Raw genomic sequence first — 144,179 nt, 5'->3', positions numbered from 1 at the left:
TGCTCATTGTTACCAAGGGAGTGGTCCCTGCGAGTGAAATGTTTTCTAGTTCAAACTTATAATGTACACCTGGTAGTTAAGTCGAGGTTAGATCACGCTTAGCTCATAAACAAAGCACTCTGGAGTTTTATGGAACTGTACAGTGTCTACACCATAGTGCAATTATTATGTTCACACTTGCACAATTGCTCTGTGCAAAGGGGGGAAACAAACCAGTTTGACTTAAACAGACTAAACACTGCAGATGTGATAACATCTTTAGTTAAACTGCAGGTATGTCTTAAAGACATAAAGACCTGCATGACCTCTAATTTTCTGCTTTTAAATTCAGATAAAACTGAGGTTATTGTATTCGGCCCTGGTATCCAACGAGATTCTTACTCTGCATGGCATTACCTTGGCCTCCAGTAACACTGAGGTATGTTGGAGTCCTTTTTGACCAGGATATCTCCTTCAATGTGCACATGAAACAAATATGGAGGACTGCTTTCTTTCATTTGCACAATATCTGTAAAATTACAAACATCCTGACTCAGAGTGATGCTAAATAATTAGTTTGTGCATTTCTTACTGGACTACTATAGTTCATTATTATCAGGCTGTCCTAAAAACTCCTTGAAAAGCCTTCCGTAGATCCAAAATACTGCAGCAGTTTTACTAACAGAAACCAGAAAGTGAATGCATATTTCTCCCATACTGGCTTCTCTTCACTGGTTCCCACCAGTCTATATTTAATCATTAATCATCATTATTCTCTGTATGTCTTCCACAGTCTGTTTTTCTCCCATCACCTCCAACCATTTGCAGCAGATGGCCCCTCCCTGAGCCTGGTTCGTCAGAGGTTTCTTTCCACTAAAAGAGAGTTTTTCCTTCCCACTGTTGCCAAATCCTTGCTTAGATGGGGTCATTTGATTGTTGTGGTTTCTCTCAAATATTGAAGGGTCTTTACCTTAAAATATAAAGGGCTTTGAGGGACTTGTTGTATTTTGGTGCCTTGTATGAATAACATTGAATGGAATTGAAAATGAACATAGATGCACAAAACATTTCTCATTTTTATTGTAAATGTCATAATGAATTCTGTTTAATGCTTTAAAATGGTACGTTTTCCTGTTTCTAACAGCATATTCTTTTTTCTTTATTTAGTAAGAATACAGGCAATGTACAGTTTTCAAGAAACTATATGAACAGTGATGCTGGCTTCAGAGCCGATGGTAGTGTGTATATTGTTTATAAACCAGAAAAAAAGAAGCACATCAGCAACAAATAACAAGTGGAAAGCATCTGTGTTAAAAAATATCCGGGACATGAAATGGAGAAAGTTACAGCCTTTTGATTTAAAAGTGTTGATTTCATCAAGTAATCAAGAAGAGTGCATTTACTCAAGACTGATAGACATGAAACAACCGTTAAGTTAAAAAAAAACAACAATTTTTCTGATATTTTACATTATCATTAAAAAAACTGCATCTCTATTTACTCTGATTATCTTTGTGTATTACTAAAATTAGTTTGACTACCATGAACTAGTGTGTCAAATTTCAAGAACTTCTGCTGTTAGGCCTGAACACTGGTCAAATATGACTTATTTGGCAGATTGTGACTGAAGTAATAGAATGTAGAGTTTTATCTCATCAATATGAATCTGACAACAGCTTTGACCTGAACCACAGGAACATTTTGGTGACACTAGTTCTTTGAAATCTCGAGATTGATTTAATTCTTATACATCACATCCATTTTTCTATTCCAATCATAGTATGAATTTACCCGTATATGTAATCAAACTTTACTAATCTCCAACTTGAATCGTGAAACATTTGCAAACACTGATATATAACATTTCTAAAACTCGTTTCTTGTACTTTTTGTGGACATGTTGCTTCTGCTGTTTTGACTAACAGAAATGTGTCTCTTTAACTTTGGGAAGTGTTTCACCAGGAGCTGCCTGAAATAGTTCTGGAATTTCTTCCCAACAAACGTGTAGAAGACGGGACTGATGCAAAAGTAAATGTTGGCAATGTAACGAGTGATTTGAAGCGCATAGGCCTGTTTCTGTTCTTCCTCGCAGCTTGTTGGTTCATCATACATCAGTACAATATTATAAGGGGTCCAACACATGAAAAACAACAGCACAATGATGAATATCAGCCGGACTGTCTTGAACCTTGTTACAATCTTGGACGACACAACCGTGATTGTGATTCTTGCATAGCAATAGACAATTACAACCAATGGGAAGATAAAGAAAAGGAAAAGCTGAATGTAAAACCCAGATAATCTCAAGGCATCCACATCAATATTTGGAATGTAACCAGGATATTCTTGACACAGAGTTTTGTTATCAATATTAGACGTAAAAATTTTATGGAGAATCATTGGTCTGACACATGCCAAACCACTGACCGCCCACACCACAGCGCAGGAGAATACTGCATAACTTCGATTCCTCACTTGTAACAGACCCACCGAGTACACAACTGCAAGGTGTCGGTCAAAGGTAAGAAGAGCTAGGAAGAGGACAGAGCTATATAACCCTAGATAGTAGACACTGCCAACAATCTTGCACATAGCGGTGCCAAAGATCCAGTTGGAGAGTTGCATGTAGACTGCCATGAATGGAAGACTACTCGCAAAGATCAGGGAGGACACCACCAGGTTCAACAGGAAGATGTTGGTCACAGTGGTCAGCTGTTCAAACCTAAAAGGGAGTCAACATGAAAAGTTATTATATGTGTAAAATGACTCATAAGTAAAGCATTATAAAACAGCTGTAATTCTCTCTGAGCTCAGGCAGTTTACAGGCAACTGGGATCTGTGGATTGTTTGGTGATACGTCTTTAGAATCAACCTTTTTCTGGAGGTGATCATACCCGTAGAATCTGAGTAAAGGTGTATTTTTGGAGGCCGCAAAGAAATTCAGTAGGAACTTCATGAGGGGAGCATAGAATTAGAGCAGAAAAAGACGATATTTCTAGATTCTCGACTTGATGGAAAATAAGCACGGTCGACTTCCACAAAGTTGTAGTTCAGAGTTCACAGCATTATTACATTATTATACACACATCATTATGTACTATTCAACCATAAGAGCAAAGGCTCAAACTCAGAAACCTTTTGGTGTAGGTGTGGTCTCTCTCTCTCTCTCTCTCTCTCTCTCTCCCTCTCTCTCTCTCTCTCTCTACATATATGTCTGTGTGTGTGTGTGTGTGTGTGTGTGTGTGTGTGTGTTGGGGGGGGGGTCATTTTTTGAAAAAGCTCTGTGGAGCAGACCGACATTCGAGGGTTTCTTTGGCATGAGAACATTGTCATTCTTTTAAAAAGCACGTTATTCGTATTTGTAGTCCACAGGAACACATGAATCTATGTTTTTCCACTTTTTCCAATAAGTTTCGAAAATGTTGGAGCTTGGTGTCCTGTAGTGCTGACCAATGTGTGTAATGTTAGTTTAACACAAAGAAAATTCAGGGGTGAAAATAACATTTCTAGCTTTTGAAAATGTTTGATAATAAGAGAGAGTACCGCACCAGCAGCTTTTTGTGGTGAAAAGCAGTTTTGCATCCTGTGCAGAATGTCTAGACAGCCAGTGTTATTTGTTAGTTGAAGGAAAGTCTAAGAGTAAAATATTACTTTTCCTAATTTTTCTTTGCATTTGTCCAGATCCAGGCTGTAATCAAAACTAAGAGAATTGGTGTTAATATGAACCCTACTGCCCTAGAAACGGGAAATATATTTATCTTGAGGTCCAATAGTTAACAGGACGGTAGATTGAGTAGATTGTACCTCAAGGACAGAAATGGATATTTACTCCACCATGCATACCAGCCCTTCTTTGTGATTTTATGGAGATTACCACTTCGTGGCTAAGTTGCTGTCAATTCGAATTGCTTCTGCTTTGTTACAACACCACTAACAACTGACAGTGGCATCATTACTAGCAAGCAAATGTCATTACTTGGACCTTGTTGAACAGCTGGCATCTTATCATTGTACCATGTCTATCCCAGCTACCATAGGGTAGCATGTCTTTAGACCATGGCAGGAATCTGGAGCTGGAGTGAGCTGGAGTGCACACACATGCAGAACATGCATGTTCTGTTGCTCTTGCTTTGATCCAGAGGCAACACTGTTCCGCACAGACCCTCTGGGTGTGAGGCAGTTGTTTTAACCACTGACTCCTGCTGCCCCAGGAGTCTATTGTACCTTGACCATTAACCCTTTTATGTAAACTTTCTATCAAAGGAACCTCATTGTCTCAGTCTTTGAATATAGCAGATGGCGGGAATTATGCCACTGCAACATATTTTAGGGACTGCCTGACAGTAAATATATGGGAAAAGAGATTAAATTATAGCTAACCATTGGAAACAACCCACCGTTAATAGATAAAGAAAAAATTGTCAACTCAACAGTGTGCTGAAGAAGCAGTTAGAAACCAAAGAAGCCTGAGAGAAACGCAACATGGGTCTGGGGCTCTTGCTCTTGCTCTTTTCGATCCAGCGCTCAAGCAGATTTTGTTGAATTTCTCCCTGACATTGCTTATTGTGTTTTCTGTGAACACCAAAAACATCTTTAGATTGCCTGCTCACAAAGGTAGAACTGGAAAAAAGACGTCTGGTAGACAGTGGCTTTTCAGAGCATCTTCTTTCCAGCCCCTGAGGTATTCTGTCACTGTCTTCCACTGTCTGTGGAAGTAGTATGGCTTCATCATGTTACCCTGGTCGTTGTATTTCTGACAACCGCATGACATTTTGTGTCAAATCCACCTCTGCTCCAAAGGGTCTAAAAGCCTGTCATGCTCCTCGCTTTTGTTGCATACTTCGTCCATTTTTCAGGGAAAAATGTCCGAGTGGAATTCTTTTGGAGTATATAAAGATTAATATAAATTGCTACCATATTTTTATTTATATTTTTGTCTGTTTTATGTCCTTTCACCTTTTATTATGCACTTATGACCTTTTACAGTCTAGTATAACATTATATTGGTGCTTCATAAAAAATTTAAATTAATTATCAAGAATCATGACGGCTGAAAAAGTTATCATGCAGTTCACTGTGTAGTTGTTTATAGTGAAAGAAACTGAAATGCAATGTTTAAACTCTTTGGGTTTTTTTATATTATAGTTTTATCTTTCATTTAAAGTTCCCATTGTAAGCTAAACAAAAGTGAAATCCCTTTGTTTCAGAAGTCTGAAAAGTAGTTTTTCGTTTGTTTGTTTTTTAAATGTCCTGTTTTCCAAAGCACCTCAGTCAGGCAAAGTCTCCTTTCCAGTACCCTGGTTTAAACCTACCCATGGAGACTGAGAAATGGTATCCCCCCTATTAGATCACACTCTTCAATTACCAATTATCAAGATGATCACCCATTGTATGTATAAAAATATCAAATTATATCCAAATTATATCAATCCCGGTAGCCAAGTTTATATAGGTTCTCCTCGTGTATCGTGTGGAGTATGTGATGATGGGAATTAGGTGAATTATGTGGGATCAATAAGATGTTGAGCAGGGGTAGGAATTAATAAGTATGTTCATACTTCTTCCTACTCCTTTTCAGACCAAACATTGTTACATTATGTCAGACGATTTTGTTTTATTTCATTATATATTTTTTGTTTATCTGAACACATACGTGTGTGTGTGTATATCTACATATATATTCGTATCTGTAAATGAAAATATATGTAGTGTGTATATATTGTTTTTTGTTTTATATGTCTGAAACAAATAAAGATACAATACAATACAATACAAATACCCCTTCTTAAAAAAGGACATAATCCCAACTTCCATGCAACATTACAGAGGGATCTCAGCCAAAAAAGTCAGACAACATCCAGAACCGCGAGAAACTCAGCATGGCTTTCATTCACCCCATTGGTCCTGCCACCAAGGAGCTGTTTAACCGCTTCAGTGACCTCACTCCCAGTCTAGCCAGTTTGTCTCAATCACACTAGCTCGGATTCCTTTCCCATGAGAGGTGTGATGCTCTGGGTCCCAAAAGTTAGTTTCAAACCTTATGCACACAACTGCAGCTCAACTCTCATAGTACCACACCCCTAAAACACCTCCTGGGAGTGATGGGCCGGCACGAGGGGAAAAATGTAGGTCATATGGCTCAGTACTGCAATATCAATTCCTCCGATATTGGATATTTATATTCTAGAGTTGATTATCATATTAAAATATTTATATTTTCATAATTTGGGGTAAATTTGTAGTTGATCATAAAAAAGAACACAGTGGAAAATAACTATATTATTGGGATTGTCTAAATGATTAATAGGTACCATTTCTTCTTCCTCCTGTCATAGCAATACACGAAACATGCGAAACACGGCTGTATAAATGCCTCAGGCTCACGTGTGCTCACTCATTCAGTGGACGATGGACGATCATCGTCCACTGAATAAAGAGGACGAGAGGGACACGTGCTGCTAAAGAGAGATAGCCAGCGCTCATGGAGTCCTTTGGTGCTGCAGGCAGGCTCTATCCAGGTACAGAGGGAGAAAATGTTGAACTCTTGGCGACATGTAGCACTACTGCTGAATTTCGGAAATTGGAATTACATCTAGGCTTAGGCTTTTTGTTTAAACTTCCCTTCATCCTTAAAACCCATTTGTTCAAATTAGTAAATATGTTATTAAAATAAATGCTACAATAAATAGCTGTATGAGTTTAGCTTGAAGTAATATGTATGACCCTGAGATCACCTCGCATCAACTCAGTTGGCCTAGATTTAGCCAGGTAAGATTGTGGAGTAGAACATTTAATAAATGCTAGGTATCATTACAAAGTACAGAGCAGTTGCAGTAAAACAGCCAATGTAGGCTTTAAAAAAATAAAACTTCAACTCAGAAATATGTCATACATAGATAAAAACACATATCTTTAAATTTATTCTAAATTGTATTAATATTTTCAATCAGTCACATTTTTTGAGTGATTCTAAATTCAGTGTTTTTTAAACCTGTATGATAATTCTTCATAATTAATCATTATGAAAGGTATGATTTTTAATACAGTACTTTTTACTTAGTCAAGTCAGATGGCTTTATTGTCATTATAACTATGTGCAGTGGTTCAGTACACAGTGAAGCAAGACAGCGTTCCTCCAAGACCATGGTGCTGCAAGCTACAAGTTTTTCACAAAAAAAATGCACAAAAAAAACAGTGCAATGCCAGAGGTACAGAACGATACAGACACAAGACAGTGCAACAGAAATGTGCAAAAGACTGAGCAGTGTGCAAAGAGTAACTTGATGTGCGTGGTTGTGCGCGTGTGTATGACATTGTGCAAATAAGTGCTTGGTAGTGACGTATATAATATCCCGAATAGCAAAATTAGTATGGCCCAGATCTGGCCCACACAATGTGCTTGAAGATGGCCCACAAACCACAAAAAATGATGGCCCTTTGGTGGCCCAGATCTGCCAGAGGTGGCCCACACATGGGCCAGCACAAGGCCAGTTGCAGACACACTGGTGGTCCTGTGCTGGCCCACGTGTGGATTACCTCTGTGTAGACTGACTGGTGCCATGACACCAGTCAGTCCGAAGTGCCAGCTTGATGCCAGATCCGGGCCAGAACTGTTTTCTATGAGCCTGGGCCACATAAACCAAACCACAATCAGGTCAGATGTGGCATGGCATCACATAAACAGTGCCATCTACGCCAGGCCTGGGATGTGTGTGATGTGTGTGTGTGTCAGTCCAGTCACTGAATGTTCAGGAGTCTGATGGTTTGGGGGGAGAAACTGTGTCTCAGTCTTGCAGTGAGGGCCCAAACGCTCTGGTACCTCTTGCCAGAAGGCAGCAGGGTGAAGAGTGTGTGTGAGGGGTGTGTGATGTCCTCCACAACGCTGGTGGCTTTGTGGATGCAGCGGGTGCAATAAGTGTCTGATTTTCCAAACGTGGTATAGCCAAAACAAATATAGATCATAGTCATCTGCTCTTGTAGTATGAGGAAGTTGTGTATAAGAATAGTTCACCCTTATTTGTATTTATTTATTGGATTAGATAATAATTTTGGTGAGATGCAGTGTAAAATGTCTGGAGGGTCAAACAGTAAAGTTTGACTGTCCAGTTTGACAGACTTTGAGAGACTTGTTATGTTTTTTTAAGCAGTGATGTACATAAATCCACCCACAAGGTGGATTATGCAGTGATAAAAAAGAGTTGGATGACGTTTGTCTGGACTGTGAGACACGTAAGCTGCTTTTCTCTTGTATCTCTTACAAAATAGCTGCTTGAAGTTTTTTACCAGAAGTGACAGATATTGCCAAATCAGTGAACACTAACAGGTTAGTCATGTTAGCTATGCACTCCTCTTTAATTGCCAGTTAAAGTTTGTGAAACTTAGGATTGTTGTATATCATAGAAACATGTAGAAAAGAAGAAGAAGAAGTGAGTGAAAACTTTTGACCACAACTGTAGGAATTTGAGCCTAAACTAATATTGAAAGTTAGTGTAAATAACAGCTTATCTGAATACATATAATCAAGCAAGTTAAATCAGTACGAAGTTTTGTTGGACAACTCACCGGTAGATGATGATGAGGACTATGCCATTGACAGTGAGATTGAAGACAAACATGAAGTAGGACAGGATGGACAGTTGAGCTCCCAAAATATTGTCACTGACCCTCATGCATGGTTCAGCTAAAAGCCCAGTGCTGTCATAATATTCATATGTTGGAGTTTCCATCTTCTTCTCAAATGTTAACAGAGAAATCTCTCTGTCAAATGCTTGAAGAAAAGTCTGTCACAAATAGAAACCCAACTATGGTGCAGTGTGCTTTGTGGCTCAGCTGCAGAAGTAGGGGTGGAGCAGTTGGTTTGGGGTGTGGTATCAGGGGAGGCTGATTCACACAGCTGACTTCCATCATCTGACCATGTCTCCCCATTTGAGTATGTTACAACTGTTCATGGCATGAAGCAGGGGGAGGGCAGCTGCTGCAAAGACAGTTTGAAAATAAAAACAGTCAACCTACAACGCTGTGCGCGTGGGTCCTTTATTTTGTCGCAGTGGTGCCGAAACCCAAGCTGCAGGCCGGGTACAGCACAGTAGAGAAAGAGTGCCTGGCCATCCCCCTGGTTAGGGTTAACTCAACCTACAACACTGTGTGTGTGGGTTCTGTATCATGTCAGAGCAACTATTAACAAATCATTAGAAGGACAAACATTTTTTTATTACTTGTGTATGACAGGAGGAAGACTTACAAGAAGAATACAACAAGAAGCCTGAGGAATCTAAACAGATGTGAGAATCATACTACTGATCTTAATGATCTTATCTGTCTTTGCCCTCTGCTCGTCTGACAGAGGAGAGGACTTGCTTGACTCAGTGTGTTCAAGTCACTCTATCATAAATCCTCAAAGATAGAGGAAGTATCACAAGTGTGTGTGTGTGTGTGTGTGTGTGTGTGTGTGTGTGTGTGTGTGTGTGTGTGTGTGTGGTCAGCACATTCTCGGACCAGGGCTCCTCCCTGAACAGAGGCAACTTCTGTGTGCATGATATTATAACCGCTTATCTTAGTAAGAGAAATCAAACATTTGCAATCCAAAAGACAAAATGATCAAGCAACCGGAAGTTGCCTGGAGGAGGTTGTCAAGTTGAGTACAGAACACACCCCATGAGTAAATAGACATTCATTGACACTTGGCCAGTTGATTTTTTATATGTAAATCCAATAACCTACACGTGCAGGTATGAGCCAAGTGCACAAAGCATCATAAAGACAAAAGTAAATCTGCTTTTGAGCACTGTAGGAGATTCATTCTCCTGCACACAGCTCTGCTTTTGAAACAAAATTCTGCTTAAATCAATCAGACTTTTGACAGTGCGAAGCCAAAAGGGAGAAGGTCGCATTGAACACACTACAGCATGACACCACCTCACTGATTGGCAGGTTCAGTTTACTGTGTTACTCTAAGATGCATCAGGGCAGCACCATATTTGTTTACACTTTGTTAAAGACTAGTAGTTAAACATATGTCATTTTATGACCAGTAGTCAATGTAGTAAATTAGCTTAACAGCTGTAGGCCATATAGTATCCTTTAGTTCTAATGGTGTGCTATGTATGTAGTTTAGTCTCTATTATACTCTTGAATAAAAGAAACATAATCATTTGTAGTTCATTAGACAAAGTGTGCATTACTCTGTATCCTTGATCAGCTGTGAATGTCTGACACTGTTTTCTTGAGATGTTTTATTGCTGAATCATGTGAAGAAGGCTGTAAGAGGGAGACTAGGTGTCTGGGCAGAAGAGATAAAACCACATTCTTTACCCCCCTTCCAAGTTTCACACAGAAAGACAGGGAGGCAAGGTCAGGAGCCAGGCTCGCTAACAATTAGAAAATCATGTGAAGATGCAGCTTTTATGACAAAGAGGGGGGCTGTGACTAGCTATAAAAGTCTGTGAAAGTTGCCACCATTTTGAGACATGTGCCTGACCCTCTGGTAGCATCTCTCCCGTCCGGACGTTGTAATGCTCTTATTGTTGAATTGTATGGAAATAAATGATTGTTGATTGAGCATATATACACCGAGTATTGTCCCTCCTTCAGCCCAAAGATTCAAAGAATTGGGAGATTTCAACAACTTATTTAAACTTTCCTAAATAATTTGATTTTTGATGTGTAGCAGTGGAATTACTGACAATTTAGTTCTTATATGGATTTTCCATAAAAAATTTTTTAACATGATTTTGTAAAATATGAACAAATAGACATAAAACATGTTTCTGTCAGATGTCACTCAGTAGATGGCTGCAGAGCACCTCACTGTGGGTTCATGTCTAGTATAAGTTACTGTTAGGTTTGTGCAGCTAACCAGTTGATTAACTTTATTTAGATGTGTGACACCTAAACACGAGACTGCGTTTAGCATTTGCATCTCACTGTGGAGCCTGAATCTTAGCATGTGTTCAGGGTGTGTACAGAAGAGTATGTACACATGTGTTAAACTGTAAGAAGTTGACAGGAATGATTAATGCGGAGGAAAGTGTAGTGTAGTGTCCTTATTTATGCTAATTTCAAACCACCTTTGTTCAAATTCAAATTCAAATTTTATTTGTCACGTACACAGTCATACACAGTACGATATGTAGTGAAATGCTTGGACAACTGCTCGTGACCACAAGGTGAATTATGCAGTGATAAAAAAGAGTTGGATGACGTTTGTCTGGACTGTGAGACACGTAAGCTGCTTTTCTCTTGTATCTCTTACAAAATAGCTGCTTGAAGTTTTTTACCAGAAGTGACAGATATTGCCAAATCAGTGAACACTAACAGGTTAGTCATGTTAGCTATGCACTCCTCTTTAATTGCCAGTTAAAGTTTGTGAAACTTAGGATTGTTGTATATCATAGAAACATGTAGAAAAGAAGAAGAAGAAGAAGTGAGTGAAAACTTTTGACCACAACTGTAGGAATTTGAGCCTAAACTAATATTGAAAGTTAGTGTAAATAACAGCTTATCTGAATACATATAATCAAGCAAGTTAAATCAGTACGAAGTTTTGTTGGACAACTCACCGGTAGATGATGATGAGGACTATGCCATTGACAGTGAGATTGAAGACAAACATGAAGTAGGACAGGATGGACAGTTGAGCTCCCAAAATATTGTCACTGACCCTCATGCATGGTTCAGCTAAAAGCCCAGTGCTGTCATAATATTCATATGTTGGAGTTTCCATCTTCTTCTCAAATGTTAACAGAGAAATCTCTCTGTCAAATGCTTGAAGAAAAGTCTGTCACAAATAGAAACCCAACTATGGTGCAGTGTGCTTTGTGGCTCAGCTGCAAAGCACACTACTCAGCTGATACCACACCCCAGTTGGTTTGGGGTGTGGTATCAGGGGAGGCTGATTCACACAGCTGACTTCCATCATCTGACCATGTCTCCCCATTTGAGTATGTTACAACTGTTCATGGCATGAAGCAGGGGGAGGGCAGCTGCTGCAAAGACAGTTTGAAAATAAAAACAGTCAACCTACAACGCTGTGCGCGTGGGTCCTTTATTTTGTCGCAGTGGTGCCGAAACCCAAGCTGCAGGCCGGGTACAGCACAGTAGAGAAAGAGTGCCTGGCCATCCCCCTGGTTAGGGTTAACTCAACCTACAACACTGTGTGTGTGGGTTCTGTATCATGTCAGAGCAACTATTAACAAATCATTAGAAGGACAAACATTTTTTTATTACTTGTGTATGACAGGAGGAAGACTTACAAGAAGAATACAACAAGAAGCCTGAGGAATCTAAACAGATGTGAGAATCATACTACTGATCTTAATGATCTTATCTGTCTTTGCCCTCTGCTCGTCTGACAGAGGAGAGGACTTGCTTGACTCAGTGTGTTCAAGTCACTCTATCATAAATCCTCAAAGATAGAGGAAGTATCACAAGTGTGTGTGTGTGTGTGTGTGTGTGTGTGTGTGTGTGTGTGTGTGTGTGTGTGTGTGGTCAGCACATTCTCGGACCAGGGCTCCTCCCTGAACAGAGGCAACTTCTGTGTGCATGATATTATAACCGCTTATCTTAGTAAGAGAAATCAAACATTTGCAATCCAAAAGACAAAATGATCAAGCAACCGGAAGTTGCCTGGAGGAGGTTGTCAAGTTGAGTACAGAACACACCCCATGAGTAAATAGACATTCATTGACACTTGGCCAGTTGATTTTTTATATGTAAATCCAATAACCTACACGTGCAGGTATGAGCCAAGTGCACAAAGCATCATAAAGACAAAAGTAAATCTGCTTTTGAGCACTGTAGGAGATTCATTCTCCTGCACACAGCTCTGCTTTTGAAACAAAATTCTGCTTAAATCAATCAGACTTTTGACAGTGCGAAGCCAAAAGGGAGAAGGTCACATTGAACACACTACAGCATGACACCACCTCACTGATTGGCAGGTTCAGTTTACTGTGTTACTCTAAGATGCATCAGGGCAGCACCATATTTGTTTACACTTATTTAAACTTTCCTAAATAATTTGATTTTTGATGTGTAGCAGTGGAATTACTGACAATTTAGTTCTTATATGGATTTTCCATAAAAAAATTTTTAACATGATTTTGTAAAATATGAACAAATAGACATAAAACATGTTTCTGTCAGATGTCACTCAGTAGATGGCTGCAGAGCACCTCACTGTGGGTTCATGTCTAGTATAAGTTACTGTTAGGTTTGTGCAGCTAACCAGTTGATTAACTTTATTTAGATGTGTGACACCTAAACACGAGACTGCGTTTAGCATTTGCATCTCACTGTGGAGCCTGAATCTTAGCATGTGTTCAGGGTGTGTACAGAAGAGTATGTACACATGTGTTAAACTGTAAGAAGTTGACAGGAATGATTAATGCGGAGGAAAGTGTAGTGTAGTGTCCTTATTTATGCTAATTTCAAACCACCTTTGTTTGTAACAACTTCTACAAAAATATTAAATCTTTTCCAGTGACATTTGCCCTATTGGTAGTTTTTTCAGCAGACCAAAGCAGCGGATAAGAAAAGCATGACCACTATGAGGAAAAATAAAGAAAATTGCACCATTGTTCCTTTAGCCTAGTGTGTATTTTCTGTGTGATGCAAAATACAGAGGTGAGTGCTTTCTGACTCACCGTAAGTCCAGGAACTCCTTGAACTACTGATTAGTGTACAACGATTTAAGATGTTTGTTTTTTCATATATTCTCCATTTGTATTTCTTCACTCTATGTTTTTCTACAACTCACCCAGGTACTGGGTTAGACTGGAACTCATTATTGTTAACATCAGTTAATTAATTCTGTGATGCAGTTAAACAGGTCATAAACAATAATAAATGCAGCTGAAATACAGGCATTTTTTGTCCTTTGTCAAATGTAGGAAACTTGTACTAATATGCTGTGAAGTCCACATAAATACCATTAATAGAGTTATCAGAATCTGAATACGTTATTAATCCCTGAGGAAATTATGTGGTCACAGTTTGCTCCAAGGACATAAGAACAGTGACTGATGGGAGTGCAGAATCGAATGGCCCTTGACATGTTGTTGGCGGAGAAAAGGGGGCGTCTGTGCTATGTTCGGAGACATGTGCTGCACCTTTATCCCCAAAGATAATTCTGCCCCAGATGGCTCAGTAACCCGAGCTCTGGAGGGCCTGGAAATTTGTCTAAAACGATGCATGAGCACTCAGGTATCGGAAACCCAGTGGAGTCCTGGGTGGCATCCGTGTTTGGACGGTAGAAAGGTTTGGCTATGTCAGCAATGGTTTCATTCGCTACACTTTTAGGGATACTGGTCACCTGTGGTTGTTGTGTCATTCCCTGTGTCAACGGATTGTTGGTAAAAATGATGGCTAGGGTTGCGGACCCTGGACGGGTGGATTCAATCTACCTGAGGAACTTAGATGCCATAGAATGGGCCGAGGAGTGATACAACACGAGGTGTGGTGACATTCCTTTTGGAATGTCAAAGGAGGGAATGTGGAGATCCAGAAATTCTTTTATTGCTGCCATATAATCTGCATCATTATAATTGCATTAATAACATTCTTTACAGCATTATTCCAACCATCCATCCTCATTATTTCATCTAATAATATTTCTCACAGTATTGATATTGGATTAAAGTTGTTGATTGAAGATGTCCATTTGAGGATCCTTCCATTATGTTAACTTTTATTACAAGTACGGTTGGAAGTATTTTATACACATTGCATATCTGTGCTTATTTTGAGTTGATGTTCGGTTCATTAAGGGTCTTAGGCTTCACTGGCATGACTGTCCAGGTGATACATGCTGAGGGAAACTAGAACATAGAAGGATAACTGCAATGCATGCTTACAGTACATATAATACATATAATCTAGGAATAGGCCTGAGCAGAGGCCCAAATGTTTCCAGCTTCTTGTTGCAAACCTGTTGCATTTTATTCTACTTGGTAACAGATGAGCAGAGTCAAGAATTAGCCTCAGAGACCCTGAGGGCTTAAGATTATTACCTTGTATGTCTGTTTATAGCTATTAAAGATGTACAAGATGTACGATTAACTGTGACTAATGTCTGGAACCTATTTTAATCTGTCATTGACGCCATGGGGGGGGGGGGCGTGTACCCCACTGCTTTATAAGTGTCCACAACATGTATTTTGGTCAGAAGACATATGTTGATGTTTTCTCTGGGCTGTTAATAAACTCATCGTTTGATTGCACTTTTCTGGGGCAGTGCATTTGTTGCAGCATATAATGTGTTTTTCTGGATACACTGTGCTTTTTCAGCATTCAAAGATTGATGACACCGTGTCAGAGCTGGCTATGAATTTCAGAAGGATCAGGCCTTAACTTAACAGAAAAGTTATCAATAGTTCTTTTCTTATTACAGCTACATCCACTTCTCTCAGGCCTAGGCTGCTCACTAGGGCTGGGCATCATCACTAATTTCTATAATCCATTCGATTCCGGTTCTCAAAGTCCTGATTTGATTCAATTTAGCCTCAGACAGTCAGAAATATTATAATTCTGATCATTTATCAGTACTGATACACATGAGACTTCTTCAGAATTGTGAACATCGCAGCAGATGCCTTCGTGTGAAAGTAACTGAGAATAAAACACAGAAAAACATGAAGGAGACTTTCCTGGTCTGGCTTTTTATAGCAGATAACCTTAAAAATATTCTGCAATTTTGCATAATTTTAAGAAGTTTAAATTTCTTCAGTATTGAACAGCAGAAATTAGGCTTTCTTGTCCGAGGTCATTTAAGTGAAAAAAGAAAAAGACAGCGCTGTAAACAATGGTAGACTGGTGGGTAATAAACGAATGAATAATGCAGAAAACAGATTTGAGACGGGAAACTGTTCTTGAAGTACAGAGAGAGAGCTGTGCAGGAACGGTGATTTTTATCGTGGTGGAAGCAAAACAGCAAAACTCATGACAACATTGATCAAATGTGAAGTGCAGTTTGCTGCTTCTTTTGCTGCTTCTTTTGCTGCTTCTTTTGCCGCTTCTTTTGCTGTTGGCTCTGTGAATTTTGGTTGGAGAGAGACAAAACCTGCAGCTCAGAATCAGCGCAAAAAGACGTAAACACAGAGCGGACCGGACGCATCAGAATCGCTGAGCTCCGACCGTGTATGGGCCGTCGGGTGAGAAAGCCGAGAAAGACAAAGCTGATTCTGATGCGTCGGGTCGCTCTGTGTTTACGTCTTTGTGTGGAATCCGTTAATGAATTGATATCACTTTATTCAAGCTACTCACCTCTTTCTTCCACCTGCACTTTCAACTGGACCACGGCCAATCAGAGAGGTCCCACCCCTGACTATCTCTGATTGGTTTAGTCCACGATAGGGGCAAAATGTGTGTCTGTTGTTGACCACACGGAGAGTTGCAGAGATTTTTTTTTTTGTTACCCGAACAGTTGGTCGCACAGGTGCGACCAAATATGTCCAAAAACCTCTCATGTTCAGCTGGGTTTTTTTTGTAAAAAGATAACAATGTTAGCCTTTTCCGCAGCTATGGGGCATATATGGTATCACTCTAGGCTGGAAGCAGTGCTTAAACAATGGAAAAAACACAAACTTTGTCCAAAAACCTCTCATGTTTAACTGTTTCCCTCTTTTTCTTTGGTCATTTTAGCCTTTTTGGCCAGGGTGAAGGGAGTATCTGCCATCAAACAAGAAGACAGCCGCATGTAGCTATGATGATGTTTGCTAGTTCACCTTACCTGCATTAATGTAATAACGTGGTTAGCCTATTCAACGTAAATTACACACGAACAACATTAAGCTACTCACGCAGAGAAGAACGGCTGCTGCTGCATCATCATCCTCATCATTTCTGCTACACTGGCAGGGCTAGGGGCCAGGACTCTCCTCTTCGGGTTTTTGGGGGATGTTGCTAACTCCGGGTCCGATAACAGGCACCACACCCGCAGTAGATGTGCTCGATGTGAGTTCTCGCAGCAAGCTATCAAATATGGTGCATTTATCGGCTGTTAAAAAAATGCTACACGTCGCCAGGTGTTTCATCAGATTCGAGGTGCTACCTCCTTTGCACAGTATCAGCTTAAAGCACTTGTTGCAGGCTGCTGAGTTTGCATCTTTTGCTGTGAAGTACAGCCAGACTATTGACTGCTTCGCCTTGGGCATTTTTAATCTGTAGCTCTGCTCTAAAGGAACATACGTACCTGGGTCCGCCTACTACACTTGCAAAGGTAAAATGATTGGCTAGAATTCAAAGTGTGTGACATCTCAGGGGGAAAAAAGCACCGAAATATGCGCTGCTTTTCGGTCTGGTTACTACCGTTTATGTCAGAACTGGTGCCATAATGGCACCAGATACCGGTACTCAGGAGAAGTGGTTCTTCCAGAGGTTTGTTCCTGTTAAAAGGGAGCCTTTGGCAGTCCAACAGTCTTGAAGGAGTTCCCTGAGATGCTGAGAAGTTGTTGGCCCTTTTGCCTTCACAATGCTGTCCATCACATCCCAAACCATCTCAATTTAGGTCAGGTGACAGTGGAGGTCAGGCCCTCTGGCACTCCATCACTCTCCATCTTGGTCAAATAGCCCTTACTAAATGCAACTAAATGCAAGCTGGATGGGATGGCATGTTACTGCAGGATGCTGTGGTAGCCATGCTGGTTCAGTGTGCCTTCAATTTGGAATAAATCCCCAACAGCACCAGCAAAGCCTGACTGCCTGACAACAAAACTGATGATGCCAACCTCATTAAGAAGGCAAGAATTCCACAAATGAACCCTGACATGCTCACCTGTGAGGTGAAAACCATTTCAGGTGACTACATCATGAAACTCTTTAAGAAAATGCCAAGGTTTTGCAGCGCTGTCAACAAAACAATTATCTTTGCTACATAATTCCATATATTTTGCTTCATATATTTGAAGTAGTCAGTATGTATCTATAATGTAGAACGTGGTAAAAATAAAGAAAAACCATTAAATGAGAAGGTGTGTCCAAACTTTTGAATTGTGATATAAACATAAAAGTATGTAGTAACCATGGTTAACCCAGGCCTTTTCAATGAAAAAAATATTTAAATAGGCAAGCAATACATCATGTTATAATCTAATGCAGGGGTGTCAAACTCAATTGCACACTTTAGGTTGCAGGCCAAATAAGATAAACATTTATTGAAAACCCCAAAATTATTTTTTTAACTAGAAATATGAATAAAAACAGACATTTTTATTATTCCAGAAAAGGTTTAGAAAAAATAAACTTCAACTTTAAATATTTTGCTCTCCATAAAAATATATCCTGTCAAAATTATGCAAGTTAGAAATATGAACATGCTGCCAAAACCCCAGAAGAAATAAATGAAAATTGTGCTTTAAAGTAAATGCTAAAATAACTTCAAGATTTTGTTGCTATTATGCCATTTTATAAAAAATTAAATAAACTTAAAATATTTTGGTCTTCATAAAATATCTCCTGTCAAAATGATACAAATTCAAAATATGAACATGATGCAAAAAAAAAATCCCAAAAATATAAATAAAATTTCTGCTTTCTGCAAAAGTTAAAGTAACAACAAATCAAAATGTTCAGTTTTCTTTGCTTTTTGCCATTTTGTCAGACCTGGATGCTTGCCATCTTCTTATGGCAACAAGTTCATTTAATTCAATTCAATTTTATTTATATAGCGCCAAATCACAACATAAGTCGCCTCAAGGCGCTTCATAGATACAGAGAAAAACCCAACAATCATATGACCCCCTATGAGCAAGCACTTTGGCAACAGTGGGAAGGAAAAACTCCCTTTTAACAGGAAGAAACCTCCGGCAGAACCAGGCTCAGGGAGGGGCGGGGCCATCTGCTGCGACCGGTTGGGGTGAGAGAAGGAAGACAGGATAAAAGACATGCTGTGGAAGAGAGACAGAGGTTAATAACAGATATGATTCAATGCAGAGAGGTCTGTTAACACATAGTGAGTGAGAAAGGTGACTGGAAAGGAAAAACTCAATGCATCATGGGAATCCCCCGGCAGCCTGCGTCTATTGCAGCATAACTAAGGGAGGATTCAGGGTCACCTGGTCCAGCCCTAACTATATGCTTTAGCAAAAAGGAAAGTTTGAAGCCTAATCTTGAAAGTAGAGATAGTGTCTGTCTCCTGAATCCAAACTGGAAGCTGGTTCCACAGAAGAGGGGCCTGAAAACTGGAGGCTCTGCCTCCCATTCTACTTTTAAATATTCTAGGAACAACAAGTAGGCCTGCAGAACGAGAGCGAAGTGCTCTAATAGGGTGATATGGTACTACAAGGTCATTAAGATAAGATGGGGCCTGATTATTTAAGACCTTGTATGTGAGGAGTAGGATTTTGAATTCAATTCTGGATTTAACAGGAAGCCAATGAAGGGAAGCCAAAACAGGAGAAACCTGCTCTCTCTTTCTAGTCCCTGTCAGGACTCTTGCTGCAGCATTTTGGATTAGCTGAAGGCTTTTCAGCGATTTTTTTGGACATCCTGATAATAATGAATTACAGTCGTCCAGCCTGGAAGTAATAAATGCATGAACTAGTTTTTCAGCGTCACTCTGAGACAGGATATTTCTAATTTTAGAGATGTTGCGCAAATGGAAGAAAGCAGTCTTACATATTTGTTTAATATGTGCATTTAAGTTTGGTGTGCAGTGCGCTCAGTTTATCAGCAAAGCGCGCATTTGGGAACACTGTTGTGCCGACTTGGTTCAACATTACTTGGCAACAGGGACAGTGAGGCAAGTTGCACTGGTGCATTTGTGACTCCTATAAGAGCAGCCAACGAACCTCTGTATGATAAGGAATGTTGGCCAACTCTGAATCTATTTCCTGCATAAAAGACTGAAATTGACGTTGATTTAAACATTTAGCTCGGCTCAAATTTACGGTTTGCGTTACGGTGCTCATTACATGCTCTATTTTTAGGACTTTACCACACAGTGTTTTCTGGTGTATGATACAGTGATACTGTTTACTCAGCGGTACAGTTCTCCCCATGCATCACCCAATCAGCAATCGTATTTCTGCTCAGGCTCACATTTATGGGCACAAATTGTGGTCATAAATATTTTGAACTTGTAAATCAGGATTTGTATGTGTAAAAAGAATTTGTGTGTGTGTAAAAAAGACTTGTGTGTGGACTTAGCCAAAAAATACGTGTGAAACTCTGCACTCAAGTGGCCAATGTCATGTCAATCACAATTTAACTATCCAATCAGAGAACAGGAGGGCTTGGCTATTGGAGGGGTGCGAGAGAGAGAGAGAGAAACCAAAAAAACCACGGCTCCCAATAAAGATCCAGCTCGCATCGTTCACTTTAAAGAGTTGGCTCTAAGAGCTATTTCGTTCGCGACCGACACATCACTACTGCCCAGCAACAACACAAAGTAAGCCATTCCTTTTGTGTTCAGCCCCCAGACCCACTTTTCCAGGTCCTGATCATGAAGCAGTAAGAACAGTACCTGTACTAGTGCTTAGATACAGGGAACTTTTCAGTCAGTGGTTCTAGCTAGTCTAGTACCAAGAGGAGTGGCACAGGACTAAAATAAGCTGCGCACATGGTGAGGAGAAGGATTATCCCATGGCTGAGGTGGCCCAAAACGTTGATTCTGTTCATCTGGATGTAGTGTTTTCAGTGGGAGACACGTTTCGTCACTCATCCAAGTGACTTCTTCAGTCTCAGCTGACTGCAGGTTTCCTCAATCTTATAAAGAGTACATTTGCATAATGACTGAAGTTAGCAAGGAACTGACCTCGCAGCCCATTGTTCATTCAGTGCTGCTGGTTTCAGTCATTATTCAGCTGGGACTGAAGAAGTCGCTTGGATGAGTGACGAAATGTTTCTCCCACTGAAAACACTGCATCCAGATAAAGAGAATCAACTTTTTGGAATTTACTTACCTGGATGATCGAGCATGCATCAAGATGGCTGAGGTGTATTTGACTGTAGACAGACATTTCTTTTGCCGGTGGCGTTAGCACCCAGGCTACCACATGCTGTCATGTTGGGCTTAGATATACCTACACTGCTAGATTTGGTTTCTACTGAAGTTCCTGGACATGAAGCAAAACTTACAGAATCAAGAAATTATTCTGTAGGCACAGCCAGAAAGTGCAATCCCTAGTTTGATTACCACAAGAGCTCAATTGAGTGCAATTGACCCACTGAAAAACTTTGGCTGGGCACAAAGACGAAGGGATACATTTATGGTTAGACGTTGTAGACCAGAGTCCCAAACACCGTCTGGAACTTGATATACCACCAGATATCTCTTCACTTCAGAGGGCATGACACAAAGTCATGGAACTTGGTCATTCTGCACCTTGGGCAGGTCATCTTGGTTTTCAGAAATCTCTACTTAGACTGGCTTGTTGCTTTGTGTGGCCTGGCATGTATACTGAGGTACAGCAGTTTTGTAAGTCTTGTCAGATATGTCAACTCACCCTAAGTGAAGGAGTGGCCCACGTCCATCTTCAGCCATTGCCTGTCATAGATGCACATTTCGAAAGAATAGGAATGAATGTAGGTGGGGCCCCTTGAAGTTTGTCAGGTAATTGTTACATCTTGGTCATTTGTGATTATGCTACTCGTTATCCTGATGTTTTCCCCAAAGATCAGTGAAAACTAGACATGTTGCTAATTGTCTGCTGCAGTTGTTTTCTAGGGTAGGTATAGCTAAAGAGGTCCTCACAGACTGTGGCACAAATTTCCAGTCTAAACTTCTACAGCAGGTATATAAACTACTTGGCATAAAGGGTATTAAAACCACCCTTTACCACCCCCAGTCAGAAGGACTGGTGGAGTGTTTTAACCAGTCACTAAAAAACATGCTGCGCAAATTTGTAACAGAAACTGGCTTAGACTGGGACCAGTGGCTGCCTTACTTGTTGTTTGACTATTGTGAAGTGCCACAAGCCTCGACAGGATTTTCACCATTTGAACTGTTTTATGGCCGCCAGGTGAGAGGTCCACTTGACCTGCTAAAAGAACAATGAGAGAATCCAAAGCCTGATGGAGAGAATGTGGTGGCTTATGTGCTGAAAGTGATAGAGAGACAAAAACATGAAAATACTGGCACAGCAAAACATGAAAGTGGCTCAAAACAAACAGAAAACCTGGTATGAAAAGAAGGCCAGGGAAAGGACTTTCCAACCAGGACAGCAGGTGTCACTGTTGCTTCCTACAACGGACAGCAAACTACTAGCAGGGGTGGCAAGGACCATACAAATTTAAAAAATGCCTCAGCAATGTCAACTATAGGCTGTACATGCCTTACAGGAGGAAGAAGCATCAGGTCTTCCATATTAACCTGTTAAAAGAATTCCAGCAGCAGCAGCTGCTCACCATACAGAAGAAGCACCAGCAGCAACTGTCAATGCAGCCTACGCAGCAGGTAAAACAACATCTTGTTCAGGTGGTTAAGGAAGAAGATTAAGAGGGAAAACTATTTTTTCCCACAAGAAAATCGGTGCAGCGTTTAGTGTCACTGACCCATCTCAAGCCTTCCCAACAGGATGATCTAAGGGGTCTTCTGGATCCAAATTTGTTCCAGAAAAACTTGGTTTTACAAAACTGGTACAACACAAATCCAGTTGAGGGACAATGCTCCGCCCTGCAGGAAATTCTACAGAATTCCTGAACGCCTGGTGCCACAGCTGAATAAGGAAATTGACGAGTGAATGGTGTAGCCCAGTTGTTCTGGTCCCTATCCCTAAAAAGGATGGAACACTGAGGTTCTGCATTGACTTGAGATATCTCAACTCTGTCTCAAAGTTTGATCCCTATCTGATGCCTCGTATTGATGAACTTTTGGAAAGGCTGGGGAGAAGTAAGTACATACACCACTCTTGACCTAAGCAAGGGTTACTGGCAGGTGGCCCTAGCTCCAGAGGCAAAGGAACTAACAGCCTTCAAAACCCTGTTTGGGCTGTTTCAGGTGAGGGTGATGCCTGTTGGTCTCCAGGGGGCACCAGCAATGTTTCAGCAGCTGATGGATCAGGTCTTGATGGATGTGTCAGACTTCACTGCAGCATACTTAGATGATGTAATGATATTTAGCCAGACCTGGGAGGAGCATGTGGCTCACCTGCGACACGTTCTGAAGCTGGTCAAATCTGCTGGTTTTACTATCAATCCTCACAGTTGTAAGATCGCACAAAGCCAGGTGGAGTACCTTGGATATGTGATTGGACATGGACAGGTGAAGCCTGTAGTGGGGAAAATGGAAGCAATCCATGCATACCTACAACAAAGAGGATGGTGTGGGCATTTATAGGCTTAGTGGGATGGTACAGTAAATTCATCTTCCACTTTGCAGAGAGGACAGCACCTGTCACTGACTTGACAAAAGCGTTGGCACCAAATCAGGTCAAGTGGACAAAAGACTGTGACAGAGCTTTCAATGACCTTAAGTCAGCCATCACGAATGATTCTGTTCTACATAGCCAGATTTCACTCAGCCTTCCACACTGCAGACAGATGCCTCTGGAGTGTGGCATAGGAGCTGAACTGCTGCAGGAGGTGGAGGGCGAAAGGCGTTCAGTTGTTTGCCTCAGCAGGAAGATTCAGGAAAAAGAATCTAGATACTCCACTGTAGAAAAGGAGTGTCTTGCATGGAGGGGCTGCATGGCTCTAACACGTTAATGAGCTAACCGTGCTAACGAGCTAACAGCACTAACACGTTGACGCCGTACAGCCCCTCGCATGGGGCGATCCGCGTTAACTTGCTAACGGAGATTTCCCAAGTGAGTATGGGAAACGTGATGCTAGCATTGTAGATATTGTATGTATGGCAGTGATGTTTCGTCAGGACAAGCAAGGCCAGCACTGCTTGCTTGTCAAAACTAATAATGGACATGAATGAAATTTGTACCATGAAAAAAACAAAAACTTTGACAATAATGGAGAGTGGACAGCAGCTCTGATCATGTCCGATTCAATCGACTGGGCAAGCTAACCAGGTGCAGGTCCAGCTGCATTTTCAGATTAGAAACCAATGAGAGTGTCTAAATCTAATACCTTTAAACAGCTGTTTCACCAGCACTCTACTATACTCCGATTAATATTTTTAATCATACCTGTAGATATTGAAAGGGTTTGTTTTGAAATAGATTTCAAAACAATCAAGCTGTAGGCCTGTGTTTCTGACCATATGAACAACAGTTTTTTCAAACACACGGGTTCTTAACCAATACATTTTTTAAATTTTAATATTAAAAATTTTAATATTTACAATTCTTCAGCCAGGATAGGAGAGCAGAAAGGTGAAGCTGTCGATGTATATTTCGATAAGCAGTACAAACTATGTTTTAATCTGATCTAGTGAAGGAAGCTGTTGAAGCTGTGTGAATCAGGAGAAGAGGGGATCGTCTCTGATAAACTTTCTGTAAAACTCACCACACACCGCTGATGTATACTGCTTGTAAAAAAATCACATCAGCAATTTAAAAATGTTTGGAAGTGAAGTTTATTATGTGCAGAACAACATGAAGAAATGCATGGTCATAAACAGATTTCTTTACTTAAGTACGTTGTGTTTACTAATACAAAAGAAATGAACATTAAGTATCCATTAATTACCCTTTCTAACTACAATCTGTTTCCTTTCATTCTAAATTTGGCTTAATTTTAAAAACTGAATAAATTGACAAAAATGAATAATTTTATACACACTGATTGGCTTTCGAAAACCACCAGGTGGGTGGGGCCTCCGCGAGAGCGTTGTGCCTGAGATGACCAAATCAAAAACATCAAATAGCCCGGTGTAGAGAAAAACCAGAATCAGTGTGTTTAGATCAGTCTGAAGGCTGACCTCGAATAGGTTATTTCTACATAACGTACCTCATTATTTAAAACTATTGTGAGGTTGTAATGTAATATAATATCTATAGATTACTTTTTTTTAAACGTAACAGATTTTTAGATCATCTCTTATTCTACAGTCATGTGTTCATTTGTTCATTCCTACTTAAATTTTACTTTCTGAATGCACTCTTGCAAAGTCTTTTTCTGTAACAAGTAAAGATCTGTCAATATGTTGCTCTTAAATATAAATCCAGTATTTATAGTTCTCAAAGCTGAAGTTTCTCAGCTTCATCAGTAATGGAGCTGAACTCTGACCATAAGAGGGCAGCCATGGTCAGAATAAAACAAAAATAAACCTTTTAAAGCTTATATACCATCTTTCATAAGGCTATGTACAGAATATACAGAGAACAAATATTTTCCTTAGGGACAATATCATTTGTTACATAACTTGGTGGCAAACTAGGTTTGTGGTTGACAGCAGACAATTTGTACACCAGGAGCTACATGAAATAAAATTTAAAAATCTTCTGCAATTAGATTTTTGGTTTAAGGACTTTGGCTCGAATAATGAAGATATAGAAGTTTGAGTCCTAGACGCTAGTTCCTGGAAACCGAAAGTTTCACTCTTGATGAACTCATCCCTTCCTTCAGTTGGTTGTAAAACCATGACTTGCTCGTTCATCCATTCACTTCTGCTTATCCTTTTCAGGGTCATGGGGGGCGCTGGAGCCTATCCCAGCTGTCGTAGGGCGAGAGGCAGGGTACACCCTGGACAGGTCACAGGGCTAACACAGAGACAGGACACAACCAATTGCACTCACATTCACACCTATGGGCAATTTAGTGCTTCCAATTAACCTATCCCCACTAATTGCATGTCTCTGGACTGTGGTGGAAGCGGGAGTACCCGGGGAGAACTGGTGGAACTGAACTCAGGATCTTCTTGCCGTGCGGCAACAGTGCTAACCACCGTGCCATGGTGCCCGGGCTGACCTGTTATTCCCAGGCAGTCTCCCATCCAAGCACTAACCAAGCCCAACCTTGCTTAGCTTGCGAAATCAGACGAGTGCTCAGGGTGGTATGGCCGCAAGCTGGTTCGCTAAATATCCCTATAATCATTTGGTGTCGTTTTTGTGTTCACGTAGCTTCTGCTGTTTTGACTAACAGACATATGCCTCTTTAACTTTGGGAAGTGTTTCACCAGCAGATGCCTGAAGTGGTTCTGGAATTTCTTCCCAACAAAAGTATAGAATACAGGACTGATACAAAAGTAAAAGTAGGCAATGGTGCGAGTAATTTGAAGTGCATAACCCAGTTTCTGTTTGTCCTCACACTCACTCTTAACTTCATTGTTAATGTTCATCAAGTGTACAACGTTGAAAGGAGTCCAGCACATGAAAAACAACAGCACAATGATGAAGATGAGCCTGACTGTCTTGAATTTGCTTGTAATCCTGGATGACATAACAGTGATTGCAATCCTACTGTAGCAGTAGAAAATAACAATCAGTGGGAAAATCAAGAAAACACTCAGCTGAAGGTAAAACCCAGATTTTCTCAGCTTGTCCATATCGACATAGGTAAGGTTTCGAGGGTACTCCTCACAAAAAGTTTTGTTATCAAGACTAGAAAAGAAACTACTATAGATAATCATTGGTCTGATACATGCTAACCCACTGACTAGCCACACAACAGTGCAGGAGATTCCTGCATACTTTCGATTTCTCACTTGTGAGTCATTCAACGGGTACAGAATTGCAAGGTACCGATCAAAGGTCAGAAGGGCTAGAAAGAGTACAGAGCTGTAAAAACCCAGATAGTAGACAGTACTAACAATCTTGCACATAACTTCGCCAAAGATCCAGTTAGAGAGCTGCATGTAGACTGCCATGAAAGGAAGGCTGATCATGAAGATCAGGGAGGACATCACAAGGTTCAGCAGCAAGATGTTGGTCACAGTGGTCAGCTGATCAAACCTAGAAAGCAGTCAACATAAAAAGATTCACAGGTCAGTCATCATGAAACAATCTAACCTCAGGTGTTTTCCAGGTAACAGAGATCAGTGGAACCTTCAGTGAAGTAAATCAGCACATCTTTAAAATCAGTGGCATTTCTGGGTGTCATCATTACCATGGAGTCTGAGCAAAGATATTAAATTATAAAATAATATTTTGGAATGCACAAATACAATTAGTGGAAAGTACATTGACTTCTTGGTAGGACAGCACCTTCTAAGCTTCTGCTGCTGTGCCCCTGACAAGCATGTTAGAGAGTCCACAGATGTACCCTCAGTAAGAAAATGTCTTGAAAGTTTATTTTGTGACCCAGAAAGAGTAATATTTCAAACTCTTTCGCCATGCTCCTCCGCCATTGGCGCTTTTAAAATGTATTGTTATATTATATTAGAAAACCAATAACAACATTATCATCCTTCTGGCAGACAAGAGTAGATGCACGGCTTTGCTAAACCAGAAAGAGTATCACAAGAAAAACATTGTCACCGGTCAGTAGCAAAGATACTTATGACCTTCAGGCAGAAACATGGGTGTGCCAAGGATTCCCCAGTTTCACCCATTGTGGCCAACTTGTACATGAAGAACCAATGACTGAACCAATGACTCAAGTCATTGGTTCAAGTACGTGGATGACACCTGGGTGAAAATCAAATCTCAGCATGTACCACAATTCACTGATCGCGATGAAATGAAGAGTTCAAGCTAAACGCAGAACAAAAATCCAGAGTTTAATACTCAAAGAAGACCTGCAGGCCATTTGTGGCATTAACAAAGCACTAAAAACAACAAAACAATACAAAAATCCTAAAAAACCAAAGTAATGACACACTTGATGCAGACGAGTCAAAGAGCAGAAGTCAAGTACAAGCTGCAGTCATAAACAGGAAATCAAAAAGAAGCAACAGTAGGAGGCACTGGAAAGTGTGAGTACAGAGACAATCTGAAGACTGGGGATACTGCTGCACATATGAACATACACAAGGGTCAGTGATTAACTGACTCAACGCAGGTGTGACAAACAAAGCAAGGGACCTGGAGCGCGTCTCAGATGACATATGACAAGAGGTGGGGTACACTACAGAGGTGGATGGTTAATCAATTAACTCTGTCTACTGCAAACTAGTTCTATTAAAACTTTGTAGATTTCTCAGAACTCTACGATGGAAAAAGGTCATGCCATTTGAGTTCAGCTTTACCCTTTTTCAGAATGTTGAGCACATCAGCGTAAGAAGTATTGCATCTAGTGCCTGCCATACAAACCTGGCTTTTATCGTGTTGCATCAGTTGGAAAGAGAGGTGTAACACAAAGTGAGTTTAGACTCAGCAAAAACCACTAGTCATGAAAACTGTTGTCTTTTTACCTCAGAACCTTCACCATGGTAAAGATAACGCACGTAATCTTAGTAGGTGGTTTTGTTCAAAGCTTTAGCTTAAAATTAGCTGTCAGTGTCACGTTTTCACCAATTCTAAACATGTTTTCAGGCCAGTGTAGATTCTCTACTGGAAGACTGTATTTTATATGTGCAAGTCATTAAGCTGTATCTCAGTAACATCATGAAACAGGCCCAGCTGTAGAGTTACTGCAAACCGTGCATATCTATATACAGTGGGGCAAAAAAGTATTTAGTCAGCTACCGATTGTGCAAGTTCCCCCACTTAAAATGATGACAGAGGTCAGTAATTTGCACCAGAGGTACACTTCAACTGTGAGAGACAGAATGTTAAAAAAAATATCCTTGAATCCACATGGTAGGATTTATAAAGAATTTATTCGTAAATCAGGGTGGAAAATAAGTATTTGGTCACCTCAAACAAGGAAAATCTCTGGCTCTCACAGACCTGTAACGTCTTCTGTAAGAAGCTTTTCTGTCCCCCACTCGTTACCCTCGTACATCTTATGAAGAACCCAGTCGAGAACTTTACCAGACTAGACCACAGGTGTTGCTAAATCAGTCAGCATTACCATCTTAGGAATTACAGCTTAAATTTTCACCTAAAAGTAATGTGAGTCACAGCAGGGATGGGAATTCCGGCTCGTTTTAGAGAACCGGCTCTCTCGCTAAAAAGAGCCGGCTCTTTCGGCTCCCGAGCCGCTCAATAAGTTGTTTTATTGCTTGAATTAATTTATTATCAACAACAATATAAAATAGAATTCAGTGCACGAATAAACTTCCTGAATCCTTTATCATCCACAACTGAAAACACTTGGATATCAAGTGCAATCATTGGCGGGTCTTCATTCACTGAGTTCTCACAGAGTCTCATAGAGCTCTGGGTTGGTTTAGGTGGTTGTGGTGGTATATGCATGATGCTGTAGATACTGCAGCAAAAGCAGCAGCAACGGTTGCAGTAGACACGCTGGCACCTTCATTACTGACTGATTAACTGACTGTGTTTTATCGTCCCATTGCACTGATGGGTGGACAGTTCTCAGGTGTCTGTGCAGGTTGAGAGAGGGTGACCGACCCGCCACAAGTCTCAAGAGTTAAATCAGTAGAAATTCATTCAAGATCTTTTATTTAATGCCAACACTGCAGAGAACAAAATAATCCAGCTTTGTTAGACTAACTTACCGACAGATGATGATGAGGACTATCCCGTTGCAAATGACACTGAAGGCAAACATGAAGTAGTAAAGGATGGACAGCAGCGCTCCCAGTTTGTTGTCATTGTCCCTGGTGCATGGTACAGCTTCTGTATATTCGCTGTAGTCATAATCCGAGTCAGTCGTATATTCCATCTTTGTGTCAAATGCTTAAAGGAAAGTCTGACAAACAGAAATGTAAGAAGACACCGTTTACAATACATTCAGAATGACGTGAAAATTAGAAAACGATCAAGTCTTAACCCTTGAAAAAAAAGCCAGAAAATCCTTATTCTTTGGAACTGAGATGTTTATTAACCTCTTAAGCCCCAACGCCCCCTGATACGGGGGCAAAAGCAGGAGATCAGGTAGGCTTGGGGCTTAAGAGGTTAACCCTTATAACAAAATCCACAAACTTGTTTTTGCTAGATCGTGTTATGTATGATATATTTTTAATTATATATTTTTTGTATCGCATGTGAGACATTGGGGGGAGTTTTGCAACTTTTATTTAACATTGCTGTTAACAAAGTTTTGTCCATAACATTTTGAAACAATTTGATGAGATATATGTCTCAGAAACTCATGTACCAAATATGATACAGAGGGCATTATAGGGTTAACTATTTGGAATGATATAAGAAGGTGAAGCTTTAAAAATAAAAAGACAGGAAGCCTGAGGAATGAAAGCAAATGTAAGCATGAACTGACTTACTGTCTGTCCTATTTCTTCTGCTGCTGTCCGACTCTGATGATAGAGTTTGGTTATCTGTGTTTAAGTTACCAACACCAGAGGAAGTTACATTATCTGCCTTCAGGGAGGAGCTGTTGTCAATTGTGCTCAAAGCAGCAGAGCAGGGTGTTCTGTTTATGACGTGACATGAAAGCCACAGCAGGGACTGAGAAGACTTCAAAGGATCGGGTCATGAGGTGGCAAAATGATCAAGCTTGTTTGATATACAACTGGAACAGAAGTGACCCACACAAGGTAGAGCAGTATTCTAATGAGACTCTGCTAATGTGTGTTCAAGAAGCTCCCGTACTTTGGAACAATTCCCACCCCATTTCCATAGTCGAGCACTTCTCCTGTGTTTAGACTAAAAACTGCACTGCAAAAACACAATGCATGTGAGCTGCACTGGTGATGTAATTTTGCTTCAGGAACCTTGGAGTAAAGTACGATTAATTGTAACCCTGGTCCCACGTAGCTATGGTCAAAGCTAGACTGCGTAGTACAACGAGACTGGGCCTGGGTTCGTTATACTTCTATATATGAATACCAATCGCTTCTATAAATAAAGGCCACCACAGCTGTATCTTACACAAATTGCTCCCCTATAAGCATTTATTTGGGGAAAGAAAAACAAATAAACGTAATGTCAAAGCACACACTGTCCTTTACCTCTTGCAGATCACAAATATATAAGATCGGGACCGCAGGTAGTCGACCTCAATCACGCAAACGTCTACCACTTGTTCCGCCCCAGAGAGGTGTCACTCTCTCGTGGATGATGATGTGTTCTGGAGTGAACTCCAACCCAAGCTTCACTGGTCTGTTTCCCAACTCGTGACGTGTGGATCCTTGTAGACGTATATGTTCAATCAAACCAAACTTAAAATTAACCAAGTACTTTTCTGTGCTGATCAAACAGTAAGTGAAAAGTGAGCAAAATAAAAATGTCATCTTTCACCTTTTTAAGAGGTTTCAATAAACCGTGATGTCAGGGTATGTGAAGTCAGGTGCAGCTGAGTAACCCCCATCAACCCACCCCCACCTGTTTTTTTTTTTTGCTTATTTTCCTGAAGTGGTTTGCGGTTTATTTTTATCCACCACATTTTCATTTTGCATGAAATGGAAACATTATAATTTTAGAAATACTTCAAAGTCTTGCAAAGGTTTGCGCTGCGGAAGAACAACGTGACAAAATGGAAACAGACTGTGAAGGGACATTCAGTGTACAGCTAATAACAGACCTGAAACATGAAAATCACGTGTTCATTCAGCGATAAGGAGTGTTTTACACATTCTTTTTCATATTCTACTGTCTGCTAATTGCACTCAATCTCATTATAGCCTCTTCTGCATTTTCTCTTCAGCCAGGTTTCGTCTGCACCAAAATTTGTCCCATCTGTGCTTTACTTCAATAAACCAGCTATAAATTAGCACAGAGATGGTTTGGGTGGAAATATATACATAGATATAGATCTATTTATCTATCTACATATATATTAGTATACATAATAGGTGTGTGTATTCGCGTAGCCGTTGGTATGCAGTGTGTGTCTGCAGGTGCTTCTCACACATTTGTCGCAAACTTACCACAACAACCACAGAACAACAACCACGGGAAATGCTGAGCTGGTAGTATCATTTCACCTAAAATCTCCTTTCTTTACCAGGACCAAGTTTTTACTGTTACTGTGAAATTCTTAGAAAGTCTCAAACGTCTACAATAGTTTTTTCCAGGATTTCAAAGCATCTAATTGTCCTCATGTACGGAAACTCATGTACGGGTTCATCTACGTCAGAGTTCAATTTGGTTTTTGTTTGTTTTTTTCAATCACCCGTTAACCACAAGTGCGTTGCATGTCCTATGGAGGAGAAGAAGACAGTGTTTTACTCCAAGTATCTCTGTTGAACTGAAAATCTTTGACTAACACTTTGCAGCTTTGACTTTTAGTGGGCAGCACTGTGTGTAATTTTAAAATGACTGAAAGGCTTTAGACTGCAGCTGTCATGCGTCACATGTATTTAGAGTAAGCTGTCAAAATAGCACATGAATTATGAGCATATATAAAGTATATTTAAATGAGCTGTGATAGATCTGTGGAAGTAATATTCACCCCAATCATTCTAACATCATTTCCTGTTGCTCGTGCTGTCTTTGACAGCAGCTGCACAGAGACCTGTAATCACGCTAACATATTATTTATCCAACATATTGGATAAGAAGTGGTTAAATTGGTTAGGTGAGCTCTAAGAGCACTTAGAGATCACCCAACCAATTTGTACCACACAGTAGGACATATTATTATTTTTTATTAAAATATCACAAACAGTTGGAGAGATCAGCACTAATTAGGGGAGTTAAGCCCATATTGACACCTGCTAATCAAAGTATGTATGCCCCTAACTCCAGTCTACAATTCTCATAAAGGTGGCAGCTTTCCATAAACATGCCTGGATTACTAAGTTACTAAGTCCTGGAAGCTTTTTAAACATGTAGGTCTAAGAGATTAACTCACCTCATTATTGGCCACAGTTGTGACCAAGTGACCAATAAAGGAAATGACCTTTTTTTATTTGTGCACTGGCTTCATTTTACAACACTGCAAGTTGCCACTTGCCCTGAGCATGGAGGAAACTGAGCTTATTTTTTTATTATGGCACATCCTGTCAGACTGATTCAAACACACACAGTAAATTTGTGCTTTGTTAAGACAAGGAATAATTTAATTTATGAAAACTAGAGATGGACCGATCCGATATTACGTATCGGTATCGGTCCGATACTGACCTAAATTACTGGATCGGATATCGGAGAAAAATAAAAAATGTAATCCGATCCATTAAATATCACGAAAGCACCTCACAAAACTTGCAACACGCCATAACTCACCTCAGAACGTTAGCACGTCGGAGCAGTATGCATCACGTGATAGAGCAGCTGTGGCATGCAGGACCTGATGGTGGTCTGGATAGCATGTGGAGCTTCGCTAGCAACCTGGCATTTCATCTCCGACAAAGTTATCCCCGAGAGAAGTAAAGCAAGTGTGTAAGTCCATCTCTGAATGTTTGTAAAGCATTCCCACGTTAAGCTCTCCGGCTGCTACTTCAATCGTGAAACTGCTTAACGATCAGCTGATCGGCTTTTCTGTCGCGAGTCCGTGTCTCTCGTTTGTTTTTGGTCCACTTTGCGCCAGAAAGAGGAAACCAGCGGCTGAACAACAGCAGCACGTTTAAGCTTGATCAGCTGTTGTTAGAATGTATTTATTATTACTTTCTACTCCAGGATCTTTTTCTACAGCTGACGGCTGGTAACTGTGCAGGGGCGGATCTAGCAAAGTTTAGCCAGGGGGGCCGATAGGGCATTAACTGGGAAAAGGGGGCACAAAGACATACTTTTCTTTCTTATTCTCATTTAAAATGTCTAGCTTTTAATAAATAATTATCTGACACCCAAAGTTTTAATTTGATGTAAAATGAATAGAAGTCAATTACTGTATATAGTGACTATTAAGTCTAATATATATACCCTAGTAAGCTATAGTACTTTTTCCTTTGGGAAGGTACCATCTGTGCAGTCTGCAATTTTGTTGAAGAAAGATGTTGAATCTATTTAATATTTCTTGAAAAATAATTGATTTCTGTGCATTTTTTTTCACACTGCATCAAATTAAGGTTGATTACGTCGATTAAGCATCATGAGGTGGCGCGTGAGGGGTGGTTCCCTATTTTTTATTTATTTATTTTTGTTGTTGCTGGGAGTTGGAACCCTATTAGTTAGGTTGCTTAATATTTCTGCTAAGTACTCTTTAAAATACCAGAATAGGGAGGATGGTGTAGGTCTAAGTTTATTAGATTGATCAGTATTGCTGAACTATGAAATATTTTTTTTGTATACAGGTATAACAGAATAGCTTTAGTGTAGTTGTTGTTTTAAACTTGAGTATGAACTTGCAGACTTGCAAAATGCAGCAAGATATTTTAAAAAACAGTTTTGTTGATTAAAAAACACTATATCGGATTCATATCGGTATCGGCAGATATCCAAATTTATGATATCGGTATCGGTATCGGACATAAAAAAGTGGTATCGTGCCATCTCTAATGAAAACCTGTTCAAGCATAAGCACCTTATACTCTATGCTCCCTTAGTTTTTCATTTAAGCTCTCTTCAAGTTTCAGATATTTATGATTAAATTTGATATTTAAAAGGATATAATCTTTACTGTAGGAGTAAATTCTTAGAAAAAAAAAGCTTTGCCGTAGAATTTTGATTAATTTAATTTCATCCCAAACTGACCCAATAAAATATAGTTGGAACAAAATTGAAAAATCCTTCATTTTAAAAAGTAAATATTCTGTCTACCACCTGTGGCTGAGGTTGTAGACTTGTAGGTGAAGACAAACTGCACAGTGTCCATCGATTCATTCTCTTCTGCTTATCCAATTCAGGGTTACAGGGGTGCTGGAGCCTATCTGAGCTACCACAGGGTGAAAGGCAGAGTACTGTATACCCCAGAAAGGTTGCCAGTGTTTGTAGGGCAACAAACAAACAACTATTCACACTAACATTCACACCTACAGGTAACGTAGACTCAGCAGTTTACCTACCCCTACTAAGTGCATGACTTTAGAATGTGGGAGGAAGCTGGAGTTCCCAAAGAGAACCTATGCAAACAGGAGCAGTGTAAACTCCACACAGAAAGATCCCAGAGGATCCAATACCTTCTTGCTGTGAAGCAACAGTGCTAACCACCATGTGACCATGCTTCCCAAAATTGCACACTGTCACCAGAATATTCATTCAACAATAGAAGCAAACTAGATAAAGTTGTGTTTCTTCTGAAAATGCAGGGTGAATGCCGTGTAATGGAAATTGTCTTCCGAAAACAGCTGAAGAAGCAGAACTATCTGCTAAAAAGAGGCAAAACCTGAAGGGTCACAGGTGGGATCCCGCGCCGCCCGCTATTAGAGCACCTGCTCATCCTGCGTGAGCTAAACCAGCAAGCTGAACTTGTCTGCTGACAATTGTTTTGCTATGGGTAAAATTCGAACTCACGCCTCCCGCTCTTAGAACGCCTGCTCGTATCAGTGAGCTAAAATACAACTCACCGCGGTGAGCTAAACTGGCGGCCACACTTGTAGTGTGGTCCAATTCATTTCAATGGGACAAAAATATGGAAAAAAAAAGCTTTATATTTTAAAATGTATAAAAGTAATGAACACCGAAAGATAAAGGTTACAAGAGCAGAAATGGCAGAGTATTTTAAAATTTGAATGGTGAAAATAGCACAAAAACTGTGGGAGTAGTTAAAGGCCAAGGAATGGAGCATCTAGAATAATAATAATATGAACCAGAAAAAGTTGCATTTCCTGCGAAAATTCAGTGTGAAAGCAGTGTAGCAGAAACTGATTTCCAAAACCAGCTGAAGAAGCAGAACTGTCTGCTGAAAAACAATGTTGCCATGAGGAAGATTCGGACCTGGGCCATCCACTCTAAGGACGCCTGCTCATCTTAGTGAGCTAAAACACAGCTCACCCTGGCGAGCTAAACCGGCGATCACACGTGTATTTCAAAAAGTATAAAAGTTACGAGCACCAAAGATATAACTGGCATTAGCAGAAAGAGCAGACTTTGAATGGTGAAAGTCCCATAAAAACTGTGAGAGTAGTTAAACAGCAAAGAAACGGAGCAACTAGAGTAATAAGGTAGAAGAACAAATATTAAAGAGAAACATGAACTCAATAGTGTGACGGCAATCACACCATTACACACTAATTATTTGAATGCCTACGGCATGCACACATACTGGACAGCTGCTTAGACTCAGTATGAAAGCAACATGGAGCATACACCCATGGTGGAAGGTTACTTTTAAAATGTATTCCACTACAGATTACAGATTACATGCCCCGGAATATATTTTGTAATGTATTTCATTACATTAAACAATGAGAGTAACATATTCTGAATACTTTGGATTATTTAATATATTATCATGCTGTTTACAGCTACATGAATGTCCTATTGCTGTGTGATTTATTACTATCACTGAAGGTTACTCTCCATACCAGTACCAACTAGATGTTTAAATCTTAATATAAAATGAGTAACAGTAGGTGGACATTACATGCTTCCAGCTCCCGTTTCTGCTCGGTGACAGCTCGTACTTTTCTCTCCCTCCTCGCTCACAGACACATCACGGGTGTGACAGTCCATTCTCCCTGCAGCACGGACTACACTGCCCATCAGGCTACATTCTTTAGGGCGATGCCTGTAACACTCTGCCTGTTGCCTTCATATTAAGTAATTATTTGAATAATTTTTTAAAATATTTCTTCACGCCATTATGCGGCCGTAAGTGGAGGTGAGATTGAGACGCAGGCATTAGAGCCTCTGTGTGTGGGTTTTGTTTCCACGCAGGTGGAAATATACAGAGAGAGGGCATAGCCGAACATATGAAACAGGAAAAGGCTGCCGTGTAATCCCATTATTTCAACTATGTAACTGTATTCTGGATTTTAAAAGGCAACGGTAACAGAATACAGTCACTCGTATATTTTATTTCAAATACATAACGGCGGTACATGTATCCTGTTACTCCCCCAACGCTGTGGATACTGCAATATTATTTCACGCCCACTTGTCTGCATGAAACCACGTGTGACAGGTTGTGGTTGATTATAAACTTTGTCAGTTTTGTTTACTGCTCAGACTAAATTCCCCATCCCTGCCACCCACATATTTCACACACTGTGGTTTTTTAGTATTTAGTCAAAAATATGATAAAATAAAATACATTCATCCATGTTCCATGTTTTCTAAACAGAATGATCATGGATCACATCAGAGCTGCTTTTCCACCATCCCTGGACTCGCACCAGTTTGCATACAGGGAGAACCGGTCAACCGAGGATGCGATCGCCACAGTGCTGCACACATTACTGAAGCACTTGGAACACAGGAACACCTATGCACGGCTCCTCTTTGTAGACTACAGCTCGGCTTTTAATACCATCCGGCCATACAAACTCCGTCCCAAACTCCACCAACTGGGACTTAACTCCTCTCTGTGCAACTGGATTGTGGACTTCCTCACTAACCGTAGACAGAGTGTCAGAGTGGGTAAGAACACCTCTTCCACCCTTGTGGTCAACACCGGTGCCCCTCAGGGGTGTGTTCTGAGCCCTCTGCTATACACTCTCTTCACCCATGACTGTATTTCCTCCTGCGCGTCCAATCTCATTGTTAAGTTTGCAGATGACACTACAGTGCTCGGACTTATATCCAACAATGATGAGACAAACTATAGGACAGAGGTGCAACAACTAGAGTCATGGTGCCACGACAATAACTTGGTCTTAAACACCAAAAAGACCAAGGAGATCATTGTAGATTTCCGGAAGAGGGGCCATAACAACCATCTGCCTCTCTTCATTGGCAGTGAGGCGGTGGAGAGGGTGAGCAGTTTTAAATTCTTGGGGGTAACTGTGACCGAGGACCTGTCCTGGGGCAACCATATCACCTCAGTTGTACGGAAGGCCCAACAGCGCCTCTACTACCTGAGGAGACTGCGGAGCGCACACATTCCCAGATCTCTGATGTTGAACTTCTACAACTGTGCCATCAGCAGCGTTCTGACGTATGGATTTCTAGTGTGGTTCCCCAGCTGCACCAAGGCCGATCAGCAAGCACTCCAGCGGGTGGTGAAAGAAGCTGGCAGAATTATTGGAACAAGTCTGCCAGAGATCAGTAATATCTTCCCCACTCGCTGTCTGAGGAGGGTGCACAGTATCCTGCGGGACCAACATCACCCTGCGCGCCACATTTTCCATCTGCTGCCCTCAGGGAGAAGGTACAGGTCTATACAGGCCAGAACATCCAGACTGGCCAACAGCCTGTATCCACAGGCTGTGAGGCTCCTGAACTCTCTGCCCCCCTCTCACGGACAATAACCATATCCAACTTCTTAATAGCAATGAACTGGTCTGCATTGGTGCATCATATCTTTATTCTCTTCCCCCTCCTGCCCCCCCCCCCCCTCTTTCTTAAATAGATAACTATCATATCTGATATCATATCTCACAGTACAATAATATTGAATGGGTTGCATTGTTGTATTTTGTCATGTTTCTCAGGTCTTTGTCTGAATTTCTACGAACATTATTGCTAAGGATTGTCTTATTGCATTGGAGTCACACTGGGTTAAATATGTACACTTGGGTTTTAAGGGGTATTTATTATTTTCTTCTTTTTTTTGGGTTGTATGGAAGCCCCAAACGCAATTTCATTGTTCTTGACAATGACAATAAATAAATAATAAATACTAATACTAAATACATCAGGGTTTCTGCTTCATCATTTGTGGACAGCACAGTGAGCAGTCTTTGCAGACAGTGGTTTGTGGAGATGTTCTTGAGACTTCACAGTAATTTCCATGACATAATCACACCTTTTAAAAACCTTTTTTTAATTCCATTTGCGCCGAGAGCCCGAAGAACAAAAGCATCTAACTCTGATTTCTGGTCTGGCGCACAGAGATGTCTGCAGACAATTGGTGCAGAACCCAGGTGATATTATATGCTGAAATCGGTGAGATATTCACAGTCGTCAAAATTTTATATTGTGGATGATTTTTCTCAAATTGTTCTAGTTTGTTGATGCACTTTTTTTGCAGGTAAGTGAATCCCTCCTCATCTTCAGAGAAATCTTAGCTTCTCTCAGATGCTTTCTTTATAAATAAATTTTATTAACAAACTTTTTCCTTACCTACAGTATTTCCACAAATGTTTAAATCACTGCACCTATTTCACATTTTCTTGAAATAATGGAGGCTCAAGATTTTTGCTTTTCTTTAGTTTTGCATCATTTCTTCTTTTCTTGAACAAGCCCTCTTATCTGTAGCAGGACTGTGTCTCTACTAAGTGAAATTCTTAGAGAGAACATCATCATAGTCATAACTGAATACAGCATCAGATCTGCTTCATTTTTTTAGCCTGATTGAATAAAATACACCTGGATTGGCTCAGGCTCAGACCTCAATCATCTTTTTTTTTTAAATAATTTAAAAAAAAACCCTAGATATAACAATAAAAAAATGCTCATGTATAGTATCTTCATGTTCTTATTATGGGAAACCCTCCCGTATTCTGCCTCTTTCCCTTAACTCACCAAATGGTCACAGCAGATGACTGCTCCTCCCTGAGTCTGGTCGTGCTGCAGGGCATCATCCTAACATTCTGCTTCTGTCTAGTATTGCAGAGTTTTCACCTTAAAATATAAAATGGAACTCGGGATGGACTGTACCGAAGTACAGCCTGTTTTTCATTCAGCTTTATTGCAGTCTGTCACTGAGTGTTCCAAACATAGAAAGAAGACTTTTGATTCTTAGGGACGGTGTGAAAATACTCAGAATCATTGACTCATTGAAACAGAATCACTGAAACAGCTCAGTTTGTGACGTGGGGTGTGATGTTCTATTTACTAGCTTGATAGACTGAGTTGCACACCCAGCGTCCCAGTACAGCTCCTCATGTTGAGCATGAAATCAATATACTGTAAGGAAATACATATGCCATGCAGCCTTACTAACCACTCACTGAATGAGAAATGTTAGGAATAAGTTTACAAAGTAGAAACAGACTTATCACACTGCTGCGTCCCAACTTAATCTTAAGTGTATGCAATAGCGGTTTTAATAATAAAATTCACTGCTGTAGAATATCTTCATGATATTAAAACCACTTGTCTATCTAACAGCTTGTTGGCAAATTGTTGGCAAATTACAGCACTCACTTGCTGACACCGCTTGCTGACATTTCCCGTAGCATAGTTGGTACTTTAGCAACAGTATATTCGCTGAACATTGTTACATTTGTACAAAAGTCATTATGCTGAATCAAATTCTAGATATGGGTACATAAAGTAAATGTTAGGCCCCACTTATATTCATGAAAGCTATGACTTTTTGCGAAAAGGGAAAAAGAAATTAGTCTTGACGACGTATGACGATTTTTCTACTATTTTTGCAACTTGTGACACATACAGAAAAGATACCTTTCACTTACATACCCAATTCTTTGGTGGTGAGAGCGGTGGCAGGCTGGGATGGAATATAAACGAGAACTTCCTACACTAACTGCATAAGAAATGACATTGTAAAGCAGAAGTAGTAGTTCATTGTGGATTTACAGCCAAAGTACATACACTGACACCAAATATCAGAGAAAAAAGAGGAAATCAATAGGAGATTTTTGTGTGTGTGTGTGTGTGTGTGTGTGTGTGTGTGTGTGTGTGTGTGTGTGTGTGTGTGTGTGTGTGTTGGGGGGGGGGTGTCATTTTTTGAAAAAGTCCTGTGGAGCAGACCGACATTCGAGGGTTTCTTTGGCATGAGAACATTGTCATTCTTTTTAAAAGCACGTTATTCGTATTTGTAGTCCACAGGAACACATGAATCTATGTTTTTCCACTTTTTCCAATAAGTTTCGAAAATGTTGGAGCTTGGTGTCCTGTAGTGCTGACCAATGTGTGTAATGTTAGTTTAACACAAAGAAAATTCAGGGGTGAAAATAACATTTCTAGCTTTTGAAAATGTTTGATAATAAGAGAGAGTACCGCACCAGCAGCTTTTTGTGGTGAAAAGCAGTTTTGCATCCTGTGCAGAATGTCTAGACAGCCAGTGTGCGTGCTACTTGAACTTAGTATCATTTTTCACCGTATTAATAAAACACACAGACACAGATATATAACTCAAGCTTGCAGGAAAAAGGCCACCTGCAGGGCAAGTGGGGATTTTTTTAAACCACTTATTCATTAAGGTTTGAATGAAGGTTGAATGTCAGTCTGACTTTCAATATATGAAACACTATTACTCTCGGCATCACTTACGGTAAATCCACAACTAACAACACTAGAGCAAACTATGATTAAGTGTGAGCAGTGGAGCGTGGTAAGGCTCTTTCTGCTTTAGAGAGTTAGTGGGTGATTCCATGGAAAACCAGTGAGTGCCTCCCACCTCAGGTGTTTTTGGAGTTTGGGTTTTTTGGGGGTTTTTTTTGTTATACTGGTGATGAACATTGCAAGGCCATTACGACACAACAAATTCTCTCACAAGCCCCAAAAGTAACAATAGCTGACAGCTGATTTAACCAGCGTAGCACTTCTTCCATTGGACTTGAAACCTACATGTAACACAAGCGAGCATGACAGCTTAATCAATAGATTTGAGAAATGACTTGTATAGTTTGCACATGCTGAATATGATGTTGCTTAAGGAAGTGTTCACAATAAATCTTTCCTTCATTTTAATTCTCACTGCTTTGCTACGAACAATTTTATAATAAAGTTTCACTTATTTAAAAACAAACATCTTTTTATGGTTACAGAACATTTGTTTTCCAGGATAATTGTTATCATTTGGAATTATTGCCTAGATTAGAACATTTGTCTCGACTCTATTAACTTTTCAACAATATTACTTTACTACACATCTACTTCCAATTTCACAGTGCTGTTGAATTATTTGCCCAGAAAATTTTATGCAGAGCGGTGAAATCCCCACCCACCACCACTTCCACACAGAAGTACATTCTTTATAAAATGTAATCTTCCATTGATGTGCACACCAACTCATTCAGGCCCTTCTTCAGTCGTTTTATAAAGGATCTGAAACAAACAACAGGACACAACAATTTCTTTGGGCCTTGATACACCAAAATAAATAGTTCCAGTTGCTAAGGATGCTATAGTGTTTCTGTAACACTGTTGCTACTGATTTTATTTTTGAGGTCTGACCATTCATTATTTTTATATACGGCATCCAGGTGTGAATGTTTCAGTTTCACCCGTCAGCTGTGCTTTCACACCCTGACATTGTTGCATGTATTTGCATCTTTGGGTGGTATGCTCTAGCGACTTGGTGTTGTCACAAGACAAAAAACACAGAATAAAGTATGTCTAATGACAGTTAATACACGCGATCACATGAATCCTATAAATAGAGTTCACAAAAATGTTCTGTTTCCTGTTGCTGCACAGCGCACGCAAAGGGGTTTAGACAGCAGTTTCCTCTGAGGAAATGGTGATGAAGTTTGACAGAAAGTTTCCCCAGCCTTGTACCTTATCTCACGACACAACATTGGCTTTGAATGATACAGATAAACAGCTGCAACAGGGAAATGGTTAGTGTCGCTGACACAATTAGTACATCTTTAGCTTCAACTGGACTTCATATTAATGTAGTTTGAAAATGGAGGTTCAAAATAATGGTTGATAACTGCTGAATTGAATGGTAAATGGACTGGTTCTTATATTGTGCTTTTCTACTCTTCTGAGCACTTAAAGCGCTGTACACAACTTGTGCATTCACACAAGCACATTTTTCAAGGTGCGTTCTAAGTAACATTCACACACATTCATACTCCGATGGATGCATCGGAGAGCAATTTGGGGTTAACATCTTGCCCAAGGATATTTGGCATGCAGACTAGGGGAAGCCAGGAATCGAACCACCAACCTTCCGATCAGTAGATGACCTGCTCTACCGCCTGAGCTACAGCCATCCCAAATTGAATGTTTATAAGTTGTGTTGAGAGAATCTATAAGTTCTTAATGTTTGTCGTGACCAGTCACATGATGATTCTTTGTCCTCACAGAGCACAATCATGTTAGATGCAACAAGATTAAGAAGATTAAAATGATTCTTTTCAGTTTGAGGTGAACTATTGGGGGAATTAATTTGGGGCAATTTGAAGGAATTTGTAGTGGCATTAAATGTCACTACAAAAGTACATGAACAGTCTTAAATGGGGGCGAAAGAAATTCAGGGGACTGGAACCAGCAGCCTTTCTCCATGTCACTACTCTTACTTAGATAAAACCTCCACATAATGGGATGAATAGTACACGATTGTGCTTTACTCATAGTGACTGCAGAAATTACATGACCTGAGATCAGTTTTTATTGGTGTATCTCATACAAAAGTAATTTTTATTGAAAAGCTCTATTGGACACAAATCCTGAGGCCCAAGAGCACTATAAGCATTCAAAGCCTGAAGTGATCTTTAACTGACCTTTGACATCGACCTTTAATTTTCAGTTGAACTTAAATATGCAAAAAGATTCAGAATTGTTTCCAAGATTGGCAAAATATTTTTAGAGTCACAAATGACAACAGAATCATGAACAATTGGGGTGATATAGTACTGTAAGGACTTCAAGATCAGATGTGGAAGGATTTTAAATTTGATTCAAGGACTCAAGGAGCTTTATTGTCATTCGTATCACATGTTTACATGAGGGGAAGGAAATTATGTACACACGGTCCCGGAGTGAAAAGAAACAGAATAAGGAAGAAACAGAATTTTAAAAAGTAAATACATAAATATTTTATGAAAAAACAAAACAGAATAACAAGTAATAATTAATACAAATAAATAGAGTGCAACAACCTGAGTATGGATATGGAAATGTAGGTATAAATACTTTAGCAGCAAAGGGCATGATGACCAGCATTGATAAAGTGACGGTGTCAGTAGGTGTCAGTAGGGATTGAGGTGCTACAGAAGCAGTTCTTGTCCATTATGCACTGAGAAGTCTCACAGCTTCTGGAGTGAAGCTGTTTCTCAGTCTGCTGGGTTTGCATTTAATGCTCCTCAGCCTCCTGCCTGAGGGGAGCGGGACAAAGAGTGTGTGTGCTGGGTGAGTGGGGTCCTTCATGATACAGGTGGCCCTCTGCCTGCATCTGGAGGTGTATATGTCTGTGACGGTTGGGAGGCTGCCTCCGACCACTCTCTGTGCAGGTACCCTTCTGGGGCTTAGTGGACACATGCGTGGACAGCACCTTTTAGCTCGTATGTCCACAGTCATATTCAATGTTGAAATGGAGGTGAACTTTATTTGAATCATTCGTGGAATAGTAACAGATGAATTTTAAGGCTTCTGAAAATTGTTCGTTCAAACCTTGCCAATTAAACAATCATTCTAACACACATCAAAAACTTTTCACATTTTTATACATATTAAGGTGAGCTATAAGCAAGGGTAACAACAGTTAAATCAGGCAAATCTTGACAAAAATGAAGGTCTTTAGATTCAGTTATCAGTGCCTGCACAGCTTGGGTTTTTTTTTGTTGTTGACAAAATGTATCGAAATATAAAGTTTCAACATTTGTCTAATTATATTACTATTAATTAATGAGTCTTACTTCTCAAGATCAATGCACAAGTTGTCTGACCTTCACTATGCAGAATGATGTGTGTGCAGATTTTGACCCTTGAAGAGTTTATATTAATCTGCATTAATATAATTGCATCTGCAATCTGCAGTTGAACTTGGAGATTCCTGCCGCTGTCATCTGATTCAGTATGATCATCAGGCTCAGTCTCGACTCTGTGTATCTACAAGAATTGAAAAAAGTCAACACTTTATTAATTATATTTTAAATTCAACTTACCTTATACTTTTTACAATATAGTATAAAATGCATATTGTTTCTTTAAAAACTACTAACACACTATTAAAAACTGCAGAATGCTCAATTCCAGCTTCATTTAGTAATTCAATTAGTAAATAAAAGTGAGTAATTAAGTCACTTAATTAACTAAGCAACTGTAAATGTCACAGTATGCAGAAGTACAATTCAATTTCAATTCAATTTTATTTATATAGCACCAAATCACAAAAAAAGTTGCCTCAAGGCGCTTCATAGGTACAGAGAAAAACCCAACAGTCATATGACCCCCTATGAGCAAGCACTTTGGCGACAGTGGGAAGGAAAAACTCCCTTTTAACAGGAAGAAACCTCCAGCAGAACCAGGCTCAGGGAGGGGCGGGGCCATCTGCTGCGACCGGTTGGGGTGAGAGAAGGAAGACAGGATAAAGACATGCTGTGACTGGAAAGGAAAAACTCAGTGCATCATGGGAATCCCCGGCAGCCTACATCTATTGCAGCATAACTAAGGGAGGATTCAGGGTCACCTGGTCCAGCCCTAACTATATGCTTTAGCAAAAAGGAAAGTTTGAAGCCTAATCTTGAAAGTAGAGATAGTGTCTGTCTCCTGAATCCAAACTGGAAGCTGGTTCCACAGAAGAGGGGCCTGAAAACTGAAGGCTCTGCCTCCCATTCTACTTTTAAATACTCTAGGAACAACAAGTAGGCCTGCAGAGCGAGAGCGAAGTGCTCTAATAGGGTGATATGGTACTACAAGGTCATTAAGATAAGATGGGGCCTGATTATTTAAGACCTTGATAAATATTGATTTAAACGGGTGTTGATGCTGATAAGAGACAGGTGAGCACACAGCGGAACTCAATCTAACTAATGACACATGGGAAGTACAACTGAACATACTGAACTGACATAGGCTATCACAATAAAACAGGAAGCACATAAAAAATAAACAGTGACAAAGTACAAACTGAAAACACTGGGTCAACGACCCAGAAACCCTGATTGAAATAGGGTCAAGCTGGGTCAAGTGATAGGTTTTTAAGTCGTGCTTTAACTATTGCTATCTTGAAGGCCTGTATGAGCTCTGCATGGACAGGCAGCAAGATACATCGGAGATCTTTTACATCCCCAGCAGGTCCTTGAGGTCATGTAATCCCAGCTTGCTGGTCATAAAATGTTGAAAACAAATGGTGACAGAGCTTTTGTAACAGTGGCCTCCAGACTCTGGAACGCTCTCCCTTTGAGCTTGAGATCTGTGGACTCAGTGGCCTCTTTAAAAAAAGTAGCTAAAAGTCATCTTAAACTATTAAACTTGGTTCATTTTTGTTTTTTCTTTTAGCTTTTCTGTGAGACATTTTGTGATTTTTATCTAGAAAGGTGCTATACAAATAAAATTTTACTTTAGGTTAGAGATGGACCGATCCGATATTACGTATCGGTATCGGTCCGATACTGACCTAAATTACTGGATCGGATATCGGAGAAAAATAAAAAATGTAATCCGATCCATTAAATATCACGAAAGCACCTCACAAAACTTGCAACACGCCGTAACTCACCTCAGAACGTTAGCACGTCGGAGCAGTATGCATCACGTGATAGAGCGGCTGTGGCATGCGGGACCTGTCGGTGGGCTGGATAGCATTTGGAGCTTCGATGGCAACCCGGCATTTCATCTCCGACAAAGTTATCCCGAGAGAAGTAAAGCAAGTGTGTAAGTCCATCTCTGAATGTTTGTAAAGCATTCCTGCGTTAAGCTTAACAAGCGATATATGGAGCGACTGCCTCTTCTGGCTGCTACTTCAATCATGAAACTGCTTAATGATCAGCTGATCGGCTTTTCTGTCGCGAGTCCGTCTCTCTGGTTTGTTTTTGGCCCACTTTGCACCAGAAAGAGGAAACCATCGGCTGAACAACAGCAGCACGTTTAAGCTTGATCAGCTGTTGTTAGAATGTATTTATTATTACTTTCTACTCGAGGATCTTTTTCTACGTAGCTGACGCTGGTAACTGTGCAGGGGCGGATCTAGCAAAGTTTAGCCAGGGGGGCCGATAGGGCATTAACAGGGAAAAGGGGGCACAAAGACATACTTTTCTTTCTTATTCTCATTTAAAATGTCTAGCTTTTAATAAATAATTATCCGAATCTTACACCCAAAGTTTTAATTTGATGTAAAATGAATAGAAGTCAATTACTGTATATAGTGACTAATATAATAGTGTCTAATATATATACCCTAGTAAGCTATAGTACTTTTTCCTTTGGGAAGGTACCATCTGTGCAGTCTGCAATTTTGTTGAAGAAAGATGTTGAATCTATTTAATATTTCTTGAAAAATAATTGATTTCTGTGCATTTTTTTTTCACACTGCATCAAATTAAGGTTGATTACGTCGATTAAGCATCATTAGGTGGAGTGTGAGGGGTGGTTCCCTATTTTTTATTTATTTATTTTTGTTGTTGCTGGGAGTTGGAACCCTATTAGTTAGGTTGCTTAATATTTACGCTAAGTACTCTTTAAAATACCAGAATAGGGAGGATGGTGTAGGCTTAAGTTTATTAGATTGATCAGTATTGCTGAACTATGAAATATTTTTTTTGTATACAGGTATAACAGAATAGCTTTAGTGTAGTTGTTGTTTTAAACTTGAGTATGAACTTATACAAAATGCAGCAAGATATTTAAAAAACAACAGTTTTGTTGATTAAAAAACATTATATCGGATTCATATCGGTATCGGCCGATATCCAAATTTATGATATCGGTATCGGTATCGGACATAAAAAGGTGGTATCGTGCCATCTCTACTTTAGGTACTTTTACTTTACATCACTGATTAATAGATACATTACATTTGAGATCATTTACTTTTAAGATCAAATTTTAAAATCACCTAAATCACTCTGTGGCCAGCAGACTGCAAGCGCAATCTCTGACAGGCCTTCTCCTAATATCAGGAGACTTTAATCATGTCTCACTGGACTCCACACTGCCCACCTTCACCCCGTATGTGACCTGCCCCACCAGAGACAATAAAACACTGGACTTACTGTACGGCAATGCAAAAAAAGCATTAAGTTCATCACCTCTCCCTCCCCTGGGCAGATCTGATCACAACCTGGTGCATCTTGTCCCTGTGTATGAGCCCAGCCACCCACACAGTGCAGAGATGGTCGGAGGAGAGCGAGGAGGCTCTTAAGGACTGTTTTGAATCTACTGTGTGGGAGTTGATCTGTGACGACCACGGAGAGGACATCGACAGTCTGGTGGCGTGCATTACGGACTATATTAACTTCTGTGTGGATAACACTGCACCCACCAGGACTGTGTGGTGTTTCTCCAACAACAAACCTTGGATTACCCCAGAAATGAAAGCTTTCCTCAAGCGGAAGAGGAGGGCCTTCAAATCTAGAGACAAGGACGTGAAAAGGGTGCAGAGAGAGCTGAGGGGACTGATAAGGAAAGGGAAGGACAGCTACAGGCAGAAGATGGAGAACCAGCTTTAACAAAACAACGTTGGTGAAGTCTAGAGAGGCCTCAGAACCATCTCGGGCCACAAACATCAGAACTCTCTGCCTGGGGGAGATGTGAGATGGGCAAATGAACTGAATCGTTTCTTCAACAGATTTGATTCATCCAGGATGCAGCTTCAACATCTGCTGCAGACCCACCCACCCCCACTGCTGCTGTTCCACCTCTGACACCTCAGATACTTCACACCTCCTCTACTCACCCTGCTCACTCCTCCCCACCCCCAACAACAGCATCCTATAGAGATTGAAAATGTGACGTCATTCAGGGGTAAAACCGCAAAGGATTCTGGGAACTCGTGGCAAGAGGTACTAGCGCACGCAGGCTTTCAATTGAAATCAGTCACACAGCGATAAAAAGAAACACAAAAATGTCAAGAAGCTGTTGTATTATTAACTGCAATAGCCGGTCGCATGACAGCCACGGGAAGCCGACGGGTAAAGAGATCGGTTGTTATCGGATTACGTCGTTGAAGAGAAATTGTTCGAGCCATGTTTCCGAGGTAACAAAGAGGCGACGGATGGCCTGGATTGCAGCCATTCAAAGACCAAATATAACGTCCCAGAACCCTCCAGCTCACAGGTTAGTCTGCTCCAAGCATTTACACGAAGGTCAGTCTGCTGTTGTAGTTAATACATCATTTTCATAACATAATTGGTGATATAGGTTACAAGCAAGTCTGGCGCTGAACAGAAATTGTCGCGCTATGCTCCTTTATTTATTGTGCATAAATAGTGAATTGTCCTGACTCAATATTGCGTTTCGCTTCTGTTACCATGGTACATTGACAAAAACATATACTTTTATTCACAGGATAAAACAGGTTTTTTGTATCACTAATTGCCCAGTACGATTACAGCATACAGTATTATTGTCACTGCCACATTTCTGTGATGGGTACCAGAAATTATTTCCACTACTAATTAATTACCGTTGAGCTTAAAGGTCCTATTAATAAACGGTTAACGAATGTGTATTTATGACGACGATTTGTGAGACTGGTAAACTTATGATACGTACGATGGTCTTTCGTTCTACACGGTGCATTTCAAAGTCCTGCACCCATCCGTCGGTAAACTGTACCTGGGCTTGTTGCAGTGACCTGAAGTTACTAAACTTCATGAGTGTATGCACTCACTCCAAGAACCGTATAATTATAAATCTGCGCGTGGTGAAAGTTGGGCAGCACGCTAACATCTTTTGTCCACTCTGTGTGCTCGTAAGGGTCTGACCCTTTCTCTCCTTTGGTTTTTCCTCGTATCTTTTCTTTGACTTTTCATCAAGTCTGTCTTTGTACGGATCGGCATTGTTCTCCTTTGTTTTGTACATAACTTTTTTGGAACTGGAGAATGAACGTTTTGTGGTGCTGCAAATGCTTGCATTTGATGCGGTACTTGGATTGTTTTGCCACGAGTTCCCGGCATGCAATGCACGAAAGTCACGTGGTCTGTCAATCTCTATGGAGATTGACAGACCACATGACTTTCGCGGACCTCACTCTCATGACACTCATGACAGGGTTAGAAGAGAGAGACCTAATGGTTAATAATCCACCTTTCACTGCTTCACTCTTTTTTGTAGATATGGATATTGTGTTGTTCTTACTTTGTGATTCTATTTTGAATGTTTAAACTGTTTTCTGTTGATTTTGCTGATTTTTGATTTGTTTTGTGTTGGTTTAGAAGCAGATGCACTCTCTAAGGGGATGCGGTTTGGGGGTATAACAGGAGAGAATCTGCAGAGAGGTGTGCAAGACTACAACTCTGCTTCCTGGTCCCAACTCTGGATGCTCTGGATTTTAGGGGATTTAATAAATTTGGCCAGATTTCTAGAATGAGAGCTGTTCTACACAAAGTCAAGGGATGACTTCGCTCCTAACAAGACCAATTTTGCCCCAGAAAGTTTCCCACTATTTATAAAACCCAAACCATTTTTGGACACCATTCAGACCAACAGCATTTTAAAGAGAATATGCAGCTAATCATGTGATTCCTGGTCTGATTAGCGAGAGAACCAGAGAAGACTACAGAATTTTGGCAAAGTCGATTCAATATTAATTTTAGTGACCTCATGTAACCGAGTTTCATTACTGCTGATGTGAATTACTGTTTGGCAGAATTTATGCTTGCCTTTAGCCAGCAGCTGCAGTAGTGCTTCAGTATTGACCTCTGCAAGACAATACACCATAGTTGTTGAAGTATCTCGCTTTCTCGCTGAATGAATACTGTAAATATAATTACAATATGACAATATGAAATAAGACATTTTCTAAAAGCTTTTAATGAAATGGGCTGTACAAAAAAGCTACACAAACACACCACTGTGTATTGTAACAGAAACAGGAAGTGATACTGCACCACAAAGAGTGCCAACACTAAGTGAGAGCATTGGTATAGGAATGTGAAAATGTTTTTCACACGGATTTGGATTTCTGACGGATTTCTCACACTGCAAACACATTTGTGGCACATTCTCCTGCAATATGCATTGTGTGGTCTGTACACTAGCAATGTTTTTACATTGATACAATCAGCTGTTAGATGTTTTCACTCATCTATGACACACTTATATTAGGAGCCTCATCACCATAAAATAAAAAAGTACAACCTTATTTGAGCTTATCTTCTATATTTTATTACATTTATTCATTTATTTATTTGCATATTTTCACAGATTTCTTTATTTACAGGATGCTTTAAGTGCAGTATCGATTCTCTTGTTAAACCGTATCTTGCTAATGTCACAAATGGCATCCAGCACTTCTGAGGTAAATGCACTCATGCACAATAAACAAAACGTAAACATACTTTAATTAAGTTTGAACAGAGCTGTCTGATAAGGCTATCTCTGCTTTAGAGAGTCAGTGGGGGGTTCCATGGAAAATCAGTAAATACCTCCCACATCAACTGGTGATAGACATCTCCTTTATGAAGCTTAACAAATTTGTTGAAAACCCCAAACTAACAAACTAATTTGCATGAGACCAGCTTTTACTAGTTTCCTGTACCCACTTCACATCAGTTTAGAATTCTATCATTCATCTGATTTTAACAGTGCATCACTTACATGTGAGGCGAGTGAGCAGCTTAAATAAATCGATATGAAATGGCTTGATTTGTTTTGTACATTCTGAAGGAAGTGTTTAAAGTCCTATTCACATTACATCGCACCTTGGAAGGAACATTATTGTCATTATGTCAAATCTCACTGCTTTGCAGATGATACACAACTTTATATTTGTGTTTTACCAAATATCTAATAATGAAATTCCTTTTTTAAAAGGTTCAGGTCACAGTGTATGAAGCTGAAGCATTATCGGTACCCTCATGTGTTTCATAAACAAATAAGCTTTTACACATTTAGTGAAGATATGAGGGTAACACAATTTTATTAGGGTGTAAATTACCTTGTTTTTGCTGAATTAAACAATGTAAGACTTCCCCTCACTGACAGTGTTGCTGCACAGTTCTAGGGTGACATAAAGAACTGAAGCATTATGTAGGTTAATGAGATTATTAGCATCACTTCATTATAAATCTGTCAAGTTACCTAAATGGAATCAATCACAGAATACCATGAAAAGTTTAGTTGATTTTAATGTCAATAAAGAAATACAGCTGGGTTTGCAAGCTATGCTGTTCAGGAAGTTAAGCAACCAAAACTCTTCACAGGTTAAAACTAAGCAAGTGAATAAGCTGATAGTTAAACCACCGAGACTTTGAGCGGATGGTTAGGCAAAAGGCATTTAGGTAGAAAAGGTTTACATACTGTCACGATAAGGGCTCACTGTGTTTCCTGAGAAGGTGAGTTAACGCCCCAGTGAACAAAGCTCTCTCATACCTTCCTACCATTTGCTTACATGAGACAAGTCATTTTCCCGCATGCAAAGTCAAAGTGGGATAGGCAGATGATGTTCTCCCGAGAGGTTCCTAAACAGAGGAAATGAAAGGTGAGTGGGTGTTACACAGAATAAACTCGAGCAAACAGTCTGTAACTAAAGGCCTGAACAACCGTCCTGCTAGAGCAGGTTAATGATCTGGCCATGAGCAATAGTGAAGTCGAAGTTCAAATACGGAGCTTGATTGGTGGATGACAGGTGTGCTTGGTGTCCAAGGACCACACCCACGCTGGAAGAGACTGGTTGATATCCAGTCATGCCCACAATTGCACAGACAGGGCGAAGAGAGAGAAAGGACAGTTGGTGCACCTGGAGGACAGCCTGGTTCATATGAATTATTATTATTCATAATTATTTATACATGAAAAAAATGTAAATAACCGGTCAATAGTGTAGTATCCAGTTTATTGAAAATCACAGAACAAACAAATTTACAACAACAAAGTGAGAATAAAAGGGGTGGAGGAGCCTTTTGAGGGCCTTGCATTCTGGGTTTGAGCAGTGTATATATTTATCTACTGTGTAGAGACACCAGTAGAAGCAGTTTCACAATTTAAAAAAACAAAACAAATAAATATACCAAAAATAAACAACTTAAGTCAAATGGTAAAAAAAAAAAAAGCAGCGATATTCATAATACAGTCCACTCAAGGTCAGTGACTGTTAAACAGAAACATGTTTCCTCACAGGCAGTTTGAGTGTTTCTTAGGCAGCGGTGACTTGCACTTCATTCTGTCCTCAGATTCTATGGAAACGTTGTGTGAAGCTCTGGTGCAAAAAGGAGACATTTCATATTCCACTGTGCATGATTAATAATCCAGTCTAGTACTGATGATGAACAGACACATAATGTGCACTCACAGACTCAGATCTGCTACATTTATAAAAATACAAGAAAACATAAATGCTCACTTCTTTACATAAACAGAACTCAATATAATTTTGTTGGGTGAATGCAAAGATGTTAAGTTCATCTAATTCAATGAATGTTTGGTTGTTGATACAAGTAATGGAAACCACGTCTGTTTAACAAGTGATATATGAAAATACAAGTATATGCATAGTTGTTATTATTTTATTTCCAAAATAATAATATTGTCGTAACTATTAATTATATATTCAGGTTGAAAATACAGTATAATGCAATATTATATACAACTGAAGATACTAGTTGTGTAAAGATTTTAACCCAGCATGTGCACAGTTAAACCTTTTTAAAACACATTGTTATGTTTTATTTCAGCAGGTGAATAAATAAGTCTTAGAACTGCCAACTGTTTTGTGTAGCTAAGAAGATGCTTTTTACATCATGCACAAAATGTTTCCTTTACAGGAATCAGAGCGCACTTCCGATACTGATAAGCACATTTGAAGATTTAAAATGATACCCACATGAATTTTATCATAATATTCTGTGGTTTACCACAAACACATAGTAGAGTTTATTTCATTTCCCAAATGGATTAAGAAACGGGGCACCCTGCCTTGTTGTGAATTTGTGACAGTTGTCTTTGAAGCATCCAAACCTTCATTTTTAAAGTCAAAATAACAAATGAAAACGCAGATAAACAAGTCAGAGTGATAAAATCCAGAATTATTTTAATATTATTTGTTTTTACAAAAAATACAATGCTGCCATTTGTAGATTTTATACATATATATATATATATGTGTGTGTGTGTGTGTGTGTGTGTGTGTGTGTGTGTGTGTGTGTGTGTGTGTGTGATATCATTGTAACATGATATTTTTCAGCATTTATGAATATTAACATTAGGTTACAATATATATAATAAATACAGGGGAAAAAAACATAACATACAGGTACCGGTGGTGATGTCACCGTATGCAATGGAAAAGGTTTTCACACATACAGTACGTGCTGCTTTTGCACTGAAGATGGTGAAATGATAAGACATCACTTTCAAGATAGCACCAGCAATGGTAAAAATAACCAACTCACTCATGTATAAGGTGAGAATCCTCAACACAATAACAGGAAGTTACTTATGAGCAAAAGCAAAAGTAGCATGACATTTAGGAGCCAGAGTGGGAAGTACAAAACTGGTGGCTTTTATGATAGATGTGCATCCTAACCTTCAACTTTGTTTTGCAACCTTAGTATCTTATTGCTAGATGTCAAGTTGTTTTGATCATTAAGAAGTATATTTCTATTCTTGTTTAGAGTTATAGGGTTTGGGCTATTATTAATTACACGAAGATTCATTCTACAAAGTACACAGCCTTTCCATATTAAGGTGCTCAATTCTCAATAATGTAAAATGTTCAAAAGTATTTTTCAAGTCTATTTACAGTGGGGCAAAAAAGTATTTAGTCAGCCACCGATTGTGCAAGTTCCCCCACTTAAAATGATAACAGAGGTAAGTAATTTGCACCAGAGGTACACTTCAACTGTGAGAGACAGAATGTGAAAAAAAAATCCATGAATTCACATGGTAGGATTTGTAAAGAATTTATTCGTAAATCAGGGTGGAAAATAAGTATTTGGTCACCTCAAACAAGGAAAATCTCTGGCTCTCACAGACCTGTAACGTCTTCTGTAAGAAGCTTTTCTGTCCCCCACTCGTTACCTGTATGAATGGCACCTGTTTGAACTCATCATCTGTATAAAAGACACCTGTCCACAGCCTCAAACAGTCAGACTCCAAACTCCGCCATGGCCAAGACCAAAGAGCTTTCGAAGGACACCAGGAAAAGTATTGTAGACCTGCACCAGACTGGGAAGAGTGAATCTACAATAGGCAAGCAGCTTGGTGTGAAAAAATCAACTGTGGGAGCAATCATCAGAAAATGGAAGACATACAAGACCACTGATAATCTCCTTCGATCTGGGGCTCCACGCAAGATCTCATCCCGTGGGGTCAAAATGATCATGAGAACGGTGAGCAAAGATCCCAGAACCACACGGGGGGACCTGGTGAATGACCTGCAGAGAGCTGGGACCAAAGTAACAAAGGTCACCATCAGTAACACACTACAACGGCAGGGAATCAAATCCCGCAGTGCCAGACGTGTTCCGCTGCTGAAGCCAGTGCATGTCCAGGCCCGTCTGAAGTTTGCCAGAGAGCACATGGATGATACAGCAGAGGATTGGGAGAATGTCATGTGGTCAGATGAAACCAAAGTAGAACTTTTTGGTTATGTTACAAAGTATTGAGTTGTATTTTTGTTATTGACCAAATACTTATTTTCCACCCTGATTTACGAATAAATTCTTTACAAATCCTACCATGTGGATTCATGGATTTTCTTTTTCACATTCTGTCTCTCACAGTTGAAGTGTACCTCTGGTGCAAATTACTGACCTCTGTCATCATTTTAGGTGGGGGAACTTGCACAATCGGTGGCTGACTAAATACTTTTTTGCCCCACTGTATATTTAACTAAAAGCAGCATTTCCAATTACTTTGAGCTTGTGTATGACGTTTATCTGCAGTTGTTGAAGTTGTAAAATGAGAAATTTGTCTTGTGTGTGGCAAATGTATGTTGACATGTCAGCGGTCAGTGCTGTCTGCATCATGTTCAAACTTATCTTATTGTCACTTAGTGGAAAGATGCTCTACACAGTTCAAAACACTGAAGCTTCTGAAGCCCCTCCTACTCTGAGACAAACCCGCCGAGGAATAACACTCTGGTTACAAGCAACTCAGGGAAACGTGAAAGTGGAGACACTAGTGAAAAATTATAAATCACATCAGCAGTAATGATCCAGTTAGGTCAATTAGAGGTCACCAACATCAGTTTTGAGTCACTGTGCAACTTTACCAAAAACAATGTTGGAGTTTGTGCTGGTTTCCTCTCAAGGTGAATCAGTAGAGACATGTTTAGCCACATAATATTTTTAAACACTTGGCTGTCTAGAAAGCTGACTGTCTATTGGGCAATTATAAGGACAAACAGCATCCACCCCACTTTGGGCGGAGCAGTTCTCCAGTCACAACCTGGCCAAATGTATTAAGTCCCCAAAATGTGACTATTGGGAGTTGAGACCAGGAAGCAGCGCTGCAGTCTTATACTCTCTCTAGTTATAAAACAACTAATGGGTCATGTTGTCCATTTTAAAGGTACAGCACTGATACTGCTTTGAATCATATCTATTCAACAGATTCAAATTTGTTTATGTAACTGGGGAGTCCTCTTCACACGTCAGGTGAATCATAGAGATTACAAGGTTCTGTGCTGGGACCAGTTTTTATTACAATGCAGATGATACCCAGCTTTATCCATCCAAAATTAAAATTAATTAGAACCAAGAATGTCTTACAGACATAAAGTCCTGGATGATTTCTCATTTCTTGCTTCTAAATTCAAATAAAACTGATGTTATTGTACCCTGACCCTCAGAAGTTTTAGAAGTATGGTGCCTAACCAGATATTTACTCCGAATGGCATTACTTTGGACTACAGTAACACTGGGAGGAATCATGGAGTCCTTTTGGGCCAGGATGACCTTCAATGCGTGTAGTAAACACATGCAGTAGTGTGAAAAAGCGTTTGAGCCCTTCATGATTTGTTATTTGCATTTGCACAGTATCCATAAAAACTGGAAACATTCTGTCTTGGAGTGGAAAAGGTAGTTCATGCATTTATTAATTATAGACAGGACTATTACTAAAAGCTCCCTGAAAGGCCTTCAGCTCATCTAGAACAGCGGTCCCCAACCCCCGGGCCACAGACCGGTATCGGTCCGTGAGTTCTTTGGTGCCAGGCCGTGAGAGTTCAGGCTTGGGTGTGAAATTTATGGTTTTCAGGGTTTTTATCGTTAACTCGGTTTCCCTGGGTCTTTTCCCGTGTTGTAGTTGTGTGTCTTATTTTGAAAGAAATATTTACTGCCTCCGTCTTCCCGCTCCACCACAATCAACCACACATGCAAGGCTAGGGGTGCAGGTGTTTCACCAGGGTGCAGGAGAGGCACTCCCCCTCTGTCCCCTTCTGGCCGCCTGTGCCTCAATTTTATTCCGAAACCTAGACATCCACATGGGGGGGGTGTGCACGTTATACAGCGTCCAGAGGATGGTCTGTGTATTCAAACCCATCTCTGGCGCTGGTGCCCTACCCTCAATTTTAAATGCTGAGGGTTTTCGGGAGGAGCCGTGCTGCTCTCTGGCAGGAAGCACCATGCCCTCCTGTGTTTTAAATGCACTTTAGAACAGCACGCAGCAACACTACATATGAGCGGGTGGAGGGGGTTGGGGTTCCTCACTCACCCCCGTTCTCTGTTAACCGTCGGGAGGTGTTGGCCGTCCGATTGGGTTCTGGGATGTGGGGCCTCCCTGCTACTGCAGATACGGCGGCGGTCTGCTTGCCTCCACCCAGGGAAAAGGGTTACATCTCCTGGGTCTAGGTGTGGTTTCCCCCTCTGGGGGCTAGGGTACCTGGACCTGGGGTATAAAGTATGTTTGGGGAGTGTGATTGTGTGTACAGTGTCTATTTGTGTCTTTCTCCACATCGGGTGATTGTCGAGTATTTGTATATGTGTGCATGAGGGTTGGAATGCACGTTTGTCTGTGTGCGCCTGTTCGTCTGTGTCTATGTGTCAGGTCGGGTCTTAGACTCCACCTCTCTGGGAACATCTCAGGCCCTCCGAGGTATGAGGGCTTATCTCCCCACCACACTCCCTGCCGGTGGCGGATGCCCTCAGACGTCAGTGCGTTGGTGGTTCTTGGTGTCTGGGGCTGGGTGGTCATGTACGTACAAGCTCACTCCAGGTGGCTGCTTGGCAGCACCTGGCGCCTGTGATTCAACTGGGCCCTGGGGGGTGGGGGGCCCTCTGGTCTCTGGGCCTAGGGCTCGGTCCTCTCTGGCACAGCTGGCTGCTGGCAGAGCCCACAGGCACGTCACTGCAACCCCCTGTGGCCTCTGCTCCGTGGCTGCTGGGTGACCCCTCATCTGGGGCTCTCCTCAGCTCTTCCCAGGAGGATGGCACGGTTGCCCCCCTGGTGGTCCTCCTTGGGTTGTCATACTCTGGGGCCTCTGGATGTCTGGGGCCTGGATCTCTTTCATACCTGCTTCATGCCCTGGGGGACGGGGCTATAGCTCCCCACACTCCCTAGCATATCGTTACATGGAGAAACCTTTTGAATACAAGTGCTCTCATCCACACAGGTGTACACACGGGTGTTCACAGACACAAACTACACCCTTCTTGGCTGCTACCTCAAAGCACATTGTGTATAGCAACACAATGACAGGAAAGTTTTAGCATCTTTTTGACAGCATTGACTGCTGAAGAGAAACACACGCTTGTTAACACACATTTGTGCATTCGCATAAATAGGACGGTGAAAACAGGAAATAACTCCCAAACTGACATTTCTGATTATACATATTCAACAATAATTACACTTTGAACAGGAACCAAACAAAGAAACAAATTCAGATGAGTGATCAGTTAATAACTATGCGCAATATAAACTTATTAACATTATGTTAATGTTTATGTCATATTACTCAGTGGAAACCAATGAATGCAAAATGGCTGCATTTAAATGTTCTAATCTGAAAGAGTTTCCTGATGAAAATCCCATTATTTCTACAAATGGGTAAATGTTTTTCATTTTCAGACAAATGAGGATAAACCACTTTCATATCTATTTATAGCCTATACACATATTAATGGATATTGGACTCACTTGTTGTAGACACTAATTTTTCTGCAAAAATGAATTTGGATGTTTTAAAAGCCGTTCATCATGGTGAAGGCACTGGTCAGAATTTTATTGCTGGGGTTTTAAAAACTCAGTTTAACTGTACTCTATCCCCACTCGCAGCAGTCATATGAATCTTGCCAAGTTTATTCTGACAAGTGAAAAATTAAAAATCTTAAACACCAGACTTGTTGGGAAATTGGCTTCCTAAATTGTAAAGCCTTCCAGTCTACAAGTGATAACATGCCTTATCAATCCTAACCATACGTGGAATTGGGGATCTCTGGGAGCCGTTCCCTATGAAAACAAACACCTTGTACAAATGCTGACGGAGATGTTGTGTGAAAAAATAATTACCATATTGTGTCCCAGTACTTGCATTCATTGTTTCACTGATTATTCCTGTATGAAAATGCTCACTGAATTTTGTCTAGAACAGTTAGCAAGGATAAGCTGCATCATGCTAAGTCCGTCTACCTGGATCTGATAAAACTGCCCTATTAGGCTCCATCTTTCCACTCATTTCTGTACACAGCTAAGCAGAGTTGATTTTGTTAACTGTTAGCTATCAGTTGGGTAAAGAATGGAGAGAATTTGTTAATTAAAAAACACAATAAAAGGAATATTTAAATGTTAGCCTGTTAGCATTAAAATGCTATGTTTTGTACTGTATCGCAAAATTATTAACATATAATTGTAAAATGAATTTGTTCACATTGTGATCCTGCTGTAGGACGACTAAACATACTTACATTTAAGAAGGATGCCTAATTCAGTTCATTGTTCTGTGACTGTGACGCTGTGTAAGACCAAGAAAGTATTCTATGGAGCACTGGGGCCTTTGTGGTAACAATTAACCAAGCGGCAGCCTATGAACCCAAACTTGAAGTCCAAACAACTGCTGCTGCTCCAGCTGAGCCTGGGACCAAAGGTTGGTCAGTTCACATATTTATAGATAGTCTGCATAATGAGGGTAAGAAGTTTTGCTTCATGAGGTCACAGAGACATTTCCTCTTAATGCAGTATTCTGATTGTCTACAGTAAATGTGAGCGTTTTCTCCAAATATGAATAAATTTAAAAAAGGACATTGTATGCATTGACAAAGTAAAACCTATTTAAAAATAACATTTATACTGTTTTGATGTTTGTAAATTGCATCCGTATCATAACTTTCTGTTCCAACGCTGTTATAGGCGTTTCATTTTTGTAAAAAAAATTCTAAATAGCAACATGTTGCCAAATATATTCACTGCTGCAATAATATATCTTTGAAAACCACGATATAGATAGTACCCTGTTTTTATCAGTACATTGACCTGTGCTAAATTTTCTTATTCTTAGCTTTATCATTAGGAATAGTTTGTTTTTAATTCTCAACTATAAGGGTGTGTTTGAATAATAATATTACTACAGTACTCACTAGTCAGACTCCCGTGAGTCTGAATCATATATCTTTTTTTAGTTTTTGTTTTTTCAGGTTGAAATTAATAAAACTCCACACTTCCTCCAGTAATTTCAAATTAAAAGGGGGTCTAGGATGTGATGGATTGTGCCCTGTGAGGTGTTTGGAGACTGTTAAGATAAAAAAAAAAAGCTGTATAATTTATAAGGCAGAATAAATGATTGAAAAAGGAAAGTGACTAGAAATAATTAATGATTTTAACGGTATTAAAAATAGAGAAAAGAAATCCAAAGCAGAAACACGATGGATAATGTTGAAGACATGGATGACCTTTTCACTTGCAAGTGGCTTAAGCAGCAATATTACAATTAGAGTTTGTTTTTAAAATAAAATACACACCTGAAAGAAGAAGAAAGAACTTAATCTAAGCTTCAAATATAAAGGACTTGTTCATTCTGCAGATGAGGTGAATTAAGGCCACTGACAGAGGTTTTACAGTAATCCACATGAACACAAAAGGAATGCAAAGTGAATACATAATACTGGCAAACAAGAAAACAAATATGACAGATTAAAAGCAGTAACAGGTTTCATGAAAACAAAAACAACCCATCTGTCACAGCTTTGGATTTGAACAAATTGTGATGCTCTGTGCACAAAACATGACATAAATATGTTTTTCCACCTTTAGTGATTACATGTACTGTGCACCTGAAGGAGGTCAAGATCTTTATCAGTTATGAACCTTTGAACTTTGTTTAAATTCATATGTTTGACCAAAGCGTTTAGCGAACCACAACATAATCATGTGAAAATGTGTTCCATACAACAGATCCTGATTCATCATCGCGGCAGGTGCTGCACTTTTTACCATTTGCAGATGGCATCATTTCTCAGAGGCAGAGCTGCACAGACGACAGAAATAACCTCACTGGCTGATCCTCAGTAGAAAAGCAGAGGTTCCAAGCACAGCATAAGAACTGATCCTTTTCTATTTCTTTAATATTTTAATATGCAGTTTATAGTAATTGTGCTTTTCTCACATTAGCCCACGATTTAATTAATAGAGGTTATACATATTTATTGAGGGTATTAATCATATTTGCCTTCTGTATCATTAACTTAAACAGTAATTCAGGTAAACAAGGAGGTAGACATATTTATTATTATTCAGATTCCTGGCCTTCTTGCCTCTTACACTGACAAAAACAATGCGACTCAGTTACAGCTCTTGGTGTTCGTCTGACTCAATCAGGATTTAGAATTCACTATTTAAACTTTAGAAGTTTAAAATATCTAGGACGCTAGCCAGCTTGACCCTCTTTGATCATGAATTCAGTGATCATGAATCAATGCCCTCCCTATTTCTGTTCATACCAGCTCATGAGGTTACAACTGCCTTGGCTGCAGATATCTCTGTCTTAAAGGTGTCAGCAGTGTGTGCCAAGTCAAACGCAACCTCTCTCACTCCCATGTCATCAGATGTGTGGTCCTTTGCTGTAGTGTTCCCTGAGATTGTAGGTCTGATAGCACATAGAGATGTCACAAACCCCTGGAAGTCCTGGGCTACCCCTTTTGCCAGGATCTCCCGGGGGGCCCGGTTTGCCTGGGATTCCCTGGTTGCCCGGCTGGCCAATCCCATCAAAGCCACGGGGACCCTGAATCCCTGGAGGGAAAAGAAAAGATTGAAATAAGAACCACCTCTGTACTTAGCCTAATTTAGGTCAGTGATAATTGAATTAGGAAGTTCAAGTCAGTTAGATCATAGGTTTACAAAATAATGCAACAACTCCAAAGTGGTATTATGACACAGTGGGTGGGAACAACAAAAACTCAGCCACAAAGTGGTCAACCACATAAAATGACAGAGTGGGGTCAGCAGATAGAAGAGCCTTATAAACGTACTTAAATGTACATTTATAAGTGTACATAAATGTGCACTATATTAAAATTAAGAATGGGATATCATTCAAGTTCATTTTCGTGGTATATTTGTGGCATTTATTAAACATCCACACTACTAAGAGCTTTCACACATTTTCCAGAACTCTCAGGTAAAGTTCCTGGCATAGGTGAATAATAGAGGGTAGTACCAGTGTGGAGGTTATGGGATTGTAAAAGCAGTTAATAGGTTAATATGTGCACAATGAAACATACCTTGGTGTCCAGGTGGTCCTGGTGGTCCCTGGTCTCCATCTCCTTTTCTGCCTTTCAACCCTCTGGGTCCCATGTCACCTGGGGATATGATAGGTCTGTGTTTAAAAACTAACATTAGATTCAGACTGAGAGCTTCGGGAACAAAAATGCCATGTTTTCTGTAAATTTGAGTTTTGGGGACATTTTACGTCTGTTTTCCATGCAAACAATAACTTCCCATGCTGAAAAAGGAAACGATACCAAAAGGTTCAGTTTCCATCATATTTTGTCTGACATAAAACTAACACAACATATCAGAAAAACAGCATATGAGTCGAGTCCAATATGGTGGCAGGAGTTTAATGGTCGGGTCGGCTGAATGACTGTGACATGTTGAACCCACAGGTACTGCAGCCAGTTAAGGCACTGGCTCAGATGGTGGTGATGGTCGCAAATGAGCGGCAGCTGGACACCCAGGCTAAGTGACAGACATGGGTGCTGGAGAACCTGGTTGCTCAGTCTGGGGCTACTTCATCGCCTCCTGCTCTGGTGGTGGTGCTACACCAAACAGGAAGGCAGATGACCCCCAGTCCTTCCTGGAGGTGTTTCAGGCTATGGCGGTGGGCTGCCTGCCATCTCACACAGGCCCAGAGAGCCTTGGCGTGACAGTATGTTTAAGGCCCTATTGGTTACCTGAGCACAAAAGACAAATTACTCATAGGGCTGAAAGAGTCACACAGTGCACGGTCCATAGTTCCTGTGGTAGAAAAAAAAGAGTCTATAGGATTCTGTATTGACTATCGCAAGGTGAACGAGGTGTCACAGTTTGATCTTTATCCCGAGGTGGTTCTCACTCCCGACGTGTAACATACCGACAACTTGTCACATCCCGAGGCGTCCCATGGGAACGCGAAAGGTGGCCGTTCCCATGATACACGGCGGATTGTGAATGACATCGAATACAATGACACTCCCGCAGTAATACACGCTCCAGCCATGTATTCCAGCCCTAACCCTAACCTTATCCCTAATCTTAACCACCACCTTAATCGTGTTAGATGGTGTTTTCCAAAGCGATTTAAGTAAAATAAACCTACATGTGTAGATTCATTCCAAACAGTTCTCATGTTTCCTCGTTTTTCCAAACTCGTAATATAGGAAATGGACTGATTCTTATTATTTTCTACTCTCCCGGAGTCGTCAAAGTGCTCTATAAAAAAGCCATGATCACCCAATCACACTTTCTCTGAACTTACTGCTTTTTCTAACTGCACTCACACTCCAATGGATGCATCGGAGAACTGGGGCTTAGTATCTTGCACAAGGATACTTGACATGCAGATTGGAGGAGCCAGGGATTGAACCACCAACCTTCCGACGCTTTGGGAGTGAGAACGTTTTGTTATCCCATATCCCGGGTCAAGGAGTTCCTGGATTGGTTAGGCATAGCTCGCTTTTTTAATCACACTGCATTTAACAAAGGGCTACTGGCAGATTCAGATGTGTGCAGAGTTCAGACGAAAAATGCCTTCTCCACTCAGTATGGTTTGTGATACATAAATAAACTTAAAATGAATTAAACTATTACTGACAGTTGTACAATTACAGTGGGGCAAAAAAGTATTTAGTCAGCCACCGATTGTGCAAGTTCCCCCACCTAAAATGATGACAGAGGTCAGTAATTTGCACCAGAGGTACACTTCAACTGTGAGAGACAGAATGTGGAAAAAAAATCCATGAATCCACATGGTAGGATTTGTAAAGAATTTATTCGTAAATCAGGGTGGAAAATAAGTATTTGGTCAATAACAAAAATACAACTCAATACTTTGTAACATAACCTTTGTTGGCAATAACAGAGGTCAAACGTTTACTATAGGTCTTTACCAGGTTTGCACACACAGTAGCTGGTATTTTGGCCCATTCCTCCATGCAGATCTTCTCGAGAGCAGTGATGTTTGGGGCTGTCGCCGAGCAACACGGACTTTCAACTCCCGCCACAGATTTTCTATGGGGTTGAGGTCTGGAGACTGGCTAGGCCACTCCAGGACTTTCAAATGCTTCTTACTCCTTTGTTGCCCGGGCGGTGTGTTTTGGATCATTGTTATGTTGGAAGACCCAGCCTCGTTTCATCTTCAAAGTTCTCACTGATGGAAGGAGGTTTTGGCTCAAAATCTCATGATACATGGCCCCATTCATTCTGTCCTTAACACGGATCAGTCGTCCTGTCCCCTTGGCAGAAAAACAGCCCCATAGCATGATGTTTCCACCCCCATGCTTCACAGTAGGTATGGTGTTCTTGGGATGCAACTCAGTATTCTTCTTCCTCCAAACACGACGAGTTGAGTTTATACCAAAAAGTTCTAGTTTGGTTTCATCTGACCACATGACATTCTCCCAATCCTCTGCTGTATCATCCATGTGCTCTCTGGCAAACTTCAGACGGGCCTGGACATGCACTGGCTTCAGCAGCGGAACACGTCTGGCACTGCGGGATTTGATTCCCTGCCGTTGTAGTGTGTTACTGATGGTGACCTTTGTTACTTTGGTCCCAGCTCTCTGCAGGTCATTCACCAGGTCCCCCCGTGTGGTTCTGGGATCTTTGCTCACCGTTCTCATGATCATTTTGACCCCACGGGATGAGATCTTGCGTGGAGCCCCAGATCGAGGGAGATTATCAGTGGTCTTGTATGTCTTCCATTTTCTGATGATTGCTCCCACAGTTGATTTTTTTACACCAAGCTGCTTGCCTATTGTAGATTCACTCTTCCCAGTCTGGTGCAGGTCTACAATACTTTTCCTGGTGTCCTTCGAAAGCTCTTTGGTCTTGGCCATGGCGGAGTTTGGAGTCTGACTGTTTGAGGCTGTGGACAGGTGTCTTTTATACAGATGATGAGTTCAAACAGGTGTCATTCATACAGGTAACGAGTGGGGGACAGAAAAGCTTCTTACAGAAGACGTTACAGGTCTGTGAGAGCCAGAGATTTTCCTTGTTTGAGGTGACCAAATACTTATTTTCCACCCTGATTTACGAATAAATTCTTTACAAATCCTACCATGTGGATTCATGGATTTTTTTTTCACATTCTGTCTCTCACAGTTGAAGTGTACCTCTGGTACAAATTACTGACCTCTGTCATCATTTTAGGTGGGGGAACTTGCACAATTGGTGGCTGACTAAATACTTTTTTGCCCCACTGTACCTGTACACTGGATATGTGCACATCCAGGGCACAGAATTATTCAGTGTCTTCCCTTAATGTTCTCAACCAGCTCCTCCAAAGTCGCTGCATGGCTGGCCTAACAAGTTAAAATGCTACACAGCAGTGGAGTGGTATCTTCCACAGCTGATTAGCCACTCTCTGTGTTGAAGTGGTGATAAATCACAGACAGCTCGCTGAGATGGGTGTGGAGCATTTGTTGTCTTTTGCTCTGCTGACTTTCACTGATGTTCGCTTGTTTAATGATCTTGTTTTATGGGGTACAGTGAACATCAACACATCCAATTTGTTCATCATTGACACTGTTTTGATTTTAACTGTTGATGAAAGCGGTCGTAAATTTTGTCCCATCGCTTCTTTGTGATGCTGTGTTGTTACTTATTGCCTTGTTTTCATCAGAGTGAGGAGCCAGAATGGAGCTTTTTGTCACAGTGGAGCAGATATAACACTGGTGAGAGGAAGCTTTGTGTACAGACAACATAAACCTGTCTGAAGGTACTGGTTCATAACTTTAAGAAACTGTGTCATATCAAACCTTTGAGGCCTGCGGGGCCCTGTATTCCAGGAGGTCCTGGGTAACCAGGAGCGCCATTTCTGCCAGGGTAGCCTGGAGTTCCCATGGAGCCTTTGGGTCCCGGTGCTCCTGGCTCACCTGGAGGACCCTTCACACCCTGGCAGGGTTCACACCTAGAGTGAGGAGTCAGGCTCTGTAGCAATGCTGGCAGCTGGTCTGTAGGGCACAGCCACAACATGAGAAGAATCTGCTTTTGTTACACACTTTAACAATACACTGTATTTTGCGCACTATAAGGCGCACTTAAAATCCTTTAATTTTCTCAAAAATTGACCGTCCGCCTTATGTATGAATTCTGGTTGTGCCATGCTGTAAAATGGCACCTGTTAAGAGACATGCTTACGAAGCGGATTTCAAACTCAAGGCTGTCAGTCGCGCAGTAGAACACGGGAATAGAGCAGCTGCAGAGAATTCAACATTAATGAATCTATGGTACAGAAGTGGAGCAAGCACGAAGAATGAGCTGAGTCAAGTTTGACTTATCTGACTGTTTTGTTTTGCTTAATGCGTCTTATAATCTACAGCATGTAATTGCCAGCTTTAGACTCGTAGTTGCAGTTATTCAGTCTTATAATATGAATCTATAGGCAGTCTCTGTATCTTTTAGGTTTGTACTAAAAGCTTAGCCCAAAACAGCAGACAGACAGGACTGTGAGCAGCAGTTAAAAAGCCTGATAGTACAGACAACATAAGACTTTATTCAGACAACATGCTGAATTGTCTTAATTTTGCATTTTTGAAATGGCCACTAAGAGACAAAAAGCCTTTTGACCCTACAGAAGTCAGCAAAATACTGAAATACTCATTTCGTTACACTGAATCCAACATTAAACCAGTTCTGAAACCTTTGGTCGTTGTAAGAGGCAGAAAAGAACATTATTCAGCTCGTGTCCATGAGTGTATGCTTTCACAGCCACATCCACGCCTCATTTGTCACATCCAGTTTCAAAACACTGAGATGGCAACATTGGAAATGTCATCTCAAGGCTTCAGAACAGGACTTTACAAACCAGCAGGTGACAGTACAGTATCCATCTTTTATTTTATCTATGGGTGGGAAAAAAGGAGCTGTGAGAAAAAAACATTCACTGGATTCTTCTTTACGTCAAAGGCTAAAAACAGGAAGGAGGTGATTTATCACGACTAACACGTTCATTCTGAGTTTAAGACTGTCTTTTACAAAACAACTGCACTTAAACTAGACTAAGCCCATTCGCCAATTTACTGCAACAAGTGGATATGGATGAAAAGCTATTGTGTGAAATGCATGTTTGAGACAACTGCGGCTTTGGTTTTTGCACCGCAGAGTGATGTGAACACAAACAAATACTTACTACGCAGAACATCAGTGCAGAGCTTTACGAGATGTTCGTCTGAGGGAGGCTTACCCTGGAACACACAATTACACTTTGATTCAGCTGAAGCCACTCTGGGACTTGGAAAACATGCTCTGGCTCGTGCCTGCAGATTTAGAGGATCTTCTCAATGCTCAGTTCTCCATCTTCATGTAGCTCACACACACTGACAGCAGTGTCACAGTAACTCCCAACCCTGACCTCTCCAGGTGTGGCAGGAAAGTGTCCTTTCTCCAACATTTTTCAGTCCTTTTTTATTCTCACTGCTATGGTTGTTAACATCAGATAAGAAAGGAGGCACACTTACAGGTTTGCCAGGATATCCCGGTTGGCCTGGTTGGCCCGGTTGGCCTGGCGACCCATCCTGTCCGGGAAATCCCCTGGGACCAATGACACCCATGTGGCCCATGTCACCCTTCTTTCCATCGGGTCCTCTGGGGCCCGTATCACCTGTCACTCCTTTCTGAAGCAGCAACAAAAGAGCACAAAAAAGTCACACTCTAAAGAGAGAAACAGTAAAACTGATCTGCAATTACTGACTGCTAAACACTTTTTCTTAACACTCCTAACAACTGCATAAGCAGATAAATAATACGAAGGCTTGTTGGAAGGTTGTGTAATAGGTAATAACAGTGAACTACCTGGGATACTGTTACCTGTGTCAAACACAGGTTTGTCCTCATTCAAAAGCCTTTCTCTTGTAATGTAAGAATTTAAAACATCGTAGCATATCAACATTGGTGTTAGCTCGGCAGTCAGACACTGCAAACTCATCCTCAATCTCAAATCATTTTTGGGGCGTCCATGAGTGACACGCAAGGTCTCTTTTGAGCTGTTCCAGCAATAGTGAGGTGGGTATCCCAACTTGCCACATGTACACATAGAATGAGATTTTTTGATTTTTTAACATTCACGGTGCTGTGAGAAGACATTTGAACCAAAACCACAATAGTTCAATAGCACTGGTGCTCTGTCATCCTTCATTCCTCTCTGCCTTGCTCCATTCAGTCCAATATTGCAGCAGCCGGTCTACGAAATCTTTGATACACCAGTGGCTCTGACAAAAACAGCAGCATTTGACACCCTGGGTGTGAAAACATGTTAATACAGCAACTTTCATCCACATGGCTCGGACATACAGCTTTTACCTCAGTCTTCTGCCATCTGCTATACCAGGGTGTAATAAAACCTTTACAGCTTTCTTAGTTTAGATCAAGTCAGTTGGAAACAATAAAAGTTTCCAACGCTAGCTAGCTGAACAGCTAGCTAGCTGAACAGCTAGCTAGCTGAAACTGATCGAATCTGGTATTTCAACTGACAGAATTTGTGACAAATACAAATGCTTTGTCAGTCAAGAGAAACTAGTTTCTGTAAACCTGCCTAAGAACAAGTACAATGACTTTATAGGCTGCTGTTGTTGTCAACCTGTAGGTGTGCCACGCACGGGCGAAAGGTTTGGCAGATATAGGTGTAGGGCAATGACAGTCTTAAAGGAGCTTTAGTAAACAGTGAATAACAGTGAAGCTTTGCATATCTGCTTTTCTAATGATCAAAAAGCAGATATGTTTTGATGTCCTACAAATGGCAGCGACTGAGGGAAGTTGTATCTCCTTAAATTGTGATTCTGCAGACAGTAGAGTAAGTGTTTGATTTGCAGATGTGTGCATCTTAGGGAAAGAGTGCTTTTGTGATGTATATTTCTGCCCGGGGGCCCAGATTTCCACAGGCCTGAAGGTACTGGCTCTGTAAGTCTTTTATAGCAGCCATGCAGGCTTGACAGGCCTTCTCACTGTGGTGCAGAATAAGACAGAATGGATTATATCTAATACCGCAAAGTCTCGACAAACCTCTCCTTTCCATCCCCTGGGTCCCACTTCGCCCTGACGGAAGAAGAAAAGAGAGTGGGGAGGGAGGGGAGGACGAGAGGAGGGGAAAATAGAGAAAGACAGTTAGAAACTTCTGCTTACATCAAAGACAGTATGTCAGAGAAACTACATGAGCTGCTCTGCATTGCTGATGCAGAACTGCTCTTTTCTGTCAAACCGATGACTTAGATTGGTTATTGTAATGCATTTTATAAAGATTTTTCCCCACCTCTTTCTCTTTGTTGTAATGTGATGAAAATGTGGATTTCTTAGCCCCTAAAAACACGATCCAGTGGTAACCACAGTTCTATAAAGCTTCTACACTGCTGAATTACAGATAGGTTGGTATGTTCCATTTTCCATGAAATGCTTCCCTTTTTGCTCCAGACTTCCTCTTTCTTTCATGACCAGGTAATTGATTTCAATCATTTTAGGAAAGAAACTCTAAGAAACCTTACTAAAGCCATAATGCCAGGGGCTTACAGCACAATCTGCCAAAGGAACTTTCTCAATCACCCGCACTGCTGATGTAACAGGAAGAAAATCAATGTGAAATTAAGGTCAAAAACCCTACAGACATCCACTCAAAGACTCGAGAATGCATCCAGCAGTGCGACACTGTTGGTGTTGGGAAATGTTCATGCATGTTCAGTAGCCGTTTCTGTTTCTGCTCAAACTGCAGCTCTTTGTTGCTTTCTATTCAAGTCACTGTGTGGATGCACTTCACACAAAAACTGAGCTTTCCAGTCAAAGGACTCACAGCTTTTGTGGTTTCAGTTTTACAGAATTCAAGAGTTTCAGTTACCCTTCTTTGTCATTGGTCATCAATTAGTGTCCACAAGTGTTTCATCATTTTTTAGGTTAATAATATAGACCAAACACACAAATCCATAAAGCTAATATGAACAGCCTTGCAAGACCTTGCAGCTTACACTTCGTAGAATAATTAAAGAGCCTTCAATTGAATTATTCAATGAATTAATGAACAAAACAGCCCATGTCTTGTGTTGTTAAAATTTAGTCTAGACGGAAGGTCTTGTTTTACGTAGGGAATGTTTATTGTAGCATGGATAGAAGTTTAGAAAGACAGGATTGAAAACTGCAAAAAAATAACCCCTAACCCAACATCTTTAATTACCCTACATGTTGAGCAATGTAAAATGTTCAGCTCGGGAGACTCAACGTCCACTACAGCAGTTACTCAACTCAGCAAACTAAGGTTAATGTGTTCAGGTTCCAGAAATTCTCAGCAGAATTAACCCCGTGGCTATCACAAAAACCACATACAAATGTACACACATAAATATTGTGTAATTCTGTGTAATTATGGTTGCAAAAACCACCTCTGTGCATTTGTATTTTGACTTGAATCAATGCTCCAAACAAAGCTATTGAGAAATCTGACAGATAGCATTATTACTATTGTTTATTTTCTGTTGCAGTAACATCATGTGTGTGTGTGTGTGTGTGTGTGTGTGTGTGTGTGTGTGTGTGTGTGTGTGTGTGTGTGTGTAGGGTCTTACTAAAGAATTATAATTATGGATTTAGAGTCATTCCAAGTAAAGAGCCAGTGCTGTCAAGAGGGATAAAGGTTTTTAAGTTTGCTGCTTTGTTACTTTACCTCATTGGTCTCTAAAAGCTTCCTCATAAATGCTAGCACTGAATGTACGCAGTAAACTCCACAGACTGTGTGTGAAAGGTATTGTAGCCACCATGATGCCACCTGTTGGAGCATCAGTGATGGATTTTTGGACGTCACCAGCTAACACTAGCAAGCTAATTTAGCAAGCTGTAGCCATAAAGTGCATGGGTGCAATACAGACATAATAAGGGTCAGTAACAGACTAATCAATGACATAGTATGTTGCACAAGAAACATCCCTTAGGTACCAAAGTGACAGCTTCATCACTTCCTCTTGGGAAACAGGGGCACACCCGCCCTTGTTCCCTCGAACTACAATCATATTCATTTTAGCCAGCAGGAATTAGGAAGTGTGTCTGAAGACAAAAATATCAAATTCATTTCAGAGGTGACACGCTTGTGATTCACCGCTGATGCATTTAGCCTAGAGTGCACATCACATGGAGGCTGGGCTATTCTCGACACTAAGGAATTACAGAGTGTGAACATTAAGCTGCATGCTGAGACATTCATGTGTCTCCAGTGTCGCACGCATAACCACACAGCCGTGGCTCAGTGTGATGCAACATGGCTGCTGCAGTGCACACACCTCCAAGTTTACTGTCAAATCCTTATCTTGGAACGTGAGGGGCAATGCCTCAGGGATCAATACCTACTGATAAACACTTCAATTACATAGATTAGGTGGAAACATTCTGATTTTTATGTTTTCTTATTGTGTTTATTGACATTCATTAAAGATGATAATTGCAATGTGGAAAACATGCTAGTTCTATTATACTGCCCTGCTTCTCTAATCTCATTTCACCTTGTTGCCAGGAACAATCATCTGCCAACAGCTTGAAAATACTCCCCAACTACAACAATTCCATCTATTCAGCATTAGCAGTTGTTCTGTCTCTGCAGCTGTTTCTTGCCTCTCTCTGATGGATAACGGAGTGTTTCACAATTACATCTAATAGATTTCTTCTTATAGTAAATATCATGTAGAGCTCCTATTGTTTGTTTATTACAAACAATACTTTACATGGCTCACAGTCAGTTCTGCGTTCCACCCAGGAGTGGTTCTTCAGCTCCTGTATCTAGCGAGCTTATCACTAGCAGGCCTTCCTCCATGTCACGATAAGAACAACAAAGTAGCTAAATTATATTTATCTGCTTCAGGTTCCACATGCTGATATTACTCATGTTATTAGTAATACTTCTGCTTTTTCTTCTTTGACAAGTCACAGCTGCCAAAGCAAGTATGTGAACAAGCTATCTTGGTAATTAGTGACTTGTTTACATATACGTCAATATAAATTCACACGTTATTTTTGCTTGTGTGTTTTTTAAAGATATATTTGTACATGTCGTTCTACATCTGCGGAGCATTTTACACAGAAACAAATGAACCTGAGAGAAAATAGCTGCTAACGGAGCAACGAGAGGTTTCTCCATGTATGACTGATGTTATTAGACATAGATAAAATATCATTAATTTTACCTCCCTGAGCAAATCAATCATGGTGTTGTGTGAGCTAAAGTTATTAGACTGAGCTGTAAAATGTGTCTTTTTATTGCACTTCCAGCAGTCCTAGAGCTGCTGTCTGTCTCTCTAATCATCACCTTCAGATTTGTTCGCCAGTTCACGCCATCGAAACCTGTAAACTGACCATTGATTTTCAGTTAAACGTCTGTATTTCAGCCTATTCTGACACGGTGTCTCCTCTGGGCCCTCCTCGCTGTTGCCAAGAATCTGAACTGTGGCACTGTGATCCTCAATAATGTGGATCTTAGCTTGAGCCTGAACAACGAAGCTGGCTGGGGCTTTGCCACGAGGGCCCCTGGAGTTTGTCTCCAGGGTCACTTATCAAGGCATATTAACTCAGCTTAGTCACCTCTCTCTGAGTGGCTGTTGAATATGTGCTTCCAGACTAGATTTTATGATTCTTTGTGTAAAGCACTGTTGCTGTTTTACTCCCCTCTTTTTCTTTTCGGTGTTACTGTGTTTTTAATGTACTGTTTTCTTTTAGCAGAAATCCATATAACACTGCTCTTACAGAGGCTTTTTAAGGTGCTTTATAAGATCACAATCAGGCAGTAAGTAACTCATGATGAGCATGAATGTTGTGATAATTCTCATTCTCACCCACTGTCGTGGTCTCTTAAAAAAGTATTTAGAGTTTGGTGGCTTGTTGGTGGCCAAATCAAACAATTCAAAAATCCAAAAACAATTTCAAACCTTTGCACCCAATTGTTGTTTTCAGCAGCCACTAAGCATGTATGCTGTGCAATCATTCCACCGTTTGAACAGTACAAAGAAAGCCTACAGTTACAGTCACATTCACGATGGATGTGTGCAAACGTTTGACCTGATCTGTAAGGACTGTAATGACTTTGGGAGAATTTCTCTGAGGGCTCCAGTTTATTAGCTACAGATAGCTAAAGAAAAGAAATTCTAACAAGATACTGGTTTGGTCAAATTTCATCAATTCTCTATTTTTCCCCAACCTAAACTAGTTTAAAGTAACCTCATGATGTAAGCCTAAATTAGCTCCGTGTAAGTCCCATCCCTGTGTCCTTGTGGGGACATTTGGTTCAAGTAACTGTGCACACACACACAAGAAACACACATTTTGAACACAGTGTTTGAAAACATAAGCTCCGCTGCCACCCAGTGGAAGCAGAAGGATTCTACACTCACCGACACGCCGGGACTCCCGAGATCTCCGTCTCTGCCTCGCTCCCCCTGCAAAAGAGATACCTCATCATTGACTGGAGGATTGTGTGAATTTGTTTGCATGTGTGTGGGGCTGAATGTGTGTATGCACTGGTGTGTGCCTGTCAATGTCTTCATTTTATATGTGTGTGTGTGAGAGAGGGACAGGGGGAGTGGAGAAAAGGTCATGATTACCACTAGCAGCCAATAAGGGAAAGCCAGAGTGAGAAGGGATAAGAATTGGCTGCTGGTGACCTTTAACAAACCTGACTTTTTTATCTCATTTGTGTGGTTTTCTAACCACATCCTGCAGCAGAGGAAGCACCCAGAGGAGCTTTCTCTGTTCCTCTGGGCCATCACTCTGTCTGCCATTAGTGCATGCAAAAGCAACCAGTGCAGACAACAGTGGCTGCAGCAAAGCTGAGGTTTTATATTAAAAATCAGCTTACATTAGACATCTTTGGCCTCTTACACTTGCTCTAAGAAACTGGAGCTACTTAAATATACTACATACTCACTGCAGTCCAATGCAGTCATATTAGTGAAGTAATCGCTTGAATAGTTGCTGCAAACATCTTTGTCCGCTGTGTCATCCTGTCAGAACAGGGTGTTCAAAATGTTCTTATTAAAATTAGAAGAACTGAGGAAAATCTACCAGTTAAAGCCTGTATCAGAGAACACTCAGTACTCATGCTATTTAAAAAAGTGATAATTAGTTAACAAGCAAAAGCTCTGCTGTAAAATAATGTCAAATAGATCATCTGTAACACTATATCTGATTGTCCTGCAGGTTCAAAATAAATTAAATTAGATGATGTCCACCTCTGTAAACCTCTAATGTCTACCTGTGTAAACCTCTGATGTCCACCTGTGTAAACCTCTGATGTCCACCTGTGTAAACCTCTGATGTCCACCTGTGTACCTGTGTAAACCTCTGATGTCCACCTGTGTAAACCTCTGATGTCCACCTGTGTAAACCTCTGATGTCTACCTGTGTAAACCTCTGATGTCCACCTGTGTAAACCTCTGATGTCCACCTGTGTACCTGTGTAAACCTCTGATGTCCACCTGTGTAAACCTCTGATGTCCACCTGTGTACCTGTGTAAACCTCTGATGTCTACCTGTGTAAACCTCTGATGTCCACCTGTGTAAACCTCTGATGTCCACCTGTGTACCTGTGTAAACCTCTGATGTCTACCTGTGTAAACCTCTGATGTCCACCTGTGTAAACCTCTAATGTCTACCTGTGTAAACCTCTGATGTCCACCTGTGTAAACCTCTGATGTCCACCTGTGTAAACCTCTGATGTCCACCTGTGTACCTGTGTAAACCTCTGATGTCTACCTGTGTAAACCTCTGATGTCCACCTGTGTAAACCTCTGATGTCCACCTGTGTACCTGTGTAAACCTCTGATGTCTACCTGTGTAAACCTCTGATGTCCACCTGTGTAAACCTCTGATGTCCACCTGTGTACCTGTGTAAACCTCTGATGTCCACCTGTGTAAACCTCTGATGTCTACCTCTGTAAACCTCTAATGTCTACCTGTGTAAACCTCTGATGTCTACCTGTGTAAACCTCTGATGTCCACCTGTGTAAACCTCTGATGTCTACCTGTGTAAACCTCTGATGTCCACCTGTGTACCTGTGTAAACCTCTGATGTCCACCTGTGTAAACCTCTGATGTCTACCTCTGTAAACCTCTAATGTCTACCTGTGTAAACCTCTGATGTCTACCTGTGTAAACCTCTGATGTCCACCTGTGTAAACCTCTGATGTCCACCTCTGTAAACCTCTGATGTCCACCTGTGTACCTGTGTAAACCTCTGATGTCTACCTGTGTAAACCTCTGATGTCCACCTGTGTAAACCTCTGATGTCCACCTGTGTAAACCTCTGATGTCCACCTGTGTACCTGTGTAAACCTCTGATGTCCACCTGTGTAAACCTCTGATGTCCACCTGTGTACCTGTGTAAACCTCTGATGTCTACCTGTGTAAACCTCTGATGTCCACCTGTGTAAACCTCTGATGTCCACCTGTGTACCTGTGTAAACCTCTGATGTCTACCTGTGTAAACCTCTGATGTCCACCTGTGTAAACCTCTGATGTCCACCTGTGTACCTGTGTAAACCTCTGATGTCTACCTGTGTAAACCTCTGATGTCCACCTGTGTAAACCTCTGATGTCCACCTGTGTACCTGTGTAAACCTCTGATGTCCACCTGTGTAAACCTCTGATGTCTACCTGTGTAAACCTCTGATGTCTACCTGTGTAAACCTCTGATGTCCACCTCTGTAAACCTCTAATGTCTACCTGTGTAAACCTCTGATGTCTACCTGTGTAAACCTCTGATGTCCACCTGTGTAAACCTCTGATGTCCACCTGTGTACCTGTGTAAACCTCTGATGTCTACCTGTGTAAACCTCTGATGTCCACCTGTGTAAACCTCTGATGTCCACCTGTGTAAACCTCTGATGTCCACCTGTGTACCTGTGTAAACCTCTGATGTCCACCTGTGTAAACCTCTGATGTCCACCTGTGTACCTGTGTAAACCTCTGATGTCTACCTGTGTAAACCTCTGATGTCCACCTGTGTAAACCTCTGATGTCCACCTGTGTACCTGTGTAAACCTCTGATGTCTACCTGTGTAAACCTCTGATGTCCACCTGTGTAAACCTCTGATGTCCACCTGTGTACCTGTGTAAACCTCTGATGTCCACCTGTGTAAACCTCTGATGTCTACCTCTGTAAACCTCTAATGTCTACCTGTGTAAACCTCTGATGTCTACCTGTGTAAACCTCTGATGTCCACCTGTGTAAACCTCTGATGTCTACCTGTGTAAACCTCTGATGTCCACCTGTGTACCTGTGTAAACCTCTGATGTCCACCTGTGTAAACCTCTGATGTCTACCTCTGTAAACCTCTAATGTCTACCTGTGTAAACCTCTGATGTCTACCTGTGTAAACCTCTGATGTCTACCTGTGTAAACCTCTGATGTCCACCTGTGTAAACCTCTGATGTCTACCTGTGTAAACCTCTAATGTCTACCTGTGTAAACCTTTGATGTCTACCTGTGTAAACCTCTGATGTCTACCTGTGTAAACCTCTGATGTCCACCTCTGTAAACCTCTAATGTCTACCTGTGTAAACCTCTGATGTCCACCTGTGTAAACCTCTGATGTCTACCTGTGTAAACCTCTGATGTCCACCTCTGTAAACCTCTGATGTCCACCTCTGTAAACCTCTAATGTCCACCTCTGTAAACCTCTAATGTCTACCTGTGTAAACCTCTGATGTCTACCTGTGTAAACCTCTGATGTCCACCTGTGTAAACCTCTGATGTCCACCTGTGTAAACCTCTGATGTCTCTGATTTCCTTGTCCTCTACTGCTCAGTGGGTAAACTGTTGTTTCTCTCCATAACAGTGTAAAGTCCTGACCCTGGTATGCAGCACCAGCTGTTTTCATCTGACATGATGCCACATAAGTAAAGCTGGAGATGTACCGCCGATTAACCAATCACGGGACTCAATGAGAGGTCAGGACCACTGACCAAAAACCTGACATTCCCCTTCCCAGGAACAACAGTATCACAACTGTTTGTTGTTCCCACTTCACGGCAATATACCACGCCACAAACAAACACATGAAACCATTGTGCTAAAATCTTTTTTTCAAAACTGGTTTTATCATAATGCTAATGCTGTAGCCAGTGAGCTGTCGGTGTAACCTTTGGCTTTTCTCTAGTTTCATGTTTCTGGCCCCGTCTGCAGAAGCAGAAGGCAGAGCGTCGCTCTCTTTGCTTTTATATTCATGTCATTGTTGTTTAACATTTATTAGCTGAAACTTTGACTTCACATTCACATATTTGAATACTGCCCCTGGGTATTTAAGTTTGCTAAAAACTATGTTGTTATGAAACAGAATGATTAACAGGGTACCTCACTTTTTCTAGATATTTTAATAACCCCGCTGCTTCATGAATTAGCATGGCACATGTGTTTTTGTTGAAAATGATTCAGAAACATACCTCTAGGCTAACGGTTGTTTGGCCCTAGAACACGATCGATGGAGCGCTGCATCACTAATGCTGTTCTTTAGTTAAGCTAAACCTACTTGTGCTGAGATGGAGCTTAGAGTCTGTGGAGTCATGATGGATTGTATGTTCTCATGAAGCTGGTTAGTTTGGATGTGATTCCACACTGTGAATGAGTGTCGGGAAGAAAAGCCACCGACCGTACCTGTGCTCCTTTGGACCCAGGTTCACCTCTCTCCCCCTGATGACACAACACTGAGTGTTAGAGCACGCCCACGTTACACTGTGGCGACAGCGCGAAGACTTAACCAGAGAGAAACAACATGTCCTGTGGATTGCACACTGCGCATCAAACACAGCCGTATGTTCTGGATCAGGGCTGTTTATTGTGTCTTTATGTGTCTGGGCATCTGCTTTTGAAGTGTGAAGGACAACCTTCAGCACCATTAAAATTAATCATGCCATCTAAGCACAGTATGAATAATACATCAACAAGCATGTATTATGTTACGCTGTCAACATTTCCACAATACAGCTTGTAAATCATGTAAGCTCCTGACAGTTAGAGCCATAAATCATTCATCAAGTGCTGCCTCTGCTGCCTTTTCAAGACTTCATTATGGACAAATAAACCATGTTTTTTTGTATGTAATTACACGAGTTGACTCTCACCTTATGACCTTTGAACCCTGGCAGACCCATGGCCCCTGGCAGCCCTGGAACGCCTGGTTCTCCACTTGATCCCTGAGAGGGTGAACATTTCAGTGATGTGGGAGAAAAGAAAAGATGCAGAGAATGTAAACCAGGTCTGTGATTGTTTGGTGTCCAGCACAGAGCCGACACATTAAAGCCAGGATCTTTGGAACGTGGTCAATAAATACCTCGGGCTCCAGATAATCATCAGCGTAGGTAAACGTGGCTTATAAAGATATCTGAGCGAAGACATTTCAAGTGTTCCTTTGCTTATGAAATTATCATTTCTAAAATGCTGAAGCAAATTGTGCTTTGAAGGATGACACCTTGGAAATAACAAAGGTACCTGTAATTAAGCAGCAAAGACAACTTGGGTTCTTTTTTTAATCGGTTGACATTTGTGGGCGTAATTCTTCAGTAACATGTTGCTTAACGAACAAGCGACATAAAAAGTGCTGCTGTCACTCAGCAGGAAGATCCAGGCTGGTGAAATAAGTACGAGCTGACAGCAGGAATGTGGGTTCATGCTGAATTATCAGACTGTCACCTTTATGTAGGCTGGAACTGCTGGAACTGGGAGATTGTGCAAATATCGTCATGTTTGCTGTATCTTTGTGTTAGGCAAACACAGATGAAACTTCACTTTATGTTGCTATTGTGTTTGAACCTCAAACACCGAATGCTTAGGTTTAGGATTAGGAAGCAAAACTACTTGGTCAGGTTTGCTTCATGCTTCAAAAACACAAATATATTATAAACATTTTCTTGTGAGTAGATTGGCCTGTTAAGTCCACAATGCAACAAGCAAAGCATGGACATGTGGATTGAGCCCTTGGTTAAAAAAAACTGGTGAAGTCGATGTCTTGTTTTAATAATATATTAATGAACTGAATTCATTTCAACACTAAACTATTCATAGACATGTGAGACGTAATCTGATGAAGTAATAAATACATTTAGCATTATTGTACAATTTTGAGTCCACTTGTGCCGCAGGACCCACCAAAGCACATTGGAGGCCTGAATATCAGGCAGTGTGTTAATGTTTATACTTGTGCAGATCAACAGACGTCTCATCTATCATCACGTTTTTGTATTTAATCTCAGCAGGAGTCTGCAGAACAGGTCATGGGGACATGTCAAAATAAGAAAACAACAAAAAGTGTTAATAGACCCAACAGCGACTAAAAAAACAGAAACATAATAGAAAATGCTTAAAATGGCCTTTTTAGCAACGCTAAGAATGACGTTATATGGCAGTGCTTAACAGAGTTACTAGACCACCTGTCATAAAAACATTCAAGAAACCCCAAATATATTAGAAGAAAAAAAGAATTGTTTAAAACTGAAAATGATATTATTTATTAGGCAAATAACAAAATGAAACCAGTAAGCAGTCCTTATTTTCATATAATAACCATAAAAGTTCATATTTTACATGCCTTCCTTTGGCCTTGATAATAGCTGTCATTACTGCTGGCAGCGTTTTTTGGACTTTCGATAGTATCGTTTATTATTAAGGTCCAAATAGTTCCAGGCTGTTCCCGGACGCTGGCTTGTTTGCCATCTTTGAATCCATTGCATCTCAAATCTGTGGATTCAAGTCACACTTCCATTTCCAGTGTTCCTTTTTACTGGTCAAATAGTCTTTGGAAAGCTTTGAAGTACGCTTGAGGTCATTGTCTTTTTGGTATATGTACCATGACCTTCAGTTTGAGACTAGGGCTACGTCCACACGTACACGGGTATTTTTGAAAATGGAGATTTTCCGTTTTCGTTTTAAAAAATAATCCCGTCCACACGTAAAGGCAGAAATGAAGGAAAACGCTGCTATGAACATGCCAAAGCAGCAGGTGGCGCTAGATTCCTAACCGTGCAGAAATGTTGGCCAATCAGAAGTCTAGAAGCCTCGGTGGGAAATAGTAAACAAAGATGGGGCATAGAAGCAGAACCAGTCGTCTGTGTGGAGGGACAGTAACTGTGTGTATATGTAAGCATTTAAACACTGCAGAGATTACAAGTAACAGTAACAGTATTGTAGAAATTCATTTCACCGAAACAATAACGTGGCGCACAGTGTGACGTCAAAAAAGGCGCACACCTTTGACGCTGCGTTTTCTCCGTTTTCTCCGTTTTCCTCGTCCACACGTAAATGCAAAAACAGAGTTTTCAAAAATATCCACCCTGGCAGGCGTTTTTAAAAATCTCCGTTTTCAGTGAGCGAAGACGCCGTTTACGTGTGGACGAAAGGTGCAAACGCATAGAAAAATCGGCGTTTTCAAAAACACCTGGGTACGTGTGGACGTAGCCTAGGAGGGCATGCCATGATGCACTGAGATGCTGTGTTGGACCTTCTGGTTCATTATACCTTCAGTTTTCACTCATTTGCTCTCACTGTTTACATAAACGGCTTTTTTGTCGACATAAGCGCAACACAAAGGTAGCCCTCCACTCACCGTCAGGCCTGGTGGACCAACAGGACCAACCACTCCTGGATCTCCACAGCTCCCCTAAATGAAACACACACAACATCCGTCTGAGCGTACTGCTGAGGGTCATCTGTTACCCACATTCTCAGCTCTGATGCAGTTTTTGAAGATCAAGACAGGCACAAGGGTCATGGAGGGCACATCAGTGCATGGCTGCTATTTGCATTCATATAGCTGCACATGCTGCAAAGGAGATGAGTGAAGGTGAATATAAATCACACAGCACAGTGATTCATCACAATCCTCTCAGCCAGTCCCATTACTGTTCTCGTCCCTGTTAACCAGCTGTGCTAATCAGAGTAGCACATCACAAAAGTGTCTGACTAAATTTAGAGTACAGAGAGCTTTTCCAAGCACCAGTGCTGTCAGTGCCAATGTGGGAATTTGAGTATTACAAACACTGTGCTGCTTGCAAGCACTATTTTAATGCTGCAGCTGGTCGATATGGAGTTGATTGCGCTTACTTTTATGCCGTCTTCAATCGCAGAACTGAATTAGCTGAAAGAGGTTTTATGTGCTGCACCTTCTGTTTGGAAGCTTCACCAAGCAAAACTACAAAAGTTGCTTCCTTTTTAGGAGCCTTGTGTTTTCTTAAGGATACAATGTGCATAATTTATATGACTACATTTTCACATTCACTTCACATTGTCATCCTATATTTAAAGAAATAGAGAGAAGCGTGATATTCAAACCTTTCTCAGAATCTTACAGTTTCCTGGTCATGTTTGTGCTGAAAATGTTAATGTATAAGAGGTGTGTGCTGTAGGCATCTACAGTGGCTAACAATAACACTAGCTAACACTAATATTGCTTTCCCATTGCACCTCTACTATAGTAAACACTGCCACAACTGTGCTTGAGTACAGCACAGTAACAAATGAACTCAGTCATCTGTTTAGCTTGATTGATGAATTTAAACTTAATCTTAGACCTCGCGGTCACATCCACTGGTTTCAAGCAGAACAGTGATTTGGTTATAGTCGTCTAAGCGTTCACACGGTCACACTGTGACGAGTGAGAGACGGCTCAGACTTGTGCTGTTTGGCAGGGATTTCAAATAAAATTAAATCTTTAAGTTAACGTGTAAAAGTTCCTCTCAAGGATCAGTTACTACTTTAGAAACATGGCAGCACAACATATCTGGCTTTGTGAAAGGAGAACTCAATAAATAGCTCATGCTCTGCATACTTACATCTATAACAACATGATTATGAATCTCAAACAATTCTACTAACAGATGCCCCTGAATCAATACAAACTAAGCAGACTGTCCAACCCCAGCTCCTCGTTTCTCATCACGTGTTCCTGGTATATTAAGAGGCCCTCGGAAGTTTCCAGGAATTTAATGGGGTGATGCGAAGGCAAGGAGGCCTTCACCTGCATTCACTGTGCATGTAAGCCTTTACAACAAATATACTGGGCTCAGTACAGACTGCTTTAATGATACAAGTCTAATCTCACTGACTAATGTCTATTTATGTTGCCTTACAGATAGGTTGGCATGACCACTTTATCAAGCAGCATTTTCCTGCTCAGCACAACAGCAAAGAGGCCATTTTCACCTTGATATGCATGAAATCATCTTCTACCCCTCCTTTCCTTCCATCTTTGTGCCATGCATGCTGTGCTGAGTATACAAATTCCAAAGGGCTAGGAAATATGCATTTCAAGGTCAGAGAAATATGAACGTGTCCTCATGCCCCCTGTGCTGGTCTCTGTGAGGAGCCTCAGACTGATCTAATTTCTGAAGCTTTTTCACACAAGTTTAAAAAAAAAACAGTTTTTGATTTTGAACAATCTGGTTTGAATTTGTCTCTTTGAAATTATCCAACTTTACACAAGTGCAATAGCAATTAGGCTTGTGTAATTTGTGTATAAGCACCTAAATGAGTTCATAGTGTGAAGCCTAATTCTGCACAAATGCTTTTGCTGTAAAGAAATTTGAGTATCTGCACATTAAGAGTCAAAAGTATGAACCATCTTTGGCATTTATTCAGAAACATCTACACACTGATTCCAAACAGTTTGACTCCTGCTTAGAAAAATGCGCTTTTCTCCACGGGAACATCAAGAGGAGAGGAAGGGTGCAACATCAGAACGGGCTGAGAATAGCCAAGCGGCTGGGGAGTAGCAGGCCATTAGCATAATAACTAATTAAAAACATTCAACACACAGACCTTGGGACCATCTCGGCCAATCTCTCCAGGCGGCCCCCGGGGCCCTGGGGCTCCCTGGATGGAGACAAACATTAGGGGGAGGGGGAGCAGGATGGGGGTGAGAGAGCAAGGGAAGGAGGAGGAGAGAGAGAGAGAATGAGATGAAAGAGACAGACAGCGCTTTGGGCTGAATGTGACAGAGTGCGTGACGGCTTAGTCAGGAGGCACTGAGGGAGAAATGAGATGGCTCAGGTCCACTCACACCAGGAAAACACACACACACACACAGGGCATCTACATTTGGACAGTGGTGTGCGTAAACACACACAGAGTTTGCATATTCAACAAAGCATTCTGCTGTATCAAGAGCGCAGCTTGAAGCTGTGTGTTAGCTGCTCTATCTTCCCACATGCCTTCACAACAGGAAAAAAAAACACAAATAAATTCTACCGTCCTGAAATATGCGAGACTGTAAGGGAGGAACAGGCAGCAGAGCTCTTTTATTAACAGTCAAGATAGGAAAAGGCAAAAAAATACCCAATACACTTATCGCTGTTACTGCTGGTTCGTGTGTCTGCAGATACAGGCTGCAGAAACGGAGCTGGAATTGATCTGTTTCTAACTCTGTTATGTGTTATGCTATTCCAGTAAATATCTGTTTATTGTCAAATAGAAATTTGATGTTTTACTTTGTATTATTTAAGTTTCTCCATATATTCTGGATCATCCATTGAATGTAAAAAGCAGTGATTGCACGTGGATATGCTGATGTCACAAAACCAACTCCCAAAATTTGGGATACTTTGTAAAATGCAAACATGATGGGTGCATTGGGGGTGATTTTAGTTATGTCGCAATCAGCATCCTTCGGGGGCCATCAGCTGTCAGCTCAGAGTTACTGTGTGTTTGCAGACAAATGTGAAAATCTAGTGTCAACCCTGCAACTCTGCTCGCAACCAGAACAAGGAGGTTTTTGGTGCAGCACCTTCTGTGCAAAGATTTTGTCCAGCAAGCCAGCAACCTCCAAAACCAGTGCCCACCAGTCAGGGAATGACATTTTTCTTTTGGAACATCTCAAATATTATCCCCACCTGGCCAGTGGGAAAGAATGCAGGCTTAAGGTACTTCACCTGTCACAACCAGAGGCTACCTGAATGTATTTACTTATCCAGCAAGTTGGAGGAAACACATGACTGTACATGATATATAAGGAGCCAAAGCACAAACAGGCACATTGGAAATGCCAAACATAATGGGTGTCAACTGGGTCAGCTAACAGTAAGTTTGAAATCTCTGTATATTTTATAATCACAAGAATGTATGTGGTTGCCTAGTTACAAGGGGTGGCTCATCCCGCCCACACACTTTCCTCCTCCCTCTTGACTCAGTGTGCGTGTATTTGTGTGTATATGTGTTGTGTGTGTCAGATAAGTCAGAGGCCCACTGCAGGCATAACGTCATAGCTGGGTTCTGTTGTACTGACACAAATAGGAAGAGGAGGATGAAGACTCAAAGATGAAGCTGGTGGTTGTGGAAAGGTGACCTTTGTGCAGCCTCACATTGTAGAGCAGTCTGCAAAAAACAGACCAATGCAGAAAATATCTGCCATTAATCTCATGTCTGATTCAGTTTTCTGCAGTGTAGATGTGTCCTTAGGTCTCAGCGCGATTCACTGAGACCCTCCCTCACTCCAGCTGTACTGTCCCACTCTGGCCATAGGAGGGTGACAAAGCTGTGAACAACGTGTCCAGCCATTATCACTGAGCAGCGTGTGCTCTCCAGGCTCTGCTGTAATTGCATTTCTCTGTGTGTAATCTTGTTTACCAGAGGGGGGGTCTCCATACTGTGTGTACAGCTATAACCCACAGCACATGCTGGTCTGACTTTTGGTCTACAGCAACAGGCACTTGCAGCTTTAATGATATTGCCAAATAAATCAGTGAATGGATTCATAAGGATCCGTGGCTAAATTAATGATCTCATTATGAGCTAACCGCAGGGACGGCCGTGTTCTGGAGATGGCACACATAAAACTGCACAAAGACTCATTCTGAGTCCGAAATATTTTGTTTTGCAGACACATATGGTGAAAAAATGATGTTGGATACTGTGATTCTACACAGCAAAATCTCCAGTGTTAAATTAGCACTGGAAAATAACTCAAAATGTTAGAAATATTCCAGTGTTAGAAAATCAGCACTGCTCAGTGTTAGCCATTGTTAATCTTCAAAACTGACTAGGTTACTTTTAAACATATAACACTGTCAAAAGTGTTAATTTAACACTCAACAGTGTTGTATTTAACACTTAGAGGTGTGGACCCATATAGACACTCTCCAGTGTTAATTTAACACTGGAGATTTTGCTGTGTAAAAGTAGGAGCCTCTATAGACGAGAGAAAAGCTAAGACAAATGTTTTGCTGTGATTGCACTTTTACAAAGTAGCCTAAGGAACTATGTTCACTGTGGTATTAATATCTTAAACTCTGAGGTTTGCAACCCTATATTTTTAAAAGAACAGCAATAAGGTCTTTTTCTGTAAGAATACTAAACAGCTGTTGATGTGTGTCAGTTTAAATGATTAGAGCATTTATCCCCTAATTGCCAAAACTTTGGAGAATAATTTTATATATGGTGTATCTCAGCGGTCCCCAACCTTTTTTGCGCCATGGACCGGTTTATGGCCGACAATATTTTCACGGACCGGCCTTTAAGGTGTCGCGGATAAATACAACAAAATAAAACTAGTACCGGTACCGAAAAAAAGAAGATTTATTCATAACACACGTGAAAAGACCCAGGAAAACAGAGTCAACGAGAAAAACGATAACAAAATCACGCTGAACACCGATAAAAACCCTGAAAACCATACATTTCACACCTGAGCCTCAACTCTCACGGCCCGGTACTAAACAACTCACGGACCGGTACCGGTCCGAGGCCCGGGGGTTGGGGACCGCTGGTGTATCTGACATCCTTGTGTTGGTGTTGTTCCTGCATCATTTTATTAACCACCAGGGTCAACATTGCAACTAACCAATCATGTTGTTGTTGCAATTTTGCGTGAGGAAAAAATGTGTTTATATAAAATTAACTTCTGCAACAAATGGTAAGCAATCAAGTTACTGTTGCAGGTGACATTTGTCATGCTGGTTTGCTAGTGATAGCTTTTAATAGCATTAGCTAGCTTCTGGGCTAATGCTAACTCAGAATACTCAGACAACTTGATTGATCAGTTGCAAAGTTGATCCAGTAGCCCATACGGAGAGGGTCATCACTGACCTTAACATGCATCAGGTTTCAAGTGAACATATTAAAGATAGCATTCAAGCTAACATCTACCCCTTTATAAGGAATTTTTGTGTATTTGGCGTATTCAATCAGAAATCTTAGAAGAGCTTTAAAGGCAGAATGCATGCAAGGGACTTTTTTTAAAAGCTGTAGTCTCTGAAACCTTTTTATTTAACGTGGCTACCCTAATCATATCCCTCAGTGATTTATTGGGCGACCTGAGGGATGTTCATTAGTTAACAATGTCCTAATTTGCTGTGAATACTTGAAGAAACATTTTAAAAAGTGGAAGCAAATGAAAAGAGATGTCATACTAACCAGTGTTCCCTTTATTCCAGGGGGACCTTGTGGGCCAGGCAACCCCTTTTCACCCTAAATGCAAGAACACAAGAAATGAGTTAAGGTCACCAACTTGTGTCACCAACAGTTCTGACACGAGTTAGTTTCAGAGTTTACCAGAGGTACCTGTTGACCTGGTTCACCAGGAGGTCCCCGCGCCCCCTGTGGATTACAGTAACAGAAGGACATGATTACATAAAGCTGTATTTAGTCTTCAGCTCAGCTTCAGTGAACTGCATTTTATTTTTGTTCAAAACATTGACATGCAAAGCTAATGTGACAATGATGTAGTAACTGTCTACAGATGTCAAATAAAGATCGAGTTTATATTTGAAACTGTGAAACGGTGGGAGCCAGTGTCTGATGATGAAATATGGGCTTTGTTATGACAGTTTTCTAAATAATTCCACTGCTGCTTCACTAAATATGTAAATTGTATAGAGGACATATATATTGCTCCAAATGTTCCTGTATTCTCACCATCTTAGTGATTCATCATCACTGGCTTTGAAAGTTTAGCTTGAAAATCGTGTGTCATCAGAAAGAGCAGCTGACAGAACGTTCGCCTTGAGCTCCGTCTGTTAGACTCTTTTTGTTAAAGCCTTTGCAGAATGAGTGAGAGCTCCAGACCGAGCGGGCGAACAGATCTTGAATAGAGCCCCTTTTTTGTAAACTGCTGTTTCAGAGATCAAACGTAAGCTGTCCAGCTCAAATAAGGTTCTGCTGTTGTCACTACAGCTATCTGCATATGCAGGAGGCAACTGTTCACGTTCCAGCATTCAAGCATTCAGCTCACACTGGTGTTCATCTTCCACTACAGCTAACAGTGGTGGTTCTTGGATTCTGCTTGGAAAAACTTTGTAGATATAATAATTTAACCTGATTGAGGTAATTATCACTAGGTGGTTACGTTACACAATGCTCTGATTAAAGAGATGCAGAATTATTGAAGCACTGACTTCCCACCTGTTAAGTGTGCACTGGTGTATCAGCATACTTTGGATTCCCAGTGTGAATCTTTACTGATGCAGATAAATTAGTTGTGGTTGTGTAAGTGTGTAATAGAGTCAGCTGTGTAAAATAAGGCTGATAAATGTGGACACAGGCAGGTGTGTGACATACAGGCTTTGATTCAGAGACAACATCAGGGCCATCTCATCAAAAACACATCCTGTTTGCTTCCTGTCGTCTTTCCTAATCTTTCTACGTGGAAGTGTTTTAGTATTTCAGCAACTGGTTTAACTCTTTCCCAATAAAGACCACATTAGACAATAACTTTAACAGGCATTCAAGAGAGAAAGAGTTAAGGTACCAATAAGATGGCCAGGGAGACAACAAGTACTCTAACCTTAAAACCAATACATAAACACAAAGAGTGAAGCGGGTCCTGCATTAGAACATTCATCATTCTCATCCATCTTTCAACAATGCCGCGAGCCTGAAACACCATCATACTTTCACCTTGAAGTGAGCAGAGGGCCAAACAGGGAAAGGGTGGAATGACAGATCGATTGAGAGACAAGAAAAGTGCTGCAGCACAAACAGCTTTGATATATCGCAGGTGCACAGAGATTAGATTCATATGTTAGTAACCACAGCTCTAATCTCACAGCTGGAACAGGAAAAACAAGCCGATACCACATAGAGACGTGTTGGAGAATCACGCCTAACTTGCAGCATGGTATCGCACTCGTTTCCTCAAGGATAGCATCGATTTCAGTGTTGTACCAAGTTCTGTTTCAGATGAACCTTTATGATGGAGACATTCATGTTTTTGTACTTGACAGGTCTTCCTTTGATTAAAGGTCAAACACTGGGTACAACAGTACTGCCTGTACTTGCATATCGCTCTGTAAATATATGAATAAAATGAATGAATATCATTTTAGAACAGACGTTGGCATCTAGAAAAGGACCTAAAGCTGGATTCTGGGGTAGTGGAGCTGAGTAACACCGACGGTCAGGTCACCAAACTGGGAGGATGAGTTTGGTGAATCAGGAGGAGGAGAGTGAAGCACGTTACTCTTTAACTGTTGACCTGATGGTTGGTTAGCAGAACTATTTCTTATTAGGAGCCAGATTCATTTAAGCATGTGACAAATTACTTTGCTTTTGACTTCACATGGCTTCACATTCTGACCACACAGAAGCTCAGAGAAGCTTTGCATGTCTAATAAAGAGTTTTTAGCAAAGTTCCAATAGATTTTAATGAAAGCATCCTATAACTCACAAACAATCCTATTTATTCAGCCAAAGAAGACTAAAGAAAATCACCTTGAGCCCAGCTGTCATCACTAAAGATCTTATGTGTCTATAGCTAGGACTGTGTGGTAATCAGACAGCTTAACATGGACATGGAGACAGTTCTGTGCAGGACCTCTGTTACAAGGCCATAACTACTGGGACAACACAGCATAGTAAAACTACTTACAATAATAAAACCTACATTCACCAGCCTTGCATGTGTAAACCAGCTTGATCGGAAAGAGAGGGTTTGGCTTTGGGAAGCAGTGGGGAGCTGTTCAGCACGCGATACTGCCTGCAGTGTGCGCTCACTTGTAAATGTGGGTATCCACTGCAATAGACTTTTTTGCAAGCAATGCATCAGCAAAATGCTACTTGGTGTCTGGATATCAGCACGTGCAGCTGTGGAAAAACTAGCTTCACACTTTGTGTGTATATGTGTCCTGTTAAAAAGTGGAAGTGTGTGTGGTTGTGGGGTATGGCAGTGATGAGTTTTACCACTCATTTACATTTACAGACGTAGGATGTAGAAGTGCAAACATGAGGAGCTACAGGATGTTACAGCAGCCTGAGATTGTTTTCAAGTAAACTTGTAAACTTCCCATATAAATAAACCCGAGTGTATTTCTGTCTGCCTCACTGCCTCATATAAAAGTATATTCAAGCTACAAACACGCCCAATTTGTAAATTAGTACTACATGGTAATCCATTACACCTAACTCTGCAATACAGTCACTAAAGTCCATAAAATGGCAGTAAGATTGTTTGTATGTGTGTTTCTGTTGGCTCTAAAATGAAAATAAAAAGGGCTCATTCTGGTGTTTCGCTGTTGTGGAGCTGGAATTTATATTTAATACATGGATTTGAGCAAGTAGAAAAAAAACGATTAAAGAAAAAAGCTCAAAGGGCGATGTACGCCGGCTTTAATTCGGAAATATGGCTCAAGCTTCAAAAAAACTGGCTCCCATAGGAGACTGCTGCATGAAACAGACAGCAAACAACACAAGCACACATGAAATATGCACCTTAGTAAGTATAAATCTAAATGACGTGTTATAAAACAAACATGTATAAACAGAATTTGGGGTGAAAATATGAATAACGTGCTGTAAACCAGCATTTTTTCTAATTAGCAAAAGGGGCCAAAGCAGCGGCTGAAAGTGGACTTTTCATTTTTCATTTGTTCGTGAGAGATGACCCACAGCTCCTTGGATCGCTGACCTCAGTGAACACTGTTCTGATGTCTTTCTGGGCTCAAGTACTAATTTCATGTTCTTTTTCACATCTTGGCCATTAGCAGAGCCAGAAAGGAGCAGACAGTTGTTTCGCACCTTGCTTCTCATGTCGAACAAATATATATATATATATATATATATATATATATATATATATATATATATATATATATATATATATATATATATAGGAGGGAGGTTAGCCAACTAACGGAGTTGCAGAAAGGTGCGACAAAGAAGGTGCATAAGAAATACAGCAAGCTTTCCATACCTGAGGCCTTGGAAACTGCCAAGCAAAGACTCACAGCCTTGGCCAGCCACTTGAGGAGGTACACCAGAGAGATAGAAGGCAGGAGAATAAACCAGCTGTTCTCCACAGAACCAGCAAAGGTGTACTCTCAGTGGCAAGGGAACAATAATAAGAGAACAGCACCACCAAGGCTGGAGACGGAGCAATACTGGAAGAGCATATGGGAGAAGTACGCAACCCATAACAGCAATGCTCAGTGGCTAGTGGATCTGAGGGCAGACCACAGCGACCTCCCTGAACAGGGTCCAGTAACCATCACAGTGGCAGATATCCAAGAAAGGGTCTCCAGTATGAAGAGTTGGACAGCACCAGGGCCCGACATGGTTCACGCCTACTGGCTAAAGAAGCTGACTGCACTCCACGAGCGTCTGGCAGCACAAATGAACCAGCTGCTAGTTAACGAGAGACACCCGGAATGGCTAACCGAAGGTCGGACGGTCCTGATCCCCAAGGACCCCAAGAAGGGACTGGTCCCCTCCAACTACCGACCAATAACCTGCCTCAGTACTACATGGAAGCTCCTGTCAGGCATCATATCGGCTAAGATGAACAGGCACATGGGTCAATACATGAGTGGGACACAGAAAGGAATTGGCAAGAATACCAGAGGTGCAAAACACCAGCTACTGGTAGACAGAACAATCAGCCGAGACTGCAAGACCAGACTGACCAACCTGTGCACTGCCTGGATTGATTAAGAGAAGGCCTATGGCTCAATGCCCCACAGCTGGATACTGGAATGCCTAGAATTGTACAAGATCAATGGGACCCTAAGAGCCTTCATCAGGAACTCAATGGGGATGTGGCATACAACACTAGAGGCCAACTCCAAGCCCATAGCACAAGTCACCATCAAGTGCGGGATCTACCAAGGAGATACTCTGTCCCCACTGCTGTTCTGCATAGGCCTGAACCCCCTCAGTGAGATCATTAACAAGACTGGCTACGGATACCGACTACGGAACGGAGCAGTTGTCAGCCACCTCCTGTACATGGATGACATCAAGCTGTATGCCAAGAGTGAACGAGACATCGATTCACTGATCCACACTACCAGGCTATACAGCAATGACATTGGAATGTCGTTCGGACTGGAGAAGTGTAGTCGGATGGTAACAAAGAGAGGGAAGGTAGTCAGAACTGAGGGGATTGAACTACCAGAAGGCAACATTGCAGACATAGAGGACAGTTACAAGTACCTGGGGATCCCGCAGGCAAATGGGAACCATGAAGAGGCCGCTAGAAAGGCTGCAACCACCAAGTACCTGCAGAGGGTCAGGCAAGTCCTGAGGAGTCAGCTGAATGGTAAGAACAAGATCCGGGCCATCAACACGTACGCCCTGCCCGTGATCAGGTACCCTGCTGGGGTAATAGGCTGGCCAAAGGAGGAGATAGAAGCCACTGACATAAAGACAAGAAAGCTCCTTACCATGCATCGAGGGTTTCACCCCAAGTCCAGCACCCTGAGGCTGTACGCTAAGCGGAAGGAAGGGGGCCGGGGACTGGTGAGTGTCAGCACCACAGTCCAGGATGAGACAAGGAACATCCAAGAATACATTGGGAAGATGGCCCCAACTGACCGAGTGCTCAGTGAATACCTCAGGCAGCAGAAACCCAAGAAAGAGGAGGGAGACGAGGAACCATCATGGAAGGACAGGCCCCTGCACGGTATGTACCACCGGCAGATAGAGGAGGTGGCTGATATCCAGAAATCCTACCAGTGGCTGGACAAAGCTGGACTGAAAGACAGCACAGAGGCACTAATCATGGCAGCACAAGAACAAGCTCTGAGTACAAGATCCATAGAGGCTGGGGTCTATCACACCAGGCAAGACCCCAGGTGCAGGCTGTGTAAAGATGCCCCAGAGACAATCCAGCACATAACAGCAGGGTGCAAGATGCTAGCAGGCAAGGCATACATGGAACGCCACAACCAAGTGGCCGGCATAGTGTACAGGAACATCTGTGCCAAGTATAACCTGGAAGTCCCTAGGTCAAAATGGGAGATGCCCCCAAGGGTGGTGGAGAATGACCGAGCTAAGATCCTGTGGGACTTCCAGATACAGACGGACAAAATGGTGGTGGCTAACCAACCGGACATAGTGGTGGTAGACAAACAGAAGAAGACGGCCGTAGTGATTGATGTAGCGGTTCCGAATGACAGCAATATCAGGAAGAAGGAACACGAGAAGCTGGAGAAATACCAAGGGCTCAGAGAAGAGCTCGAGAGGATGTGGAGGGTGAAGGTAATGGTGGTCCCCGTGGTAATCGGAGCACTAGGTGCGGTGACTCCCAAGCTAGGCGAGTGGCTCCAGCAGATCCTGGGAATAACATCGGAGATCTCTGTCCAGAAGAGCGCAGTCCTGGGAACAGCTAAGATACTGCGCAGGACCCTCAAGCTCCCAGGCCTCTGGTAGAGGACCCGAGCTTGAAGGATAAACCGCCCGCAGGGGCGTGCTGGGTGTTATATATATATGTTAGGGGTGCAACGATACTCGTATCGATATTGAACCGTTCGATACAGTGCCCCGCTGGGAGGAGGCAAACACGTGGTCCACTGCAAACTTGATGGCCCTGCCAGTCTACAAAAAGAAGTGAATTAAAAAAAATTATTTTACACCAGACACCAGACCTTACACAACCCCAAAGGTTATTTGTGTCCCTGACTGATCTGCCAAGTGAACATGTTAAAGACTACTCAATGAAACCACTAGCCATTCCCAGTCAAGCATAGACATTTTAACAGAGGTCTTTGGAAATGCAAAAGTTGAGTATTACAGCTGCAGAATTTACAGGGATGCATGTGCAAGTCTGTTTGGTGACCATGCTTGTGGCCGTGTTGTGTGGTCATCCTGCTGCAGATGCAGTGTTGGCAAGTGGCACCAGTGAACATGCCTAAATGTGCAGTCTGCTTTTATGTGACGCTTTAAAGGTTGCATCATAGGAGTAAAGTCTGTTTTGTTCCTTCACTATGCTTTGACATGAATAGTTTGTAGGAGCTGGCCACCTGTGTAATAATTTATCCTTTACCCATTTTCCCACCGATTGTTTCATAATTTTTGATATGCTTTGTTTAACTTCGCTTCCAGTGGAGTCAAAAGTTTCATTCCTTCCCTCTCCACTCTGCTATTACAACCAAGCAGTGTTGCTTATAACTTGTGCAGTTTTTTTCTGCGTAATTGTTTATATTCCTATATCTATTTACTAGGGGTGCAACGATACTCGTATCAATATTGAACCGTTCGATACAGTGCTTTCGGTTCGGTACGCATATGTATCGGACAATACAAAATGTTTTATTTATTTTATCAACTTTCCTTCTGACGATGCTGTCTGTTTTGAGCGCTCAGTGGATCTGCGCTCGACAGTGCAGCCTAGGCGGAGTAGTCGAACGCAGATTCACTGAGCGCAGGGCAAGCTAGCGAGACAGAAGCTAAACTCGTTGCAACATGGCAAATTGAACCTCCCCCACCCTCATTCAGATCTGGCCTTTGGAACTATTTTGGTTTTCATGTGACGTATGACCCTGAAGGTAAGCGCGTCATGGACTAAAGTAAAACAGTATGTTGGATGTGCCACGCAATGCTCAATTACATGGGTGGGAGCTAGTGCGTTAGCGCAGTTAGCTCGTTAACGTGTTGACGCCGTCCAGCCCCATGCACGGAGCGATCGGCGGTAGCTCGTTAACGGAGATTTGCGTGTTGTGGCGTTAAAGTCATTTCAACGAGATTAACCTGAAAGCACTAGTGGGAACACAACGAATATGACTGCACATTTACGCCGACATCATCCTAGTGCAAAGACAAGTGGAAGCAGACAAAAACAACAAGCATGCTACTAACTTTACCCGAGTCATTTAGACAGCTGTTTAATATGCTGCTGAGAATATAGCCCAGAAGAAGCGTATAGTATAGCTTTTATTTTGGAAAGAGACATTTCTCTGTAATAAACTCTCTTTTCCAAAGATGAGTGATTCCTCAATCAGATACAGGGCTCGCAATGCAAATATATGTCAATGCTTTTGCATTCTTTTGGAAATGTAGCTGGGTAATTATGTCATTGGCATCGGTGAGCCACTGTCTATATGTGACATATTGAAATCGCGTTTGAATTTGCGCTTGTTTTTTTGCTTTCACTTTGCAATCGTGCGAACTGTGTATAGAGAGCGACAGCACTGATCTGTGAGTGATGATAATTTGTGCACCAATTCCTCTGACATCGTCTTATCAATCGTTAGCTTACTATGCAAACATGACAAGTGAAATCTCCCGCAGCTTAAACATGTGAGAGGTTGATCGCGCAGAGAATCGCTGAGCTTTATGTGAGTGCAAGTGTAAAAGCAGCAGGATATATATTTCAGTTCTGCTGAGCCAAATAAGACAGGTCAGGGTGAAGAAGTGACAGCCAAAGAAAAGCTTACCGCAAAACGGAAAAGTTATGACAAATCAGACTATAAGGCAAAAAGAAAGTGCAGCTTTATGGTTTCATGGACAAAAGAATTTCTGTGGCTGCAATATGACGAGCTAAATAACCAGGGCTGCACATAAGTGGTCCGCAGGTGCGCATTCGCTGTCAAAATAAAAAACGCGCACAAGATAAGAAGTTGCAACGCGTGTTTGCGTACATAAGATTTTCTGGAGGAGGACAGACATTTGTTTAAAACTCTTAAAGATGTCGAAGAAGCTCCTTTAAGCAATTACTGTGATGTTCCTCCACCTCCAAAGAAATGTCAGGAGTCCGAACCACAAAAGAAGCAGGTATTCTCGGAAAAGTAGTTGCACCGTGACACCAAAGTATCAAACCGAACCGTGAATTTTGTGTATCGTTGCACCCCTAATATATATATATATATATATATATATATATATATATATATATATATATATATATGTATATATATATAATGCTGGAACACTTTTCTGACTCAGTTTGTGAGTGAAGCTCAAGGTATTTTCTGAAGCTGCGTCAAATCTAACCTTCAATTTGTTGTAAAAAATGATCGATTCTGTTGAGTTTAACTGATTCTTTTACACAAGAGTTTGTATCCAGGATGGACTGCTCGATGGGAATTATTTTCAACATTAATCAATGAGATGCAGTAAATCTGTTCGGTAAATAGATAAAAGACTTTTTATTGGGAGAAAGTGACTTCCACAATGAAGTGACTGCCCCCGTAAAATAGATGAGTAACCTGACTGCTCCCTGTTCAAGCACAGAGCTTTAAAACAGCTTTTACCATCTCCTGTTTCCTGGTGTGTGTGTGTGTGTGTGTGTGTGTGTGTGTGTGTGTGTGTGTGTGTGTGTGTGTGTGTGTGTGTGTGTGTGTGTGTGTGTGTGTGTGTGTTTACTAGCAGCGTTTAAAAGGCTGTAATTAATTTCAGCTCTGGTATTAATGTCCTGATTGCACTTTCCTTCAAAACTTTACATGTCAGTTTAAAATCAACAACAGCACTGAGTTAACTGTTTATGTACAAATACATATTAATGCATGAAATCATTATCAACTCACCGGGGCACCTTGAGCTCCAGCAGCACCAGTTGGCCCAGTATCACCCTTCTCTCCCTGTGGACACAACAGACATGTCAGTACCTTCCAGCTTGGAAGTATCCAGACATTAACTGGATACCGCCTCATCCTGAAGTCTACAGTCCTGACAAAAAATGCATCAAACTTGTAGCCTAAGCAAAAATAATGTATTCCAGCGCTTCCAGCCTGCAAACACAGGAGATATACTGTTTCACCTAAACATCAGGACTTCATAGCACCTGGAAAAATAACGTTGACGTGTAGAATCTGTGGAATCCCCATTTAAGAAGAGCAACCAGTCATGAAAGATGTCTGTCTAGCTTGCATCTTCATAAAAGTATCTGCTTTTGTATTTTATGTAAGCTCCACAAAGAGAAATTATATGTATCTGTGCCACTTGAGTGTGAGAGAACTGCTGGGAATTGTTATGTCGTGGTAGCGGCTCTGTATTGACGCACTTGTGCAGCATGTCCTGTGGTGAGATCTCGCACTGAGCCCACTTCTTGTTAAAACAAAAATATAAGGCAACAAACAAACACATTTGTAAACCACAACACAACGTGCATATAAAGTTTTAGCCATCTGCAAGACAGCAAAGTCCTCCGAGACCACTCTATACCGTGTTTGTTGACTGTGTGGTATGTGAACTGGTTCCAGCGTGGACCGCTCTAATACACTGGCAACGGCAATGAACATGCGAAACAAGCTGTAAAATGTATTCTGGTGCTGCAGGCCAGTCATTTGTGAAGATTTGACGCTGCTTTGCCTGCTGAGCAAATGTATGAGAAAAGAATTTTTCAGATTTTTAAAAGAGCAAAAAAAAGATTATGAAACCCAAATATACTAAAAGCTTTTCTTCAGCCTTTGGTTCGATGTTATGAGTGTGTTTGAGTGCTTTGATGTTACTTGAATCCAGTGAACATCATATTAAAAACTGATGGTTTCCTCTTTCTCATACATATTCTCTTTTTTCCTGCACAATGTGTTTTGTTCATCTACACACAAAGATCTTACTGTAGGCCTTCTTCTTTTGAAATTGGTTACAAATAAACACTTTTATACAAGTGTGCACACTGTGTGTTTACTGTGTGAGACCAGTGCATGTGTTGGGGAGGGCTCCAGCAGTGGATTGGTGCTCTAATACAGGACAGTATGCAGAAACATAAACTGTATTTCGATGGTAGTTGTTCTCTTTTGTTCCACTGTTTCTGTCAGTGTGACTTTTTCTTCTTTGTATCCTGGGCTCGTGGTTTTGTTTCTTTCCTCTGTGGATTTCCTGTTGTGCATCTGCAGCACCTTTTGTTCACAAAGTAAGTTTTGCTAAAGATTTTTTTTAGGTTTCACTTGATAGAAAAAAATCTTAAACAGCAAAGGATAAACAAAAAGAGAAAATGATTGGCACCAACTATGTGAGTTTGAAAAATATGCACCTCCAGTCATGTTAAATAACAAAGCACCCTTCTTTAAACTTGTCACAACATAATAAGAAAAAGTAACCTGGCACTTGGCAGGTACAACCTCAGAAGAACTACAAAGTATGACATATTACTCCATGTCATTTTTTTCTCTGCCAAAAATTAGACCACAATGTGGAAGCGCTGTGTGAAAAACTAAGTACATTATAGAAATGAAGAAGCAGCCAGGTGCCTCTAACCAGATCAAATCAGCGAGGAGGACCACCTTTATAAAAGCACAAGTTTTGCTGTTTGCAGTATACAAAACAAAACCCCATACTGACGATTCGTCACGGCCCGAGACGTGTCACAGTAACGCGAAAGGTGCCCTTCCACATTACGAGACGCTCCGGATTCTTAATTGAAGCGCTTCCCGTTATTCACTTAGCAGCTTTCTATTACAGCCCTAACCCTAACCTTACATTTATAGATCCCTTCTAATACGCTCTCATGCCTCGGATCATATCGACGATTTGTCACATAGCGTCGGTATGTTGCATGTTGGGATGAGAACATGGGGAGAATTCAGGCATACCACAGAGGAAAGACAAGATGTTACTGTGGCTGCACGTCCGTCTGCGTGGGGATATAAGTCCATTTCCCAACAGTTTGATTTCCATCATTCGACAGCGAGAACGTGGCAAACATTCTTGACAGCTGCCAGTCTTCTCAGGAGTGGATGTTCCAGTAAATTCACCCCAAGGCCAGACTGTGCAATGCTTGGAAAAACTGCAACAAACCCAAGAGCAAACTGAAGCATGAGTGACCTTTTCAATAATACGTTAGCTATAAAGAAAAAGGATTTGATGTCAGCTGTCTGCTGCAGATGAAGAAAACAATGTGTCTGCATCATCCGAACAGTGAAAGAAGGGTGAGCAATTAAAATGAGCCTGACAGTAAACTGCAGCGCTCGCACTTAATAATAGATGACCAACTAAAATCGTAAATGAAGCTAACAATAGCATTAGCATCCCCGGAGCAGCCTCAGTTGTCAGATTAGATTCTTGCTCTTGGAAATAAATTATAACATCTTCGAATATTTATACCGATAAGCCAAAACCTTCTGAGCATTTTGTAACGAGGGCCCGTTTCAAAGTCTGGGATATATTAGCTGAGGGGTCGGCTCAGAAGAAACGGGCAGGTGTAAAAACCAAAGTCATTTGGACAAGAGCCAAAGTGATATAGCCAGACGACTGAATCAGAGCATTTCAGAAGTGCTTGTGCGGTCAGCCTGATCCACAAAGGACACTGAGAGGTCTTGTAGAGTCAACAGATGTGTGACAACAGCAGCATGTTAACAACAGTGGAAATAATTTACTGTACAGCATTCACCGTAGCTCTTAGCTGAAACAGCTAACAAATATCTATCTTTTTTATACAGACCTTTAAAGGACAGTTGTATTACCTTAGTAACCAGCTGACCATCTAATCTAATTAAATAAATTACATTTATTTCTACAAAGAGCTGCACAGGCGCCTAAAAATCATTTCGAGGATGTTTTGCTATATTCCATCATATTTATGCAACCTTTATTCAACCTTCTCACATAGCACCTAATTGCTTGTTTGGTCCTAAAATATCTTTTCCTTTTCCAGTTACAAAGAAAGTCCTGTGCGGTAATGTTCGCTGACATATTAAGCCAGGCCTTCTTGTTAACCTCAGCTCAGCAGCGCCTAACTTCAGACCTGGGTACTCTGCGGGGCTTCAAGTATGACAGTTTGAGGTGTGAAACATTTCTCTCGTGTTCGAGCTCTGTGCTGAACACAGAGGTTACCGGGTCCCTAAGATACAGTATATTTTGAGTGCACGGTTATGAAAGTTGGCAGTGAGGAAACAACTGAATTAGCTCTCTGTTGCATCTGTTTTCTTTTGAAGTGTCTCGCCGCACTACGCACATAAACCCATAAGAGCAGCAGACCTCATAATTACACAGCCAAGACGCCCACCACAGCCCAATAAATGACAAGATGACATAAATCTCTGGGTGTCTAGAACAAGAGAAAATAGACAACACACAGAAGCTGGCCTGACACGGTCCTTTTATGTAAGCACACTAATCCGGCACTTCACCCTGCCTCCCGCTGTTAAAGACTGAAGAGCCAGTGACAAGTTGATATCTCTGAGCTAAACCGAACTTAGACACATAATATTTGTAGATTTGAAAGAAAAAGTCTGTAAGAGATAAAGGCAGCAAGCACAAGAATGTAAGAACACGCTGTGTCTGACCACATCTTTTTATAGGAGAGGATCACTGAGGGCTGGGGGTGGGTAGAAGCCCAAAACGTAGTGGTGATGTACTTCAAGCAACAACAAGAGCTGGTGAATGAATGAGGGAAAGATGTGACTGAAAAAGCAGATTTAAGTCTTGATTGGCCAGCTGATCTGCATGTCAAACATAACCAATGATCGTGAGCAGTTTGAGCATCTGACCAGTACCTTGGTACTGCTTCAAAGTACGGAGCATAACCAGATTACAGGCATTCTGGCCTGAAACTCCTTCTGAAATCCACTAGGAAGGCCTGGGAGGAGCAGCTAGAAACAGTTTACCTGGAGGGTCAACTACTGATCCTTTCTGTTAAAAGGTTCCAGTTGAAGTAATTTTATCTGATAAGGATTCCTCCTGACTTCCCTTTAGTGATTTCCTGAGCACATCCAACTGAATGGAGACCATGCAGCATAACCAGAAAATGCTGGTATGATTGCATATCCCGGGAATGCTCCGGGATCCCCCATGATGCTCTTGGGAAGCCTTTCATGTTGTATCAGATGTTCCCCTGCTGATGCATACAGTAGTAATAACAGATTTAGAGCTATCTGGATCTTTCTCCAAACCCTCAACCACCCGTCGTTGTACTGGAGAGAATTCAACAACGAGCAGCATCACCAGGTGCAGCTCATTGCTTGTTGGCTTTCCCTATCATACGTCTTACACTAAAAGGCAACTGTAGTTGTAAGGTAGCAGAGTGTATATGAAACTGTACTGACAATCTCTAAAAGTACAGGAATTTTCAAATCTGGACCAATAACAAAGCTAAAACTACTTGTATGGCCAGATACCAGTAGGTTAGCTAAGATAACAGTTCATCAGCTGTGTAGCTACAAACTGAAAAAACCCAAGAGTTGGGATGAATGATTAGTGGCTACTTTATTCCAGAAAGCATTTCCACTTGCATATTCTCAAAGTTGGTGGAGTCTAAATATTCTGTATAAGGGAAGCATCTCATTTTCCTTAAATGAATAAACAGCACCCATACGCCCCATATTTACCACAATTAATCACCTCATTAAACAGCTTAATGTGTGAGTTGCAACAGTTCGGTGTCGTTGAGGAGGTATTTAACTGTGTGGCAACATGTGAGGACTTCTTTCAGTCACACTGGGGTAGTGTAGTTTATTTCCTACAGACTTTGGTAACTGACTGTAGTAAAGTAAACACTGATTAGCAAGCTGCACGGCTATTTCCCACAAACACAGATACTTGTTTATTAGTGCTAAGTAGTGCAGCAAACTTAGCAAAACTGAAGCAGAAACTTCTTGGACAGTCTGTGAGATAATGTCATTAGAAATGCTCCAAAAGCCACCAACCCAGCCGAGGCTTCACTTATCTCATTCTGTCCGCTTGGATGAGGTATTCCTGCCAACTCCATGCAGCACTGCCTTTGATGTTGCTGGATAAGTAGCTCTCATACTTTAGCTAAAACTTGCTTCTTGTTACATTTTTTGCTTCACTCTGAGCTGCTGCCTGCTTTGCTCTGTGTGTAGGTGGAGGGACACACACACATACATCTTTGAGAGGATAATCACAGAGTATTCCAAATTTAGTCATAGCAAATAAGTGTCAGTCCTTTAACTGCATGTCAGCCCACTGCTTTTCATTCGGGCCCCCTGGTAACCTCTTTTTTTGATTAGGAAAACTAAACAAAAAAGTACCCTACATGCTGTTGGGATGCCTTTTCTTTAGGCTTCTGAAGTGGATTTCCTCTGAAAATTGAGGTAGTTACTGAAGCTCCTGTCCCTCACAGCCACATTTTACACATATATGTGTGTGCGCGCACACACACACACACACACAGGTGTTGCTATCCTAGTGGGGACATCTCATTGACATAATGCCCTAGCCGCTTACCCTAACCATCAAAAATGAATGCCTAACCCTGACTGTTACCCTAAACCTAACCATAACTTAATTGTAACCCTGACACTAAAACCACATTTTAAGTCTCAAAAATGCCTTTGCACTAGTGGGGACCGAGATTTTGGTCCCCAGAAGTATAGTAAACTTCCAATTTTTGGTCCCCGCAAAGACGTCTAAACAGGTACACACACACACACCTCCTCTTGCCAAACAGTAACTTTATGACCGCCTTGATGTGATGCATTTTGGGAATTGCTGGCATTAAAAAATAACACGGGTTAAATTATACAACGCAAAATACAAACAGGACATGGCAATAAGAATTCATATGTGTAATAGTCAGCCATATAGCCTTAAATAGAAGAATATAGATTTTATTGTAAGCAGCGCAGATACTCACAAACCCACTGAACTGACGAAAAGAGGAAATATTAATGAGAAGTATCTATCTGTGCTTCACAAATCATTTTTTTAAGTACAAAATATTTCAATCTGTGTTTTTAATTTTGACTAAAGTAGAAAATTATATCATGATAAAAGAGTATTTTGGATGAAATTTCTGATTTTCCTGTTATAGACAAAGAGCAGTTGATTTTACATATTCTCATATTAACTAACATTTTGTTACAGCTTTCTTATGTGTGTAATGCCCCAAATGCCCAGCTGACCATTTTCATTCTCAACCAAGGACCCTCAAGTGGCTCTATACACAGTGTTGGGAAGGTTACTTTTAAAATGTATTCCATTACAGATTACAAAATACATGCCCCAAAATGTATTCTGTAACGTATTCCGTTACAGATTCCCAACACATGCACTGTGATTTATCACTATTACTGAAGGTCAGCGGCTACAAACCGTAGTAAAGGGACCTCTGGCTAATATGGTGGGTTCGTGTCGGGCTTGTAGCCGAAAAATCGCTTTACTTTGTTGTGTGGGTCAACTTTTCTTGCGAGAGACAGAGAGAGGCGTTGAAAGGAACTTATTGTTTCAGAGGAAAACACGAACACAGTGTACAGTCGAGTCTTGACAGCTTACTTACAACTGGGCTCATCAGGCACTCTTCTTGGCTGAAGTGGTTATTATTATATTTACATGCTTCCAGCTCCCGTTTCTGCTTGATAACAACTCGTACTTTTCCTTTTTCTCCCTCCTCGCGCTCACAGACCCATAACGTGTATGGCAGTCCATTCTCCCTGCAACACGGACTACACTGCCCATGATGCTACGTTCTTTAGAGCTATACCTGTAGCATTCTGCCTGTTAGCTTAGCACAACAACAACAACAAAAAGGCGCTCTCTCATGCAGGAAACACGCAGAGAGAGAGCGTCGCCCTGTAACCATGGCAACCGTAACGCTGCCGCCTGGAACAACAGAACGTAGCTGTCAAACAAAACCCAAACAGTCCTGACCCGCCACAACATGAAACAGGAAAGTACCGCAGTGTAATCCATTTATTTCAACAAAGTAACTGTATTCTAAATACCACCTTTTTAAATGGTAACTGTAACCGAATACAGTTACTCATATTTTGTATTTTAAATACGTAACGGCGGTACATGTATTCCGTTACTCCCCGACATGGTCTATACATCTGTTACTTGTGGGTAACAACTGATGATTTGTGGGCCTGTCAGCCTGAGGGAGAGGGAAACTCGAACTTATGCATGTACTTAAGAGGTCTCTGAACTCGCTTCCAAATTACAAGAAACAGAGTTAAAAATAAACCCAACCTAAATGCTACCGGCTTCCTTTTGATCTGTGTAAGTAGACGATTGTCATTTGTTGGCTCATTTAAGCAACATCATTTAAAGGATCCTGTGGTTTCGTTGGTCCCGAGAACATGCTTCTGCTAATATTATTAATGGGTTTTCAAATGTATATGGACAGCCTAGCCCCATTTGAAATCTCCCCATCCCTGTTTTCCAACAGATAATAGTTATACAGTTAGTAATTACAGGGCAGCACTGATTGGCATACAGTATCTTTATCTCTTTATCTCTCGTAACATGAAAACCTCACACAGCTGCATCTGAAATGTTATAATTTTGGGTGTAGAACACTCGGTATCTGGTAATAAGAGACCTACTGCCAGCACTGAGCTGATCATTTCTATCTGACTTCACTTGAGTGTGAAACATCAAATCCTAAACTCTTTGAAAGTGTGATGCTGAAAGATAGCAGCTTTATGAGTGTGATTAAAGGCCACAGTAGCAGCCTAAAGCCTTCTACAGTATATCTAACGTTAGGCATCATTAACATTCAATGGGGCTTCCACGGATCGGTGAAAATAAATTCTTTACAGCTGATGAGGGAGACCACCTCAGGCAGTGACCACACTGAGAGCTTTTTTACTGCTATACATCACTTTTTGTTAACTGCGTGGAAGTTGTTAGAACGGGGCTTTTACAGACTAAGAGCTAACTATTTATTCAGTAACGACTGTTCAGTTGTTCTCTGTGTATCTTTTTAAATGATGCTTCATGCTTTTCCATTAGACGTCCCCATTACAATGTTCTGTTTGGTTTTTCATTTTATCATCAGCAAGCAAACTAACATTTCTGAGGGTAGAAGCACGTACACCTAAAACTGATCAGGGGTGTCAGTCATCCTTTATATGAGCTACATGGTTGCTATTTGCAAAGGCAGGTGGAAACCTGAACGGGAAGGAGGCCAGACCAGGTGGAAACCAGTGCGGAAGTACGACAGCGCTATCCAACATGACACCTGAACAAATGTAGACCACAACACTCTATAGAAATCTTGGACCGCAGTTTATTGTCCAACATGAACCCCTGTGTGCTGAGGTCATGAGTCCCTCCCTGTGGCAGGAGAAAGGCTGCTTTGCTCAGCTGACTTGTTGTGTCAGACCTGAAAGGAAGCTCTGTCCATCTCACCTGTGGTTGTGCTCCAAAATAAATGTTCTCATCAGACCTCAACAAATATTAGAGAAAGACTCAATTGTGTACCCAAAATAATTTTCTGTACATTTCTGTTTAAATTCCAGTTTGGTAAGAGGAGGAAGGAAAAAGAGATCAAGTCAAACATACACAGCGGTCAGAGGTTTCTGTGGTAATTTTTGGCTTGGAATGATTTTTCTTGAACTGCTCTATTTCCAGGGTGGGCTGGTTGTATAGCATGCATCTTTAACCATTTACAGAATGAATTTAATGTCTTTTATTTATTCTGCATTTTTTAACACACATCAGGTCAGAGTTAAACATACAGGCTCAAAGATGTACTTTGGTATTTGGTGTAATGTCCCTTAGCAAGTTGCAGCTCCGTCAGATGCTTTGATAGTGTCGACAACCTTGTGTCATGATTCTGCTTGAAAATTTGACCACTTTACTTAGTAATATTGGCAGAGTTCCTTTCAACTGATTGGCTTCCTAGCATGGACACGGCTTTTAAGCATATTCCATATTTCCAAGACGGCTGACGTCAGGGATTTGGGAAGGCCATTCCAGTAGCTTACTGTAAGTTTGGATGTGTGTTGGGGATTATTGTCCTGGTGGAACACTCAGTTGTGTCCAAATTTCAACCATCTATGGATTTGAGTTCCACTTCTGCATTATTCCATCAATTTTGTGCAACGTAGCACTGCAGCAAAACAGCCCCAGAGCATGATGCTGCCATCGCTACTTTCATCTAGGTTCATCTAATTCTTTGGACTTGATCATGAGGATGAGCAGTGAATAGAGCCAGGTCCTGCCGAGTCAAAGAACAATATAAAATATTTAACTCCACTTCTTCCAATATTTAAGTGAGAATATGTATCAGGGATGAAGAACAATATCCTTTCACAGTATTTCCAAATGTGAGCCTGTAAGTATTTTTATAAACCTCTGTGGATTACAGAAAATACAAATTAAATGTAAACTTGTGCAGGTTTTTTTAGGTTGTTAAAGATGTATTCATTCAACAATCAGTCCTTCAAAGTATGTTGGTATGTTGTGCTTCCTGGTAATCATTATGATGATCAGTCTTCCCTGACTTTGCTGCAAGAAACTGTATTTGTTTGTTAGGCTTCCTGCATCGGTGATGCAGCTCAAGTCACCAGTTTAGTTAATCTCAGCGGCTCTCTTTACTTCACTTTCTACTCAATTTACTTTACTTATAAATACTATAAATTAGGCATACAGAAATACATTATCTCAGAATTATACTTGGCGCCGGTGAGGTCGGCTGCCGTGCTGGATGCTCTGCCCTAACTTCTCCACTTTTTGCAGTTTTTCGTCACTTTTTGCTATATCTGCCATAATCTTGCATGGGCATCATGCAAAACACACAAATCCGCTACAGTAGAGACAGTTTGGTTTCTATTGGTCTGCAATACACGAGCATTTCACCATGTTTAACTCCGGACCCAACCTGGCCAAAGGAGATCCTGAGAGAGAACAAAAGACGCGACCCTAAGCGACGGCCTCGAGGTAAAAGAGCCGGCATCAGGAATAGGCTACGGGCTCGCGCACACCGCGCACCCATGCCCAGTATCCTGCTAGCCAATGTTCAATCCATCGAGAACAAGCTTGATGACCTCAGAGCCAGAATCAAGTTCCAGAGAGACATTCGGGACTGCAACCTCCTCTGCTTCACCGAGACTTGGCTGAACCCAGCGATACCAGACCACGCCGTGCAGTCGACGGGGTTCTTTTCGGTTTACCGCATGGACAGGACAATGGAGTCGGGGAAGAAAAGAGGTGATGGAGTATGTTTGATGGTGAACAACAGATGGTGCGACAGCACAAACATCTCCCCACTCACACGCTCTTGCTCGCCCAATCTGGAGCTTTTGATCGTTAAGTGTCGCCCTTTCTATCTCCCTCGGGAATTCACTGCGGTCATTGCCTGCACTGTTTACATTCCGCCTCACGCGGACTCGGACACTGCCTTATGTGAGCTACATGAGGCTCTCACACATCAACAAACACTTCACCGAGATGCCGCACTCATTGTTATGGGAGATTTTAACAGAGTGAATCTCAAACGGACATTTCACAACCTTCACCAGCACATCAACTGCCCCACCCGGGGCACGAGGACATTAGACCACTGCTACACCCCGATCAAGAACTGTTACAAGGCTCAACCCCTGCCGGCATTTGGAAAATCGGACCATTCCGCCATCTTCCTCATGCCTGCTTACAAACAAAGGCTAAAGCAGCAACCACCAATCAGGAGGGAGGTCGCTCGCTGGACGGACCAATCGGTGGCCGCGCTGCAGGACGCACTGGATGACGCAGACTGGGACATGTTTCGGCGCAGCTCTGATGACATCAACATGTTTACGGAAGCGGTTGTGGGATTTATCGGGAAACTAGCGGACGACACAGCAGAAAGAACTATCATCCGAACGTTTCCCAACCAGAAGCCGTGGGTGGATAAAAACATCCGCGACGCTCTGAGATCACGCACCGCTGCCTACAATGAAGGGCTCGTCTCCGGTAATATGGACCTATACAAGGCTGCGTCCTACAACGTGCGCAGCGCGGTCCGAAAGGCAAAGCGGAGCTACGGGGAAAAACTAGAGTCACAGCTACGACAGTGCGACTCTAGGAGCCTGTGGAAGGGACTGCGGACTATAACGGACTATAAACGACCAGCTTCTTCAATGATGAATGCCGACACTTCACTGGCTGATGAGCTGAACACGTTTTATGCTCGCTTCGACGGCGCAGCAATTAAAACAACAAACGGCTGCGCGCGCTCGGAGTGCACCAGTGAAGAAAATGCATTTGTCATCACAGAGCATGCCGTGAGGAACACCTTCAGGAGGGTGAACACCAGGAAGGCAGCAGGACCAGATGCAATCCCTGGCCGGGTCCTTAGAGCCTGCGCTGATCAACTAGCACCGGTGTTCACGGAGATCTTCAACCTCTCCCTGGCCCAAACTGTGGTTCCCACGTGCTTCAAACGGTCCATTATTGTCCCTGTTCCAAAGAAACAACAGCCCGCTTGCCACAATGACTACCGTCCAGTAGCACTGACTTCAATTGTGATGAAGTGTTTTGAAAGACTGATGAGAGATCACATCACTTCTTCACTTCCTGCCACCATCGACTCACTTCAGTTTGCTTACCGGACTAATCGTTCCACAGACGATGCCATATCTCACCTGCTCCACACATCCCTGAGTCACCTGGACACTGGCAGAGGGAATTATGTTAGGATGCTGTTCGTGGACTACAGTTCAGCATTCAACACAATAATTCCCTCTAAGTTGACGGATCTAGGACTCAGCTCATCACTGTGTCAGTGGATCCTCAACTTCCTCACAGACAGACCCCAATCAGTGAGGGTGGGAAAACAAGTCTCCCCCTCCATCTCACTCAGCACTGGAGTGCCTCAGGGCTGTGTTTTAAGCCCCCTGCTGTACTCACTGTCAGAGATGGGCAGTAACGTTACTGTAATCTGATTACTTTTTTCAGGTAACGAATAAAGTAAGGGATTACTATTGCAAAAATGGTAATTAGATTACCGTTACTTTCCTGTAGGAACGCTGCGTAACTGCGTTACTAAAACCGTGATTTTTTGCGAGAATGTCTCACGACAGTGACGTAAGCGAGTGCGACGTTCGTGACAACAGCTGTGTGCAGATCAACAATGGATCATATATCGAGTGCGGGAGAGAGTATGAGCGTGCAGTGTTTAAAGCGTGGAAATACTGACCTTACACCGAAAAAAACCCCTAAACTTCTGAGCAAGCACCGAGTAGCTACGACGTAATGGGAAACTCACAGAGAAACTCGCGGATTCTTCAACTGACCGCGGCACACCTGCACCAGGGTAAACCTCCGCCTACCCAACTCCTGCTTTACAGGTGAAAATAGAGCAACAGGACCGCTGAGTCTTTGACTTTATTTATTTTCTGCTGTGTTTTACTTGCATCTATTTGAAAGACTGAGTGTAAACACAAAAAATATTTTATTTTATGTGCTGGAATGTGCAGAAAATAGGTTTAAATATTAAACTAATTTCTTCCAGTCAGAGAATGTTGCATATAATTAAATTTTTGCTTGATGCATAAAGTTAAAAGATTAAAACTAACAAAACAAGTTTAAAAAAGAGACTTTTCCATTTGATTACATTTTGTATGATGGATTATGTAGAAAAAGTAGAATTGGGCTGAAAGATCTATCACTTTATCACCTCTTCAGGTTGTAAATCATGTTTTTAAAAAGTAACTAAGTAACTAAGTAATTAATTAATTTTGAAAATAAGTAATCAGTAAAGTAACGGGATTACTTTTGGGGGGTAGTAATCGGTAATTAGTTACTGATTACTTTTTTCAAGTAACTTGACCAACACTGCTCACTGTACACTTATGACTGTGTAGCCACATCAGACAAAACCTCCATTGTCAAGTTTGCTGACGACACTGCTGTTGTGGGCCTGATCTCCGACAACATCGAGACGGCCTACCTGAAGGAGATTAGGAACCTGGAGACCTGGTGCCAGGAGAATAACCTCCTCCTAAACATCAGCAATACTAAGGAGCTGATCGTGGACTTCACTACAAAGCAGGCGAGGAATTACAAACCCCTCATCATCAGTGGCACGCCAGTGGAGAGAGTGGACAGTTTCCGATACCTGGGTGTCCACATCACTCAGGACCTGTCATGGTCCTGTCACATCAACACCCTGGTTAAGAAAGCCCGTCAGCGTCTCTTCTTCCTCAGAAGACTTAAAGACTTCCATCTGCCACTGAAGGTGCTCAAGAACTTCTACTCCTGCACCATCGAGAGCGTCCTGACGGCAAACATCTGCACCTGGTTTGGGAACAGCACCAAGCAGGACAGACGAGATCTGCAAAGGGTGGTGCGCTCAGCCGAACGCATCATTCAATCAGAGCTCCCTGACCTGCTGTCCATCTACACCAAGCGGTGCAAGTCCAAAGCTAGGAAGATTATGATGGACCTCTCCCATCCCAACAATGGACTCTTCTCACTGTTGAGGTCTGGGAAGTGCCTCCGCTCCCTTAAGGCCAAAACAGAGAGAATGAGGAGGAGCTTCTTCCCCCAGGCTATTCGGGGCCTGAACCAGGTGTAGGACTGGACTCTCCCACACACGTCACTATAAGACTGGACTCTCACACACGTCACCACACGCACCACCACACAATCCTATAATTCCTATAATTTATAATCCTTATCTTTATAATCTCTTCTGCTATTTGCACATTCTTTACTGTAAATTCCTAAGCTAATTTGTAAATTTTGTAGTAAACTGTAAATTGTAAATATTGTAAAACTTTTCTTCTGTCATTTAATGGTCGGGCATTGTACAGCTACAAGCATTTCACCCCCATGTCATACTGTGTATGGTTGTGTGTGTGTGACAAATAAAATTTGAATTTGAATTTGATACTTAATCTCTTTAGGGTCGGGTAATGTTCCCATCTGTCCTTCATATGGAATGTAAACATGTTTGTCAGACACAAATGGAAATCTTAATAGAAGAGCTCTAAGATCAAAGTGCATGCAGTAAACTCTGTTTGAAAGGGAAGACGTTATCATTCCTGAAACGCTGCTCGTTTAGCACAAGACTACTACCACCATAATCCTTCTCCTAATGGTCCTAATGTCACCTAGTAGATGTTGTGAGAAAATAGCATATGGATTTAAAGGGCCATTACTATCTATTAGAGATGGACCGATCCGATATTACGTATCGGTATCGGTCCGATACTGACCTAAATTACTGGATCGGATATCGGCGAGAAATAAAAAATGTAATCCGATCCATTAAATATCAAAAAAGCACCTCACAAAACTTGCGACACGGCGTAACTCGTCTCATAACCGTAGCACGTCGGAGCAGTGTGGTCACGTGATACAGCGGCTGTGTGTATTTGTAGTCTCGCTACCAAACCAGCATTTCATCTCCGAGGAAGTGATCCCAGAGAGAAGTAAAGCAAGTGTGTAAGTTCCTCTCTGAATGTTTGTAAAGCATTCCCACGTTAAGCTTAACAACTGATATATGGAGCAAGTGCCTCTCTCTCTCTCTCTCTCTCTCCTGCCGCTACTTCATGAAACTGCTTAATGATCAGCTGATCGGCTTTTCTGTCGCGACTCCGTCTCTCTTCTTTGTTTTTGGCCCACTTTGCACCAGAAAGAGGAAACCAGCGGCTGAACAACAGCAGCACATTTAAGCTTGATCAGCTGTAGTTAGAATTTATTTATTATTACTTTCTACTCCAGGATCTTTTTCTACGTAGCTGACGGCTGGTAACTGTGCAGGGGCGGATCTAGCAAAGTTTAGCCAAGGGGGCACAAAGACATACTTTTCTTTCTTATTCTCATTTAAAATGTCTAGCTTTTAATAAATAATTATCTGAATCTTACACCCAAAGTTTTAATCTGATGTAAAATGTATAGAAGTCCATTACTGTATATAGTAACTGTTAAGTCTAATATACCCTAGTAAGCTATAGTACTTTTTCCTTTGGGAAAGTACCATCTGTGCAGTCTGCAATTCTGTTGAAGAAAGATGTTGAATCTATTTAATTATTCTTGAAAAAATAATTTATTTCTGTGCATTTTTTTTTCACACTGCATCAAATTAAAGTTGATTACATCGATTAAGCATCACAAAGTGGAGGGTGGAGGGTGGTTCCCTATTTTTTATTTTTTTTTGCTGGTAGTTTGCAACCCTATTAGTTAGGTTGCTTAATATTTCTGCTAAGTACTCTTTAAAATACCAGAATAGGAAGGATGGAGCAGGTTTAAGTTTATTAGATTGATCAGTGTTGCTGAACTATGAAATATTTTGGGCGCAGTGTACTTTTTACACACAGGTATAACAGAATAGCTTTAGTGCTGTTGTTTATTTAAACTTGACTATGAACTTATACAAAATGCAGCAAGATATTAAAAAACTGTTTTATTGATTAAAAAACACACTATATCGGATTCATATCGGTATCGGCAGATATCCAAATTCATGATATCGGTATCGGTATCGGACATAAAAAAGTGGTATCGTGCCATCTCTACTATCTATTCATATTTACATCCTGTTTTCCTTTATTTAATTCCTATCTAACAGCCTGGTCTCTGGTAATGATGCACAGCTGGAAATGTGTGCACTTACAAAGTAATTGTTTATTGTTTATTAAGTAATTGTTCAACAATCACCTTGATGCTGGACAGATTGCAGAGACTGCTTCTAGTCTGATGCTAAATTAAGCTAGTTAACGTGTGCCTTCATGACCAGATGACCAAAAATGCGGATACGTTCCACAGGGAGTGCTCTGGAGACAGTAGCAGCCACATGTTCCCACACATGGACACCAAATGTGTACCAGCATCCTCCACTTGGTAGAGAACACTTCCAGATCCTTGGAGAAAGTAGTTTGTTGTGATAGCAGGAACAGGCCCAAATTACTGAGCAGAGTGGCCGAGAGTCAGCGTGGAGTTCAGAGAAAACTCAAAATAGCAGTGTGCACACTTGTAGCTGGTGGGTGTGGACACACGCTTGCAGATGTGTGCATTTGCTCTTTCATTTAGCCACAGCCAGCTTGCCACAGGAGAACATCCCATGTAGTGTGTGGCTGTAGCCCACTACTAGTGTTAATTAACTGACAGAAATGGTGGTGGATAAGATTATAACAACATGCAGCCCGACTCTATGACTCATATCAGAGCAGCGAGAAATAAAATCTGTCAAAGAGATTTGTTTACAAAATTAATTCATGGACTTTTTAAGTTACAGGTATTTCTTTCTTTATGGCCCTTTATTTTTACCCTGCATGAGCTTCCATTTGGTCAAATTACTCCCATTAGGAGCATGCTGAAATAGCTATTAGCAGATCCTCTCTAATGCAGCCCATGGATTTATGGACGACTGTCGCTGGATTACTTTTCTAGGCCGCTAAAGAAAACTTGTAAATGTGCTGAGTCTTAGGTGGGGCCTAATGTCCTTTTTTAGTTTTTTATATAAGAGTTTACCTTTATTTGTTTGTCCTGTCAAATGTACATATCTATCAGTAAAGTTTAAAATTACCAGGGAGCACAGGGAGTATCTTATTCCCTGCCTCCCATATAAAATATTTATCCCACCCAGATGGATCTTTATAAACTATTTCGCTTTCCAGAAGACAAAAAAGTAAGTAGGAAGTTGAATATCTTTATGTCTTTCTGCCAACTTTGCAGTTTTAAAACCTTTTAGGTTTTTTCAAGTCTGAGACCACAGCATGCTTTGCATTAACTTACGCTAAGACAATAAAGCTGCTTTAAAGTCTTCTTTTGTTTAATATGTTTGCGCTTCTCAGTTGTTTTATGATCTCGTCTATACAAGCTTAAATTCTAATTCAAATTTAGCTGTGGTACATTATCCACATTCAACTCTTAAATCTAATTCCTTGACAGAACAGGATCATTCATGAAATGAAAAGGCTAGCCCACCGTCTGCTACTACTGTAGTAATGCTGTCACCTAATCTTACAATCACTTATGCTACATAGCCAAGTTACAGCTAGCTAGCTAAACTCCACACTAACATTAGTTTTATCAATGTGCAATTAATGACATCATAAATGTTATTACACATATAGCAAATAAACATGTTTACATTTAAATTTCTGATTTCTGTTAAAATGTGTCAAGAGGAAGATGAGAAAGACCTGGGCTACAAATACAGCAAAGCTCAGTGAGGCTATAAAGTAACCGCTCAGCAGCGACACAGGCTGACTGTCTCCAGGCCACGGCACACTGAAAGAGTCATTTGTGATAAAGGAGTCCCAAAAAAGTACTCAGAGTGTAATTGTCATCGTTACCTTTGTTAAATGAATTATGAAAAAACATTTCACAATATTTAAATGTCTTTGAGATGCACTGGTACTATTGCAAAGTTTAAACGAGGGCAGCTTACACAGAGGTCGGAAATGTTTTTAACATTTAATGTCCTGCTCAGTTCTGCTATCAGTCAGCGTCTGAACTGTCACATAAAGTAAATGGCAGCCACTTGCTGGCATTCATTGCCTTCAGTTTCAGTATGAATATCCATAAAGACAAACGTGCAGCTTTGTAAGATCAGCTTAAAGGAGGTTCGTTCTACAAAACCACTGCTTTGCCAAACAAACTGTCCTGTATGCAGAGTGTGGTGCTTCCCAACACTTTTGTGATGAAGCTGCAGACAGATGCTGGACCACAAATGCCACTGTGGTCAAATCAAATCGAGCTGTTCAGACAGCTTACAGAAACACTGGCAGCTGTTAACAGCAGCACACATGTTAATTGTAACAGAAATATTCTCTATAGTGTTGGCACGAGATGTTGACAATCACAGAGTGCAATGTTTGCAACGTGAAGCGGACTTGATGTCTCAGAAACTACAGTCTGCACTGACCTTTGGTCCCAGCGCGCCAACCAGTCCGACACGGCCTGGAGCTCCAGGCTCCCCCTAGGAGGTTGAAAAATTCTGTGAGGCAATATGAAACAACAGGGTCCTGGAAATGGTACAGAAGGTGGAAGAAATCCCATCCACAAGCAAACTCGTCTCTTCACTACTGTTCAATTAGGAGAAGAAATAATATCATATAAACACATTCAAGATATTTTTGATTTGTTACATTTTGAAATACTTTTGCTTGCCGTGTTTAAACTGCTTTTAACTTATCATAGCTTTCTTATCGAGTGTTTTGGAATAAACTCGTGACATCAGACAGAGCCCTACATTTGAAAGGTTTAGCATCCTATGAGCATCAGCTAACTCCCTCTAGAGCTTACCATCGGCCCAGCTTCTCCTGGAGGTCCTGGCTCTCCTCTCTCACCAGGGAGACCCTGCACATGAAGAATGTTGCTAACATTCAAATGTGATCACTTTTAAATAATAACTTCACCATCTTTTAATTTTAATTCTGTTGGTTGACATAGAAAATGTTTCTCTAGAGTTTCAAACTCACATTAACAGCAAAGTTTTGTTATTGTGCAGGAAAATTTGTTAGAAACAAATTAAATTCAACAGGATGATCATGGTGAATGTTTTAAATGTCCGTGCTAAATGTGGCAGCATTTAAAGACTCGTGTCTTGAACCTGAACTTTTTCGAACATTTATTTCTTACAATTTAGGAGATTTAAGAGTGAATTTAAGAATCATGCAGAAAGATTTTGTTTTTATTTGCTACAGCAGCATGTACAATGTTATAAGATTAGCTGTGGGGGAAAAAAGGAAAACAAATGCTTCTAATTTCAAACGTTATTTTTTAACAATTCATTTTGTTTTTAACAATTTGTTATACAAATCATTAAGTTGTCTAAAATATTGTAAAGCATCAGTGGCTTCTTGTGCCTTGCAGTACAGCGACACAAAGCAGCACTAAAACAGAAAAAGTGGCCAAGACACAATGAACGAGAGAGAGCTGCAGAAATATATCTATAATATATATCATTCAAAACGTCCGTGGGACTGTTGCTCTCCCAGTCTTACCTTAGGTCCTGGGAGACCTGGTTCTCCTGTTAAGCCTGGCTCGCCTCTGTCTCCCTGCAACACATTGAAGAACTGTCTATAAAACAACCAGTGTGAATAAGAACACACACGAATGCTCCTGGTTTTCTAACACTTACCTTTGCACCTTTAGGACCAGGTGCTCCCCTTGCTCCTGTCGGACCTGCTTCACCCTGCAGAGGGAAGACAGGTCAGAAAAGTGTTCACCGAAATAAACAGCATAAAGTATTTTGATCTGCCTGTTTTCTATAATACATTTAAAACTTAATACATTTGCAGGATATTCAAAGACATAACTTGTTAGGCTTATAGTTTGATCACATCTGAACAAACATGTGTGATGTCACTATTTCAGACGTCCTTTATGAACAAAGGCATGCAGAAAGACTTTCCTCCAGATCATCCATGACAGTCACCACATGTTAATTTTTGAAATTGTGGCTGTTGTGTGTACATTCTTGGGTACACAATAATTATCGCTCTGCATTGAACTCCTCATCACGCAAATATTAATTTGCTGGTGAAACACAGACTTAAAAAGCGAGTTAAAGCCAACAGCGAATCGATGAGTCTCCAGAAACGTTTCTGTCTTATAGCCACCAATGCTTTATGTAAAGTGCAGTTTTCTATGAGGTGCCGTAAGGGACATTATTACTGAAACGCTCTCACACACACTACTGAAACGCTCTCACACACACTACTGAAATTTTAGCTCTCACACACACTACTGAAACGCTCTCACACACACTACTGAAACGCTCTCACACACACTACTGAAACGCTCTCACACACACTACTGAAACGCTCTCACACACACTACTGAAACGCTCTCACACACACTACTGACATTTTAGCTCTCACACACACTACTGAAACGCTCTCACACACACTACTGAAACGCTCTCACACACACTACTGAAATTTTAGCTCTCACACACACTACTGAAACGCTCTCACACACACTACTGAAACGCTCTCACACACACTACTAAAATTTTAGCTCTCACACACACTACTGAAACGCTCTCACACACACTACTGAAACGCTCTCACACACACTACTGAAACGCTCTCACACACACTACTGAAACGCTCTCACACACACTACTGAAATTTTAGCTCTCACACACACTACTGAAATTTTAGCTCTCACACACACTACTGAAACGCTCTCACACACACTACTGAAACGCTCTCACACACACTACTGAAACGCTCTCACACACACTACTGACATTTTAGCTCTCACACACACTACTGAAACGCTCTCACACACACTACTGAAATTTTAGCTCTCACACACACTACTGAAATTTTAGCTCTCACACACACTACTGAAACGCTCTCACACACACTACTGAAACGCTCTCACACACACTACTGAAATTTTAGCTCTCACACACACTACTGAAATTTTAGCTCTCACACACACTACTGAAACGCTCTCACACACACTACTGAAACGCTCTCACACACACTACTGAAATTTTAGCTCTCACACACACTACTGAAACGCTCTCACACACACTACTGAAATTTTAGCTCTCACACACACTACTGAAACGCTCTCACACACACTACTGAAACGCTCTCACACACACAACTGAAACGCTCTCACACACACTACTGAAATGCTCTCACACACACTACTGAAACGCTCTCACACACACTACTGAAACGCTCTCACACACACCACTGAAACCAGAGGCATTTCTGCTGAACAGGAAGTTGTTTCCTGACAAGGAAACTGATGGAAAAAGTGGTATATTTCAAAACACTACAAGGATTTCTACTCAGCAACCTGCTAGTACAGCAGTCCCCAACCTTTTTTGCGCCACGTAAACGATATAAAAATAAAAAAACGATAAATACCATGAAAACCATAAATAGAAATGTGTTCGAATTTTTGTGGAGGAATAAAACCCATTACATAGAAAGATCTCAGCTTGTGAAGGGATACAATAAAGGTGGTATCAAAACTCCAGAATTGGAATTTATGGTTGGCACCCTTAGAATTAAATGGTTATAATCTTGTCTGTCACAGCCAGACTCTACTTAGCTCCACATCCCATGATTCTTGTTTAATAAAATAGTATACAGGATTAGACTTTATTTTGAAATGTGATTTTGCGGCAAATAAAATCCCCATAAAGATATCAAACTTTCCAAAACAGACGTTGCATTTTTGGGAAAATGAGATTTACCCACAACTTCTCCCCATAATTCAACCTTATGGAATAATAGGGTAATAACACTTAATCAAAAATCAATTTTCAAGAGTGACTGGTTTGAACAAAAATATTATATTCATAACAGATTTGTTGGATGATAACGGTGTCATTCTAAGTTACACAGACTTTTCAGAAAAATATTGTCTAAACTGTTCTCAAAGAGAATATAACAAATTTTGTGAACTGGTCCCACTGCCTCTGCTTCATTTGATTAAAATTTTTATGATATACAATAATTTCTCATCAGTGCTCCCAAATTTATTGCTAGGGCAATGTCAGCTGTTTGATAAAAATGCAATAAGAAATTTGTTAGTAGTTTCTTCAAAGACAAAATATTTCATAGTTACAACAGAATGGTTACATGGCATGGTTCTAATTTAGTTATTTCATATACACTGGATAAAGCATACTAAAAATTTATGAAATAGCCTATTCTACCTAAAGTTAAAGAAACACACTTTAAACAAAACTAATACTGTGGCAGAATTTCTAAAAAAAAAAGAGATTTGGCTTTGAGGTGGATCAGTGTTCTTTTTGTACTGATGAAAATGAAACCCTAGAACATCTTTTTTTTTTTCCTATGCCCTATCACACAATGTATTTGGTGCAACTTAAAAAATTGGATTTCCCTAAATATTAATGATGTGCCACTGTTTGAATTACATCATAATTTTTTTTATATGGATCATCTAGCATTGGATGTCTCAGACATTATTAACATCATCATACTTGTTGAGTATTGCAGCATCGACAGCGATCAACTCGAAGGAAAATGACGACGGAGGCAAAAATGTCCTTAATATTTTTGGGAACTTTATTCCTCATCAACATGCGGCAAAACTTTTCTCATGGGTGCCATTTTCGTTGTGGTATACTTTTTTTTTTCTTAGGGGCGTGATGACGCAGCATCCGTGCTCTTACAATGAAACAGTGCCTCCTTGTGGTGGCAACTAAAATACTGTCTCTGTTAAACCACAGTAACCATAATGCAGTTAAACACTGTACAACATGAGTACACACAATGAATATCTTAACAATACTTTTGAGTAAATATCATATCCATTGTGCTAAATGGAGGAACGCTAAGCCTTCTCTCCCTGGTTTTATTGATGATTTTAAGATATTTTTCTTTGCTAAAAAAAGACAAAAAGCACATATGCCAAAAAAATAACCAGGATAATGCACGTCTCCTGCTATTCTAAATTTTGACTTATGCTGAGGCTAATATATTGTTAAGTAATGCAGCTGTCTCACTAAGGTCCAGAATCGATTTGTTCCACGATTCGATTCAATTCAATTCGATTTGATTATGGGGAATTTTGACAGTCAGAAATATTCTAATTCAGATCAGTACATTTACATATTTTTGTATTTAAAAAAAGGAAGCTGACACGCGCAAGACTTTATCAAAGGTGTGAGCATCACAGCAGATGCCTTTGTGTCAAAGTAGCTGAAGATAAAACACAGAAAAACATGAAGGTGGTTTTCCTGGCCTGGGATTTTATAAAAAATATTCTGCAGTACATCAAAAACGAAAGAAAATCATTAACATATGAACATTACCTCTGACGTTACAGCGGTTTTATTAGAGACACGGCTAACGTTTTGCATTTTGCATAATTTTAAAAAGTTTAAATTTATTCAGTATTGAACGGCAGAAATTAGGTTTTCTTTTCGGAAGTATGTAAAATGAAAAAAAAAAAACAGCGGCCGACTGCGCTGTAAACAACAGTAGACTTGTGCATAACAAGCAAGCGAATAATACAGAAAACAGATTTTTAGACGGGAAACTGTTCTTGAAGTACAGAGAGAGAGAAAGAGAGAGAGAGGGCTGTGCATGACGTGCGATTTTATCGTGGTGGAAGCAAAACAGTGAGGGAATTCATGACGATGTTTATGTGAAGCGCAGTTTGGATCTTCTTTTGCTGCTGGTTCAGTCAATATTGTTTGGAGAGAGATCAAACTAACAGCTTTAGAATCGGCGCAAAAACGGCGTGAAAACAAAGCGCGGACCTGCCGACAGATCAGAGTCAGCGAGCTGTCGGCTTTCAGCCCCGACCGTGTCCGTGCTGTCGGGTGAGAAAGGCGACATCTCACTGATTCTGATCCGCGGGTCCGCGCTCTGTGTTTACGTCTTTGTGCAGAAGCCGTGTACCTGCTCTCATTTACTGTCTTAGCTGTTTGGTGGTTGTTGAAATTTTGTGAGGTTTCACCAGAGATTCTGGCATTTCGGGTAAAATAAATTTATATTAAAAAATCGATTCAGGATTTTAATGAATCGATTTCACGTTATCCAAGCCAGAATCGATTTTAATCAATAAATCGATTATAAAAACCCACCCCTAACTAACAGGTTGCTGAGTAGACATCTGTGTGGTGGTTTGTTTGAAATCTAACACTTTTTCCTTCAGTTTCCTTGTCAAGAATTAACTTCCTGTTTAACTGAAATGCCTTCCTGTTCGACTGAAACGCCTTCCTGTTCGACTGAAATGCCTTCCTGTTTAACTGAAATACCTTCCTGTTTAACTGAAATGCCTTCCTGTTCAACTGAAATGCCTTGGTTTTTCAGTAGTGTGTGTGAGAGCGTTTCAGTTGTGTGTGTGAGAGCTAAAATTTCAGTAGTGTGTGTGAGAGCTAAAATTTCAGTAGTGTGTGTGAGAGCGTTTCAGTTGTGTGTGTGAGAGCTAAAATTTCAGTAGTGTGTGTGAGAGCGTTTCAGTAATGTGTGTGAGAGCGTTTCAGTAGTGTGTGTGAGAGCGTTTCAGTAGTGTGTGTGAGAGCGTTTCAGTAGTGTGTGTGAGAGCGTTTCAGTAATGTGTGTGAGAGCGTTTCAGTTGTGTGTGTGAGAGCGTTTCAGTAATGTGTGTGAGAGCGTTTCAGTTGTGTGTGTGAGAGCGTTTCAGTAATGTGTGTGAGAGCGTTTCAGTAGTGTGTGTGAGAGCGTTTCAGTAATGTGTGTGAGAGCGTTTCAGTTGTGTGTGTGAGAGCGTTTCAGTTGTGTGTGTGAGAGCGTTTCAGTTGTGTGTGTGAGAGCGTTTCAGTTGTGTGTGTGAGAGCGTTTCAGTAGTGTGTGTGAGAGCGTTTCAGTAATGTGTGTGAGAGCGTTTCAGTAGTGTGTGTGAGAGCGTTTCAGTAGTGTGTGTGAGAGCGTTTCAGTAATGTGTGTGAGAGCGTTTCAGTTGTGTGTGTGAGAGCGTTTCAGTTGTGTGTGTGAGAGCGTTTCAGTAGTGTGTGTGAGAGCGTTTCAGTAGTGTGTGTGAGAGCGTTTCAGTAATGTGTGTGAGAGCGTTTCAGTTGTGTGTGTGAGAGCGTTTCAGTTGTGTGTGTGAGAGCGTTTCAGTAGTGTGTGTGAGAGCGTTTCAGTAGTGTGTGTGAGAGCTAAAATTTCAGTAGTGTGTGTGAGAGCGTTTCAGTAATAATGTCCCTTACGGCACCTCATAGTTTTCTTCCTTGTGTCAGACATAATAATAATAATAATAATAATAATAATGTTGTATTATTATTATTGTTATTATTATTAATCAAAGGGAAAGACAACCAAATTGATATATAATGTGCTATAAAGGATGCGGGTGGGTGAATAATACAGGGAGGAGTAACTCTTTGAGGACATGCAGCTCTGTACAACTCACACAGAAACAGAGAAGTGAAATGCATCTATTCAAAGGTATTATCGTGGTGTTTCCTTATACCTTCATCCCTGGAAACCCCTGGGGGCCAGGATCACCAGGTTTTCCTTCTTTACCCTGAGAACAATTGCATCATGTTCAAACATGCATCCAAAGATAAAACAGAATGAAAAACGTCCAAAGATATCCGTACTTACAGGCTTGCCTTCAGGCCCTCGTGGCCCATGTGTCCCTTTCTCACCTGGTGAACCCTGTAATATAAAAATATTCTAATCAGAAACTTTCTTCTTACATTAAGACACAACAGCAGCTATGCCATTGGCTCTATGAATACCAAGGCTGTGGCTGCCCATCGCTTCAACCGTCCCAGAATATGACAATGAACTGCCTTCAAATTTGGAACAACTGATCCCATAACATTTAATGGAAAGTACTTTCAGACGCTCCACCACAGTGATGGAATCACAGGTATGATTTTACACCGAGTGGTTTCCTGATGCGAGCGTCCCATCTGGGTTTTGGACTGGCACTGGGAGTTCACCGGCTCATGACCCCCTGAAACGGTGCGACTTGAACCAGGGATCTTTTGGCTGCAAATATCTTTCATGAATTCTAGGAAGAATTCATTTTTCAAATCCTTGTAAATCAGAAACCTTAATGTTCCTAACGTGACTGTACATGGCTTTGGCTGCAGACACGATGGAGACTTTTCAGGAAACATAACAAGTTTGCAAGAGATGCGATTTAGGCGTGCACTGCTGTCTACATCGTGGACACTTTCCAGCACTTTCCTTACCAAACAAATACTATTGTGACTCATTAACTGGGCTTCATCACAACCACACATCATTAGAGGTAATTAGTAGAGGAGTCAAGTCTTGATATGTATGTTTTTTGAATGAGGCTCCAAATCCACATCAAATAAACTAGCAGTTTCCTAGTTTCCAATTGCCCTGTTGTGGTCTCTATGTAGCATATACCATTTTAGATGGGTGTGTAATGACCTCCAATATAATGATACAGTAAAGAACTGATTATTATTGCATCCAAAAAAGCAACAAAGAATGTTGTGTAAACTAGCAGCACATTCTATATGTGAACATCAAAATCAAAGAATAACCAAGCTGTTAAATGAGAATGATGATGGATCACACTCATCAGCACACTCTTTGTTGAGCAGCAGGGATCTTGCAGACATCAGAGCCTGGTGTTAAAACCATAGGAAAGGAAACAGACATGTAATCTATCAAATGTAGGTCTTTATGTGTGTTACCATGGGTCCTGGTGGGCCGACTACACAATCGCAGTCTTCTTCTTCCACTGTGGCACTTCTATTCAGAGGGCACTGAAGATACACATACACAATTAAATTAACAGAGTGGGTCACAAACGGATTACCCTGACAACACCTCAGTGGTGAAACTTTTATTAGCGACCTCAGATTAAATATGTGTGAATTCACCCTTACCCTTTCATCATCCTGCGTATCAGGAGAGACAAGACAAGAGAAAACATAATGGTTATCGTCATCGCAGGCTCATACACGCAGCCATACACAGCCTTTCAAGTACAAAGCCTTTGAAGTGGAAACGAAGAGAGAGTGAGAGCAGAGATCTTACGACGGAGTAGATTTCACAAGCTGTTTCCCTCTCGCTCTGATGGGGATCACAGTAGAGACGCAGCTTCTGAATCTCCACCTGAATCGAAACAACATGGACGATCTGATTATTTCAAACATGCTTTTTGTAAAAACAGAAACTAGTGTCATCTTTGATGCGTGACACGATGCTTTGAAGGCTGATTTTGCAACATGTAAATGTTACAAATGTTGCAAACTGCGCTTCATATGATAATAGTAATGATATCTACATCCATACATGCAATAGCCGTGTGTTAAAAACAAAACAAATGTTGCATGGTATCCTAATGATTGTAACACCTTGCAAACTATAATAATAATTGTAGGATCATTTATGCAGAATATCATTCTCTGGACAGTCAAGCATATTAAACAAAATATATCCAACCTACTGGCAACATTTTAAAGGGGTCCAATTATGCTTTCCATATTTCTTTTTGTATATAAAGCGTTGAAGCAGTGAATGCTCATATCAGTCATGGCAAAATGAGTGAAAGCGTGGATTGTCTTCCGCAGGTTGGGGATGTGTTGCTGCTCTGATTGGATGAGCACCAGTATTTTGGGCTCTTGCTCAGGTAAAATAGTGCTCTGCCAGCTAACAGTCCTCCCCTCATGTAGACTCAAAGGTCTGGTTGTCATATACAGTTGTGGTCAGAGGTTTACATACACTCATCATGGGCATGGCTGTCCTGTTTTGGGCTTTCTTTGAAGTGTTCTTTTTCCAGGGTGGAATGATTATACAGCATACATCCTAAGTTACTTAAATAAAAAGCATTGGTTGTGCAATTTTAATTTATTTACATACAGGCTTAAATATATACATACATCTCCTTGAAAATATTTTAGGAAGTGGTTTTGAAGGTTCTGCAATACATTTTAACTTGACAAGGCCTATTAACTTCCCACTGATGATCATGATTAACTATGACTGGTAGTTTGTCTGTGCCAGCATAAAACAGAATTCGTTTGGCTCGTTTGAATGACCAATACTTAAAAATTGATCATGTGCAAGAAGTCACAGAAAGTCTGAAAAGGAAATCTGTAGCTTTATACACTATAGACTGGGAGGGACTCTTGGAGCCATTTCTACGGCAGATTTCCTTTTTTTGGAAGGATACCCAGATGTCACCCTAAAATAATAGGAAATTGCTTAGAAAATCCAGGAACCACCCAGGCTTAGGGTTGCCATGAACTGGAAACTGCTGCAGCATCAGTGTCACTGTTCACAGTGGGCGTCCACATGGACAAGCCAAATGATTTCTGGGAAAGTTTTATGGTCAGACAAGACAAAGATTGAGCTATTTGACAAGAGATATGTCTGGAGAAATAAAGGGGAGCCTTCCCAAGAACATTGCACCAGCTATGATGCTCTGGAGCTGTTTAGCTCCCAGTGCTACAGTACACTGCACAAAGTGGACAGAACAATGAAAACAAGAAGCTACCTCAAAATTCACCAAATTCACCACAGATGGTTAAACCCAGGACATGAGTGGATGTTCCACCAGGACAGTGATCCCAGAAACACATCAGAACTGGTTTGGGAATGTAAACCATTAAGCTTCTGGAATAGCTTTTCCAAAGCATGGTTGCTCAGGAACATCTCACTATCCTTCTAAAAGAGCTGGAGGAAGTAGCCTGGGATGGGGACATCTAAATATTCTGCTTAGGCTCCTGCCTCTGCAACTCAGGTAAGTGACAGGAAGTTGATGGATGATTATCATGGCTAATTTCTTACCAGAAGCATTTCCTATACTATATTTGGTCAGGTGTGGTGTAGCTCCCAGAATGAATGTACTGGACTGAAATAACGTATTGCTTTAACAAAAAGGATCATCAGAAAGTAAGCTAAACATGCCAATGATCTAAACTCTTTCTGCATATAAAAACACTCCAATCTCCTCAAATCAAATCAAGTAAAAGATCAGCGTCAGGGCTCAAAGCTCCAGTGTAATTACATGTGTTACTCACAGGTACAGTGATGTCTGTTCCTCGCCTCTTAGACACCTGCGTTTCCCCATTGATGTAAATTGGCTCCACCGGTTTCAGCATTAGTTCCTGGATGCGCTGGTCGTCAAGGAAACCGGTGACCTGGCGATGCCTCACTAGTACTTTAATCTGATGCCATTTTCCATCATAAAGAGTCTGAGAGAGATGATATAAATTTCATGAAAAAATGCCTTTTGTCAGAACAAAAAGATGCTTTAATTAAGAGTTTAAAGCACGTTTTTGGTCAAGCTTTCATTCATGAGTAAAACTGGATGTGAAAACAATTATTAACCTTACAGTTCTTCTTTCAGTCAGTCTTCTGTTTCTGTTGCCAGCCTTAACTGTGTTCATGCATTTCATTAAATATAATTTTGTGGGCAAGACCAAAAACGTGTGTTCCCTAAATGCTCTGCAAATAGTTCTGACACACCAGGTACTAAGACCAAGGACTTTTCAGGCCATAGGCAGAGAGAGAGACAGAGCAGCGATTGTTCCATTGGGGCTGAGAGTCACTTTTGAAAGGACAAATCACAAGCTCCTAGCTCGTGCCACATCAAACCAAATCAAACATATGCAAACACAAATTCAATATAATTACAACCCTGTTCAGGCCTACACATTGAACATTGCGTCTAAGGACGGAGGGTGGTGGGTGCTTCTTAGACTGAACCTGGCGATTATTACCCAGAACTGCCTCGGAAATAGAGACATGCGCTCCAAGTTCTACACATCCAATAAATGGTTTCCACCAGGAAAATACAGTGGTTTAGAGTAGGAAACAATTTCTTTGGGCTTCTCCTGGCATCACATTGCATCTTCTCTGGTTCCACTGAAGTAAATGTGGAGTGATGTTTAAATAGCTGCCAAGACTCATTCACTAATATGAAGAGAAAGCTGAGGTAGGTGGAGATGCTCTAATAGCACAATGAGTCCTTTCAAGGCAGTACAGCAAACTACACTTCTTACATCCTGCTTAGATGTTTATGTTTCTCACATTCAGATTAATCATTTTATGACACTTACTCATATATATATATATATATATATATATATATATATATATATATATATATATATATATATATATATATATATAATCTCGGGTCATTGCAGACATAGAGGACAGTTACAAGTACCTGGGGATCCCGCAGGCGAATGGGAGCCATGAAGAGGCCGCTAGAAAAGCTGCAACCACCAAGTACCTGCAGAGGGTCAGGCAAGTCCTGAGGAGTCAGCTGAATGGTAAGAACAAGATCCGGGCCATCAACACGTACGCCCTGCCCGTGATCAGGTACCCTGCTGGGGTAATAGGCTGGCCAAAGGAGGAGATAGAAGCCACTGACATAAAGACAAGAAAGCTCCTTACCATGCATGGAGGGTTTCACCCCAAGTCCAGCACCCTGAGGCTGTACGCTAAGCGGAAGGAAGGGGGCCGGGGACTGGTGAGTGTCAGCACCACAGTCCAGGATGAGACAAGGAACATCCAAGAATACATTGGGAAGATGGCCCCAACTGACCGAGTGCTCAGTGAATACCTCAGGCAGCAGAAACCCAAGAAAGAGGAGGGAGACGAGGAACCATCATGGAAGGACAGGCCCCTGCACGGTATGTACCACCGGCAGATAGAGGAGGTGGCTGATATCCAGAAATCCTACCAGTGGCTGGACAAAGCTGGACTGAAAGACAGCACAGAGGCACTAATCATGGCAGCACAAGAACAAGCTCTGAGTACAAGATCCATAGAGGCTGGGGTCTATCACACCAGGCAAGACCCCAGGTGCAGGCTGTGTAAAGATGCCCCAGAGACAATCCAGCACATAACAGCAGGGTGCAAGATGCTAGCAGGCAAGGCATACATGGAACGCCATAACCAAGTGGACAAAATGGTGGTGGCTAACCAACTGGACATAGTGGTGGTAGACAAACAGAAGAAGACGGCCGTAGTGATCGATGTAGCGGTTCCGAATGACAGCAATATCAGGAAGAAGGAACACGAGAAGCTGGAGAAATACCAAGGGCTCAGAGAAGAGCTCGAGAGGATGTGGAGGGTGAAGGTAACGGTGGTCCCCGTGGTAATCGGAGCACTAGGTGCGGTGACTCCCAAGCTAGGCGAGTGGCTCCAGCAGATCCCGGGAACAACATCGGAGATCTCTGTCCAGAAGAGCGCAGTCCTGGGAACAGCTAAGATACTGCGCAGGACCCTCAAGCTCCCAGGCCTCTGGTAGAGGACCCGAGCTTGAAGGATAAACCGCCCGCAGGGGCGTGCTGGGTGTTTTTTATATATATATATATATATATATTAATACCAATTCTAGTTCAGTCTGCTGCTTTAGCCACACTTATTAAAGCAGCATCAACAAATGTTTTACTTCTAGAGAGCAGAGTGGAGACACTGTTATTGCAATAAGTGTTGTTTTATTACGTTTTATGTACTGAGGTACTGATTTACTTTTACTTTTTCTGAACCAAATCAAGGTAAACTACTACTTTAAAATATTCACTGTATATGCAACATGGAAAAGCTATTCTTTTTATTCAATCTGTCAAACTCAGTGGCCAGATGAACAGTACAGCTGTTAGTCTTCTTTTACATAAAATCCTATGGTTTATTTTTAGCTTCGGTATGGTTAGAGAAACTGGTTGAGTTTGCATCTCTAAAATCAAAACATAAAGAATAAAACTGTACCGTATTTTCCGCACTATAAGGCACACTTAACTCATTCACTGCCATTGACGTCTATAGCCGTCAATTGCAGTGAATGAGTCAATGGGTTTAACTCATTCACTGCCAATGGCTGGCAGTGAATGAGTTAAAATCCTTTAATTTTCTCAAAAATCGACAGTGCGCCTTATGTATGAATTCTGGTTGTGCTTACCAACGAACCGATTTTATGTGGTACACAGCGCTCAAAAATTTGACAAATGTTTTAGTAGGAGTTTGGTAAACTAGCCTCACCACTTGATGGATTGTTGGAGCATTACGGCTACCGCGGAGAAATCTAGGTCCTAAACTGTTAACTTCAGGTCCCAAAGTCAAATGATCACTGCGGCATCACTGGCTGTTAAAAACTGTCTAAATTCTTTTTGCTGCTGCTGCTTTACCAGGTGTAACAATTAAGTTTAACATCCAGACATCCATGAAAACAGAATTTATTAAATTTAACAGAATTAGAAGTTAGCAGGAGGCTAGCTCGCTAGTTTCCACTTAAGCATGATATAGCATGTTCTGACTGAGAGATTTCTGCAAAAATTCAAACGTACAGCTCTGCTACCACTTCCAACATAAATGAAGACAGAAAACTAAACAGCAGTGACGTTTGTAGGGTTACTGAAGTTTGGCTAGCTGGTATATAATGATGTGCAATATGATCGCTAGCGACACAGCTATGTTAGCATAACATTAGCACAGTGAAGCTGGAGGATGAATGCTAATACTTTTCCCCTCGATAAAAGTTAACGTGAGGGTTCCTGATGGTTAGGGACAAATGCAATCGCAGGATGCTGTAAACGGACCAAACTTCAGTCAGGAGAACAACTGAGATAATCCATCCACAATACGAGGTTAGTCATTAATGTACTGCAACAACATTGGAATAGAGCAGCTGCAGAGGATTCAACATTAATGAATCAATGGTACGTAAGTGGAGGAAGCAAGAAGAATGAGTTGAGTAAAGTTTGACTTATCTGACTGTTTTGTTTCGCTTAATGCGCCTTATGGTCTGAAAAATACGGTACTTGTTTTTGTTGTTGTAGCTTTATCCTGAAGCCAAGGGGGTATCATTGGTCTCTATGGACACTCAATCCTAACACCAACCTGAAAGCCTGTTTTAAAGACAGCTTTCTGCTCTTTCTCTGTCGTACTGGTGGTGGTGAAGGTAACAGTTTTGTCTTTTCCGCTCAGTGTTACTGCAGCTTGAATCGCCTTATCCTTTGACAGCACCCTCCAAAGGTCAAAGGACAGCTTGCTAGAGATCCCTTTCAGACGTAGAGTGGACACAAACACGTACGATGGAGGAAGGCCTTCTGGGAAAATCTCCCTAGTTTAAAGATTAAGAATGAAAAATGTAAATAGCTGTCGACCAAAGCCCAAAAGCTGTTTAGAATGAATGTAATGATAGTGATAGCATGTTACCTGGTGTTCTCAGTAATGTCTGTGGAGGCAGCAAGGGCATAGGCAGTCTCAGAAACTAAAGAGCCAGGGATCTTCTTTGCCTTGGTCTGAATGTTCATGCCCACCATCAGCTCGAAGCCTTTCTCATCACGGGATGCCACTGGGATTCGTGTGGGACAAACAGACTCTGGAAGCACCAGGGTGATTCATTCAGTCAAGTGGTCATTCAGCTATATGATATTTGGCAACACTCTAATTTGTGCTTTTGTAGATACACTTGAGTTTTCTGACCTTCACAAAGCTTCTGCTCCATGGAGTCTCGAATACGATCGATGGTGGTGTAATCTTCAGCATACAGGACATAGGTAGATGAAGGTTTATTGGCAATGGAGATCAGCTCTGAAGTGGTGATCTCAGTGCCAACTCCCACAGCAAATACAGTAATACTCTGTGCTCGAGCCTCCATGCTGGCGTCAACCTACAGATATAAAAGGTTATCTTTTGGTTTAAATTGTTTTCCCAGGTCTGGGGAAGAAGTGCTAGGGTCTCGGTTACAGTTAGGGTTAGGGGGTAAGTACTGGTTAGCTAGAGTATTAAAACCTCACAGTGTGGCTTTTCTATGCCGAAGTTTCTTTCCATGTTGATACTTCTTTTATGTTGCCTCTGTTATTAAAGGCCACCCAAAAACACTGACGTGGTTTTACCCATGAGGCAAAGGACCACTCACCACATCATCCTGTGACTTGCCATCTGTAACCACCACAGCGATGCGGTTCTTGACCAGATTGCCCCGCTGGGAGGAGGCAAACACGTGGTCCACTGCAAACTTGATGGCCCTGCCAGTCTACAAAAAGAAGTGAATTAAAAAAAATAATTTTACACCAGACACCAGACCTTACACAACCCCAAAGGTTATTTGTGTCCCTGACTGATCTGCCAAGTGAACATGTTAAAGACTACTCAATGAAACCACTAGCCATTCCCAGTCAAGCATAGACATTTTAACAGAGGTCTTTGGAAATGCAAAAGTTGAGTATTACAGCTGCAGAATTTACAGGGATGCATGTGCAAGTCTGTTTGGTGACCATGCTTGTGGCCGTGTTGTGTGGTCATCCTGCTGCAGATGCAGTGTTGGCAAGTGGCACCAGTGAACATGCCTAAATGTGCAGTCTGCTTTTATGTGACGCTTTAAAGGTTGCATCATAGGAGTAAAGTCTGTTTTGTTCCTTCACTATGCTTTGACATGAATAGTTTGTAGGAGCTGGCCACCTGTGTAATAATTTATCCTTTACCCATTTTCCCACCGATTGTTTCATAATTTTTGATATGCTTTGTTTAACTTCGCTTCCAGTGGAGTCAAAAGTTTCATTCCTTCCCTCTCCACTCTGCTATTACAACCAAGCAGTGTTGCTTATAACTTGTGCAGTTTTTTTCTGCGTAATTGTTTATATTCCTATATCTATTTACTAGGGGTGCAACGATACTCGTATCAATATTGAACCGTTCGATACAGTGCTTTCGGTTCGGTACGCATATGTATCGAACAATACAAAATTTTTCATTTATTTTATCAACTTTTCTTCTGGCGATGCTGTCTGTGTTGAGCGCTCAGTGGATCTGCGTTCGACTACTCCGCCTAGGCTGCACTGTCGAGCGCAGCGCAAGCTAGCAAGACAGAAGCTAAACTCGTTGCAACATGGCAAATTGAACCTCCCCCACCCTCATTCAGATCTGGCCTTTGGAACTATTTTGGTCTTCATGTGACGTATGACCCTGAAGGTAAGTGCTCATGGACAAAAGTAAAACAGTATGTTGGATGTGCCACGCAATGCTCAATTACATGGGTGGGAACTAGTGTGTTAGCGCAGTTTGTTTGTTAACGTGTTGACACCGTCCAGCCCCACGCACGGGGCGATCCGCGGTAGCTCGTTAACGGAGATTTGCCGTTAACGTCATTTCAGATTTACGCTGACAGCACTAGTGGGAACACAACGAATATGACTGCACATTTACGCCGACATCATCCTAGTGCAAAGACAACTGGAAGCAGACAAAAACAACAAGCACACATGCTACAAACTTTACCCGAGTCATTTAGACAGCCGTTAGCACATGATTCTCCTTATGGGGACCTGATATGTTTAATATGCTGCTGAGAATATAGCCCAGAAGAAGCGGATAGTATAGCTTTTATTTTGGAAAGAGACATTTCTCTGTAATAAATTCTCTTTTCCAAAGATGAGTGATTTCTCCATCAGATATATTTATTATTTTATCCCTTTGTTGTTTCAGCAACATTAAATTTAAAAACTGTACCTTTGAGTTAAAATATATATTTATAATTTTAATAAATGACAAATTAAAAAAGCATGAACATTTTTTTGTATCGAAAAAATATCGAACCGTGACACCAAAGTATCGAACCGAACCGTGAATTTTGTGTATCGTTGCACCCCTACTATTTACATATAAATGATCTAAATTACTAATCCTTTTATTTATGTCAAGTCTTAATATTCTGCTTACATGTCCTGTGCACAATGTTGGGGAAGCTTCTTTAAAGACATAGTTTTGCAAAATACTTCATAACAGACAAGCTGGACAGCAGAGATACTCTGTTCTGTTTCCTAAAACTACTAAATTAGTTTGCAAAAACAAAAACTGATCAAGTTCACAGCGTAGCTATGATAACGTGTAACATGTAATAACAAAATAACATTGGCAGCAAAGCTTCACTGCTTATGGAAACAGTGCAGCACTGAGAAACGCCTGCCCTTTCGCTCATGCAATAAGCAAAGGTCAAGTGTGTGGAGACGGCTGCCTCACAACTGCACTGACTGAGCGTGTCGTAAGGATCGTACAGAAGAAGTAGGACGGCTTTGAGTAGGGAGGGGATTCAGTTACAGTAGAAATGCAATGGTCCTAACACACAAAGTTAACGCACATGTGTCACACAGTATTATCACTGTGGACATACAAATGCACAAGAATCACAGTTCATCACAATACAGTTTTAGCACATCACATTTCCCCTGTGCTAACCGATACACAAGTAGACAGTTATCTATTATCTAGTTATATGTTTGTATTTTATGATGATTATTTAATGGGATATTAATAATGTGATGCCCCCTGTCACATAGCCCGACAGAACAGCTGGTGTCCACCTGGAAACCATCAATCAACAGGGAAAAATATTCCCCAGTGGGTTGTGAGTGGGTACTGGGAGTTGCTAGCAGTCACTGTGAAATGAATTGCTGTACCTCAGTCATGAAGGCCTAAAGTCTGGTCATTAACCAGGGAAAAGTGTGCATTTCCAACCAGTTGGTAAGGTGGTTGTCAGGGCTGCTGGCTGTCATCTGGTGTATTTGGCTGCAAATACATTTATTTGCAGCTCATTTCACAGTGACTGCAGGAAAAACATAACTGCTTTTGTTACTAGTAAGTTTGTCTGGTTGGTTAATATGTTAGATGTGTAACCACTCGCCAAGTACACACTCAGGGTGTGTGGAACTGTGAAGAGTGCAACATGAAGCAGAAATATGAACCTCCAAAAGTTGATTCTGTTCATCTGGACGTAGCGTTTTGTGGGAGAAACGTTTCGTCTCTCATCCAAGTCTCAGCTGACTGAGATTTACTTTCCTGGATGATTGAGAATGCATCAAGACAGAAATAATAATAATAATAATGGATTGCATTTATATAGCGCTTTTCGGGGCCCTCAAAGCCCTTTACAGTTCCACTATTCATTCACTCTTACATTCACACACTGGTGGAGGCAGCTACAGTTGTAGCCACAGCTGTTCTGGGACAGACTGACAGAAGTGAGGCTGCCATATGGCACCATCGGCCCCTCTGGCCATCACCAGTAGGTGGTAGGTGAAGTGTCTTGCCCAAGGACACAACGACCGAGACTGTCCGAGCCGGGGCTGGAACCGGCAACCTTCCGATTACAAGACGAACTGCCAACTCTTTGAGCCACGATCGGAAATAGTATGAAACTTTCCCTTCAAAGTGAAAAATGTTGGTAACAAAGAGTTTGGAGACAAACTGCTGTTTGTGTTGCTGGTTTGCAAGCAGGTGTTTGCATCTTCCATGCAAACTAAGGCGACTGCAGCAATCACAAAGCGCTTTTTGGATTTCCCCCATTGACACCAAAGCAACCTGCAGCAGCTAAAGCTACTTGCCAACCCCTCTGTGAGTTTCTCCTTCACCTCAGGTTAGCTCATTTCTATTCAGTCACCGAATAAGTCAAGAAATACAAATATCGGCATGTGTTACATACATGTCGATGCTGCTGCATCTGTTTATTCTAAACACATCCCCACGATACATGATTTTATATGTTCTTCTGCAAATTAGGACATTTAAGGAGAAAAGGTCCTGCCTGTGTGTTTCCTCCCAGGTAGCTGATGCTCCGTATGGCCTTGATGAGCTCTGCTACTCCCTGGTGTTTCCCAAGAGGAATCTCCAGCCGAGGTGTGTCACTGTATTGTATCACAGCCACCTACAGGTGACACAACAAAACTTATCTGAGTGGATCTCTGTTGTGTGTAATGCACCAAATAACTCGAGTGAGGAAAACTGCAGTAAATCTGAAAGGAAATTGGAGGTTGTTCAAATCATTCTCATTATGCACAGCATGCAGCATTACCTGTGTGTAGTGGGAACTGATATCAAACTGGCTGGTGATGTTGATGAGCCACTGCTTGGCAGTGTCAAAGTCCGAGACGCCAACACTCCATGAGCCATCAATGATGTATACCAGGTCATTGACAGCCGTGCTGCAGCCTGTGCACATAAAGATATATACACGGTCATTAAAGAGAAGCCATTACACTCAGGAGACTTAACAGATCAGTTTTATGATCTGCTTTCATCCAAAGGTGCATGTCATCAGTACCTGCTCTCACATCTTCCTCCTCTGCAGCATCCACTGTCGTCAGTAGTAAAATTACACTCCATACTGACCACAGCAACATGGCTCTGTAGGAGAACAGTGCACCGCAGGCCAGCCCAACCTACATAAAAACAAAAAGAAAGCTTCTTATCGTAACGATTAGGCAAACATTCTTTCACACCTATGAACAGATTACCATTAAATTATGGCCTAAACTATGACCACGCCCCCAAAACCTGCTGAGGTATTAGCTCTACGAGCACGCTGTACGGCACAGAGCTGTGAGCTGAGCCATCAGTGCTAAAACGTTCCTCGACACTTTTGATTTCTGACGCAATCAGACAGCAGTTACAGGAGTAAATGAGCTTCCCTGAGGTGCTGAGTTATGAGAAGTAAAAATAAGAAGTAAACAACTGCACGGCAAAATGCTGCAGCAGTTAAATGCACATGTTTGTGTGTGGAACGTGCAGAATTTCCTTACATAGAAAAGTCTTTGCATGCACAGTTATGGTCACATGTTTATATACACGCACCATGGATGTGGATTTTGGGGCTCTTCTTGTTCTTGTTCCAGAGTGGAATGATTGTACAACATCTTTAATAACTTCAAATAAAAAAGAAATTAGGTGGGCGGATCTTTACTGAATTCCCTGGACTTCCCAGGATTCACACAAAGCAGGTCCATTCGATCCGTGGATACATATTTATTTAGATATAAAGTTATAGTCAGAAAATAATTGAGTTGTGGGAACCAGAGTGGGCATATGCAAATGAGCTGAGAATGAAAGCCAGCAAGAATAACTCTGTGTTTGCTCTGTAATTCAATGCAGTTACACACAGAAGCAGAAATAAAGACTCATAAATCAGTCAGCCAATCACTGCTGGTTTGGCCATAACACCCCTGCTTTCTCCTTTTCCATTTCTGCCACATCAAACACAATAAGGACACAATGACTCTGACTGTCACATTGTTCCTTCCTGTGTGAAAACATATGACAGTCATTGATGCTGTTTTTCACTCTGTTATCAGTTTGAATATTGTTCACAGTTTCTCAGATGTGGTGGAAACACGAGGAGGAAATGAGACTTCCTGTGTAGCTAAGGAGCCTATGGCTTAAAGAGATTTTCAAACCATGAACCTGCTCATCATTGTCATAACTCATAGAGGGATTTCCCAGCCCAGGAACTAGAAACTATCAAAGCTCTCAGAGCATTGATTTGGTCTCTTTTTATGATTGGCAACAGGTCATTAGCTGTGTTTCAGAAGTACAGATAGGGAGGAGCTCACCACTCTGTGAAACACTACGTGGGTTTTAACAGTTAATCAGTGCAAGTTATCATTTCTAAGTGATTGAAACCATATTCTGCATGTGCTGAAACAATATGGCTCGCTAATACGTGCTAAACTGGCTCCCTGCACTCAAGACAGCACAAAAACAACACCATTTTTCTCAAAATGAAACGTAAATACACACATTTTTATCTCAACTTGCTACTTCAAAGTAAATCAGTGTACGTGAATAGCTTCATCGTCAGCACTTTGCCCTTTCTGTGCCACACATAGTGCACCAGGGAGATGTGTAGGTTAGCCGTCCCCCCTCAGACCAGCTGAAGCCAGCAGAACTCTTGTGAAAGAAACCTTTCCTTTTTTACCCCACTGTCATCACGAAACTCACGACAAACAAAAAGTACAACACTTCCATTCTGACACACTCCATCATGTTGTTGCAGCTGTTGCTAGCTGCTGCTATTCCAGCCATCAGCTGGCTGCAATTAAGCCACCTTGGGGAGCTCCCCAGTGAGCAGTTACCCTGCAGCCCTGGAGCACATTTAGCCTGCCTTTAAGGAGTAACTTGTCACTAAGCTGAAAAACTCTGTTTCATATTCGCTTTCACCTGCATGTAACCAAATGTTTCACTGCTGTCACCGAGCTCAGTGTGTAGTCAGTACAGCATGAACGAGAAGTCAAACAGCTGGAGGTCAGCTAGAGCAAGATATAACTGCTTTAAATGCTTCAGTGTTATTACAGTCATTACGTACTGGCTTTGTGTGTGTTTTCAGCTAGAGCTAAATCATGCTACCAGAGGAACTCTGTCCTGAACAACAGACACTGAGCACTAAAACATGTATGCAAGGACTCAGCCCACGTCCAGTGGACACACTGTGTTGTAATATGCAGCTGGTACATACTGCATGTGATATATGATGTGAGAATGAGTCCAGAGTGTCTTGTGAAATGACTACATCTCTGTCTCTGTCTCTCCTCTGTCCCCTCTCCTCTCACCTCCTCCTCCTCCTCCTCTGTGTTGTAAAATTCTTTTGTGAGTTTTTTATTTCATGCCATACCATGCAACACATGATGGAGCTTTCCCTGTTTTCATTCGGCAGCACAAACATGGCTCCACCGACCACAAGGCAGGCCCAGAGAAAATAACAACGTGAGCAGAAACACAGGCATGGCAGAGAAGGCTGCGCTGTGCTGGCACAGGCTTTAAAGACAGGGGAGGATCCGTGGGCTGCAGAGAGTACAGCCACCACAACCTTTCTTTGACATGGTCCTCTCCCTGTAATGCTTGTTCTCCGAAATATTTTTAAACCAGAAACACCGAAAGAATAGGCAGTGTGTGCAAAACCTTGACAGGAATCACTAAGAATTGTTATTAAGTAACTTTTTTGTATTACTGCTTACATATTCCTCTCTACAAGATCAAACTGGTGAATAAATTTAAATTAAATGGACATTTAAACGCCATATAAGTTATATGTAGGTAACATGGGTAGTAAGTTTGCTACAGGCTTGAAATGGGCAAACTCTATGTTTACTATAAAAGGCCTCTGTGTGTTTAGGAGCATGGGTTCATCATGGGTGTGTTCTGAGTTTTAGAATGAATCCCAGTTTCTGCTTTAAAGTGAATTAAGAGCCACTGAAAAGATGAGCTGGGTGCTGTTTTTATCACTCGTGAGTTAATCAGGTTGATACATGGAGTCCTCGAGCCACATATGAGATGCAGGCAAACATCTCTGTGTAGTTTGGGTCTGTTGCCACTTGCAGAGTCACTGAAGATCGATAAAGGTTGTTCTGAATCATTATTGTTAACGACCATGAAACGTTTCTATCGTGTTGGGGAGGATCTCTTCCAGAATAATAATGCCTTCTTGTCCATTCTTGTTTTTGTTTACACGGGTGACTGAACCAGGTTTTGGGACAATATGTCATGGAAAGTCTTTATTTTGTTGGACGACAAATGACAACATACCAGGTCCTGGGGTAAAAACATACCATATGTTGTACTTTTCCAGCAAGAAATTACTATATCATTACTTTTAAAAATACTCCAGCAGATTTTTTTAGGAGGCAGCTCTTATTTGTGTTTGTTGCCCATAGCAGTGCGACTGAAAGTGCCAGATTTTATTACTGTATAGTTTAGATTAAAGTTGGTTAGCTTTATAGCTTGCTTGCTCATTTTATCTAGTAGACCAGCTGGTAGCTAGCTTCTGACTGATCTGAATGGTAGAAAAATTGCTAATCTGAGATGCTAATGTTCTTTTTATTGTGATAATTAAGCTGCATAAGCAGACATAAGTAAAAATGTAAAAATTCAACACTGGTCTTAACTGGGATTTTGCACCCTGAATAGTAAAAAGAACAATGGGAAATGTATCGTGGCTTTCACAGATACTGACTCTGAATTGACTGAAGCTTTGAAGGGTGCTTATACTTTTCACCCACTATACAGTGAGCAGCTTTTATTTTCTGCAACATTTCCAATCAGTGCAACATTATCAGGCCACGTTAATAAAGAAAAAACATGCGCAATTGAATAATTGACCATGTTGATCATTTAAAGGCCCAAATATAATTATTCAGGTCTTCTCACTGTCCGCTGTATGTCAAGGTGGGAGAGTTACCTCGCTATCACTTTTTATGTCATGGAATCGTGTGAGTGCACAGCTGTAAGCAAACACCGAATCTTTACTTAAGGAAAGGAAAAGACACAATGTTACATTAAAATGTTAAACTATTCAATATTAACTTTAATATTTACTATAATTCAATAGAACTTTCACAGGGAGAAAAAACTACAGTAATGTTAGCTACATTCCATTTAGTGCATGTTAATTCACTGTCATGTCTCATGAGGCTTAATGGAGACACTTAATGGGAATAAGTCATCTCTATTATACCTCTGCTTTCCCCATGCTGATGTGCAAAAATATGAAAAAGGTCTACAGAGTGAGGCTAGTTTATCTGTCCAAATGAGAGCTTCATCTGACCTCAGCTGTCACTAGGTCATGCTCTCAGCACATGCATCCCTGACAGCTCAACTCATTCAGCAAGTCTGGAGATCCACAGGTACCCCAGGGGCAGAAATATCAGACTGAAGCTACAGACTGAGCTATGTGTGCATTATACTTGTAGTTATATTGTTTATTGTAATATTAGATATTGAGTCCTGGTAATTTTAACTGCAGCAATTATATTTTCTGTGAATGTGCTGATAAAACTGGAACTGATGGTTTGAATGCAAACACATATTTAATTGAGCCAAAGTCTCACAGCTGTATTATGAATGTGTAAGCCTGTTCAGTTGTATAGCATCCTGGGTAAAGATGGAAAACTGTGATTAATGTGGAGGCAGTGGCTGTAATAGTAGAAATGAGTCCTGCCTCTTTGAAGGCTGCAGTGCAGCCTGTGCAGAAGCATGTGCTAATTACAGTGTTAGTGCACCACATGCGCCGGAATAGTTGCTGCTTTTAGCCTCATGTCAGGCTGCTGCTAGCCCCCTTTGCTAACTGCTAACATGTTGAAAGTATAAAGTATCCTTTGTGTGGATGTTTCATCCTTATGTGTGAATACTAAGCATCTGTTGTACAAATCTTTCTTTTCAGAACCACAAACACACACACACACACATATGCACACAGATGTATATTCATACCTACATCCTTCAATAAAACTACAGCTGGACTGTGCATCATGGCTTCTACACATTTCTGAACAATTCACCAGCCTCAGTACCAAAGTGTTATTTAGCTTCCTATTATGAAAGTCTCTTTATCGAGAACCAGCGTATTCATTTATGTCCTCTGAGCTACCCTCCTACGTCCTGATCTACTAAATAAAGGACATGCAGGGCCTTCCACAGATATCTCATTTGCTTGGGTGGCCTCCACAACGTCCAGAGAGGAAGGAAATCACAAAAAAGTTCAATGGGAAGATTCTCGTTCCCTCGGTTCTCAGGAGGATATAGCGCTTTTCTATTCAATTTGAGCACTCACAACACTTTCTACTACAAGTCTCATTCACCCAGTCCCCCACACACACTCATACAATGCTTTCATCTGTACCTCTGCACTCTCACTGCTGACACTCACACTCCGACGGACACATCATGAGCAACAGGAGGAGCCGGGGATTAAGCCACCGGCCTTCTAAATCATCCTGCTCGACCATAAAAGAGACAACATTCCCACTTTAATGAGAAGAACCAAACAAACCTGCATAAGCTGTGGGTTTCACATAAAAGCAGGCAATCGTTGCTAACACTGGCAAGTATTTTTCAAGACACTAACATTTTTGGTACAACTAACCCTTTCTTCTTCAGACATGAGCCTGTGAGCTCAGTGAAATGGCTTATTTGTACAACTAAATGGCACAGTGCCCTAATTAAGGTTATTAGCTGTGCCTGTGCTTTTCCTACTATAGCGAGTGGAAGTGTTTGGCACATGGGCACTGAATTCAAACATCTCTTATATGACACATGGGAACGATTGGTCTACAGAGTGGGCTAATTCACCTAAATGATAAATGTTTGCATCGCACGAACGCTGCCATAACTGGGATGCTTGAGTTTTTCCATGACTTTGCAAATTCTAATTTAAGCTAAGAGGGAAGCTTTGCGACTGTTCCCTGAGCAGCCTCTGTCCAGTTAGATAACAGCGTATCTGAACTAGCTCCACCACATGAATGGCTGCTGGATTCAAAAGTAGGCACTGCCTGCCTGCACAGATCAGCTCAACCTGTCCTCTTTTCTGGAGTGAAGCTGAGTCCCAAGCTGAGAGCAATAAGTCAGACTGGATGGGACCGGCTAAGACTCAGAACAGAACTTGATTCGTACACACTCCTGATCAACACTTTAAAATACAAGTAATTATAACCATGTACAAATTACGTAAAGACGCAATTCAATTGATTTGATGTGAAATTTAAAGTTATGCTGTTTCCCCATTTCTGTCTTCATGCTGCTCTAATGGCAGATGCTCATATTAAACATGGGCTGACTGTCTGAGAGTATTTGTCCAAGTACAAATCCTAAACAGCTCTTTCGTTATAGCAGCTGGATTCCTTTAGAGAGTAGGCGGACTTTTAACCCAACTTTAAATGGCTGAGGTGGAAAAGGATAAAAGAAAGTAAAAGATACAGATGTAAGACATCCAAAGACAGAACATCAACAGTAAAAGAGGGAAACAACACACCAGTGGAGATCATTCATAACCGTTCACTGTTTTTATCTTTACCAGGTCAGGAAAAAACCACACAGACACTCTTTTTGCTTCTTCTCTTTGCATCCACCATTCCTCGCTTCTTCTTTTCCACACATCAGTCAGTAGACATGGAGAGGTGTGTACTGAACCTGAATTCCTCCAAAACCTCACTCTTCTTCTAGCAAACCAGAAGTGCAGTTTACCAACCACACGAGCAGCCTCCGCTGGCTTCAGCATCCCAGAACATTCCTGGTGCATAAATGTTGCTGGGATTGCTCAGCGCCTTTCACTGGTCCATGTAATATGATGACTGCGGAGAGCAGCACTGCTACTGGATCCCAACCTGTTCAAGTACACTATAGCTTTCTCAGTTAAAATAATATGATTGTTTTTCCAATACATTTTGAGTGGATAAATCTGGAACGGTATTATTTTAGCCGTGAAGTTAGACACATTGTATCCGCTTTAGAAAATGCTTTCAAATGCTGACGCCTGCATTCTACACACACTTTACCTACTTGTAACTCATTTCCTCTGAAAGCTTAACAAACAATAAATGTGTCACATCATTTAATTAATGCCACTGCGTCTTACAAAAAGTATTCTCCAAAGATGGCACGTGACTCTCTGAGGCAACGTATCAAACAGAAGATACTCGTGCCCTAAAGCAGCTTTACTGTCTATTTTACTAAAAGGTGTTTGACAAACTAAATATCATTTTTATAATAATTGTGACTTGACACATGGGGATTGTGCCCACAGACTCAACAGGAAAGTGTTTCCTGATGTTAAAGAGCTCCTACATTTCTTTCTCATCACGCTGCTTGACATTAATTCAGTTCAATTCATTCCACTGTTTATAGCACCAAATCGCAACAACAGTCCCTGAAGGCACTTTGTGCTGTAAGAGGGCAATACAGAGAAAACTCCAACAATTCGATCTCTCCCTATGAGCGAGTACCTGCCTACAGTAGGAAGGAAAACTTAACAGGAAGAAACCTCCAACAGAAACAGGCTCAGCGAGGGGCGGGGCCATCTGCCGTGACCTGATGGTGGTGAGGGGAGGGAGACAGGACTAAAGACACGCTGTGGAAAAGAACTAATGATTAAATGCAAAGTGGAGTATATAAACACAGAGAGTGAAGAAGAGGCAGTGCATCATGGGAAGCTCCCAGTACCTAGCGCAGAATAACTAGGGGTGGATTCAGGGTCAGCAGAATAAGTACGAGCCTTATCAAAAAGAAGAAAGAGGGTACGTGTGCTTCACCAGAGCTGATCTGGACAAGCAACTCCACTTCCTCTTCATGACCTTGTAGAGAAAATTGGATACAAGCCTAAAAAAAGTGAATTTTACACCTGCTTCAATACAAGAAACTTGCAAGATGTTCTTAAATTGAAATAAACTGATGATAACGAATGGAAGCCAGTTTCACACATAAAAAGCTAGCCTTCTACTCGTGCATGCTAACAGCTCAGTAATACGACAAACACTCGATGCAGGCTTTAACAGATGATAATGACACTTTATGAGTGTAATCAAAACCCAACAGAAACGTTAATGTGCCCGAACATGAATATTACTCACAAAACCAATATAAAACTCTGACAGTTGAAATATATCGATTGTCTCTTATTGTTTAGAGAAGAAGTTTTCTCTTTGTAAGACCCCAAAGCAGTGTCCATCTTTTATTTACAGCCTGTAGTTCTGCTAGGCCGCTTCGGTTTTGACCTCATGCCGTCGGCTACATCCTGGCATTAATTTATCTCTATATTCTGAACACTGTCCAAAACATATTTCCTGCGGTTTCACAGGTAGATCAGGGACTGATCCTTCAAATACATTTTGTTCCGTTGGAACTGCAGCCTGATTATCCCTGTTTATTGTCATGTAACACTTATATGCAGTAACAGACAAAAAGAAATATAGATCCAGATGTGAGGTTCTCTGTGATGAGAACTTCACATCTGGATTTAATCTTGTCGGATTAAATGCCTCCTGTTTAAAAGATGAGCAGTACACTTTTGATTTCACTAAAGAATGTTTGGTAAATGAAATTCTCAATATTTATGTCAGGTTTTCCAGTTACTTGAGATTTCACAGATGCTGTTTCAATTTCAAGTCACATTTTGCTTCTTCTCTGCTCAGTTATTGCTTCTTTCTACGTAACAGCACGTTTTGTGCCTTTTCTAGATTTGTGTTACAGTTACATGAACTTGATTAGTGCTCTGATTAGGGACTGACCTGAAGATCTGAAGAGTGGAAAACATCCCAGTGAAGTAACATAATGCGATAGGGTTGTGTTCGGACAATGAAGGGGTTAGAGTTCATAGATTCATCTTGTCTGCCCAGAGTGATGACATGTTGGCTCAGGGTAACCTGACATTTTAAACCAATGTTTCTACAGACCTGCTCAACCAGCCACAGCTAGCACAGGTAAAGGTACAAAGACATCAGTGACAGAGCTCTGTTTGCAACGCAGCCTTTACAAATACACTGCTTTGTATCTCCTGCTCGTCAAACCAGGTAATATTTTACCAGATCCGATCTTTCCTCTGTCAAAAACCAACGAGCAGCTGATGTCAAAAATAACTGCAGTGACCGAGCAGAACTTTCACTGTCATCTCTTGTTCAAAGATAATTGGTGACTGCATCTGAAAACTGCACTTTTCTTCCATGCGATCCATGACGATCTTAAAAACTGTCCGGCACACACCTTTTCCATCGTTTCCAATTTATTGTGTTGCTGTACAGTGGATACAGTAATTAGAAGTTATTTCAGGGAACAGACATAACTGACAGCGTAACTTAAACATGCCAAGAAACACACAGGGAGGCTGGTGCTTTCCAGTAAAGCTGAGGACCTCAACTCTCTGACCCATAATCACAGAGTTTGATGTATGACTTCTGCAGTATATTTAGCTTCTTGTTGTCCTGATGGCCGGTCAGTTTTGGCCAAACCAAACTGACGCTGTGGTAACATCGCATTTTAGACAAGATGCATGCATATCGCAGATTAAGTAGTAAATGAAACAACAACCACTATCCTGAGCAGAGATGGGCAGAACAGAGAAGTCCAGGAAAGGAAGAGTAGCTGGCAATCTAATGGACAGCTACTCTGTCCAGGCTTCCTCCTCATAAAGCTACACTGTGTGAGAGCATGTGTAATAAAGAAGTGTTGACAGGTCCTTACCTTTCTCCTTTTCTCCTTCAGCTGCAACAAGCCAATGATGAATGCGACTCTGCTGGGAGACGCTGAAGAGAGAGGACGCCTGGCTCGGCAGTGACAGTCCTCCTCCTGGTTGGCAGAGGGTGCAGTGGGAGTGTCAGGGCAGCCTTTGTAAACTGTGGCCAACTCCACCACGGAATATGACACAACTAAGACCAACGTATATCCAGTGTGGATCTACTCACACACACTTACATGCACGGTGCTACTAGATGTGTGAAAAAGGCTTACAGGTCTGACTATATAAATGACTCATTTAACATTCAATGTGAAATAAACAACAAACAGTTAATAAACTTAACTGAGCTAAGTGAGAGTAGGAGCCTCATTCAGTGAAGGTTGTTAAGTTAAACAACAGTTTCTCTGAGTCTGAGATAAAGGGGATCAAGTGTTGAGCCTGTGATCAGCAGTCGTGTAATAAAGCACGGCAGCACTGTGGTTTCACAGCACGCTGTTTTCTGCAGCTGTACAGGAGATGAGTTCAATTAAAGGGTTACAGAAGCTCTGCAGCGAGAGATGAAAAAGCAGCTGCGGCTCACGTTGAATCACTGCGATAAAGTCGCGATCACTGACAAACGGAAATGACACGTTACACTCCGTCTGCTCCTCACAGACCAACCCATGGGAAAACTTGGATTTTAGCATCATTTTCTACAATAACATTTGGATACATGTGTTATCAAACCATATACTGTACTTAAAAATTAAGCTGAAGCAAAAGACTCAACTGTGTGTAACAGCAAACAGCAGAGCGGGGAAGGTTGAGGTTACCTTTGCTCAATAAAAAAGTAGAATTATGTTTAACATGTTTCTGAGAGAAACTAATGTGTTGTCTCTCTGTAATCTCAGCCCATTATTACTCAAAGAAAATCGATTTAATTGAAAATTCACAATAAAATTGTGAAAAGTGCAAAGTGGAGGCTGTTTATAGTAGTTGACATAATTTTTTGTAGTATAATTTGTTTGTTTTCTTTATTTATGTGTATTCATATGAGCACAGCAGTGAAAAAATAATATGTTAATATATATATACCGAACACATTATTAATGAGCTTG

The 144,179-nt window shown here is 41.2% G+C and overlaps 3 protein-coding genes across 3 annotated transcripts; all 3 read right to left on the bottom strand.

Moving 5' to 3' along the window:
- Positions 1-1,845: 1,845 nt before the first annotated feature.
- Positions 1,846-8,705, bottom strand: LOC146625008 (C-C chemokine receptor type 3-like). The gene is made up of 2 exons (XM_085361883.1): positions 8,542-8,705; positions 1,846-2,701 (listed from the first exon to the last, which is right to left on the bottom strand). The coding sequence occupies exons 1-2, from the start codon at positions 8,703-8,705 to the stop codon at positions 1,846-1,848; spliced, it is 1,020 nt and encodes a 339-aa protein (XP_085218009.1).
- Positions 8,706-25,882: 17,177 nt separating this feature from the next.
- LOC146625007 (C-C chemokine receptor type 3-like) lies at positions 25,883-30,140 on the bottom strand. The gene is made up of 3 exons (XM_085361882.1): positions 30,098-30,140; positions 29,372-29,565; positions 25,883-26,759 (listed from the first exon to the last, which is right to left on the bottom strand). Exons 2-3 carry the CDS (start codon positions 29,536-29,538, stop codon positions 25,883-25,885), a joined length of 1,044 nt encoding a protein of 347 aa, XP_085218008.1. The 5' UTR covers positions 29,539-29,565; positions 30,098-30,140.
- Positions 30,141-61,536: 31,396 nt separating this feature from the next.
- On the bottom strand, positions 61,537-133,492 carry LOC146625006 (uncharacterized). Its single transcript, XM_085363241.1, has 31 exons — positions 133,414-133,492; positions 133,165-133,301; positions 132,898-133,017; positions 129,238-129,354; positions 128,802-128,988; positions 128,532-128,697; positions 128,214-128,436; positions 124,382-124,555; positions 122,394-122,471; positions 122,243-122,254; positions 122,048-122,119; positions 120,972-121,025; positions 120,838-120,891; positions 115,034-115,087; positions 114,897-114,950; positions 114,196-114,249; positions 113,816-113,869; positions 95,859-95,912; positions 86,677-86,721; positions 86,539-86,592; positions 82,951-83,004; positions 80,741-80,794; positions 78,264-78,335; positions 77,797-77,832; positions 73,538-73,582; positions 69,192-69,224; positions 67,652-67,807; positions 67,324-67,378; positions 65,951-66,145; positions 62,216-62,293; positions 61,537-61,724 (listed from the first exon to the last, which is right to left on the bottom strand). Exons 1-31 carry the CDS (start codon positions 133,490-133,492, stop codon positions 61,537-61,539), a joined length of 2,808 nt encoding a protein of 935 aa, XP_085219367.1.
- Positions 133,493-144,179: the final 10,687 nt, after the last annotated feature.

The sequence above is a fragment of the Diplotaxodon limnothrissa genome, linkage group LG9 (genome assembly GCF_057381915.1).
Source record: "Diplotaxodon limnothrissa isolate DT_005_m linkage group LG9, D_limnothrissa_male_GT1.1, whole genome shotgun sequence".
NCBI lineage: Eukaryota > Metazoa > Chordata > Actinopteri > Cichliformes > Cichlidae > Diplotaxodon > Diplotaxodon limnothrissa.
Note: the sequence above shows the minus strand (reverse complement) of the source record. Positions and strands in the feature narration are given on the sequence as shown.

Excerpts from the sequence above, each read along its gene's own strand:
- LOC146625006 (XM_085363241.1), bottom strand. The coding sequence starts at position 133,492 with ATGTTGCTGTGGTCAGTATGGAGTGTAATTTTACTACTGACGACAGTG. Across the intron at positions 115,088-120,837 it reads AGGGGTTTCCAGGGATGAAG|GGTGAAGCAGGTCCGACAGG; the intron begins GTATAAGGAAAC and ends TTCCCTCTGCAG. Across the intron at positions 67,379-67,651 it reads CGGGATATCCTGGCAAACCT|GGTAAGCCTCCCTCAGACGA; the intron begins GTAAGTGTGCCT and ends TGTGTGTTCCAG.
- LOC146625008 (XM_085361883.1), bottom strand. The coding sequence starts at position 8,705 with ATGGAAACTCCAACATATGAATATTATGACAGCACTGGGCTTTTAGCT. Across the intron at positions 2,702-8,541 it reads GTCCTCATCATCATCTACCG|GTTTGAACAGCTGACCACTG; the intron begins GTGAGTTGTCCA and ends ACTCCCTTTTAG.
- LOC146625007 (XM_085361882.1), bottom strand. The coding sequence starts at position 29,538 with ATGGAATATACGACTGACTCGGATTATGACTACAGCGAATATACAGAA. Across the intron at positions 26,760-29,371 it reads GTCCTCATCATCATCTGTCG|GTTTGATCAGCTGACCACTG; the intron begins GTAAGTTAGTCT and ends ACTGCTTTCTAG.